General features: G+C 41.2%; 4 protein-coding genes across 7 annotated transcripts; 2 read left to right on the top strand and 2 right to left on the bottom strand.

Moving 5' to 3' along the window:
• The first annotated feature begins 352 nt into the window (after window positions 1-352).
• mapkap1 (MAPK associated protein 1) lies at window positions 353-21,026 on the top strand. The gene is made up of 12 exons (XM_010750470.3): window positions 353-523; window positions 1,874-2,364; window positions 4,673-4,762; window positions 5,160-5,308; window positions 7,287-7,459; window positions 7,536-7,712; window positions 8,500-8,609; window positions 13,214-13,321; window positions 13,943-14,083; window positions 15,803-15,940; window positions 18,167-18,264; window positions 19,887-21,026. Exons 2-12 carry the CDS (start codon window positions 2,082-2,084, stop codon window positions 20,007-20,009), a joined length of 1,590 nt encoding a protein of 529 aa, XP_010748772.1. The 5' UTR covers window positions 353-523; window positions 1,874-2,081; the 3' UTR covers window positions 20,010-21,026.
• A 9,748-nt stretch (window positions 21,027-30,774) lies between these two features.
• On the bottom strand, window positions 30,775-50,125 carry ajm1 (apical junction component 1 homolog). Of its 2 annotated transcripts, XM_027288646.1 has the most exons (3): window positions 49,837-50,125; window positions 47,502-47,607; window positions 30,775-34,619 (listed from the first exon to the last, which is right to left on the bottom strand). In XM_027288646.1, exon 3 carries the CDS (start codon window positions 34,563-34,565, stop codon window positions 31,287-31,289), a length of 3,279 nt encoding a protein of 1,092 aa, XP_027144447.1. In that variant the 5' UTR covers window positions 34,566-34,619; window positions 47,502-47,607; window positions 49,837-50,125; the 3' UTR covers window positions 30,775-31,286. The 2 variants fall into 2 exon arrangements, with proteins under 2 accessions (XP_027144447.1, XP_010748775.1); XM_010750473.3 differs by lacking the exon at window positions 47,502-47,607 and having other exon boundaries at window positions 49,837-50,124.
• A 1,601-nt stretch (window positions 50,126-51,726) lies between these two features.
• minar2 (membrane integral NOTCH2 associated receptor 2) lies at window positions 51,727-61,634 on the top strand. 2 transcript variants are annotated; one of them, XM_027285512.1, is made up of 6 exons: window positions 51,727-51,830; window positions 55,274-55,379; window positions 55,653-55,732; window positions 57,724-57,918; window positions 58,866-59,068; window positions 60,680-61,634. In XM_027285512.1, the coding sequence occupies exons 1-6, from the start codon at window positions 51,786-51,788 to the stop codon at window positions 60,753-60,755; spliced, it is 705 nt and encodes a 234-aa protein (XP_027141313.1). In that variant the 5' UTR covers window positions 51,727-51,785; the 3' UTR covers window positions 60,756-61,634. The 2 variants fall into 2 exon arrangements, with proteins under 2 accessions (XP_027141313.1, XP_027141319.1); XM_027285518.1 differs by lacking the exon at window positions 51,727-51,830 and adding an exon at window positions 54,231-54,471.
• Window positions 61,635-61,951: 317 nt separating this feature from the next.
• slc12a2 (solute carrier family 12 member 2) lies at window positions 61,952-110,169 on the bottom strand. Of its 2 annotated transcripts, XM_019272159.2 has the most exons (27): window positions 109,082-110,168; window positions 93,298-93,417; window positions 92,181-92,256; window positions 91,185-91,280; window positions 88,341-88,480; window positions 87,174-87,284; window positions 86,956-87,064; window positions 86,746-86,870; window positions 86,426-86,510; window positions 86,165-86,322; window positions 85,933-86,040; window positions 85,719-85,842; window positions 84,929-85,030; window positions 83,338-83,493; window positions 82,782-82,881; window positions 80,898-81,009; window positions 79,039-79,179; window positions 78,066-78,172; window positions 76,635-76,714; window positions 76,336-76,479; window positions 74,625-74,672; window positions 73,198-73,320; window positions 72,236-72,347; window positions 69,079-69,165; window positions 67,625-67,760; window positions 67,193-67,260; window positions 61,952-66,340 (listed from the first exon to the last, which is right to left on the bottom strand). In XM_019272159.2, exons 1-27 carry the CDS (start codon window positions 109,664-109,666, stop codon window positions 66,205-66,207), a joined length of 3,489 nt encoding a protein of 1,162 aa, XP_019127704.1. In that variant the 5' UTR covers window positions 109,667-110,168; the 3' UTR covers window positions 61,952-66,204. The 2 variants fall into 2 exon arrangements, with proteins under 2 accessions (XP_019127704.1, XP_019127706.1); XM_019272161.2 differs by lacking the exon at window positions 74,625-74,672 and having other exon boundaries at window positions 109,082-110,169.
• Between the last annotated feature and the right edge of the window lie 19,702 nt (window positions 110,170-129,871).

The following is a 129,871-nucleotide window of genomic DNA, read 5'->3' as shown; positions in this document are numbered from 1 at the left end:
AGATAGATAGATAGATAGATAGATAGATAGATAGATAGATAGATAGATAGATAGATAGATAGATAGATAGATAAGGAAAAATATACATATGGACTATGGCAATAACCCTTATTATGTCCATCAGCTCAACTGTTCCAGAATGAGTCTCCTCTCTCTGCACAGAGGGGAGTCACTGTACATAGTTATAGCAGTTGGAAGGAATGTAGTTGAATACCAGCATTCTTCTCTGTTTAATACAGATATATTTTAACTTGAACACTGATTACCCCGTTGCAAATAATCTCCATTCAGTCAGTAATTGACTAAAAAAACAAACAAAAAACAAAAACAAATCGCCTTTTATTCTGAAGAAGTGGAACCGGAAGTGAACGTGAGCCGCTGCCGCCGGGCTGAGCGCAGCAGAGTGTTGACCTGCAGCTGTGTTATGATTTTGCTGTAGTGCTTTATTATGAAAAGAGTTGCTGTCAGCGCCGGCAGTGTGGGTGGATGGAACATGGACAGTGTGGACATGTGACCTCTGAAGGTGAGACTCCGTCAACCAACTAGTCTGGGAGCCTATGCTAGCAGCTAAGTTAGCCACAGGCAGCTAACGTCTGTGTTAGCCTAAACATGCTAACGAGCTAAACAAGCAATGCTACTTGCACTCACATCCATACAGTCTGAACACAGAGTACATACATGTTGGTGTTGTTGAAATGAGGTGGAGTGAACACTGACGTAGCTCATGGTGGAGTTTAAAGCTAGCCACTTAGCTAGATTCATGATAGCTAGGAAGCACAGTAGCTATAGTAGCTTACGTCAAGCTCAGCAGCTAGCCGGGCTCTGGAGGTGTTTAAGAGCATCAGCAGCTAACAAGCAGCACGTCCTGCTCCCGATGAGCTCACAGTGACACTGTCCACATGTGTGTCAAACATGTCATGTTTGTTTATGTGACCAAGCTGACTTGATGTTCCACTGCAGCCTAGCATTAGCTGCAGCTAGCATCACTCGGAGAAGCTCTTTGCAGGATCTGAATATTAAAAATGAACCACACACACACACACACACAGAGGGAAAACTATTAGATATGACCGCAGCTAATTGTCTGCTGTGTGTTTGCACATGAAGCTGTCAGCGTCCTATTTTTAGCATGCTAACAGTGGTATCTGAGCTAGGCTAACTTAGCACGTTGGGGTGGATTGTTTTGCCCTCGCGCACAGTCTCTCGTGTCCGTGTTGAAATCAGCAACAGCTCTGTGTGCACAGTGTAAACACCCCGGACAGGACGGTGCTTTGTTTACTGCTCAACACACAGTCACATCATGATGGAGGGACTGCTGTTATTCCAGATAACCTGCCCTGGCCCTGACAGGTGACATTCTCCAATAAAACCAATAATAATGTCTAATAGATGATCTAAAATATGATGGAACACGGTGAATGGTAGATGGTTTCTAAAGTAAACTTACAGTACAGATTTCGTGCAGCCTCTAAGTCTAACTGTCTGTATTTCTGTTTTTTTTGTTTTGTTTTGTTTTTTGCAGCTCTTCGATAACAAAGGTGTTTAGCATGCTTTCGATTTTGGAATATGCTGTTCATTCCTTGGCTGAATATTTGCTTTTGAAGTAAATCCGTGATCTAGTAAACTTTGTACGAGGTTCCTACTGGAGGGCATTCATCGTGTTTTACTCCGTTGGTCACAAGTGACAGATACAAACATGTTTGGTGCATGAAAAGGTCCCCAACACATCAAACAGAGGTTTTGCCCTATCAGGAATGATTGATAGACTCATAAATGTTGATAAATGTATGTTTCAAACAGATTTGGTTTTAAGCTTAATTGACCCTCTTCACCCTGCACCGTAAAATAATTCATGTTCTCTCACTTCAAACAGGTGCTGTCACCTTTCCTCTGGGCAGAGAGAATAAGCAAGAGAAGGAGATGGAAAAGATGACTGCTCTCCACTTGTCATCAGCCACTTTTTTAACACTCTCAGAGAGAGACTGAAAGGAGGTGAACGGATCATCTGGTGTTCAGGCAATAGGGTGTCACAGAGAGGAGGCATCCAAAGCTAGAAGGCACACTTTCATAAAGCAGAGAAAATGGCTTTCTTGGACAATCCAGCCATTATTCTGGCCCACATCAGACAGTCTCATGTGACCAGTGATGATACAGGAATGTGTGAGATGGTACTAATAGACCAGGATGTGGATCTGGAGAAGTGCCAGCTGACTTTGGTGCCCGGCAGCAGCTGTGGGTCAACAGGGTCGGGCTCCCTGAGCGAGGGGGGCAGCAGTGTGACAGACAATCATGCCTGTGACCTCTCCCAGTCCATGGACATCACCTCCAGCTGGGACTTTGGCATCCGGCGGCGCTCCAACACAGGTAGGCTCATCTCAAGGCTGTGGCTGAAGGCGGGGCAGGCTTCCTGTCATTATGGTGGGGGCAGTCAGAAAGCCTGTTCTGCTGTTTGGAGCGGGTCTGTGTGTCTAATCTGGGCCAGTGGTTTAGTGAGACTAAAGTCAAATTGTGTGTTATTGTAGGCTAATGCTGTACAAGTGAAAAAGATGGGCTCACACTGAATTTTAACTTTGCAATGAGGGGGAGTAACACAGATCACATTAACAATGATTTCTACACCTTCTGTTTGTTATTGTACTTTGTAAATCAAGCAGTCAGAGTGTGATTGTTGTTTCAAATGATAAAAACAAGTAGACTAGTGATGCTTTGTAGAACTTAATATATCAACAGCTTTGGAGGAGCGGGACTCTTTCCTTTGGGCATTTATGACTTTATATGGAAATGATATGCAAAAAAATTCCTAACATGCACCTGAAACCAAAAGGCCAATGGGATGCTACAGTGCCCTTTCCTCTAAGACCCATAGCACCTACACTAACCTACACCATCCCTCCATGTTCACTGGCTTACAGACTACTGATGACTTATTATTATGAGCAGTTATGTCATAATTTATCAGTAGTGATAACATTGAACTCATCAAAGTAAACTGAAGTTTTTCTTTCTTTAGTCGGCTCGATCCAGTTTTTTTCAAACTGAAAGAAGGCTGCTCAGTGTTTCTTAGTCGTGGTCTCGCCTGAAATAAGAGAGGCTCCACCAGGAGATGATTTCCTTTTTATGAAACATAATATCCGTCGTATTAACTTTTAGAATAGACAAACACTGGCACTACATCTGAAGAAGCTAAAAGCAGCCACATGTTCATGAGAGCAGTGACTGTTTGTAACTATAAAGAAGGAGCGGGCTGATGCCGCTCAGCACGAGGTTGATCAGGTCATACGTTTGCTTCTCAGTGCTGCATGTCATGTCGGGGGAACAAAGAAAACCTCCTGTACTTTGACATGGTGGGACGCCTTTAGAATCACAAGCTGGATCATGTACATTTATTACAAGGGGCCTACCATAGCACTGCAACAAAAACACCTTTCCTTAGAGCACTATTAAAAACAGTGTTTTTATTTGGTCTGCCCTCGACTGTCCATTTTATCTGCTTCACCAAAGTGTCCGTTACATTTCTACTCCTGCTTCATTTGGGTTTGGCTCAGACACAATGTTTGGATGTCACTCCTTACATTTATTTTCAATTTTGCTGTATAATATGGCGATATATATCATGTGACGATAAACAATAGACGATCACAAGTCACCCTCCCCCACAAGTCATTTGGACGACACTTTGTGATGCACAGTGTGGATGCAGGGTGCAGGCAAGACAGGAGAAGACTCCACCAGTCATCACACAGCCAGTTCACCAGAGAGAAGAAGAGATGCAATAATTACACAGAATGTTTGACAACTGTGTGTCTGAGCACTGGAATAAGTCAATGAGTCGCTTTTCTCCAGTGCACAGATGTAACACGTATTACATGAATGACAGGAAATCCAGTTACTTTGCTTATGATTCTTGTTTACTGAGAAAAGATCCAGTGTACATTCCACTCCTCATGCTGAGCAACAACCTTTCTTTTTCAAGATTCAGAATTCAGCTAAATTCCTTGAATTCCCTTAAATCTCAAGGTTTGGTGGTCTAATCATCAAATTAAGAGTGCATTGTATTTGAGTTGGGATGTGGGTGTGTAATATGAGATAATATGAGAGTTAGAATCACATGAACAATGTGAGTCTATTCCAAGCTTCATCCAGAGGTTTTATTTTGGAAGGTAAATGTGGTTTTGGTGGTAGAGGGAGTCCAAAGGTAGACAGCATGTCTCCTTTTGGCTCCTTTTGACCTGACGTTTGGTGGAGTGCTGGTCCTGGTTTTGGGTTGTGGGTAGAAAGCTGCAATCCTCTGAGCCTTTCAGACTTGAGATTGAGTACTGACCTGTGGTGGCTGTCTCATCAGGACTCCAACAAGACAGCCGCGAGAAACCTGGGGCTGCTGGTAAGATAAGAGGGTCAAAGCACAAACATTTTAACAATGTTAGCACTTCTCTCTGTGTACTGTACATATTAAGTGTGTCACTGTCTTCATAGGGTGGGTCATGTCAGATAGTCAGTGTGTCTTCCTGAAAACAATCAGATTGCTCTCACAGGCCCAATGACAGATAGACCAAACGGTTAATGTACTCATACCTCCATGGTGTGGTTTGTGTAATGATGATGGATTTTTCTGTTTCAGCGACTTTGGCTTGTTTTTTGTTCTGAAATTTAAAAGTGGTTCTTTTTTTTTCAGCCCAAAGACTTGAAAGGTTAAGAAAAGAGCGGCAGAACCAAATCAAGTGTAAGAACATTCAGTGGAAAGAGAGGACATCCTCCCAGTCAGGTAGTGTTTGTAACCATATTTAAAGTACACATTCAACTCATAAAGACTTTTCCTGTTTTTCTCTGTTCCTGTTGTCTATGACTATGAAACCACAGTTAGACCACTGGGTCAGTTCTCAAGGCCAGTGGTTCCCAACCTGGGGTTAGGACCTCCTTAAGTGGCAAGTCCAAGAGTCCAAGGTGTTAGGAGATGATTCACAGGACTGTTACATACTTTCTAGCTACAGAAAATTGTTCTTCTATCCTTTAACAAAGTAAAACAATGAATAAGTAAAAGTTTCATGCTTTGCAAGATGATTTTCTGTCCACATATAAAATGCTTCCATTTATCCGGAAATCAAGAAAATAAGTGCTGTGTTCAAGTGCTGTGCTGCATGTTATGTCTGCTTCCTGTCCAGTGGAGGATCTCGGGTCCTTGTTTGAAAAACGGGACTTTAAAGACAGGCCACGGACGGCAGGAACCAAATCCACCCTTTCACTGCGGCTGGAGCAGTGTCCCCAGCAGCTCAACAACCCCTTCAATGAATACTCCAAATTTGATGGCAAGGTGAGTCATTCCACATTTAGCCCTTGTTCATTTCTATCTTCCAGTTTAAAAATGTCAATCATTTTGTACAGGATGAAAAATAGGAAGTGTTTATGTGGATGTTTTCTGCTTTCCTCTGTTTGTTTAAATTAAATACAGGAGACCATGAGTTTAGATTAAGAAATACAAAACCAAAAATTGTGATTGAAGGATTAGGACATTTCTATGGGCTGAAATATGTGCCACCAGAAACTGAATTTGAATCACATAATTTGAATTTGTATTGTTCAATTTGAATCATTGCATTGAAAAACTGAATCTGAATTGTAATTTCAAATTGAATTTATTAGTTTGGAACTGAACATTCAGTTCTCACAATTCAAATTCAGTTTTCTGTGACAAACATCTGGGTAATTGAGGCAGAGCAATCGAGCACAGATACACAGCAATCAGCACATGTGTGTGCGCGTGTGTGTGTGTGTGTGTGTGTGTGTGTGTGTGTGTGTGTGTGTGTGTGTGTGTGTGCATGCGTGTGTGTGTACCAGGGCAGGTGCCGGTGTTATGGGCATTTGTTTTTATTTTTTATTTTCTAAAACAGTCGTCACAGTTGTATTAGACTCGCTGGCAGTAGCATTTCCATCACATGATTTCTGCATTAATTTGCAATGTTTTCTTAATTAATCTCTCAACCGCTGCCACTGTGTGGCACAGCTGCCACTGTGTGGCACAGCTGCCACTGACATGCCATGGCAACTACTGCTGCTTTGATCAGCTGTTTTTATTTTTTATTTTATTTAATTGTGAGAACTGAATTTGAATTGTAAGACCTGAATGTTCAGTTCCAAACTAATAAATTCAATTTCAAATTACAATTCAGATTCATTTTTTTATGCAATGATTCAAATTGAACAATACAAATTCAAATTATGTGATTCAAATTCAGTTTCTGGTGGCACATATTTCAGCCCATACATTTCAATCAATCTTTATTTGTAATTATTACTCACTGTTAGGGTTGCAAAATTCTGGGAACTTTTCCATGGGATTATTGAAGTATTTCTGATTCTGATTCTGAATTAACAGAAATAAATGTTAGTAAACCATGAATTTATTAAATTGAAGGTTGGCCCTTGGACAGGGAACTTAAATATAGTTGGCGAAAATATTTTAGCATAATCTTTCATGCAGGTACACTTGAATATCTGCTATTCCTCAATCACATGCACATAGCAGGGCTATTGAGGCCACAGAGACTATTGAAGCCACACATTTGAGCTTGTGGACTACATAATATTGTTTAATCAAATAATTTGATAAAGTTCTACTTAGAAATAAATCTGTTGAAATGTTTTTAATTGTTTTCTTTTGCATGTCTGCTTATGACAAAACAAAATGTTTAGATTTATGTTAGGATATGATACACTTTGTTAAAAGTATCCCCAATTTACTGTTAATTCACATAAATTACCATAAATAATATTTCCAAAGTTCCTCAACATAACTTCCCATGGAAAGTTTCCAGAAATTTTCCAGAAACTTTCTACCCTTTTGCAACCCTACTCACTGTAACTGTCAAAGGGAGCTAGAAGGACGTACCAAAATCTAAAGCACTGTTCTTCAGGAGTGTAAATCTTACCCTGTCCCTGTTTATTTATATATTTGTGTCATTTCTTTATCCTTCTCATCCTTCACTATTATATCCCTTCTCCATATGAACCCAATTTTATTCTGCTGGCCTGGGTTGGGTTGTTTGGTGTCCTCCTGGTGGACTAATGGGGGGAGCTGGGATGTAAATGAATAATAACTGTAGTCCCCATGGTATTTGATGAATTAATAATTTATTAATAAATAAATAATGATTTTGACATCCACAATTAAAAAATAACAGTTGATTTCTCCTGTGAGGACGGTTCCTGTCAGAGTCAGTACTAAAGTTTTAGTTACCCTTTACTCTCTGTATAATCTGTGCATGACGTACTCACTGTCTCTTCACCTTTAGGGCCACATTGGCACAACAGCTACAAAAAAGATAGACGTCTACCTCTCGATGCAGATGGCTCAGGAGAAAGTACATCCAATGACAGTGGTGACCATTGCCAATGCCCGTGTCCATGACCTCATCGGGCTCATCTGTTGGCAGTACACTAGTGAGGGACGAGAACCCAAACTCAAGTGAGTGCAAACACAATTTCAGTAGCAGTTTCACTGAATGCCAGTTTCTGTGTTACAAGCTTACGTCTCTCCACAGTGAGAATGTGAACGCCTACTGCCTCCACATCGCTGAGGATGACGGTGAGGTAGACACTGACTTCCCTCCGTTAGACTCCAATGAGCCGATTCATAAGTTTGGTTTCAGCACTTTGGCCTTGGTGGAGAAATACTCATCACCTGGCCTCACTTCCAGACAGTCGCTATTCGTCAGAATGTAAGTCATTAATAGATGAGTAACATATTCATACTTCTGAGTGTAAAGATGTCCAGATATTAAAATAATACTTTACAGGCTCTGAATATTTCATGATGTTTTTTAAACAAATACTGAATAAAAGCCATGAGGAAGTGGAAATGAAATTGTGTACATGACATCAAGGCCTCATACTCTATTTTTAGATTTTTAGCTTTTGAAATTAATTTTATAATCTGACCAGACTTAATCTCTTTAATTGTTGTTTCACCCATTTTAGACTGGACTAGACTTGTTGTCGTGTTATTTAGAGAAGTTCTAAAAAGCATTTAACATATTTTGGCTCTGAAGTTTGCCCATTCTGTATTTTATGAATATGCACACAGTGTAAACACATCAGGCTAAAGATGTCAGACTTTTTGTGGAATCAGTGATGCGTGTGGTAATATTTGGATGGAGGTATTTGAAGATGGAACATAATCTAGCTGTTTAAAGCTCATAAAAGAGGTCAAGCTCCACATTAGAATGCCTTTATATAGTTTTTGTCATGGATGCAAAGATATGTATATACTGTCAGTCCAGAGGCTCTCAGAGTGAGGAGAGGGAACACTCATAACTCACACACAGAATCACGCTCCCAGCTTGGCTGTGTGTGACTCCATCACTGCTGGTGTAGTGCTGTGAAACTAGAGGCCCACTTGTTAAGATGTCTTCAGTTGTACTGTTCCAGGTTCTTTGTCTGTATGGATGATTGAGATAAATCTACTGAGGCATCTTTAACCTTTTCTGCTTTTTTTTCCTGTTTCAGAAATGCTGCTCATGGTTTCTCTCTAATCCCTGTGGACAGTCTGAAGGTAACCATGAAGGAAATTCTCCAGAAAGCACTCAAAAAGAGGAAAGGCTCACAGAAAGGTTCAGGTAAGGCCATGTTGAACCACCCTCTCCCTTTAATGTAAAGATACTGAACCCCAAATTGCTGTGCCGTTGGTGTGAATGGTTAGCTCCTAAAAACGATGAGCAGTTGGCATTTACTATAGACAGACAGGTGTGAAGTCTTCATGAATGAGTAAGTACATTTTGTCCTTACATGTCTCTGGTTAGTTTGACTCTCTCATCTCTCAACACATTGGTACTGTGCATTTATGCACACCTTCTATACTATGAACGACACGTTTAAAACTATTTATTTTACTTTGAATTGACACTTAAGTTTGTGAGACATAAAATTGAAGTTGCATTTGCCATCCAAATATGTCTCCACCTCTGTATATGACTGTCAGAAGGTGAGTCTAGCTGCTGTTTGTGATATGTCTACTGTTTGTTGAGGAGGAGCCATATATGAAAGATGCTGATGAGATTGTTGTCCACTGTCTGTGGCAAACTGCTCAGATGGTAACTTAATCCACCCAAACCTCCCATCCTCTACACACACACACACACACACACACACACGAACGTGTACATCGACACACAAACAGTCAGGAGAGGTCTCTTCTCTCGTTTACATTTAGATGAGTATTTATCATTTACTGTATTCACTCACGAGAGTCAGACTCTTCCTCTTCTAACTCACACGCTCACATTCTCATTGCCCAAGGACAGTCCAAGGTCCAATAGTGCTGAATTAACGATTTCTGTCTTCTCACTGGCGCAGTCATCATGTGATGAAAGTATAGAATGTGATCAGCAGCATGAACGCCACTCCAAATACATTGTTGTTGATTCGATACTTGTCATTTCACCCTGTACTCAGACAAAAAAAAAACAACAACTGATTACTGATTGGCCAGACAGTGGCACTATGACAGCACTAACACTAACCATGGAGCCCACATTCTGCCAAAGACCCAGTTTGTTGTAAGAAAATGTGTGGAAAGCAACGTCTGTCGTCAGTATGTCACCTTCTCTGAGAATCCAAAGCTCCCTGGTTTGAGTCCCAGCTCTGTCTTGCCACCATGTGACAATTCATACATGTGCTGAGTTTTCAAGTGTTTAGTGAGGTCATATAAAGTTGAAAATTGCCTAATGTGTTTGGACCTCAGGAATATTTCTTTTTCTTATTATTTTTCTTGGGTAAAAAGTGAAGAACTTGAAACATAAAAACTGGCAGGTGGCCTCCCACTGCTCATCACATGTAAAGACACAGTATGACACTGAAATATTCAAGTTTATGTTTTTGTAATTTTCTAAACAGGCTTGGCCCAGAGTCCAAATTCTAATTAATTTAATCGCTTCAGTCGATTTACTCATAATCTTAGTTTTGAACATCTCGTCAGAAACTGCTGGGCCAATCACACATCTACAAACTTCACTGATCTTAAGTTGTTAAGAAACATTGATACGTAAATCTGTTTCAATTATTCAAGCCAATCGATTTTTAATTTATTTATTCACATGAAGCACAGGTTCATTTTTGGTTTCAGAGAAGTTGTTATGCTAATTATACTATACTATATGTTGTTGGATGTGTGCTGGGTTGCTGTGTGCTGCACCTGATGGGAGTGGCAGTCAGCCAGTGTAAAGGTTAGACACAGAACATGTTTTATTTGATTGTTAATGTATCATTTTTATGTGAGACTAAAAACCTGGTGTTTTCAGGTTTAATGTGTGCTTGAACAGTTTCCTGATTTTAGATAGAATATTTTCTACAGGAAGACTGTCAGGGGCTCAGTAGAGTCCAGTACAGTCTGGTGTAGGAGAATATTGGTTACATACAATTACACACAAGTGATTGGAACAGACTCAAAAACATCTTCAGTGTTTACATTGAGTTTATAGTAACATCTTTCGACTTTAAGTGCCCTCCTCACAAGACCGTGGATTAAAAAAACATAACAAATTTAAAACATTTTTTTAAAATGCACAAAAATATCTGAGCATAATTTTAAATTCTGAAGCCAGCACTATGAAGACGTGGTGCTAATTTGGTGTCAGGCTCCGGCAGTAGCAGGGATGAAAGGAGTAGACACGGCTGACTGGAAGGGACGGTGAAATATGATGTGCTGGAAGGCTGCAGTGGAATATAAAACGATGTGGCCTGTGCCAGTAGATAAGAGAGTATTGAATAGTGCTTGTGCACTTTATCAGGCAAACTGTGGTGACATTTGGATAGGTGGCTGATGGCTGGGCCTCAGATGACTGGCTGTGTTTGAACTGCAAATGAGCTGCCAGAGCTCAGGGGAAGTGAGTGTGAATGCCTGATGTCTGTACAGTATACTGTGTTTAAACCTTTACTGAACCTCTGCTCCATACAATACCTGTAACCTGTTGACTTATTAAAGTATTTCTGATTCTGATTCTAAAGACATGTATATTTAAAAACAAGCCTCCATTTGTTCATTTCCATATAAAAATTAATTATATGAGATTAGTTTGAAAGTTGTTCAGTCGTTATAGTGAATATCAAGTCAGCACTCATTTTTGGGAATGGTAAATTTTTTGTGAGCTAAAGCAGTGCAGACATTTCTGCACAGATCACATCCCCACACATTCATGATAACGTAACACTGATAAAACTTAATAGAGACTTGATGTTGACTGTAATGTGTATTTGCACATGGAGACTGTTTATTGATTTTCATGCTGATATGAACGAACGGAAAAATCCATCCAAATGCTAAAATGCAAACAGTGTGCTTTGTTTCTTGGTTAGCTGTGATGCAAAGGAAATAGTTTGACATTTTCAAGTACAGTTCTTTATTTTCTTGCCAGGTGTTACATGAAAGGATGGATTTCACTCGTGTCTGTGTAGAGCCGATGGAACCAGCAGCATGTTTGCTTTGCTTAGCATAAAGAAACTAAATGAAATAGTTATTTTTGAAGTTTAGATGATTCTTTAAAATGTAAAGGTAAATAAATGTGACAGGATAAGAGCACAGTAAAGACCTGAACACAAACTATATTTTTTCCCTTAAATTATTCAGCTGTACTGTCAAACTCCAGCAGGGTTTTATAATAAGAGAATCTCTGTCAAACTGCAGGGCTGAAACCCGGTCGGATAAAGACAGAGTAATCCCTCTGTCAAACGAACCTCAGCAGATTATTTTTCTGTTGATTTCCTTTTAGATCATGTTCTCCTCAGAGACTGACATCAGATGACATTTTAGTAACCTGCAGTTTTTATTAAAGGGAAAATGTTATCTGAGGTTTTTGCCTAATTCAACCCGTCGTGTTCATTTCTTTGTCCTTGAAGGGACAAAGAAAGTCCAGCCTTCTTTGACCCTTGTACTTTCAATTCATTGAAGAGCAAATGTATGACTTCCATTTATTGTGTCAGTCTCAGACATATTTATTAAATCAGAAAAAGTTCCTTCAAGTTTCTCATGTATTCGTTCAGTGATTATCTTGCACGAGCTAATTCTACAACAATGCCCACAGCAGTCAACAAAAGTAAAATCATTTCTCTGATTAAAAAAGTCAAATGGTGGTTACTGCTTTGGCTGACTTCCGGGACAATCCATTTTCTATGTGTATTTTTTTTATTTTCATTTATGTTTGTCTTTCCTTATTGAGGACAGGTAATTACATCTAGCTGTATCTGACCTGAAGAGGTCAAAAAGAAGTGTGTCCACATTACAGGAAGTCAGAGAAGAGGAAGAGAGTGGAATCTAATAACAGACAGAGGGAGAGAGAAACACACTCAATACAAGCTTTTGTTGCTCTGCCAACTGAGGTAGAGTTGAGCTGCAGTGACCCAGGTGACATTGGTTCTTTGAGTGCAACAGCAGCCAGTGGGCAGTGGTAACCAAGGAGTCCAAACCTTTTCACTTTGCACTCATCTGATTAAAGTTTGTCAGACATGTTTGTAAGGTGTGCTGGAACAGTGATGGCAAAGTTACACACAAGACATAGTTGAGGGACTATAAAAACATTTCTGCCTACTGACATGCTTGGATGACACATTAATACAAATTAATGAATTTGAAACATTTGATGGGGGATAGACGGCGATAGTTTGACAGCAATGCAGAATTCTCCAGGACAGACTAGATCTGATAAAATTATGGTTTAAAATGAGGACTAAAACATTTTCTGACAGAGTAATTACTGATAGTTAAGTAGGAGTTTATTTATCTTACATGTGTGCTTGTAACACAGTGTTAGGGATACAATAGGAACACAACCATTATAGATTTTGGTGGTGCAATAGTGAGGAAACATCCTGGTTTCATGATTATATTGTATGTATTATCATATTTATTTAACAACACTGCAGGTGAATAAAATCACATGATCACTTTTTGTTTGTTTGTTTTGAGGCATTGGTAAAAGTGAACATCTCTTGTCTGGATTTCATGTTTAAGTGAGCTGATTGTAAGTGGCTAAAGACAGTCAGACTAAATCCTGAGTATTGTCATATCATTGCTGGTAGTACTAATGGTCTAAAGCTGAACTGAAAATATGTGGGGGGAAAAAAGAGAATCCCTTTTTAAGATGGAGCTCTGCAGCATCAACAAGAATGAGACTGGCCCCTGCACACACACCTCGAAAAACTTAAACCTGGCTCCATCATTGTCCAACAGGGCCCATGTATCGTCTGGAGAAGCAAACAGAGCCGAACGTTGCAGTAGACCTGGACTCGACACTGGAGAGCCAGAACACGCTGGAGTTTTGCCTGGTCAGAGAAAACAGTAAGTAATCCCACCACGACTGTCCTATCTTCAGTTATCTTCTCAGTATGACACTGTCACTCCAGCTTCATTTCACACCTTATCATTTGACACGAGTTGTAGATTAACTGTTACTGAGCTTGATTTTGATTTTCTCCACTCAAATGCAAGATCACCATGTTCTGCCATGAATCTGTTTTTTTTTTTCTTTTAGTTTTTTGCTTTTTTTAATGCAATCCATATTGTTCATATGACGCAGACATCCAAAGAAAGTCTGGAATCATTAGCTACTGATAAAAGACAAACTGCTTTTTATTCAAACAGCAGCTCCATAAAGGTTAAATTCAAGAATAATCATCCTTCAGTTATAGTCTGTCGTCCACTCCTTAGAACACTTTTGAACAGGGCTCCCCAAACTGCTGTGTCAAACACCTGCTCCACCCTGTGATCTTCTAAAATCCTCCTCCTCCTAAGTGTCATCATCGTCATGTTTGTATCGAGTTCCACACAGCAGACTGCACTATGTTTTAACAGTACCTGCACAGAGGTTTTGTCAGTGGGGGACATATTTTGTTGAACTTCATAGATGGCTGAATTGTTAAACTTTGTTTGTTTGGATCGGTTCTCTTCTTCTGTCTCCAGGCTCCAGAGGGGAGGAGAGCTCAGAGGAAGATCCTCCTATTGACATCACCACAGTCCAGGACATGTTGAGCAGTCACCACTATAAGTCCTTCAAGATCAGCATGATCCACAAGCTGCGCTTCACAACAGATGTCCAGCTAGGTACATAAGAGCTCTGACGTATTTCCGTTTTTCTCCGGGGGGGGGGGTGATGGGGTCGGCCTGCAATGCTGAGAGGTTTGCGGGCCAGGCGTGTGATGTAAATGTCCTGGAGGGAGGGAAGGGGGGCACCGATGATCTTCTCAGCTGCTCTCACTATGCTGTGCAGGTGCCGTACCACACAGTGATGCAGCTGGTCAGGATGCTCTCGGTGGTGCCAGTTCTTATGCTGTGCCCGCTGATGTTGGGATACTATTTGTAGTATCATTCTTAACCTCACAAAACAATGAAGTTAGCTAATGGCATGATCATTCTTGGCCAGAAAAGTCTTAGGTTACTGTTGTAGCATGCGTGCTTGTGTGCAGACAAATTTCCCACTTCCATGGGGCTGAAGAGCCCAGATTGACTCCCAGGAGGAAACTGATGATGATTTGCATGACTCCTGGGTTCATCTCCTTTCTTTCTTTGTATTTCTCACATTCAAAGATATGATTGGCAGCTGACAAACCTGACATTGTATACCAGAAGCTGTGTGTGTAGAGGAGAGTGTGTTTGGTTCTGTAGTCCATACCTCTGTTACTTTAGTAAAACTCATAAAAGTGTAGTCAACACAAACATGTAGCATATAACCAGAGGTGCAGCTGTCACCATGCTGGCTTTGATGGAGCTTGAGGTGGCCCCATTCTGTCGACTTCACCTTTTCCAGAGACCTTCACCAGCTGTTTATCACCATTTAAAACAACAAATCAGGAAATGTGCATGTCAGATCCACATGTAGCATCAGCAGGATTTATCTTTCACATAGTATAAAGTGTGAGACCACTAACAGGAGTCTTCAGCTATGCTGGCTCAATAACAACCTTTATTTATTTGAGCAACACATTCACACCTGGAAGCTGCTCAATACAACCACAGTCTGATCTGCTGCCTCTGAGCAGCTCCACTCAAGCACTCAGGGTTAAATGCCTTGCTCAAGGGCACCTCAGTAGTGACAATGAGGGAAGGGGCAAGCACTGTTTTTTTCACTTTTCCTCACCAAGATTTATTGTGCTGTCACAAGCTCACTTCTCTAATCTTTAGGCCACGACTTCCTCAGACAAATCTAAACAAACAGATGGCAACTCTGTCAAAGTCAGCAGTGTAAAGGGTGGATCAGTTCAACTTACAGGAGACTTGATCTAGAGTTGTGTTTTCTTTCATATCTGTATGTTTTTTTTTTAATGATAAAGCCTTCTGTTGTAGGTTGCTATGGCAACACACAAACATTGCCCATGGTGTAAAGGTAACAGAGGAACCTCACAGTGACAACCAGAACTGAAACGCTTCACCAAGTTCAACCCAATGTGAAACCAAATGAATGATTTGTTGTGGGTTAGTTTCAGGTTTATTAGTCAATGATCCGTCAACCTGTTGAACATGACATTTGCACTTCAACAGCTGTTCTGAGACATCTTAGTTATAGCTGATGACGGTGCTGAATGAAAAGTCATGGCTTCACCATGTTATTAAAATGTAACCTTTGTGAAACGTGTGTGCACCGATATTTGAGATATTTTACTGCAAACCAGTAGTGATGTTGGGCAGTGGACTGACTGCCTGATACTCTGAGATTTAAAACCGACTTTCCAGGTGCTCTCTTACTTGTAGTCAAACAATGAGTTGTTAGCACGTGTATGAACTGTTTCTATTTGTGAACTGATGTGCACATTTGTTTTTCATCAGGCATTTCAGGCGAGAAAGTGGAGATCGATCCTGTCACCAATCAAAAGGCCAGTACTAAGTTTTGGATTCGACAGAAACCCATCTCTATCGACTCAGACCACCTCTGTGCCTGTGACCTCGTAGAGGAGAGAAGCCCTAGTGAGTAGAATATTTCCACATGATTCACACATGATTCACAGGAGAAGCCACAGCATGGATGCAGACCTTTTTTTTTTTTTTTTTTTTTCACATCCACTCATATGTTCAGTATGATTTGCATGAACACATATCTATCTACCTACTGACCCACTCCCTTTTGTTTTTACTCATATATCATGATTTGAGGTAAAAGATCTGACGACTTCTCTCAAATGTTCTCACTAATTTATTAAAATCATGTCAGTGAGCCAAGATCTATCCACCTGACAGCTGTGACACATCAACATGCTGATTATGACACAGGTGTGACTTGGACTGGTCACAGTAACATCCCAATCTAAAATGTGCAGTTTTTATCACACAACCGATGTCACAAGTTTTGAGAGAACTGGCTGCTGACTGCACAAATGTTCACCAGAGCTGAGGCCCAAGTCACACCTGTGTCATAATTCTGTTGTTTAATCAGCACATTGATGTGCCACAGCTGTCAGGTGGGATGGATTATTTTAGCAAAGAAGTGCTCACTAACACACATTGAGAGGAACAAACCTTTTGTGTGCACAGAAGTTTTCGATCTTTTACTAACAAAAAGTTTGCTGAGGAAGGGCTCGGCCAAGAACGTCCCTGCACTGAATAATACTTCCTACATAAGTCACAATGTGCCGACTTGTTTTGGTTCTAACACTCAATCATGACATTCAGAGAGGAAGAAGGGAGCCCTATCTCTACTATAACGAGCTAGTAAAACATCTGGTGAAAAACTAGAAAAAAAAATAACGCCTCCCCTAGCTGATGTCACCGGTTGCCTGGCAACAGGTACGCGACCATCCTTTAAATGTGATGACAAAAACCAACATGGCGGCGTTTTCAAACCGGCACCGGAACGGGAGCACAGTTCAGTGCTTAGTCCGCACACTGCGGCAGAATATAACACCGAGGCAGCTTAGTCCCTCGTTTCTCTTCCACGATTGTCTTGTAGTGGATGAACCCTGAACTCGGACTTGCAGGATAAGGACACTTTGTTTTCCCCTGTCGGAGCAGGAAGAGTCCCAGTGTGCTGGCTAGTGATCTGAAACAAATATGGAATATTAAACTTATTGGTTTGGCCTTTGGAGGATTAAGTGTTTTTTTTAATTCGTGGAAATAAGGAAATCAAAATATTCTGCGCTGGGAATCAACTAAAAGAAAAACCCAGTAGTTTTTTGTTTGTACTGAAATGAACTGAACTGAAGAAGTGGAAATTGTTTGTTGTTTTTTTGTTGTGTAAAAATATTTCTGGGAACAAAAAGAAAAGAGGTGTTTTGGTTTGTTCACCTTTGTTTAAGGTTGTATGAATTTTGATTTGAATTTATGCACCCTTTGCCCCTTTGTGTTGGTAGGTAGCTATTTTTTAAGTTGTCAGGCTGAACCCTAAACCCCAAAACACCCCAAAACAAAAACTAAAAATTTTAATAAAATAGTTACCCCTACAAACCACCACACTACAATTCAACACTTTTTTCCTGAGTGTTAAAAGGATCAATGATCACTGATGAGTTCATTGTGATATGATCAAAGTCTCCACAACAGCTAGAAAATGGATTTTTGATACAGAGATCCACTTAGTTTCTCTAAGAAACAGAGGAGAGATCAAAGATTCATTAGTGTGTTTTACAATCCACCCTGTCAGAGACACTCACCAGTGCATCGAAATAATGTTTTATATTCAGCCTCTGTGATGCGCGGTGACATGCTGCCCTGTAGATGAGAGCAGGCTGAGGTTGAACACAGAGTGAAGGAAGGAGCAGCATCTCTTTTAGTTGATACTGATCCATTCAAATCTGAGTGGATCAGCCTCAGGATCAGCTCGTGCCATCTCTCGTCTTAAATATTTGCAGTGACATTTTGTGTCTCGTGTTTAACATGCTCAACAGGCTTGTCTCAGCTAATTGGATTACATTTGTTCACGTTGAAGCTGACAGTCATGAATACAGTCATATACTGTGAATATTGACTTTGCTTTTTTATGTCATCTCGAGGTATTTTCATGTTATCGGTATCATGCCAGTCTTTTTCTTATTATAGCACCTTCCTCTCTCATGATAATGATAATCTTATTAGCAAATGTGTGTTCCATGAAGAATCAGTTGGCTTTTTTCCTGCTCTCATTCTGCAGCCAATCATCTTCCTCAACTGGCTTATTGTCCATTTGCATCTCATTAAACATGCTTTTCCTCTGTCTTACAGGTCATGCAATATTTAAGGTCACTTACCTAAGCAACCATGACTACAAGCCTCTTTACTTTGAGTCTGATGCTGCTACTGTCAATGAAATTGTGCTAAAGGTGAGTTCTGACTGGATGTCTGTGCTGTGTGCCCCGTGTCTCTTTCTCTATGAGCTGTCCAAGGTGCCTTTGTCTCAATTTCTCCTTCAAATATCAAGTACTGGTATTAACCTAATAAGTTTTGTCTATAGTTTTAATGCACAGCATCACTGCAGTGCTCTTTGGTGCATTAAAAACCCAAATGTCTTCTCTGTGGAGTTTGCTGGTGTTCACAAGGCAGAAAGGAACTAATGAAAAGATTATATCATTTGCATAATGGGAAAGACTTATATTGGGTACTAAAAGTCAAGTCAATACCTCAGCCTCTGCTGCTGTAACTTAATGCCATTCACCATTACTGTTCATTTAACCACTGGTTTGTCAGTTGGACCTTGTGAGTTCCTAACAGTATGGAAGGGTGATCCTCCTTTAAGTAAACGTTTGAATGTAAAACTTTAAATCTATAAAGAAATGTTTTTATGGTTCTTCCTTAAAGCTGCAGTCCATCAACAGTAAGTCGACCAACAGAGGATACGGTCGAATAGTCAAAAAAAATGACCTCCTAAGTCCTTTCCTAACCACTTTTCCTTGACCTCAATGGAAAACGTCACAAGGTCAAGGAAAGACGTGAAAAATGTGACTTCATTATCAATGTCAGAATTCAAATAATAAATGATTGTCCACCTGTCACAGAAGTCAGATGAAGTGTTTGTTACACTGGTATGGTCGCTCACCCTCCTGTCCACTCATATAGAAACATATAGCAAGTTATGGCAAAGATATGATTAATCAGCAACAGTGACTTCATGATGATCTGCAGGACACTGGATGTCACAGTTCCAAACTGTTTTTAGTGTGTGTGTGAACGCAGCTCCACAGTCAACAACAGAAAACACTTAAAAGTTTTTACATTAACACATATGTTCAAATTCACACGCTCTCTGCTACAGGCTGCATCACACTGTTTAAATAAATGATGCCGATGTTTTATTTTTGATGTCTGATTGTGAATGACTGAACGGTCTGTCTATTTTCTTTTGGTCGCTGCAGCAAGGAATTGTGGGACGGCATTACCTCCTTTCCTTTCCTAAAGGATGGTTCGGTGTATCCTATGCTAAAGGAGATAATAAAGGAAGCATTGAAGATCCTTTCCTTAACAGTCAGAGAATTCGGTCAGGTTATGAGCAACTAAGTAATGTTACAGTTCTGCTGTTCCCACATGACCAAGAATCATATAATACTGCTTCATCTGATTCAGTTATTTACAAGCATCATAGGTTATGAAAATGTTGCTCTGTAATTTCAGTGATAACAGTAGTGATGTTTTATTTTGTGACAGTGCATCAGTAACAGTTTACTTCAACACCCATTTTACAGTCATCACTGTGAAGCGTCTGTACTTGGTGGCTGTTGAGTACTTAATAATCAACACAATTAAACCGTTGAAATCATGAAATATGGTGACACATGAACAATAACAATGTGTTTTTTTATTCTGCCTCCACTCGATGCAGAGTGAGGAAGCATTTAGAAATGCCTACATACTTTGTGTGATTTCATTTGTTCACAGGGCTTCATTGTATCCACACTGAAGGCCTGTGAATGTTTGAAATTAACATATTCTATTTTCTGTTTATCTTCAGGTGAACTACATCCTGGAGTCCCGGGCCAGCACCTCACGGGCTGATTACTTTGCCCAGAAGCAGAGGAAACTGAGTCGCCGGACCAGCTTCAGTTTCCAGAAGGAGAAGAAAACTGGCCAGTAGACAGACTGAAGCTGCTCAGCCACCTGTCTGCCTGCCTGTCTCTCTCTTTCTGTCTGTCTGTCGGTCTGTCTTTATCTGTACAGACAGATGTGTAAATGAGGCCTGGCAGTCTCACACAGACAGCATCATGCTAAACAGAAGTGGAGGCTGACTGGAAAGTCAAAGTCAGAGGAGGATGAGAGAAAGAGAGTGACGAGCAGAAAATGGACCTGAAATCTCTGCTGATGCAGAGATCTATGCAGTGATCTCTGCATCAGCCCATTGAGATGGACGCCTCTAAAAGTCCACGAACAAAGAGAGTCATCGACCAACCTGTTCTTTGTCTAAAAGAAGGAAAAGACTTGTGGGACAGAGTTTTGGCTGCCAAGTCGCTGTCAGTTTTTTGTTCATTCACTGCCTCTGAATTTATGCTCCATCCTTCAGGATGGAAATGTACAGCTTCAACAAGTTGGTTATGTAGAAGCCAACAAACAAATCAAAGCTACATGCTAAATCTTTGCTTCAGTCCTCCATCTTTAAGAGATTTAACACGACAACATGAAAGGAAAGCCTTCACATTTTTAATGTACTGTACATAAACATTTTACCTTCAGGAAATGAAATAATGATGATGAAATGGAAATAAACTAGCCCATTATGAATTTTTAAAAACAGATCATTGCCCCTCTGCCTTGAATCCAGATAGCAAATCCTAATCTGCACTCACATGCCAGTTTATGAGGTACACCTAGTTTAAACTACCTCACTCTAATACAAACTCTGCCTTCATGAAGGGAACGTCAACTATGAACTGTTTTAGACAGAGGTGTCCACTCAACTTTGTCAGATTGTATTAGCTTTAACTTTAACTGCTTTATTGATGGGGGCTAGACAAAATAATAGAAACGCCTCTGTGTAACACAATACAGCTAAAACAGCAGCAGAGGGAGGGAAGCGAGGATTGGGTGCAAAGGCTTTTCTAATAGACTGTGCTAGTTTGAGTGAGGTTTACCGAATAAACTGGCAACTTAACACTGTTGATTCAGGGTGTTTTTTTACTTTGTAATATGGCCCATGGGTGCCCATGGGCAGCCCATGGCTGCCGTGTGAATAAGGTGAATACTCCAACAAAAGGCACTTTGGAAAAAAAGGTTACTGTGAAATGTTTTTAACACCTTTGTTATGGTGCTTCCAGGTCTACCTACCTACCTACCTACATACATACATACATACATACATACATACATACATACATACAGTGGGTACGGAAAGTATTCAGACCCCTTTAAATTTTTCACTCTTTGTTTCATTGCAGCTATTTGCTAAAATCAAAAAAGTTCATTTTATTTCTCATTAATGTACACTCAGCACCCCATCTTGACAGAAAAAAAACAGAAATAATTTTTTGCAAATTTATTAAAAAAGAAAAACTGAAATATCACATGGTCATAAGTATTCAGACCCTTTGCTCAGTAATCAATCACTGCAGGCAGCGTGGCCTCATGTGGTACCTGTGTGATAACGTTAGCTGAGATCTAGCAGCTCTCTGTCTGTGGGTCAGTTTGGCTACATAACAGGCCACAACCACAGTCTACAGAGTTAGGAGATACTGGGTGGAGGAGTGTACAGACAGTCGGGTTGATTGGTGACGAGCTGCCAAACAATTGCAGTCTTCCAACATTTGATTCACAATCAATGACGCCTCGTCACATCTCCATTGTTTGAGTCTGTATGTAGTAACAGAGTATATACACAGGGGACCTTTTTTTTTCATTTTCCATTTTAACACAACACTCAGCCATGCCATGTATCTAAATCAATTCAAATCAAATCAATTTTATTTGTATAGCCCAAAGTCACAAAGTACATTTGCCTCAGAGGGCTTTACAATCTGTACAGGGAGTGACCCCCTCTGTCCTTAGACCCTCGGTTCGAGTGAGGAAAAACTTGCCCACAAAAACCCTTTTAACAGGGAAAAATGTGGAAGAAACCTCAGGAAGAGCCACAGAGGAGGAATCCCTCTCCCAGGACGGACAGACGTGCAATGGATGTCACGTGTACAGGACAAATCAACACAAACATAATGTACAATGACTGATAAAATGACAATGAATTATAATGAATGATAAAAATGATTACAGTAACAGATATGGTAGTAATAATGACAGTAATATATATGTAGTGGGCGTCATGCAGGATCACAGCAGCACCACGATCCACGGAACCTGCTGGCACGACATAGCACAGAAACTCCGGGGAAGTTGGTTAGTAACATGCATTAATGACACATGTCCAAGATGGAGAATTATGGAGAGATATGGAGAGATATAGAGATAATAGATATATATATAGAGAGGGTGAGATACAGAGAAAGATAGAGAGAGATAGATAGAGAGAGAGGATAGTATATATCTATATATCTAATTATACGAAAGAGCGAGAGAGAGGGAGAAAGATATAAGATCGAGACAGAGAGTGTTCGGTACGAGGACGCTTGTGGTCCAGCTTAACCAATACCGCGCTGGCAGGGCATAACGACGCGGTGGGGTCCCCGCAGGTAAGCCTCTGGCAGGCATAACTAAGGATGACCTGAGCCAGCCCTTAACGAGAGGCTTTATCAAGAAGGAAAGTCTTGTAAGTCTATTCTAAAGGTGTTTGACCGTGTCCCTGCGCTCCCTAACCCAGAAGGTAGTTTGTTCCACAACGAGAGCCTGATAGCTGAAGCCTTCTGGCCTCCCAATCTACTTTTGGACTATAGGAACACAGGAACCCAGCGTCCTGAGAGCGCAGGTTCGAGGTAATAAGGTAGTATGAGCTCTTGTAGATAAGATGGTGGCCTGACCATGGAAAGCTTGTGTAAGTAAGGGAAGAAGGTTAAATATCTATTCTAGATTTAAATAGGTTAGCCATGCAAGGAAGCCAAAATGGGAGAGATGTGATCGCTGATCTGGGTTCCCGGTCAGAACCGTGCACAGCAGTTCTGAATTAACTGCACGTTTCTAAGATACGTATTGGATCAGCCCTGATAACAAAGAGTTAAATGTCCAGCCTTGAAGTAACAAATGCGTGGACTAGTTTTTCTGCATCCACCTGAGAGACAATGCGTCGGTTTTAGCGATGTTACGTAAGTGGAAGAGAATGCAGTCCTCGAAATTTGTTTATGTGGACGTTAAAGGACAAATCCTGAACAAAAACAACTCCATATCTTTACAGGGAGCTGGAGGACCAGGTGATCCCATCTAAATTAACTAAGTCTGCTAGAAAAGAGAGTTTTTCTGAGGTGGTTTTGGGTCAAATTACAAGAACTTCAGTTTTGTCTGAATTTAAATAAAAATTTTAGGTCATCCCACTTTTTATATCCTTAGAGGCATGCTTGGAGTTTAGTTACCTGATTGGTGCATCAGGCTTGATCGATAAATATAGTTGGGTGTCGTCAGCATAACAATGAAAATTGATAGATGATTCCTAGATGATGTTCCCAAAGGAAGCATATATAACTGAATAGAAGTGTCCAGTACAGACCTTGTGGGACCATGCAACTTTGGTCTGCATGGAGGTTCATCAGATCGTATCTGTCATTCCTTCTGTCACAATGGTGGACAAAAATCCACGTCTTGTGAAGTGGTCTGTTAAAATGAAGCTACTAAGAGATTCATCTGAAATAAGGCCCGATATAACGATGGGAATTGGTTCTGTTGTATGGCAATACATGGGGGTCAGGTAGGTGGTGTGTATGGTTGGCTTTAACCAAATAAATCAGGTATCTTTCCTAGGCAGAGTTCGTTATGTTTTGTTAGGTAAAAACTAGTTTTTGGATTTGTTCTTTAGATGGTAAACAGTCCAACAAATCAATCATTTTTTCAGCCGGACTTTAAGCGCTAGAAAGTTAAAATCTCGGCCCCATTATTCACTATGTTTTTTACTTCCTGTAGCCATCAGTGAGGCAGAGGCAGCAGGTCAGGGGAAGTGGACTGGGGAGGAAGCTCTACACTGCAACACGGGTGTGTCCAGCTTTAGAGATGCATACTGAAGTTGAAATATTGCGATGGTGTGGAGAATAGATGGTTCTGTGTTATTGGTTGACGCAATGCAATGGATTGTTTGATCAGAAAAGGCACCAAACCAGAGGATCCGATGCATTCTCATTAATTGCTTAGCTGTTATTTTCTGAAATAAAGAAGGGCAACATAAATAATCCCACACCACTGAATTAAGGGGCAAACAGACAAAATCTAGTCGTAACAAAGACTATCATAAAGACTAAACTCTTAAGGAAAGGAGAATGATCATTTAATATTATTGATTTTGTGTGGAACAAAATCGGTTTGTAACTGCATCGAATACGCAACTCAATCACTGGCATAAGGAAAATGAGGATGAGGCCAAACCAGCTCCTTTGTTCCTCAGTCAAGGAAAAGGGGTCACACAGGTGCAGCAGGCTGACCAAAAAGGACTGAGGCTCCGCCCCACACCATTTGAGGTGAGGATTTTCACACTGAGTGAAATAAAAACTGTACTATAGTTACATTAAAAGTGTCTTTATTAACATCAAACTATCCAAAACTTTGTATTCAGATCTAAAGATACAATTTGATTTTGGCTATGAATTTGGTATGGTAAGCTAAGCAGTCTGCGTCTGAGCCTCAAAACCTGGAGGGGGACTCGGGTGGGTGGGGAGTCCCAGAAAAAGTCGACCAACCCGCACCCATCAGTTCTTTGAGTGTGGTGAGTGCGTACAGTACGCTGCAGATAGAAACGCCCGATGGTTGGCTATCAGGCCAGAATGATACCTTCTATCTCTAATAAAGAATGTGCCAACACATATCATAGCGTGAAAACATTTTAAATATGACACAGCAATGATGGCAAACCATTCAAAGACGTTCAAAAACACAAGTTATTTTTCTATTGATTACCATGATGACACATGCATATAAAAAGAGATATGTGCTTGTTTCCAAACCTAGTTCGTATGATGAAGAGCCGCCCCACACTGCTTATTCTTCATCAGTTACACGCCACGAGGGTCAATACCAATGAGGATGAAAAACATAACACATTCATGGCCACAAAGTTATCGTAGGAAGAGACTCTGCTGGCTGCAAAGCTCCTGGATCCCTGGTGCGCAAACTGATTCGCGCGAGCTAAAGCCAAAAATCACGTATTTAAAGCATTGAACATGAGTTTTTGTTTTGTAATTGTGCAATAAGGGCTACATAGTAAGACAAACGAAGAAACTACCAGAAACAAAGAGACTGGTGGATGTATGCGATGGTGGGGGCACGGCCTCAGGTTCGGACACCAGGAGAGAGCAGCCATGACCCGAAGTGTGGAGCGAATCAACCGCTGTGGAGCTATGTGGCTGCTGGACCAGACATTCGGGGGGTGGTACTGCTTGGAAAACGTTGAGTATTGATGGTAAATAAAATACTATACCTCCATGTCATTGACGGTACTGCTTGGAATCCTCATTAAGGGCACAGGGAGGCTGGAGCCTATCCAGTAACTGTCCCTAATTGCTGACTTCATTTATGCAACCGTGGTCCCCTTATATTTTCAATTCGAGGGTTAAAAACTCCTCTGTTTCAGCTCAGGGTTAGTGAGGTCTGCGGCACAATGGCTGCATGGAAGCAGGGGATATGCAGATGAAGGGGATTATAGGAGCCAGTGGTTTACAGTGACCACCAGTCTTTCTGGCCTGTTTGATTATTAGCTTATTAGCTTGAACTCCACTTTATCAAGACGATGTAGAACTTTGTACTGGACATCGCCATTTTAAAATGATACAGCCAAGACACTGTACAACTGATCCCTACTGTTGTCGGTTGGTTGCACACACGGTGGCAGCACAGGCTAATGTTAAGGGATATGTGAAAACAACAAATCTCTGGTGCTCGGGGACGGAAGAAAGAAAGAAGAGAAGGAAAAAACGAGACAAAGACAGAGGACAGTAAAGAGGAGTCATGTATTTATTTGTCTGTGCAGAATATTAGTAACTTTTAGCCTAACACAGTTTGATAATCAATAAATAGCGTTACCTTGTGTCAGTTTAAGGGATGGGTGGGGCCTAACAGCTGTATGAAATAAAATGTAGGTAACTCCTCCCACCTACTTTCTCAGGCTATTGGAAAGATTAGATCTGTTCAGCAGGAGTTTTACATCTGTCTACATTTTTATAACATGTGGTTAACGTTTTCTGCTGCTTGTAATTGTCAGTCAAGTGTTTCATTTTCCACACTTTAATATACAGAGCTGATAGGGCTGGTTGTTGTTTGGTTGTGTTACACTTCATCAATAGTGTCCGAAAAGTTGTTTATAATGTTAAACTTTCATCAGTGTTAAAGTGCACATCATTAATGTTAATACTTAGCATTCCCATATGTTTTACTACACTTAGTACTATTTTGCATTCTGCTAATCAGCAGTCACTAATAAGAAATAAGACCGAATGCTAATTGCATTTCAGAAATAATTGCATTGATATGATCACTGTAACAGAAGAGGGAATCAGACTCACTTAGGTTTTTCATTTTTAGTATCCGTTTTTAGTTTTTCTTGGTGTCCATTTTGTTATGAATTGACTGTAAACACCCAGTGGTTCACACCACTCCTCTCTCGCTCGCAATGTGCTGGCTGAGATATCTGAATCCCACCACTGCCAATCTTGACATCACCAGTTCATTAGATTTTGTACATGACCTATTTTTATTTTATTTTATTGTTGTATTTGTATTTTATGATTTTATTGACAAAGCTATTCAGTTTTCTTGTGCATTTGATGTAAATTGGCGTGCGCGATGCAAGGGTGGCAGCACTTAAATCTGGCCGAGGCCCAAATTAGTTCGGGCCGGGGACTGCCATGATGGGTGTCTTTGCAGCAAGGGCATTCAAAAGGGTGGATCATTATCTTCAATCATTGATGATTCCTCAAGATTTATTGAAAGTACAACATTCAGTGCAAAGCAGGAACAGTGTGTCCTTTATGCAGAAAGCTTTTGCAGGCCTGGCTGGTGGATAGGTGTGCAGCAGTCCCCCAGACGTGTCCTGTCACGACCCAGGAAAGCTTGAACAGCCACTGCACCGCACAGTACTGTTGCTGTAGAAACAAATCAGTGTGAAAACAAATAACATTGAATTATATTAATAGGTTATATCTAGTCATGTGTGGTGTCTAGGTTTGATAGGCCTTTGGTGATTATCTAAGCACCACAGATCAAACTGAGTGAAACTCACCCGAAATGGTCACTGCACAGGTCTCATTTCAACACCTATCGTGTCTCCACAGGGCAGGATCAGGGTTTGGCTCCCATGCCCTAGTTTGTCTTCCTCCCCGTCTGATCGTCCCTTTCTTTGATTTGATTTCATTTAAATAATTCCTCTTCATTTCTCTTTATTTCATCTCATTTTCTCATTTTCCACTCCATGAGACCAACCACGAAGACACTTCACCAGCAGTCCTCCTGGTGCAGAGCACCCGTTGACCTGTGCAGGCCGATAGAGCCAAGATTCCACAGGCAGCACGTTGTTCTGGCCGCTTGTGAATGTGAGCCATACTGTGTGAGCATGGGCTGTTTTCAAAAGAGACCGGTGTAATGGCGTCCATTGCCCCCAGACATTAGCTTCACTGAACCCTGATTAATATATAACAAAACTTTTAATATATATAAATACTGTCCTGAGCTGCCATCTGTGCAAACAATAACTCTATTTCTTGTTTTGTTTTTTATTTAAGTTCATGTTTAATTCAAAAACCTTCTTTATGCAGCTGTTAATATAACAATGACCAAAATGGCATGTTTTGATAACTACAAGATTAATGAAATAATATGTGAATAGGCTTATGAAGGAGATAATTAAATATAGAAAAGTAAAAAAGTGATATTTCTAGTTACTCTTTGCTTAGATGCTCTCACTCACATGACCTACATCGACCAGACATTCTCTGGTGGCTTTTAGAGCACTTGCAATTGACAACAGTTGAGCTGCTCTCTTCACATGAGCTACAGTGTACTAATTGGGGCACTTATCAGAGCCTGCACAATCTGTCAGACTGCCAGCAGTCACAAAAGATGCTGAGCCCAGTGGCTTCATGCCCACCAGAGGATGAGCCTGCGCGGTTTTCTTACTGCTTTACATCTTTCACTGTCATGGCCTACATCAGTGTGACACACACACCCACACTCACCGCACGCACGCCACGCAGCACGCACGCACCCACACACACACACACACACACAACACACACACACAACACACACAACAACAAACACCACACGCTGCACATACACAGAGCTGTAACAAGCCCAAGACTGAGGTAAGTGACTGATGGAGGTCACGCCTTAAACAGAGACTTAGAATTGAGGCTCCACAAGTCCCACTGAGTCCCCTAAGAGGAGACAGACAGACAACAGACAGACAAGAGAGAGATAGAAGAGAGAAGAAAAGAGAGAGACAGACAGACCAGAACAGACACACACAACACACAACACACACACACCACACACACACAGAAAGAGACAGCACACACACACACACACACACACAGAAAGAGACAGACAGACACAACACACACACACACACCAGAGAGAGAGAGAAAGGAGGAAGTCAGATAGAACAGAAAGCAGAGAAGACGGTGCTCTAGAGCCCAATGAATTCTTAAACCTTGAATCAAGCCACGCACAATGATCCATGTTATCAGCCTCTCTTGTGCATTGCTGGTCCTGAAATTAGACCTCCAAAAGAAACCACAAACAAAGAAAAAAAAAGCATGCAGAAGGTTCACTCAATAACTTCTTCCAGAGCTTTCGCCTGTATCCTACAGCCTTCTTCAGCAGATGTTTAATGGACTTGTATTTTTCCAGTCTACTGACCACTGAGAGCACTTACTTCACATGGAAGATGCCAACTGCTCAGAGTAAACTGAGCTGTGAAACAAAATATTTTTTAAATGACTTTAAATTGAAATGACTTAACTAATTTGTGCTGTTAACTATTTTGTTGTACGTTTCATGCCATCTTCCTGCAGCTTATATATACATGACATGTACAGTAGTTATTAATGTGATAATTACACCAACAATTCTCTATTTTTATCTCTAGTGTGTTTCTAATTTCTCATTGTAGAATAAACACACACAGACAGTAGATCTATACATCATCCTCTTTATAACCCTACTTCCTGTTCCCTTTACTCTGAAGAAATATAAAAAAGACTTGACGCCTGAATACTTGGACGTGGCACTTCAGGTTTGTTGCACTTCACTTAAGGAGCAGACAGCAGCACCCAGAGTTCCATTCCATTTATTAGATATGGTTTTATAAATAGAACACACTCAGACACATTTTTGAAAAGTATAAAAAATACAAGATTACTAGACATTTTAGTGAGGTCTCTTCTTCATTGCCTTTGACACGTTTATTTTAACTTGAATGACTGACAAAAAATGGAAAATTCATTTCTTTTTTCTTACACAGCAGTAAGTTTTCACTTTCCACAAATCCATTCATCAAGCAAGTTACTATCATCAATGTCATGTTAAATTGAGATCAGAGGATAAAAAAGAGTCACATGCAGCAACTTTCACTGAATCTGTACAGCACGTCCTTTCAGCCAACGAGTGTAACTCAGTGAAACAGGATTTTCAATATATGTGTGCTTCAAGTTTCACTGTACTTTGTCTTACAAACTCTAAGGAAAGCGTAAACCACAAGGGAAAAGTTGACAGGCAACAATGATTATAATGGGAGAAAACAGCTTATTCAACTTACTGAGGTCTGATTGACAAATGCTCATTCACATCTTCCAGATACATCACGAGTCAGTCATCAATGGGTCAGTCAGACCATTTACCTGCTGCACTAGTTTGGATATTAGCACGGTGTACAGTGTGTTTCCAGCTACGGTGTAGATTTTTTTCACTCAGTGGTAAGATTCAAATCCCATCACTGTGGTGGGAGAAAATTTGGGATTTAGTACACTACAAAAACAAAATGAAGAAATGTACTGTATCTGGGAAGATGAGGCAACATGTTGCTAAAATTTCAACCAATGAGCAATGCAATGGTTTCTGATTTGCAAACTGAAAAAAGGACAATATAAATCACACGTAATAAACTTAGTGCAGCACAAATACACAACTAATGTCTTCTTCAAGCATTTATGTTTCATATAGCACTGTGCCAAGTCTGGCTCACCTTGTTCTAAGGACAATAACTTCTGCTGCTAATTCATATATTTTTATTTGTTATATGTCTAAAAATACAACTCATCAACTTCACGCGTTATAGGAAATTGCATGATTTCTTGGTATTAAACCATTTTGCTTTTGTAGTAGATAACTCTCACTATTCACAGTGTTTAAAACTGAACAGTACAGGCCAACACCTACTGTGTGGCTGGTAACTGGCACAATTTCAATATTGTGGGGTTGCTTTCAAGTCTAGCGGCTCACCGTTAATTCTGCAGTGCAGAATTAAAAAAGTACTGAATTTAGCCTCTTCAAGTACAGCATTAGAGGAACATGTTAACTTTCAGTATAGTACTCCTATCTAAGCAACAATATATGTGTGCCTTTTTTTTATATAGACATTTTGAGTAGTACATCTCTTTTTTTATCTTTTCATTTTCTTATGATGAGGATTCACGTTGCACAAAAACTTTCAACATTTTATGTCAATTTCAACAAAAAGCCTCTTTACAATATATATAATATAATAATAAATATAAATATAATATATATAATGATAAGATAATAATAGAAACAACTCCTTCTACAGGAATGTGGTACTTAGCTCATGAAGCAACTTTGCATAGAAAGTGTTATGTGGCTAAGAAAATAATGTTTAACATTTTCTGCCTGATATACCAATAACATATGAATAGTCATGTTGTACTCACTTACAGAAACTGAGACTCCCGTTTAAAGAGGCCAAGTTTAGAAGAACATACAGCTCTTACTAACAATTTGAATAAATTAAAATACCAGAAAGTCAGTTCAGGTAATCCCTACCAAAGGGGATGTGTTGTAACAGTAAATGACCAGGATACAGATAAATGACTTGTGGTGGATAAAAAGTATGTACTTGTTAAAAAGAGTAAAATAAATAATGTACTGTACTCATTCTGCACCTGACAGGAAATATTCTGAAAAAGAATAATACTGACCAAGCAGACATGAATATATATAATTTTGATAACAAAATACTTATCTACAAATGTTTGTAATTGGATTGATATATAAATATGTGTAACAATATATATGTATTTCTATACATATATATTTACAACAAAGGGCACACTTAAATTATGTCATCAAGGAGATGCGGGGTGCCTACCCAGTCCAAAGTCCTGGGCTCTGAGGCAGCCATAATCATGCACATAAACTGTTTACCGGTCCTCTTATCAATAGGATAAATAGTTGTGGGTGTGAACCTTCTGTTACTTTCCACAAACTCACAGAGCTGCTGATATACCTGTGGGTATTCGTGGCGTAGGAAAACCCCTCGAATCCTTAACTCCCGTTGTATGTTGATGAAACAGATCTCCCTGGCCTTCCTGCCTTCCTCTCCCTCTTTGTCGATATCTGCTGTTCCTGGGGGTGGAGTGAGGATCAGTGTTTCCATGTCACTCTCTTTCTTGTGAACCTTTCTTTCAGGGCTGAATGAAGCCAGTGCTACCTTTGCATATTTTCTGACAGTTGGAGCTTGGTTCCTTGGTGATGGCCCCTCAGGCAATTGCTCACCGACAGCAATAGATACATTCAAGATGAAACATTCGTTAGGGTCATACTCTTTACCAGCTTCCTGCAACTCCTTACAGTACTCCCCTAGATTGTCCTTGAAGCTTTCAAGCTCTCGTAGGGACAGGTATGTAGGAGACATAAGTAGACTATCCAGACCATACTGCAGGAAGTTACTGGATGACAAAGGGTTTGGAAAACCAAGGAAGAGAACTCCTCTACCTCGAGAAAGGTAGCCAACTTTGGCAATGCGGGAGAAGGCTTTATGGACTTCAGCAGTCTCCCGGCAGTGTTTAATGATGTGACGGCATGTGCTGCCAATTCTTCCATAGAGACAGCTTTCTTTATGAATGTCCCAGTCCTCCCTGCGACAGTTACGAGAGCAGTAGTAAGTGTAGCAGCTGTGGCAGGATTTAAAATATAGGCAAGCGTTAAATAGAGTCTCTGTCCTCCGGCATTTATTGTTAGAGCACATCATGGTATCATCCTCATCTGGGCTCTGATCTGGGGAGCACTCATCGGCACTCTTCATTGCATCACTGGCCCCATCCATGTCTCTAAAAGCATCAGGATTCATTCTAAATGAGGTTGGCTGCTTGTCAAGAGGAGGTGGTTCCTCTGTACCTGCCTTTGAGCTCTTTCTGGACAGAGATACTGCTTCTTCCTCATCAATTAACTTCTTAAGTTGATCTAGAATATCCTCACTTGCTCTTCTACTGGGTGGTTTGTAATCAGTCACAAGATCTGCCAGAAGCTCATCCAGTTGTTCAAGGCTTTGCTGTAGTGAGGCATTGTCATGTGTCTTCTCTTTGGTTGAGCTTTGAAAGTCACGCTGAGTCAGTTCTGGACCCTCAGTGCTTCTGGAGTCAAGAATGTCCCAACTGGCAGACCGTCCTTCAGCCTTATTAAGTTTCCCTGGTCGAATGTCATTATCAGTGATTGTTATCTCAGGAGTCACAAACCAGAGTTTACCAGTAGTGCTCTTTGATGTCTCTGTTGGGCTTTTGTCAATTAGCGAATTATCAGACATTGATAAGGCTGCATAGCGTCTTGGTGAACTGGAGAGATTGACAACCACTGGTTGTGGTTTGTCACCTGTGGCTGTTGCAGGCTTTCTGGACTCAAGAAGATCATCATAGCTCTGACCCCGCTGAACAGGAAGAGGTTGTTCCCTCTCTACACGAGAGTTGAGAATATTGTCCCATGACCTTGAGTAAGATTTGGAATCTGTGCCAATTCTTTGAGGTTCTACACAGGGGTTGGCATACCATGGTGTTAATGCAGGGTCTTGACGGACTCTGGTTGGAGTGACTTGGGATACATATGAGGCAGGATTGGTGGAATAACCAGATGCATCTGAGCCATACCAGTCATCTGTCTGTGCCTGAATGACTCTAGCATGTCTTCTGCCCTCTGTATAATACGCCCTTGCTGGGATGTGATGCTCTGGTGGCATTGCATACATGTCGCTGGAATAATAAAACCTTGGCGGGGCTGTCTGGATTTGATAAGATCTTGGATCATCCCCATAAAATATTCTTGTTGGGGGTGTCTGTATAATGTATGGGCCTGGTTCATTTGCTGCATAGGGTTTGGGATACCCCGTCTGCACAGAGTATGGATAGGTCTCCACCTCAGGATAATAAGGTCTTGTAGCTACAGCATGCACCATTCGAGTCCTTGGATCTTGCACATATTGCACTTTTGGAGAATATGTTTGTCCTGGTGTGTAACGTTCATCATGAAAGTAAGGACTTGGCTGAGGAGGGGCAGTGGTAACGTATCTCCCTGGGTCATCTGCATAAAAGAACTTGGTTGGCACATTAGGACTGGAATGAGCTCTGCGTTCCCTACCATAGTAATCACCTGATGAAGGCATTCTTTGCAAAGGAATTTCCATGGGTTGTAAGTAACTATTTGGCATGCTGCGGGAATATTGATAAGCTTGCCTGCTCTCTGTACCTAATGAATCAGTTGGAGTTGGTGTTCTAGAGTAGGAGAAATGGCGTGGCACAGTCAGACTCCTACTCCCTGCACTGTGGTGCCTCTGCCAGGGTATGTCCATTTGAGGTGTAGCCTGTTTCCGTCCTGAATTATGTAATGCTGCGTCATCGGGTTTGATGTCCACCCTACACCTTACATGAGGACTCGTTGCTGGTTTATCTAGCCCTCCATCCTCAGAATGATCAGCACCATAGTGAGGTGAATATTTACCACTGTCACTCATTTGAGGCTGCAACTTAATGGGATGGACTTCATGCATATGAGCCCTAGTTGCTGCATAGGAGGACTCCCTACGTGGTGATACTTCTGGTCTCCAGCGAGAGTCTCTTGGAGCCCTTTGGGACTCTCTGCCCTTCCTTCCGGAAGATGAGGACCCTTCAAAAGACACAGGGGTGAGGCTGGTCTGGACCCGAGGGGCACTTTTTGACCTAGTCCTTCTTTTTTGTTCTGGGACAACTACCTCACTGGCCATATCTGCAGCCATTGGTTGAGGAGTTAACCTATGGCTGAAAATGTCCGGAGCAGAAAAGCGATATCTCTGCTGGCGTCCCAAGGCATTCCAGGCAATGTCTGGGTTAGCTGCATGCTTGTCAGCCTTCCTGTATGGGGACTCCATTGAGTATGTGTGTGATTTTGGGTACTCCAATGACCTATAGTCAAAGGTACGGCAGTGCCTCTTATTTACTTTGCTCTTACTGTCCTCCAGTTTGCTGTAATTTATAGAATCACATTGTTTGGAGGGTTGCAAGGACTTGTAGTGTGAAGAAATGGGGACCACTTTTATATCTTGATGCACAGTTGATACCAGTATGTCAGGCGGGTCTGTGCGTGTCATCTTAAAGGGACTCCTCTAGTTTTCTCCATCAAGTTGCGTTAATGTTGATGTTGCCTGGAAGTAAACAAAGAATATCAGTCAGTGACATTTATCCAGGTATTAAAAATTTGTTCCAGGAACTATGTAAGGAGAAGAATTAAAATTCATATGGGTTACTAAGTAGCAAATTAGTCCCTAAACTCAACTTCAGCAGAAGTATTAAACAAAACACAGAATATGTTTATGATTTGTGCAACATATTCAGCCTGGCAGATTTGTTTGTGAAAAAAAAAGAGCTGTGTTGCAAATTTAATCCAAGGGTTTTCTGCTTGCTGTGATCTTCCACATGAAAATGAATTGTGGTGTTGTAATTTAGGTGGTGGAGGGGTGGCAGAAGCCTTCTGGATTCTCTAGCTACAGCCAGATTAGACAAGGGCATGTGTGTGTCCTTAAATGAGTTTATGCAGTGAGTTTATGAATTTCCACATAATCATGTGACAAGATTATCAATTTTTTTTTTTTGGGAGACCGATGTGATTTGTTTTATGTGCAAAGACAACAGGCCCTCCCCCATATCTTACTTTGACTGGGCAACAGCTAGGTATTAGCAACATATAACCTAAATAAGTATGGCTAGTATAAATGGGAGATTAATGCTAATGTAATATGTTTTCCTTTCACAGCTTCTTTGCTTACAAAAACAGTGAACACTCCAGGGGTTACTAAAATGAATGAATAAAGATGAATGAAAGAATTAATAAACTATTCTGAACTATCCTTGTCATATTTTTATTGTCTTGTCTTTCTTCATAACATTCATTCTAAAATAAGTTTCTTTAATTAGTTTTGACTTCAAACTTACTTCTATGATGGCAACGTCAAAAGTATGGACACATTGTCAAGTAAATGGACTGTACTTGTATAGCACCTTTCTAGTCTTTTGACCACTCAAAGTGCTTTTACACTACATATCTCATTCACACACATTCATACAGATCAAATCAAATCAAATCAAATTTTATTTGTATAGCCCAAAGTCACAAAGTACATTTGCCTCAGAGGGCTTTACAGTCTGTACAGGGAGTGACACCCTCTGTCCTTAGACCCTCGGTTCGAGTGAGGAAAAACTTGCCCACAAAAAAACTTTAACAGGGAAAAAAGGTGGAAGAAACCTCAGGAAGAGCCACAGAGGAGGGATCCCTCTCCCAGGACGGACAGACGTGCAATGGATGTCACGTGTACAGAACAAATCAACAGAGACATATTGTAATATGATGGCATTAGCTGCCAACTGCTCATCAGATATATTATATTGTCAAGTTACCACACCTGCTACACATGTTAAATATCTGGGCATATACATTATACACATATCTGTTAGCAGGGCCATCAGCAACTTAGAGCTACCTACTTGTGATTGGAACACTGCATGATAATACCAAGTTAATACCAGGTGCAAATTGAGTCTGACTTAGATGATGTTCTATGTAACTGAGTAAAGATGACAGTATTTGTTTTCTTGAGAATATAAAGCAAGGCTACAGACAAGATTGAAATGACAGCATTCAAAAACATGTACCTATGTGTGTACATATACTCAGTCCCAGCCCTAACCAATTTGGCGCCCTCTGCATCGCAGCACTGCCAATTTACATACAAACGCACAAGAAACTGAATAGTTAGTTTTTATTTTTTTTATTTTTACAAAACAAGCTGCCCAATCAAAACAGTAAACACAAAGATCATAGAATACAAATACAAATAAATAAATAAAAATAGGTAATGTACAAAAATACTAATGAATATAACTGGTGATGGTCCAAGATTGGCAGTGGTGGGATTCAGATATCTCAGCAGCACATCTGAAGAGAGAAGAGGAGTGTGTGAAACCACTGGGTGTTACAGTCTGATCATAAACAAACATGACACCAAGAATAAAATAAAACGGAATACTAAAAATTAAAAACCTAAGTGAGGCATGATTTCCCCTATTCTGTACATGTATCATATCAATGCAATTATTTCTGAAATGCAAATTAGATTCAGTCTTATTATCATTACAGTGAACTGCTGATTAGCAGAATGCAAATAAGTACTAAATTACGGTGGCCGGAAAACCCTCAATGCTGCAAATAAAAGAAACGCTGCAAACAAAAAGAAACAGCGCTACAAATAAAAGAAACGCTGCAAATAAAAAGAAACAGCGCTGCAAATAAAAGAAACGCTGCAAACAAAAAGAAACAGCGCTGCAAATAAAAGAAACGCTGCAAACAAAAAGAAACAGCGCTGCAAATAAAAGAAAGAAACGCTGCTGCTGCAAATAAAAAAACAGTGCTGGCAAATAAAAGAAACTTCACAACGGAAGTGAATTACCAGGGACTATTTTTGCCGGTGCACCTGTAGTTTTTTATGTGAGCGAAGAAGAAGAAGTACAGAAGCGTATTGCATTCACTTGAAAAAAATAAAATAGACACCTGATCTCGTAATTACGAGATAAGGAAAGGTGCCTTATTGGCCACTGCACTTCGGTAAAGTTAGAAAGATATTGGCACTTCTGAGATCAATACTCTTATTGAAACGTTGTTAAAACACAAAACGCATATTTCAACCATAGTAAGACGACAACAAGCTACAACCTAATGTCTCACAACGAGCTACAACCTAATGTTCATCACAACAGAGCTACAACCTAATGTTCATCACAACGAGCTACAACCTATGTTCATCACAACAGCCCTACTCGGAGCCACACCACAACCATTAGTGTTTACTAAGACTTTTCATAATTTCTGGGAATTTTCTATTAGGAATTATCAATAACTTTAATAGATACAGTACTCGCGGTAACGCTATCTACACTTTAAAATCTAGTGCCCGACTACATCAGTTTGTATGGTAAAGCGTCTTCATGGTGCCTTCATGTACACCTCGGAAACTCAGAAATCAAATAATAATCCTTTTTCTAAGATACATATGCAGATTTAGAAAAGTCATTAAATAAAAAATCAAATTGTTTTCTGACAACTCCACCTGATTCTTGTTATACATTTTCCCAGCTACTTCTGGGGTGATTTTCAAGTCCTTTTTACGTACCGTACCCGGTTTGTACCGTACAAACTGATGTAGTCGGCACTAGATTTTAAAGTGTAGATAGCGTTACCGCAGTACGGTATCATATTAAAGTTATTGATTAATATTCCTAATAGAAAATTCCCAGAAGTTAGAAAAGTCTTAGTAAACACTAATGTTGTTGGTGTGGCTCAGAGGATGGCTTGTTGTGATGAACATTAGGTTGTAGCTCGTTGTGATGAACATTAGGTTGTAGCCGTTGTGATGAAATTAGGTTGTAGCTCGTTTCTGTCTACATGGTTGAAAATATGCGTTTTGGTGTTTAAACAACGTTTCAATTAAGAGTTATTGATCTAGAAGTGCAATATCTTTCTAATTTATCGAAGTGCAGTGGCCAATAAGGCGCCTTTCCATATCTCGTAATTACGAGATCAGGTGTCTAATTTATTTTTTTCAAGTGAATGCATAACGCTTCTGTACTTTTCTTCTTCGCTCACATAAAAAACTACAGGTGCACCGGCAAAAATAGTCCCCGGTAATTACTTCCGTTGTGAAGTTCTTATTTGCAGTGCTGTTTTCTTTTATTTGGCGTGGCGTTTCTTTCTTTCTTTTATTTGCAGCGCTGTTTCTTTTTGTTTGCAGCGTTTCTTTTATTTGCAGCGCTGTTTCTTTTTGTTTGCAGCGTTTCTTTTATTTGTAGCGCTGTTTCTTTTTGTTTGCAGCGTTTCTTTTTTTTTGCAGCATTGAGGGTTCCCGGCCACCGTACTAAAGTGTAGTATAACATATGGGAATGCTAAGTATTAACATTAATGATGTGCACTTTAACACTGATGTAAAGTTTAACACTATAAACACACTTTAGACAATATGAAGTGTAACACAACAAACAACCAGCCTTACAGCTCTGATATATTAAAGTGTGGAAAATGAAAAACATTTGACTGACAATTACAAGCAGAGAAAACGTTAGATAACCACATGTTAATGAAAATGTAGACAGATGTAAACTCCTGCTGAACAGATCTAATCTTTACCAATAAGCCTGAGAAATGTAAGGTGGGAGGAGTTACCTGCATTATTATTTTCATAACAGCTGTTAGGCCCACCCATCACATTAACTGACACAAGGTAACGCTATTTATTGATTATCAAACTGTGTTAGGCTGAAAGTTACTAATATTCTGCCACAGACAAATAAATACATGACATCATCTTTACTGTACCTCTGTCTTTGTCTCGTTTTTCCTCCTCTTCTTTTCTTTTCTTCCGTCCCCCGAGCACCAGAGAGATTTTGTTGTTTTCACATTATTATTGTCAGTAAGAGGTGACGTCAAAAAAACTGAGAGCAGGTAGAGTCTAATCAGTCAGAGGAGGGGGGGGGTAGGAAAGTATTATTGTTATTATTATTTAATAGGCTTTGCTATTCAGTTAAATTAACCTGAACTTATTTTTTCATATCAACAAATAATAGTACCAACGAGTTTTAGTGTAAGAAAAGTGAAAGTTACTCTTTTTTTTCTTCCCTCATTTGTGGCGTGCCCTGGATGGATGGCGCCCTTAGCATTTGCCTATACTGCGTATGCCACGGGCCGGCTCTGTATATACTTATACATATGTATTATATATAATAAACAAACAAATAATCATGCGTTTGGGTATGTCATTCTAAGCAAAAAGAGACTTTCTCTGCATCAAATCACGGCTAGACTCAATGTTTCTAAGACAGCAGTGCATGGAACTCTAAAACACTCTGTAACATCACAATAAGCTCTTTGGAACATTGTCAAATCTCATTGATCCTGCTCACGGATAACATGAGTCATCAGGTTTTACACAAACTCATGGGGTCCAGTGCATGCTGTCATAAAAGCTAAACATATATTCTGAAATTAATGTCCATTTTCAAACATTCAGTTGTTCATTTGTTAAGCTAATATTATCATTTGTAATGAAAAAACTAGTATTACATTCAAAACAAATGCAAAATATTAGTATCTTGACTCTTGGCCTCATCCCTTCACATATTGCATTCCCTAGGAAGTGACCCTTACCCTAAACCTGATCCTCACAAATAAAGTACAAACAAAGCCATTTTTAGGTTTAAGTTAAAGGAAAAATGCGTAGGATTTAGTGGCATCTAGTGTTGTAGTTGCAGATTGCAACCCCCTAATTTCATCCTACTGCAGATCTCCAACCACACAAAAAACACCTGAACAGGAAAATGACTGGCAGAAAACAACACTCTGCATCGCAGTCAACACTGGGTCAGTGGAAAACAGCCCGGTGGCTTCTTTGACATGACCTACACTGTGTTTTAATACAACTGGCTTTATGATTTCTGCTCCTGTTGTCAAGCAGTAAAAAAAGTACAAAATAGTTATTTGATTATTACCTGTTACTCGTTCAATCATTATTTTTTGTTTATGTCAGCCATTTGGCAATACAAAATACATTCAATTACAGGTTAAAGACAATGTCTCAGTTATATAATGAGATCACAGAGAGGGTTAGAGGAGACAGAATATTGTTTGTTTACTGCCAGGCTTGATCTTGTCAGTGTCAGTGATATTTATAAGCATAGATGTCTAAAGCTTTCTATACAATAAATAAGTTTATATTGACTTTGATTAAGTCAAGGATTAAACAGTAAAAAGCCTTTACTTTGGTGTCTGTGAGAAATCATGAATTCTGTCCTGTGGATGATAAATTATGTTTTTTGGTGCCTCTGATGATAGACTGCATTCAAAATCTGCATGAATTTAACATATGTCCAGATGCTGTGGATCAATAATTCAGTCAATCCTCTCTATATTTCTCTATATCTCACTCGCTCTCTATATATATATCTATATCTCTCCATATCTCTCCATATCTCTCCATCTGTGGACATGTCTCATTAATGCATGTTACTAACCAAACTTCCCCGGAGTTTCTGTTCTCTGTCGTCCAGCAGGTTCTCGTGGATCGTGGCTGCTGCTGTGATCCTGCATGACGCCCACTACATATATTATTACTGTCATTATTACTACCATATCTATTACTGTAATCATTTTTATCATTCATTATAATTCATTGTCATTTTATCAGTCATTGTACAATATGTTTGTGTTGATTTGTCCTGTACACGTGACATCCATTGCACGTCTGTCCGTCCTGGGAGAGGGATCCCTCCTCTGTGGCTCTTCCTGAGGTTTCTTCCACATTTTTTTCCCTGTTAAAAGGGTTTTTGTGGGCAAGTTTTTCCTCACTCGAACCGAGGGTCTAAGGACAGAGGGTGTCACTCCCTGTACAGATTGTAAATCCCTCTGAGGCAAATGTACTTTGTGACTTTGGGCTATACAAATAAAATTGATTTGATTTGAATCCTGACATTTAAATAACGGAGAAGTTACCACACCTGCTACACATATTAAATATCATAGCTTTTAGTACATACTATGATTTTTCCCCATCGTATTGTATATAAATGTGGTCACGGGCAGGTGTGACTTCACTTAAGCCTGTGTGCTCACTCTACAAGCAAATCCTAAAAGTACCAGATATATGAATACATGTAATGAAAAAAAAAATAGATTTACAAAGATGCAGGAATTAATAAAAATACTGCTGACAAATAGGCCTGCAGCTATCAAATATTTTATATTTGAGTATTCTTTCGAATATTCCATCGATTAATCAAGTAATCGGATAAAATTATTAGCGTAATTTTCTGACTATTGAGCACACCTGAATATAAGCCGCACCAGCTAAATTGAAAAGAAAATACATTTTGTACATATATAGGCTGCACTTGAATATAAGCCGCAGGCTTTTATGTTGTAACATGATATTTACATAGAAAGACGGTACACGGAAGATTTTCTTTAGTTTTAATTTAAGACATGCTTTTTTTCAAACTGTGCCTGAAAATCAGCAGTACGGCACCAACACGCCATCAACACAGCACCAACACGCCATCAACACGGCACCAACACACCATCAACACAGCACCAACACACCATCAACACGGCACCAACACGGGATGCCAAGATTACGTGCAGTAGCTCTATTTCCTTCTTTGACAACCAGATCGATTGGCTTTAACTGAAAAGCTGCATCATATGCATTTCTTTGTGTGTTTTCCATGATGAGGCTGTATGCATGATGCATAAAATGACAGTTCAAAATCAAAACTAGTGTCTTCTTCGGCACATAATCTTTCCCCACATCTGTCTCACTGTTGCATTTACTGCCAGAGAGTGCCCCCTCGTTGGCCAGCAAAAATCTAGAAATTAGCCGCACCATTGTATAGGCTGCAGGGTTCAAAGCGTGTGAAAAAAGTAGCGACTTCTACTCTGAAAATTATGGTATCCTTATTACTTCCGCTTCCGTTTGCTCATTTTCGCTGTTTTCTGTCCCGGCGTCTGCCGTTCTGAACATCAACACATCCATCCCTTCCGTCTACTTCCACTTTTCAGGGGACGCATAGCCTGTAACGTAAGCATGTTATGTCACACTAAAAAGAATCTGTGCGAAACATGAAGCTTTTAATTAATCGAGGCTTCGAGGCAGAGAAAATTCCTCGATCATTTTTTGTAATCCAGTTAATCGAGTTACTCGAGGAATCGTTGCAGCCCTACTGACAAATAAATAAAAAACAAAAAATACAAGCTGCTCCAACCTGTGTGACACCACCCCAGGAGAAGGAGCTGACCCAGATGGAGCAACTGGTCGAGCAGACGCTCAGACTATAGCAGATGGAGCATGATTACAGTGATGACACGGCTGATGTCTTCCTAAAATCCAGTGGCAACTGCAGCCAAGTGTATTTGTAAATGTCAACCGTCAGAGTGCAGTAACACCTCAGTGAAGGTCATGTTCAAATTTTATGACCACAAAAAACAACAAATCTTCAACCCCTAGTCAAACAGCCACATGTGTGGTTGACTGGAAATGGATCCTATTTAAAACCGGCTTTAAAAACCATCCACACTCATTATTGTCCTGAACGCTCAATCCAACCAAGAGATATCCTCTGTGGCTGTGAAATGAACCCAACACGCAAAAACTGCAGTTCCTCTATTGTCCATTTGAGGCTGGAAATAAACATGTTTACAGCCTGGTACAAAAAACTGTTTTGGTCTCTATAGTTAATTTCCCCGTTCATGACAACTGTACTGACGGGGCTTTGATTGACAGAAAGGTACCATCACAGATGACCATTTTTAAAATTAGTCGGGAAGTGGTGGAGGCAGGACTGCCAAGATGGAGATAACCAGGGCCACCACACTAAGCTCCATAGCAGCTCTCAGAAAACTGTGGGTGACATCACACATCAGAGTCCAACATGGTCATGCCTTGTGTTCTTTGCACACATTTATTTCCTACATTTATCAATTTTATAAATTGAGCAATTTTCAAAATAACAAGGTTATAATAAAAAAATATGAGTGATTTTGCTGTGTAAAAGGTCTGTGTAAAGGCAATTCAGAGATTTCTTTTAGAATACATTAGATACATATGTTGAAAAGTAGTTGCTGAAAATGTGAAAAGACTTATTATTAAAATGTGGAGAGGTTGTAGAGGTTCAAACTGTTTTTCACAGTTCGAGGGTGGCATGATAATGACACACTGAGGCCCCCCAGAGCATACCCCTGCACCCCTAGCAGAGAGATAAAGAATTCATCCCAGCTCAGAGTGTTTCAGAGTTAGTCATGTCATTTTCTGAACTCATCTGACACGTTTCAGTCGCTTCAAAATGGCTGCTTGACTGCTCCCACGAGTGGGTGTGGCTTCAGCATGTTCAGAGGACACGCCCCCATAGTCCTGGAGCTGAGAATTCATTTTTACCTGATTTTGACACTTAATTTCATAAACTTACTTATTCAGACTTAATTACTGGTAGTATAACACACATAATAATGTTGTGTATTGTAAAACAATGTTTAGTTGCCTCTATGATGGTACCATAGATATCTTAGAAAGAGCCATGACCTTTACTATCTTATTTTTGATGTCTTATTCTGATGACAATCACAGTGTCTTTTCAGGAGAGATTCTTGTAAATTTCTGTACACCAAGTCTTTCCTCTTCCTGGGTACCTCAATAGGAACTGAACATCAGCTCCCTCACCAAGCCCCTGTCCCTGGCAGACTATCCTCATCTCCTTGTACCAGATAATGATGGAGGGGGTAAGGATGGTCTGCCAGGGACAAGGGCAGACTGCAGCGTATCATTTGGCATAAGGTGATCAGCTACAATCTGCCATCCCTGCAGAATCTGCACCTTCATGTGAGCAGGTAAGATTGTGGCTGACACTCAAACCTTACTGCAGTCCATCTGGATCAAACTTCACGTCACAAGAACAGTTTTTTCACAACTGCAGCTAGCTAACAAAACCAGGGATCACCACCAACAATAGAACATAGATTGAAGTAAAAATAGTAAATTATAGTATATTATATATTTATTATTAGTATATTTAAGTGTGGGCACTAAAAGGTAGTGTAGCTAGTAGAGTGTAACCATTAAGTCATGGCATGATAAAAACCTGAGGCCTGATCTGCTAAAGCTTCAAACTTTGCACAAAACTGTATGAAGAATAAGAATGTAATGGTTGCAGTAAGGAGGTATCAACCTTCCCTTAAGTATCCTATCATTAAGTACACTGACAACCTCTGACTAAGTGACACATTTTTCCATATTATATCCAATGCATAACAATAACAGAACAGACCAACTGATAAACTGAACATTGAAACCAAACAGTAAATAAAAGAACTGCAGGACGTTTGTGTCAAACGATTTTTTAAAAATTTATTATGTCCTGTGTTTTATCAGGGATGAGTTTTCCTGATATTTTTAGTAACTTTTTACAGAATTCTCTGTCTGAATAATGTATTTTTTATTTTAACAATCATACTTACTTAATGTTCTTTATGATAGATTTTTCGGAAGACTAGAAAGGCGCTATATAAGTACAGTCTATTTACCATTTAAAATCAACCCCCTGGTGTGACCAGGACCCGCAGGTTAACTGAGCTCTCTGTCGGAGTTCTGGTTGAGCAGATGAGTGTGGATGGTGGATCATGGAAGGTGAGCACATCTTGGCCCTCTGTATTTCATTGTGACCAGGCTCCTGTCTGAATGATAATCATGGTAAGTCAACTTCAATCCTTCGGATTCCCACTGACAATGGAATTGAGATCTTTTTTCATTTGTACATAATGATAATGATAATGGATATATGCATACATTCATAATGAACAGTTGGATTCCAGCACTTTAGGTCTGTTAATTGATGAATGAGTGGACTATGCTGAATAAAATGTAACAGTGTTAACTTACTGACTTTTTAAATCAAATATTATGGTCTGGATTGGCACACAGTGAAGTCTATCTCAGCTGGATTAAAATGGAGGATCTGATCTTTATTTACCCGTTTCCATGGTGAATGGTGAATCAGAGCTCCAATGGTGATTGCTTTTTTTTCATTCCCCATGGGCTTCACTCAGTTTGAAGATAATTAGAGTTGATTGAAGTAACTCAGATGAGCAGAATACTCACTTCACTCACACACTGCTGTGACAGTAACAAAGCTCACTCAGGAATCTCTCTCTATTCAGCTGGGCATGGGCAGTTACTCTTAAAGTTAAACTAACCAGATTCTGCCACAATCTCATCAGCCAATCAAACTTTAAATCTGTCCTCCATCCTGCTGCTGCTGTCAGCGGTCATTACAGTGTCAAATCATTGCGACCCTCCACTAAAACATTAACCCCTAGTCAATCAGTAGCAGTACCCATGTGGAGCTCATCAGAAGTCCACTCTTCATCACATCCAGATCTTCAGTCATTCCCTTTATGACCTCACCACCACCACCATTGTCCAGGCTCCGTCAGGGGATTTATTTATTGTGCACATCAATAAATATATTTTATTTAAATGAAGTCTCTCCTGATTGAAATTGTATATTCAGCCACAAAACCACTTCTTAAAAAAAGAAAAACAATAGGAGTGACAACATCTGCATAGGCACCATGGTTCTTGGAACACTGACACTCGCTTCATTCATATCCAAATCTATAGCTCTACAGATTTATCTTGCAAATTAGACATGGCATAGAGAGGACATGTAAATAAAGCTTTATACATGCCTTCATACAGTGAGTGAGTTCTCCTGCAGGATATGATATCAATGACAGTAAGAATCCAAGTGATGATGCTAATATATTTTCATGTAACGTCATGTAATGTGGGTAATTCCTCTAATCAGAACACCTGGAATGGAAACACTAAGAGCTGGCTGACAATCTCGTCTGTGTTCAATGGATTATAATGTAACATTTAATGACACTTAACACAGAATGAGATGTACGAAGACGATGTAACACTAAGCATATCATAGCAATGTAACACTCATAGTACGGTGTACTAAGATAATGAAGACTGTGTATCAAATTGGATCACGATACTGCAACACGCAGTGAGGTGTCAGTGAGGTGTATTAAGATGATGTAACGCTCGTAGTAAGGTGTGTCAAGATTATGTAAAGCTTGCACAAAAGTGTATGTATGTACAGTACAATAAGAATGTAATGGTTGCAGTATGGAGGTATCAAGAAGATATAATGCTTAGATTAAGGTATACCAAGACCATGGGACACTTGCAGTAAGCGTATTAAGATGATGTATGCCATAGAACACTACACAGCGAGGTCAGAGAAAGGGGAAAGAAAGGCCATATCTTCCACTACGTGGCTCCTAACAGAAATTAGGTTATGTGTCATTCTTCCACTTTCCACTCATACAGCTGGGATTGTGAGTCAGCCAAGTAACTACACACACTGTGCACAAAAGAATGGCAGCAATACTTAATATTGGGTTGCAAGCTCAATTATAATTCAGTCAGTGAGCTATACTTTCTTAGTGTTCAGTGACCCATAGCACTGCAATTAAAGAAGCTGTCAGCCGAGGGTCAAATAATTAGGCCTTTGAATTCAGAGATGATATGAAGATGTTTTATTAAGCAGTCTTCAACAATGTTTCAGTAAAGTGTGAGTTCAATTTTTAGCCTTAAATCTCACCTATTCCTACCTAAAGTGCTATAAAATATCAGTATAATGCTGTTATTATTTTAACATCAACAGCCTGGGGGTCTGGGTTGAGCGGTTAGCAATCCAGAATTGCTTAATATCTGCCAAACTGACAAGATCAAGATGGTGAGACCAACTACAGACTGTAAGAAGTCCCCCCAGTAAACTAAAGGAGATGTTTGAGGGAATATCTCAGACAGCGTCGTGGTAATGTAGTCTTGTGCTCTTCATAGTGTTAAAGATTTACATTACAAACATCTCTTTCCAGAAACAGTGTACTTGTTTCACTGAACAATACACAGAACACACTGACATGAGTTCTTATTTAGGTTAGTTCTTTAGTGGAACATAGCTCCTCTATTGTCTCTGTGAGCATCACAAACTCTTCTCAATAAAGGAACACACACACACTACACAGGATGATATTTCTATGTGTACATCAGTGATACACAAAGGTTTGTGTGCTCTACATGTTTGTTACTAATTCCACTGGAGTAGCCTCTTACATCCCGTGCTGCAGTCTCTTGACTAAAGTCTGCCATTACATGTGAGCTGGCTAGCTGACTCTTCAGCTCTGTAAATGCTGTTTCCTGCTTCATTTTCCACATCCATTTGCAGCACTGCCTCATGATTTTCCTCAATCATTTTGATGTGGAGGCCACATTGGGGATAAATCTGTCAATGTCGTTTAGTAGCCCCAAGAGGCTTCAGCAACATTTCTAGGATGGCCTGTGTTTTCTACTACTATCTACATCATTCTCAAAGTTCCTAAACATAAGTTCACTATGAAAGAGAAATATATGTCCACTGCTCACCTAGAAGGTGGCACCTGTTCTGGTCCACAGTCATCTCACATCTAGACAACTGCATCGCACTCCTGTGCGCTTCACTGGGGTGGCCCATCCATGACTGCAGATATTCCTGTCCAAGATGGATAACCAGTGTAATATATTCTGGAGAACCCTGTTAACGGGATCCTGGTGAGCCCTTATCTTGGTTCTGAGAAACCTAAATACTGTATGTGTGCAAAACCTCAAATGATGATCGAAGGATCAAATGATGTAGTAACTAGTCAGAAAAACGAAATCTGACTAAAATACAAGAGAGAATACACTTCTTTCTCTAATTTTGCCATTACTGTTGATGAGACGAAGAAACCAAAGCCAGCAGGCAGGGTTTAAATGCAGGAGTGTCAAGACAACTCTAATCCTCAAAGCTGAAATGACTTCAGAAATAAATGACTAAGAGTGGGGGGTGGAAGAGTTAAAGACTCATCTGCACAGACAGCACACTGATCAGAGCGTTCTACACAGATATAAATATCAAAGTTACTCATCATGTCAAGGTTTATTTCTTTATTATTATTATCACACATCAGCTGTATTTTGTCTTTACTGCTAATTAGAACATTTTAGCATGCTACCATGATGGACTAAGATGATGAATATGGTAACAATAACTAACTACTAACTATACCTGATAAATATTAATGTTTAAACCAAAGGCTCTGACGTGAAGCCAACACAGTGCCAAAAACTGCAGTTCTTCAAAAGGCCACTTGAGGCTGGCTCCAGAAGTGAGTCCCAATGTTAAAATGTCCATCCATGCTCCACGTCTTCACCCATTTTTAGCGTAGCTGGGAGGCAGTACGGGCAGGACTGGCAAGAAGTCACTATACTGAGCTTCATAACAGCTCTCGCCTGTGGGCGGGGTCACAGAGACTACGTCCATGTTTTATTCAGTCTATGGACTTCATTGTGAGACTTGCATGCTAATTAGCATTTAGCTCATACTACACCTACAACACCTCACAAAGTTAATCAACCACTGCAAGTGATTGATGGCTGAAGTCAGATTAAACCATCACCAATCACTGAGCCTATCTCACGAAACTTTGAGGCGATTCACTTAGAGTTCAACAGAAAATAAACTGGGCTCAACCCCCTCAGTGGGTCTTAGTCTTAGTCTTAGTCTTTGTTAGTCTTGCTGAAAAATGAATATGAAGGTGCAGACAACAAACAGGAATAAAAGTGATGTACTAACTCACTAACTGTTGCTAGGTGTGTTGGTTGTGGCCTGTGCTGTAGTTTCCTCAGTCCATCACTATCTTTCTTCAGTCATACCCATATTTGGCCACCTGGGTACTGCAGACTGAAAGGCTCCTCTCTATTGGTCTCACTGTATTGAATGAGTAACATGGTGAATAAGACTTGGTAAATAAGTCACTGACCAAAAATTGATGACCAATCTTATAACTGGGACAAAAATACTAAGATAGATGTGCAGCTTCAGCTTCTTCATGAGAGTTTGCTGCTTTGTATATTGCTTTATATATATTATGAATGAATCTTTGGGCGGTTATGTGCTCATCATATGTCAGTGGTTTTTGACAATGCATGGCTTGATGATGAGTTCATGAATGGGATAAATCATTAATAATTCAAAATCAAATTTGAAGTGGAATTTATTAAGTTCTTAAATTGATCAAAACTTATCTATCTATCTATCTATCTATCTATCTATCTATCTATCTATATCTACACAGATATTGTGGCCTCTGTAAACTCTGCTCTGGGCTGTTCTGCCTCTCTACTCATGACAAAATCAGAACCATCCATGCAATCTGTGTAACACTGCATCAGTGCAGCGCTCAGGGCCTGCCTTGTCAGAAACCAAACGAACTTGGGTCGCAGAGAAATGCATCAAGTCCGAACAAACGTCGCATTGACGCGCTGAGCTAGCAAACACTGCGTACTCTCTCCTGACTGCTGCTGCTGCTGCTGCTGCCTCCAGCCTCAGTCCTGATGAGGATGATGTCAGCGTTCCAGGATGGGAACACATTAGTCCAACATCAGCCAGCAGGGAAATGACTGCACAGGCAGTAATGAGCAAATAACCCCGTGCACCCCATCTGTGCTCAGAACACGCACGCTTTGCAGCCTGATGAAGGTTCAAATGTAATTTAATGTGTGCACAGGAGGATGAGATACACGGCGTGAACACGCTCAATCTGTGTGACCGTCGCAGTGATGTCAAATCAAACAGAATGAAGAGTTCAAATGCAGAATGTGATCCGAGTCTTCCTGCAGCTACAGCCGTGCACAGAGCACGACGACACGTTTAGTGCAAATCAAAAGCTCCATGTCTTACCGCATCAGTCCGGATTCCCAGCCCGTGCTTATCCATTTTTGTCAGGGATGATCCGAGGCAGTGCGATGGTGGTTTCCCAATGACGACATCGGACATGTGCAAAGGTAAAGCTGCAATATCCGCCTTATTGGTCACACTCCCCGGATTTTTTTCTCTCCTCCTCCCAAACGTTACATCGTTGGTGGATTGCTGCGCTGCGCCACCCCGCTGCACCATCCACTACTGTATGTGGCCGCAACCACAACCGCTCTCCACACACACACACACACACACACACACACACACACACACACACACACGTTCTTCCTCCCACCCTCCCTCTCTCCCTCTCTCTCTCTCTCTCTGCCTCCATCATCGTGCCTGCAGCACTGACAGAAGCCTCCGTCCTCCATCTGTTTGTCTGTGACGACCATATTTTCATAAAGCAAATCTGCTGTGCACATTCATGCTGCCATCAGGGGGACTCTGTCAGCTGTGGTGACCCCCCCTTCCATGAGCATGTTGCAGAGCTGCACTCGTCAATGCGTCAATCAAGTAGAAAATTAATCAGCAATAGTTCTGATAACAAGAAAACAATCATTTTTATGCAACGCCAGCGTGAACATCTGCTCCGGGGTTCACCGTTTACAGACCAAACACTTAATTGATTAATTGATAAAATAATCATCAGCAAATGGAAACATTCTAATCTGAACACAGTTTTCAACACAGTGATCCAAAGTGCAGCTCAACACTCAACTGTGGCTTTATCACAGTGCTCGTGGACAGTTCAGAGGGGGACCATGCGTACAAGGCCAGGCCAGGCCATCTTCCTCTGTACTGAGGCAGACATGACATCATGCATCACACACACAGGCTGTAGCTCTTCTATAGATAGACAGTTCAGAGGTGGATCAAGTATTCAGGTCCTTCTCTTCATGAAAAATACCACATTGTGAAATACGATGCAAATCAAAGTTTGGTTTTAAGATAGGGAACACTTAAAGTGTATATGAAAACAGTGTATCTGTGTATTCAGTCGTGTTGTTGATTGTTATAAAAATTAGGATTATATTGTGCTGCAGATGTTTTAACTCATATAGATAGTGTGTGTGTCCTGTCTTTTGTATGTCTCGCATTCTTCCCTTAGGGGCCTCTGATTTACTGAGGCTGGCAGGGAGGGACAATTATAAATTAGTTGTACAAGGACAGGAGAGACAGGTTAGGGGAGTACCATGTGAACTAAAATATAGTGCTAGGTGTCAGAGACAGCCCATTTTTGAACACTGTATAAGAACCAACTGTTACAGCTCCTCAGGGAGCCTTTTCTCTGTGACCCCTTTGTGTGTTGCACTGTTAAACACTCCTTCTTATACAAGAATAATAAATTCAACTTAAAATTTAATACTTTGAATCCAGTCTTCCTTATTCAAGGGTTATTCTTTAAAAATTCTCATAACATTAATCAATTCAGGTCCAAATCTCGACAGTTTAGTTCAAAATATTTAAATCCCACATATTGTGTTAGACATATGCAGGAACCTGCCTCTGCTGGTTAAAACTTGGTTATTGCAATTGAATTTTGCTATTGGCTGATCTGGAGGCAGGTGACATTTATGTATTTTTATTGTCTTCACACATAAAGATTTTATACAAAATATAGGTATTGTAGCCTATTGGTATGAGCTTTTAAGTGGATCAGAAAGAAAATCGGTGTAATTACACATCACTAATATTTAAGTTGAACCCAGCTAGAGACTACTAAACCTATTAAGATTTTACAGTAAAAACCTAATTTCAAAAATGTATCCTTAAGATAAAGTTGAATCACAATGATGAAGGGCCTACATGACCCAGAATGCCGCACACACACACGTTCCTTATGTAGCAGCGTACACATGCGCACCAACGGCAGGTCTCAACCGTCATCAGTCACCAGTTGGCGCTCAAAGTCAAAGATAGAGCTCTCCATGGAGGAGGAGAGAGGACAGAGGAAGAGGCCCAAGGATTCAGAGGTAAGTTCATTTTATTATTTAACTGAGCTGGAAAGTTTATTTATTTATTTATTTTATTTCTGGTATTATATATTCTATGCAGCCTTTTTGTCAAACTGAATAAACCAAGTTACTAAATTGCATTAGCTAGTTATCTTGGTGTTATCTTGGGGTTTAAAGTCGATCCACCAGGATGAGTTGGGCAGAATGTGAGACCGACCCAGGCACTAAAGACGTACTTTGAGAGTGTCTTTAATTCTCCTTGGCCAAGCGTCAATAAATAATACAGCATAAGACATCAGAGGCTCCTGAACACTTTCTTTCCTCCTGACCTCACCATTGACCTTGACTTCAGCAAATTCTCCACAACAATGACCAAAGATATGCTTTTGAGACGAGCTCTTGTGCCTTGTAAAGTTACGTTTTATTGACAGGTTTTGTGTTGCTGGATGAAAATGATTTTGCTAATGTTAACTGTTAGGTAGCTAACGTTAGCTAAAAGTTGCTGACATCATTGCCTGGCTGGTTAACATAGACGCCTGAAGTTCCAAATGTGTACCTCTCTGTCTGAAAGGCCTTCTGACTGTCGGTTTTCTTAACGGTAAATGCTGGCTAACAGGAGTTGGTTTGAAAACCTCAAAATATTATTATCAATGATCCAGTGTCATCAATGCAGAGAAAACGCCTCTCTATATCATCATCTTTAAGATGCGCCTTTATTTTGAAACTCCTGCTGGTCTGTGTGGTCCTAGTGTCAGGCAGGTAATGACAAGGAGTCAAGAAGAAGACGATTAGGATATTTCGTTACTCCCCTGTCAGGAATAAATCAGCAGCATGGAAATATTTTGGATTTCTGAGAAAATACTGGTCAACAGACAGAGTACATGTCCTATGCAGGCTAAACAATGCTGTTAAGAGAGCAAATACCGCCATCTCATCGCCATCTACCTTGTTGCTCTTGCGACAGTAATACTAAAACGTTCATGCAGCCGCGAGTCAGAAAACTGAAATAACACATGTCGTCTGTTGCTGCTGTGAGGAGGAAAAGGCTCATTTATGCAATGAGCTGAAGCTAATGTTGACAAGCAAACAATAGTTGTTTTTTCACAGTCAGGCTAATTTTGAGCAAGGTGTGCATTTAAAGCAAACTGAACTGAATGGCATTTAACTGCTTACAATTATTTGAAATGATTCATGTGTTTTATTTTCTTATATGACCAATAGCTGAAAAGAAGGGGGTGGCACCTTCCCCTCTAACTTATTGTGTTGGGCATATGATATTGCAGACCTCAAATGAAATCCAATCAAATTGTGGCAGACTTTGAAATGTTGGTCAATATTATGGCTGCAACAATTAATCGATAAAATTCAATTATTATTACATAAAGAGTTGGCAATGAATTTCATTATCAATTTGTTGTTTCGCGCGACTATTACGCCACTCAATAAGTTGCGGAGATGTTTGAGTATTAAAAAAAAGTTGAGTTGAGCGCGGTGCGGAGCGGAGGTATTGGAAAGACCATAGGAGAGACCCGTAACGTTGTTTGAACAAAGGGAGAGAGAGAGAGCGCGTGTGTGTGTGTGTGTGTGTGTGTGTGTGTGTGTGTAGTGTAAAGAACAAGTTCGGTCGTTCAAACAAATACTGTTAAGATTTCTGATTTGTATTTGTCTTTATTTTTTATAAATGATTTATTGTTCTGCAGCTCAGGTCATTATAACTCTCTGAGGACGGATTGGGCGGATTTGGCCAAAAGTTTAACATATCTGTGGATGTATTATAATAGAAATATGTGGTTTGTTTCACCGTTTTCCTGAGATTCTGCTCAAGATGTGTGGTTTGTGTCTGTCCAACACCTCATGTTGTTCTTTGCCTATGTTCTATGTAAAAGACCAAACTGAAAAAATGTTCGTCAGACTGAAAGCACAGTCAACGAATGGACAAACGTTACTAGGAAGCCTACCTATGACGTATTCTAGCCATTCAAAGGACTCTGGGGGTCTTGTGGGGGAGGGACAACAGAGAAAGAGAGAGAGATGTGTCTGTAGAACAGAGTGAAGGGAGCACACAGAGCAGAGTGACAGAATAACTTCATAAATACTATTTCTATTGAATGACAGGTTCCCCTCAACTTTCCGGAGGGTCTTTGCTTTGCTAAGTGGCATGTCTGAGGAAAATGAGGCAAAAACTCATGGGACCTTTTTTATTGAAAGGGCATATTTTATTGTTCTTCACATACTTGGTTGAAAAACTGTTGAAAAAAAGTTCTAATAGAAGAAAAATGGCAAACAAAATCTATTTAAATTAAGACCTGAAAAATATAAAACCAGTTTAACCTTGGTTGTGACAACAATTTACTATAGAAAACAGCACAGTTGCTCTCTATATTCTGCATTAATTTGGACTGAGTTGAGTGTAGTTAATTGAAATGGCCAAGCGTCATCAGAAATTCATTTGTAGTATTTGTCAACAACAGGTTTCTTATGTTGACTTACAGGGTGGGGTTCATGGACATCTACTTCATTTCATTTGAAAGGACAATAAAATACTATTTTTGTTTGTTATCGTGCCTGCTGTAATTGGTAAGGATGCAACCTCTATTGAGAGAGTGAGACAGTTGAGAATGTACTGAGGAAATACCTTCTTCTGACTTACACTTCAGGCGTAAGTATACAAAACCATACCACTTGGAACATTTTAACTGTATTTCATAGAGTTACATTAGTTTTTATAATGTAACTCTATGAAATACAGTTAAAATGCTTTAGTTTTTAGTTTTTACTGGTTTTATTTTGTTTTGTGTCTACGAGTCATTTATTCTCTTAAACTAACTTTACTTTTTTACTAACTTTACTAAGCTCTACTAAGCTGACATTAACCTTTGTACCCTAATATGTATTTACTGACAAGTACCACATTGGACAAAAGTGTCCAACGTGTCTGATGCATAATTGAGAATTTATTTCCTTTTTTTTTATTGTTGCATCTTGATGCATCTTCTAATCCACTTCTCCTCTATTGATCCAAACCACTGTTTTAATTTCAGACTTTTAACTCCTTCAATGCCCCTGGTAAAAAAAAAAAAAAAAAAAAAGGTTAAAAAAAAGCATATGAAAAGGGGGTTATTTCTAATATACTGAATGCAAATTGGATTTGGTTTGTGGGGATTATAACAGTCTTGATTATGTCATTGATGAGTAGATTGATTTCCAGGGTTTTTAGTTTTTTTGTAGTGTCAGAGTAAAGAAATGGCTCCCATAGACTTCCAAAAAAAAATGAATTGAAGTCTATGAGGCATAAAATGCGCATATGACACAGACTAGTACACACACACACATACACACCTGTGCCTTTGAATTAAGACTTTGTTTACATATTGGTCCAGCAAATTAGCATGTTTAATAATACCTCAGGAACTAAATTCTGACAAATCGGAGGTGTGGGAACTCTTTCTTTGTTCATACAGGGGAAGAGGAGGAGGAGCAGGAGGAGGAAGATGAGCAGCAGCAGCCCGACCAAGCTCAATGGACAGGAAGAAATGGGACATAGTCGCGCTGAAGATATCCCGTCCGGTGAGTCCCACACCGACCGGGTCGACTTGTTGTGCGAGCGCAATACCCCGGCCAAAAGCAGCAGGCCGAGGTATGCTGGTATCTCTCAGAGTTGGAAGGTGTCATACAGGATTGGGTTTAGAATTCAAAAATATGTGAAAAATTATGAACCGTTACCAATTTTCAAGGCTCTTGCTAAAACCACTATGAAATAGTCACAAAATGAAAATCAGAATTGGACAAAAGTGTCCATGTCAGACACAAAAGTTAAAGACATTTCATTGTCTCTTACAGAGGTTGACTTTCGTGTGGTGCTAATCTTGCTGCCCCTCATCTTTAAAGGGAAAGTGGACCACTTCATTACAGTAGGACAGGTAATATAGCCCATTTTTAAAAAAGCAGGTTTACTGCTTTTCAAATTGCTACACTTTCATATTTTTTGGATAAATGATGGTGAAAGTTTAGAGCCTTGATAAAGAAGCTGAATCTGTTTAATTTATCTGTGTGGATCTGTGCCAAGGAACAGGAGTTAAAGAAGGGCTAATTCCAGTCTTCTGTGCCTACTTTGTTTTCAACCTGGCTTACCCACCCTACATGAAGAAGTCGCTGACCTTTCTCCAATGCACTATACTGAACATTACTGAGGTGGATGACAAGGCCCCTCCAGTCACTGTCACCCGAACAATCAATCTACTCTTCTAAATATGCCCCAACCATATAGATGTCCCAAGTGAACAAAAACCACCTTCACCTTAATGAAACTGATTCAACATGTTGGTCTTATCCATGCACACAAATCCAACTTTAATATCAGTTGTGGACTAAATGACTGTAAAACATCTTTTACATTGTAGGAGTCCTACAGGCGTCATGTGTACCGTAAGCACAGGGAACATGTGCTACCTGAGAGCAACAGCAATGATGCTGAAGTGATGGAGACAATGATTTGCAGCCTCAGGCAGATGTACCACATACTATGGATGCACTATTTAGAAACTTTAAAGAAACTGGAGTGGGGTGTAATCAAACCAGGACAAGAAATGGACTTTCAGTCCCTCAACTTGTATCATATTGAAGTTGTATGTCACCCTGAGAAATGTTTGAAGCTAGAGGGGTTTATAAATGTGATCTAATCTTTAAAAAAAGTTAAATGGATTGTTTTGGGTTGCAAATTGTTGCATTAACAAATGATAAATGTTATTGTTATATTGTTTTAAATGCAATAGAAATATGAAATTGTATGAAATTGTAGTGGTGTTTCTGTGTATTTGAACAATTGTAACGACATACTTTAATGAAATGTTAGATTTTTTTTAAAAAAAGTGTGATTATTTAATATGTTAAGACTTTTTTTTCAGATTAATAAACAGGATAAATTATTTTTGACCATTTTGTGTTGTTTTGAGTACAAATTTGCCATCAGGTGTACCTTTGAGGGTACTGCCCTAGTGACAAGCCGTTGGACTCTTAAAGGTACAAATTTAACACATTATTTCTGAGAGTGCATGGAAGTAGTTTTTAATGACACCCACAGTTTTCTGAAGATCTGTTGTGAAACTCACTGTGGTGGCTCTGGTCATCTCTATCTTGACTGTCATGTTCTCCAACGCCTCCAGTCTAATCTAAAAATGAGCAAAGAGGTGGATCCTGGGTGGAGCTGAGTCAGGCTGAATAAAGCCAGGTTGCTCAAACAAGCCACTCGTGATGGCACTCTCCTGTCAGTCAAAGCATCCACGCTCTTAATCCTGCATAACTTTAAGCCTTAATATAATGTGAACAGGTGAGTTGTATATAAATTCACCCTCAGTACAGTTGTCATGAACGAGGAAATTAGCTACAGAGACCAAAACTGTTTTTTGTACCAGGCTGTAAACATGTTTATTTCTGCTGTGAAGTTGGACATTTGAACATGGGGACTTATGGAGACTGACTCATGAAGTGACTCAAGTGGACATTTGGGGAACTGCGGTTTTTGGCATTTCTGTGTTGGCTTCACCTCACAGCCACAGAGATTGTTGCTTGGTCACACTATGTAGCCATGAGGCCAAAATGAGTCAGTGTGTTTAGTCACATTTCACCACTGTCAAGTTTTATGTAACACAATACCTAGACGACTTCAGTATGGGTGTAGCTTGTGTAAACAAAGCTACCCCCCACCCCCCCTCCCCACCTCTCTCTCTCTCCCTCTCTTTCTCTCTCTCTCCTGTCAATAATCCCACACTACGCTGTTACTCCTCAGCGTCAGGCTCTTAATGGTCAGGTTGGGTTACACACACCTGCAAGTGATACAGGCTCATAAATATCTTGCTCTTCATGAATTATTACAAAGCTTTGCAAGTTGTAGTGAGCATGTGCATCCATCCAGGCTGCCGGCGGGTGTAGCAGTCAGTGTGGATGGAGCAACAGAGCCAGGATGGACATCTCTGTTCTGCCCAACAACAACCACCCGGAGAAGTTCCTGCAGCTGGACGTTGGGATGCTGCCGGCCACACATGGCATGTTTCAGGTCGGGGCGGTTATGTCCAGTCAGAGACACTGGCAGAACAGGGTCTACTCCCAGGTATGGACTGTGTCACAGCCACTCTTCCTGTATGTTCATCTGTGTGTGCCTATCTCCCCTTTGACGTTGGTCACATTTGGTTCCTTAAATGTTATTCCACTTCACAGATGTGCCCAAATATATTATTCATGATGTGTATTTAGTCTGCATGAATGATCTTCTAGCAGAGATCATCATCACAATCTGCAGTTGTGTGAATATAGTGGCTTGAAACAGGAGAACAGGATGGTGCATTATGTGATTACCAGTGTCTGAAGCTGCTAGTTCTGGGTTTGTCAAAGAAGAAGAAGGTTTGCTTTCTTCATCTCTCAAGTTTTTCACATACAGGCCTGAAATTTACACATATACATGCACCAGTCCACCGTCCATACTGTGATCCATTCTGGATTGAACCGGACACCCTCCGGTTCCTCGTGTGTTCATGAAAAATTCTTCCTCGCAGCAACCTCATCAGAACCCTGAATGAATCCTTAATATGATGAGATCAAATGATGATACCTGCTGACAGCACCACTAGAGCAGAATAAGGAGCTTTAGAGAATAGAAATGATTTGTGGAGTAAGGTTAAGGCTACCAGAGTGAAATATCACATCTTTTTATTTTCAACAGAAGTGCTTTTTTTGTCTGATGGTGTCTATTATTAGTCACAATATTATACTAATATTAATGTGTGATACACTGAAATAGTTCAAAGTAATGTGAGAGGAGATGAGAGGAGAGGAGAGGAGAGGAGAGGAGAGGAGTATTTTGATCCAGTGTGCAAGATGTAAGGGGCTCTATTTACAGAATATGACAGAATCAGAATACAATCTTTGTAAATCTGTTTCGATGAGTGTGTATAATCACCAGAATGAGCCTTTGGCTGCCTTGCATCTGCAGCTCTTTGTGTTGGAGGCCTGGAGGTGGAAGGTGAGAATTCAAATCTCTGACCTGTTTTCTCTCCACAGAGGGAGGAAAGGGTCATCACTGAAAGCTGGTCTCCTCCATCCCCACAGCGCTCTCCTGTGGTGTTTGTGGACAGATACCTTGAGAAGCACATCACTCCAGTCACTCTCAAGTCTAACATTAAAAGGAACCCTCTGTACATGGCCATAAGATCAGTGGAAGCAGAGGACGACAAGAAGCCCAAGCCTTGCTGGACTGTCAGGGAGTACGACACACAAACAATCCATGGCAACCTGGAAGATTATTTAAAGGTCATTTATGGAGAGTGACACAGACTGTGGATGATTGACAGCATGACTGGTTGTTGCAAAAACAGAGGCAGACAGCTGGATAGATGAAGGGACACACTGTTCTGATTTCATAATGTTAGCAGTGCCAACAGATCCTTAAATCTGCAACCACTCACTATGTGACGAATATTTTAAAACTCTGAGATAAATAAATATAAAGCTGGAGGAGGAAAAAGAACAAAATCCTTGGCATTTTACTTCCATGTTACTGTTACTTCATCTACCATGCTGGAGGATCAGCAATGGCTGACGTCCAAAAAAAAAACGAAACAAAAGAGTGAGCACTGAGTCAAGGTTTAAGACTGATCTATCAGCTGACCCACAGTGGTTCATTGCATGTCACATAAACTGATGATTTGTAGATTTTTTCAAGGACATTAATTCATCTCTATCTCTCTGCTCAGGGTGGCCTCAATGTGTCATCGAGCCACCCTTTAAGGGCCACCCACAAAATCCTGAGACTGAAAACTGGTGAAAAACAGTTTGAACCTCTAACTCCACATTTCAGTGATGTGTCATATATATCAAGTCTTTTCACATGTTTTCAGCAACTATTTTGCAACACATTTCATGTATTTTGAAAGAAATCAGACTTTAATGACTTGTGCACAACACACACAGAAAACCAGGTAGTGTTCTAAGAGAAGAGTAGTTAGTTGGTGTCAGGTGACCTATAAAAGTATAATTCATTTGTCATGTGTGGTCAGTGACAGGTTTGTGGGTGGGGGTTCATCAGGGGCCCTCCAACAAGTTAATGCAGCCCTGTTTGCTGTGATTGTCTGAAACTCCCACACCAACTGATTCCACTCTGTACGACTTTACCAGCCAGGTCATCCTTCACCGAGAAAAGTTGTTTATTAACATTATTAAATGACTACACTATTCTACTATATTATCAGAGCTATTATTTACTATGAATAAATTAATAAATCAAAGCATTGCCCTTCTACAGAGCCCATGCAAATGTGACCTCATTGATCAGCTGATTCATTTTTTTTTTGATCAACTTAAAATGTTTTATTTATGTACTTGCACAATAAAGTATTACAATTATATATTTAAAAAAATATATAATATGATACATTATGACTCAACATAATATACATAGATATGTTTAGCTATATATACTGAGATATATATGAATTTAAACAAATTGCACATAAGTTAAATTCATGACAATAAAAAAAATCCAAACAAAATAAAGAAGAAGAAGAAAATGAATAAAATGTCATATAAATCCAATCCTTGATCTGCATACACACAAGCAACAAGGGAAACATGTGACACGTGGACTTCACTATATGGAAATTATTGGTGCTACAGCAAGTTTACTTATGGCCATATAACCTGATCAGACAGCTTTACCAAATATGACACACAGAAAGTCATTTTGCATCCTTCAACTGTGCTGTTCAAGAAATTCAGCAATTCAAGTGTAACAACAGCAGTGACCACAGAGCTTACTCATACATGATGATGATGATGATGATGATGATGATGATGATGTATTTTCATTTTCCTTGCAGGAGGAGGAGAAGTCTCCTAAAGAGCTGGACTTTTGGCTCGAGGATCTCTACACACCAGGATTCGACTCTTTACTGAAGAAGACAGAAGCTGAACTCAAAAGAAAAAGACTTTGTAAAATCCTTTCTTCAGTCCTTTTGTCTATTTGTGCCATTCTAATTGTTATCGTGGTACCTGTCATGGTTCTAAAGAAGAAGAACTGACTGATGAGGACTCTGCTATTGTACAGTAAAACCTTTAGGACCTCTTCTTAAGTAGTGGTCATATTTATAGTTCTGCTCTTATTTTTTTATTAGAATGAGAAGTAGAAAACTGTCTGGAGCCTGGAGCAGTCATGGTGGATGTGTTTTGGCTCCACAGCTGGAACACACTCTCCATGGACCATGAAATCCACAGCAAAGTTTATGGTAACCTACCAAGTAGTTGCTAAAATGTGTGGAAACACAGACAGATGATCAGCAGAGACAAAAGGTTGCAGTTGATCTTTTAGACCTTAAAAAGGACATCTTATGAAAAAATCACTTTTCCAGCTCTTCTACGCTAATATTTTTTTAATTTGGGGTGTGTTCAAGCCCCCCGAGTGTTAAAAACCACAAACACCTCCATTTTGCATGAGCTGCTGCACCACACTCTCTCGTGGCTTGTCTTTAAAACATGCTGTTCAGATTCAAAGCCCCTTGTGACATCACTAACAGGCTCATGAACATATTCCAGAACCAGAACCACGTTTCGCTCTGACGTCAAACATCATTGACACAATGACCATGCAAGGTGCAGCTCTCACACTGATTCTAAGCTCACCTACACACACACATCTACACACCAACGTCTGAGGTTCAGTACCTTGCTAAAGGACCATTTGACTGGACTGGGGCAGCCGGGAGTCCATCAGTAACCCTTCGATTACTAGATAACCCTGAGCCACAGCAGTGGTTTCAAACTTTTAACCAATGTGGACAGTTAAAGCCTGGAAAACAGATTTGATGTCCTGAGATGAGATTTTTAACATGTGACCTCAAACCTGATTTTCATCATTAGATCAATGATCTTTTAAAAAAAAAAAAAATCATTTTTAATGTTTGTACTTTCAATTCCAAAGTGAACAGATAAAGATTCAGCAGATGGTTTATTTAAATTATTTTAATTTTGATTGATTATTGATGTGCACATGAAATTAATAACTTGAAGCAATAAACCGCTTAAACATATCGTACCCCGCCTTAGTTTTCTCTTCCTGAATAACCCAGAGCATAAAAGCAGGCGTCAGATGTAAGTGATTTCATTTGATTTATTTATTGCAATAAAGATGTACAAAGTATTGGTAATCATAAATGTTAAAATGTTAGAAAAAGCATATCTGTGACTGTTAACAGTACAGTGTATCAAAACATTACTGCTTTAACCAGCTGGGTCGATTCCATCCACGTTTGTGTGAAAGCAGGAGAAAACAGGTTTGATCTGCTTCTGCTGTCATGTCTTTTCTTCAAAAGGCATCGAAAAGATTGAAATACACAGACTCAAGAAGAGAAACAAAAGACAGAATTTGCTAAAATCAAAAGGCAACAAAAGAGAAAAAAGAAATCAACGTGCAAATTAACTTACAACCAAAACCAGATATTAAAGACAAAAGAGGAGAAACTTCTACACTAAAATAAATATCTTTCTCCATGAAATTCGACATAATTATTCCTCTCCCTTAATTTATGTCATTAGACTAAGTTTATTTACAGGTTAGTTAATGTTTGCAGTGTGGACGAGGTCGGCCGCCAGGAGACAGAAAGACTAGTTTGATTTTGGTTCATGGTCATCCATCATCACGGCTCGACACACGGCGGATGGGGACTGGAGAGAAAGAGGGAGGCTTTGGCAAAAAAAGAAAAGAAAATAATAATACACACAATAATCAGGAGATGTCAGATGATGACATGGGTGACATTTGGTTTCTTCAGTAGAACACAGTAGTTTTGTCAGACAGTTTTTAAAATCTATCAGACATAAATGAAGAAAACAACACACAAACACTATTATTTGGTTGTAAAATGTTGACAGGAGGTCTTTGTTCCACTTCATGTGATGTATCAAAGACAAAGATCCCCCTGGACTGATACATTTATATATGTGTGTATATATAGGCATATATATATTCTTTATTATACAAATATAGAGTAACCCGTGTTCTTGTTTGTAATGTTGTTGCTCTGTGACACTAAAGGAGAGCGAGTGCTTCACAGCAGAACAATGAACAGAGGTTAAAGACAGTCCTTGATTGTGTTATAGTGCACAACAGCGCCCCCAAATGTCAGAATCTCTGTTGAGCTCACAGGCGGCATGTCTAAAATGCAGACTACAAACAAAAAGTGTGCTATATATGAATGGTTATATATTCTATTGGCAGTAACTTTAGGAGAAGTCAGTGTAGTTTTTATTCTTTGGAATGCCACTGGTGATTCAAGTGGCACTTTCATTCAGTCTGGTGACCAGATGTCGAGATCTCTTGGATTGTTAGTGATTAGTGCATCTACAGATCTACTTGATTACTCAAAACCAGGGTCAAAATTAAATTTGGTCTAACTGGACTGGTCTGGACTGGTCTGTTTGTTATCATCACAATGGTTTTGAGGGGACTGTCAGGAGTCTGTCTGGCTCCATGACATTCTGGATCGGGGCTCTTCTTTTGAAAAGTTGTGCCGTGGTTTTTGGGGGTGCTACTGTGTGCTATACCGTAACCAGGGAGAGTCTCTGACTGTGCCTTAAGAGTTTCAGGTTTACAGTTCCTCACCTAGAACATGCTTTTCACATACTTGGAAAGTACTCTGGGTATATTTAATACACTGTGACCATGAGAGTGTATATAGTTAAAGTGTATGCACTGAATGCGTATATACATTCATAAGAACAGCACTGAGTGATGAGTGGTGGGATACAGCTGTATGAACGCTAACAGCACTATGAAGCTGACACACAGTACACCGCACTGTGCTAACTGCAGTCTATGCAGGAAACTATTTATATGCATGAGAAGAGAAAACCAAAGCAGACTACATATGCTAACTCCTAGCGGTAGTGTTCATTATTATACAGTACATTCAACCTAACCTAAGGATGGTGTCACATTCCTCTTTTGAAATTGCATACAGTAAAGAACATGAAGGACATGATAGTCAAAATGCTCGACCTGCCTTTTTCTGGAGGAAACGCAGAAGAAGAATGAGAACATTACAAAGAAAGAGAACCCTGTTTTATTCCATTGGATTTGTGGCAGTTTTGAATAAGAACCAAGTTAATAGACTGTTCTTTTGGATTATGTTGCAGTTTAGGTCCAGGTTCATTTCCTGTGAACTGCTCGTGTTAGAAAACAGTGGAAGTTTTCAGTTTGAATAAACTGCACAGCGAGTGAAACATTAACATGACCTCTTCTGTGGTCAGTGTGATTACACTCAACATGTCTTATGTTATCCATGCAAATCTGACAGCTGAATTTTTGTTCAATAGGCCGTGTTTATTTGCTTTTAATGACTGTACACTGGCAGTACCTTCCAGCTCATTCATGTATTTTTTTTAGTAACAGTAAGTCAACACAGCACTGCCACAAATTCACTTTGCATTCAGACTGAACACAGCTTTAGAAGAAATGGAACCTAACACTCCAAACAGTAGCAGTTGTCGCTCAGTTACAGCAGAAACCAGTTTCAATTGAAGACATCAGAGCTCTGTGGTTATCTGAAAAGAATCAGGTCAAGTTGACATTCTTTGACCACTATAGAACAGAATACATCAGACCTGTTAGAAAGTGTGAACTGGTCTACACATGGTACCCTTAAAAAGACTACAAGCAAGTCTTTGTGTACGAAACAATCAGCGTAGAGAAAAGGAACATGCCTAAAGTGCTCCTGAAATGAACTGAGGCGAGGAGATCCTTTCACACGAAGGAGCCATGGACTTTTATTACAAGCACTTACGCAACACAAGCTCATATGCATAGAGGTATATCTTCACTCAGCCTTGACACATTCTAATGTCACACTCCTCCTGCCAGTCTTCACTCTCTCTCTGCCCTTTCTAGACTTAGTGGGAATGGGAGAGCGTCATACGCTGGACAAACGAGCAGGACTGTGGCGCTAACGCTGGCAAAGTGGAATATGTTCCGATCTGTTGATTGATCACTTCACCGGCAACACGTACGGGTCTACAGCGAGGAATGTGAGACTAAAGCAGGTGGACTATGGGAAGGAATTTTGAGATGCATATACAGTACAGAAAACCTTTGTGCTGAAACGCTTCTCTAACGTATTATTCACGTATTAGTGAACTAATGAATCGCTATCTACATTTACCCACAAACCGTCCAGCCAGTATGGCTTATAAGAGAAAAGGAACTCTTTGACAATCGTTAGTTCTAGCATTAAGGCAAGGTTTGAACTGATTTTCAGGGGAAGAACTGCACACGTGGACACAAACAGTTGTTGAAAGAAATACTTAATCTAGTGGATCAGCAGCTACATGGGAGAGATAGTCTTTCCATCTGAACAAGGCTATTGAAAAACTACGTTCACATCTTTTTCTGACATACAGCGAGATCTTAAATTTAAGACCCATATAAACATTTTTTAGGCAACGTGCCTAAAAGAGAAATTGTGTCTTGTGTTTAGTAGCTGAGGCCATCTTAAATATTCAACAGCTTTAAAAAGGAAGACTCAAAAGTGAATACAAAAGAAAAGAACCCAAAATAAAATACGTTGATTAGGGTAAAAGAGAGAAATGACAGAAAAGGCTTCATGCAATCAAGTGGAGACCCTTCATTAAATTCATGCAATCCACTCGCAGAAATGCAACGCTCCAACTAAGAAAGAATCACATTTAAAACTCAATAAAACTAACTATCATCCAATATAATAGGTAATATTGTCAATCTGGATAGAGATTATAATTATTTCATCTGATTCAGCTGGAAGGCACATCCATAAGGCTTTAGACGGTGTTGCAAAGCTTTCTGCATGGTTCTCTCCCAATATTAAAGGAAAAACAACAGGACAGGGTGATTATTGCTGCATCACAAACACGACAGCTGGTCCAATGAAACAAGTATGACATCAAGGTATTCCATATCATGAGAACAATGTGGACATTGTGCACAACTGCTTTGGAGCCTGAGAGAAATCAACTTTGACAAAAATGAAATTTTCAGGAGGAAATTTAAAGAAACTAGAGCTACAAGAGAAAAACCTCGTAAAACATTGTAGAATAAATAGAAAGAAGGAGCTGAGTGGGCAACCGTACAACACCCCCCCACCCTCCCACCCCACCCTGACTGTTTTTTACACGTCAACCATCATCACTTCCTTCATCTTTATTCATATTACCAGCATTGTTTCCATCAGTGGCTGTGTGTTTTCTACCGTCTCTGGAGTGTATGTGGTGCACCTTTAGGTTTGGACTGGATCTGGGATGTGTATGTGGTTCTGCTCCAGAAGCAGAAATGGATGTGAGGCTTTTAAAAAAACATGGATTTTCTTCTCTGTGTGCATGTTTAAGAGTAGAAGGTGAGGACACTCTGGTGGTTTCCGCGCACCAGGAGGATGGGCGGCAGGTCCTTAGACAACGCCTCCAGCCAGGCCATGTACAGAGCGCTGGACACAGTGCCCTTCCTGGCCAACGGCAGACTCCTGCACAGAAAAGGGAGCGAGAGAAAGAGAGGGCAGTCATTAACAGGGCTGCTTTTAAATACAGATAGACCTGTGAGCACATTTAGAAGCTCCCATGATGCCTAGGAGTAAAGGGGAGCACGGTCCAATTCAAAGGACAATCATGTGTCAACTAAACAAGTGAACCTGCTGGAGTCTGTGTTAACTCCTGCTCCAAATCACACATATCACCAAAGTGAAAGTGACTGAAGCTGAAGTCAGGACAGAGTTTATCAAATTACTGACATGTGACTCTCTTATCAAGTTTGCAGCCTTGCTAGATCCACATGTTTTATTATAGATGCTGCTGTGCCAAAGAGGGGGCTGCAGAGTTAATATCTGTCTGATTGCTGCCTTAAAGTTCACATGACAGGTTATCCCATAGGTGAAAAGGCTAAACTGTGGCCTGAGAAGTCTGATGAGTGTGGACGATGATCAGTCAGTGTCTCCTCAAACACTGCCTACTTCATGTTCATGTTCATTCTACTTTGGTTTGGGAAGTTAAAAAACAGCCGGACACAATCCCTCCATGTGACACCGGAAAGGTGTGAGGGCAGGAGACCGACAAACAACTTCTTTCAGAGCATTCAGGTGCCTATAGAACTACTTCTATTAGAGGAAGTTAGTCTGGACATTTGAAAAGACCAAAAAAACACACTGTGGATCAACACATTTAACTGAGTCTTTAAAAGGAACAGGAGAGTTGATACGGCCTCAGCTGCTGCATGCGAACACTCCCCATAAATACTCTCGCCTATCTCAGTGTCATCATATTGATGAACACATACAAACACACACACACACACACACACACACACACACACACACACTTACATGACGATGAGGTTGGCTGTGCTTGAGTGCTCCTTCAGCAGTTCGTTGAGTCTGATCTGACGATTACTCTGCAGACACAAACAAACAGCTTGAAACATTCAGGTATCAGCTTACCAGATAATTATCACAAGCTGCTGGAACACCAACTCTGAGCCAGTTACAGCCACAGTTAGCTTTAGAACAGTGAACAGTATTCACTCCACTGGACTTCTTTTCTTAGAAACATGGAACTCTGTTTAACATTCACTAAATGTTCCATACCACTTAAACATTACATTTAAGGACTTGTCCAGGACTTTCCAGCTAACAACAGACAATCTAAAACCCTACTACATGTCTATTTTCAAAGACTTTCAAGGCTATTATCCCCCCCTTAAATTCACAAATTTCCAAGGATTTCAAGGAGCTTAGGGAAGCATGTAGTGTGCTGACCTTGGCACGGTACAGTTCCAGCTCGTTGTCAGTGATCCTCCAGGGTTCTCTGTTCTTCAGACTCTCAGCTGCCTCTTGCTCCATGTCGTCCTCCTTCAGCCGATACGGCTCGATCATCTCCTCGAAGGCCGCCACGCTGCACGACAACAACAGCTTGGTGGTTAATCCCCTCATACGTGATGGGAACAGCATCACGCCAGCATCACTACACTGGTCTGATCGTCTTGTGTCTGACTGAGCTCTAGTGATGTGTTCTATCATGTGTCACATAATAACTCAGTTAGTGCAATTAGGTAGAACTCAAGCTGTAATTATCTGGAATGATAATTGAAGTTACAACCATTCACACTCACATTCACACCTACGGACAGTTACAGAGTCACCAATGAACCTGTTAAGAATGAACCTTTGGACTGTGGGAGGAAGCCCCACAGTCCAAAAACATGCACTTTAACAGAGAACCCATGCAGACTGATAGAAATATATATGTATCATATTCATCACACCTGTTGAAAGCAGAGTGAAATCCAAACTCATCGGTCTCAGTTTGATGTCTTTACACAAACAGACCACACGGGGGAGCCAATGACTCTCTCCTCACACACGCTCTGGACACACACTCATCCATCTATCATTATTTATTAATGCAGACTGATGACAGATGTGAAACACTGGACTTTAAATATTCATAGAGTGGAGATAAAAACCTATCCATTAAAAATGTGTTCATTTTATCTTTACACAGAAATATTCTACCAAACTTTAGGACACCAGAGCAGGGAATGATTCACACGTGGCTACACATGATGAGTGCATGTGCACAGGCCGACGACCAGGAAGGTCTAACATGTTATTTTAATGACAACTTCAGGGTTCGACTTTGTCCTAGCACAGTTAACGCAGACAGTCAGACAATAATGGATCATTTCTTCATGTTTCCACTTTTGAGGTAAGCGGTTAAATAACTGCTTTAAACTGGGATTTTTTTTTTTAACTCACCAGTAGAGAGAAGCTTTTGTTAGAGAGCCTGATCCCTGCTTTATGCAAACTCTCCCTCCATGCTCATTTTAGAATATTAATTTTCAGAGTCATGTCATACTCTCACAGAAATCCTGTTTTCATTCACTAAATATTTCCATGAATTAAAGTCTCACTGGCGTTTAGTTTCAAACAGGCTCAATCAGTGGATGTAATCCCTGCCTTTTCTCCGTCAATGTGAAACATCTGCAGGGAATGATCATTCCACACACAGTAGCTTAAGGCTGCAGTCACATTAGGGGATGCAGTGGAGTTCACCACAGATGAATTCCATGTGAGGAATTCACGTATGTGTGACGGCAGCAGTGAAAAAAGTATGTCAATATGACGCTGAACTAACAGTTTATTGAGTTTACGATCATCTGACCCCCTCACTGTTCTTTGACATGGCTCATCTTTAACAGAGAAAAACTTACTGCTCCTTCTTGGGCTTGGTGTTTATGTCTCCCAGCACGGTGATGTCAGAGAAGTCTATCCTGAACTTGCTCAGCAGAGTGGCCATCCTGCGCAGGAAAAAACAAATACAGAGCTTCAGGTGAAATACTGGAAACCAGCTGCAAGACATTTTCAAGTGAAGGAGCTGTGGACAGATAACAGCACTGAGTCATCATGGAGGCCAGGGAAAGCCGCTTTAAATAGTTCTGTTTGAACACGGACATTCTGGGAGGGTGGAGGCAGGTACGGCAGGCTTTACTAGGAGCGCTGTGGCATTCTGTGTATGAGAGTCATTTCCTGTAGCTTCAGGTTCAAAGAAGCCCAGAGCCTGAAATCACCATCTGTCACCAGTGGAGAGATTTTATTTTCATACAACCGTCACATTCCTGCTTTCAAATTAAATCTGCTGCCCACATCACTGTTTTAGATTAATAATCAGTCACGTCACCAGGTGTACTGTAAAGGTTTCTCAGCTCTATGAAGCCCTACAATGCACTGCAGCTCATTGTTCTGGTTTCACGGCATACAACTTTATAGTTCGGTTCAGTCTCAGCGCTCCCATCAGCTCACTGTACTCCACCTGCTCAGCCAGTTGGAGACCAAGCGTCAACCATCAAGGCTGTGAGGATGTGCCAAAAACTGCAGTTCCTCTAACGTCCACTTGAGGCTGGTTCCAGAAGTGAGTCAGTCTCCATAAGTCCCCATGTTCAAATGTCCAGCTTCACAGCAGAAATAAACATGTAACAAATAATGTTCACAGCCTGGTACAAAAACAGTTTTGGTCTCTATAGCTAATTTCCCCATTGATGACAACTGTACTGAGGGTGAATTTATATACAACTCACCTGTTCACATTATATTAAGGCTTGAAGTTATGCAGGATTAAGAGCGTGGATGCTGTGATTGACAGGTGGGTGCTTGTAGAGGGGGCTTGAGCACCCAGGCTTAAATCAGCCCAACTCAGGTCCACCCACAATATATTTTTAGCCAATGGCGGTAGGACGGCCAAGCCAGAGCCACGTCACAAATCTGTGAGTGATGTCACAGAGACTGCATCCATGTTTTTATACCATCTATGTGTGAGGTCTGATGCTTCTACAGTGAGGTTTGAGTGTTTCACTTGAATTCTAACAGGTTCACAGTGAACTCAGTTGTCTGACAGACACTGGTGTTACAGTTGACCCATGTCGCAGTGTTAATAGAAGATACATTATTTTTCTATCCCCATGATTCAGGTGTGCATAACCTCTTCCTTTGCCCATGCTACACCCTCTCCACCTAATAAACTGGATCAATTCAAGGTTGAACAGACATGCAGGCACCTGCAGGTCAGAAATACTGTTTGAACAAACACGCTGCAGTCTTCTTTCCTTGACAGGTTGGCAGAGATGCAGTGACGCGTCGTCTCTGATGAAATGTTCAGTTTGTGGTTCTGCAGTAAACAAACACAAAGAGGAGAGCTGTGTGCTCGCACACAGAGATATGAAAGGCTCGGCTGCTAGCAGCAAGCTAATTTTATCCAATGGGACAATGAGGGGACAATGAGAGACAGAGTGTGTGTGTGTGTGTGTGTGTGTGTGTGTGTGTGTGTGGTAGAGGGTGAGAGTTGCATTTATGCTGAAAACTTGAAAACAGAATCCGTCCTGCAGGTTCATGCAGAGAATAATGCAGCACAGAACTTCAGAGCTGTTGGTCGCTGTATTTGGACAGAACCAGGCTAGCGTCCAGTCTTTATGCTAAGCTAGGCTAACCATGTCGTGACTCTAGCTCTGTACTTAGAGAGAATGATTTCAATATTCTCATCTCATTCCAGGAAAGAAAAGTTCCTCCTCCGAATGTCTGAAAATGCAGACAGAGTTGAACTGTGGGTAAGAGTGAGTGAGTGAGTGAGTGAATGAGGCATGATGGGAAAAGCTTCTCCTCACAAAAACAAGGAAATGACCCGACGATAATGACTCTGGTGAAGACACAACAATCAGGGACCAGACAGGATGTTCCAGCATACACTCTGCAGTCTGTTTCTCCTCCTCCAAGGATCACACTGATGCTCCTTCTGTGTTTATACTCAGTAACAACAAAGTAGACTTCACATCAGTGATGACCAGACAGCAGCTAAGAGAAGCACAGTAGTGGTTCAGGCACTCAACTCTACAACACATGACAAGTTTGATACAAACATGGAATCATTCACTCAGGTGGATCAGCTGTCTGCAGCTGTGACCAGTCACTTCATGAAGTCAGTGAAGACTTCATATCTTCGTATCAGAGCTTTGTGCTCACTAAACGCTGAAATAACATAGAGCTGAAGTTTCACTATTTGTCATGCAGAGATAAATCATTTTATGCAGTGTTGCGTTTCAAAGTATGTGCCAAGGACAGCAACCAAACTCAGAACAGTCCAAACTTCACAAAAAAGTTTTTTTTTAGATGAATTTGAAATCAATTTGATGTCGTTCATGAATAAAAACTGGAGCGCTCTATGCGCCAGAAAAAATGTACACAACATAAAGTCAAGTGTTACTCTCTCATATTATTACATTAAGTTCTTCGGCTAACGTGAACAAACGCAGTGTGTGTCTGTGTGTGTGTGTGTGTGTGTGTCTCTGTGTGTGTGTGTGTGTGTGTGTGTGTGTGTGTGTGTGTGTCATGTTGTCAGCAGCAGCTGAGCACACGAGTGGTGCTGAAGGGAAAGCAGATGGCTGCACCGTGTTCCACCGCTCACAAGCTGCATCTCTGCTTTTATACTGTATGACAGGCTTTCTGAAGTCAGAGAGACGTGTGGATGCATCGTCACTCTGCATCAGTGCGGCACGCAGATGGAAATGGGAGTTTGCAGCCGGCACAAAATGACATCTGACTGTCCACACAAGTTGTAAAGTTACATGTTACCTTGCAACGTTACTCTACGAACATTAAGCTAACAGAGCATCTTTCTGGGTGAAAGTGAGATAACCTCTGAAAACGGAGGAGGCGCTTTCAACATTGCCTTCCAACTCAGAGAGGGTAGAGAATTATCTGAGTGTTTGAATTAAGTGATGAAGAAGCAGCCATGTGCAGCGACACAGAATCTCATCTCATCTCTTCTTGTTGACCTTCAAACGTGACACAGTGGATGGAGAGAACGCTACGAGTACTTACGCTCGGCGGTCGTGATCAATCCTGTTAATCTTGCCTCCGATGAAGACACGGATCTTGCAGTCCTTCCACCTCTTCTTGTTAGTCAGTAGGTAGGGGATCAGCAGGGTCAGACCTGGACAGGAGACATCAAACTGGTTTGTCATGGAAACATTATGCATGGACTGTGTGTCACTGGAGTTAAAGTGAAAACATCAGAGCTCCAGAATGTCTCCACGTTCTGCCTGTTACGCCTTCAAACATTCTTCAGAGGCCAGCTTGGAGAGGATTTTAGATTTCAGGAGCAGTCACTGCTTCAGCAGAAATATGATTGCTCCGAAATGATGTTGGTTGGTTCTGACTTTAGTCAGAGGACGTGTTCAAACTCAATGTAAACACATCTGTTTGCAGCAGTTTGAACACTGCACTTCCTCTGCTGTCAACGATGACGACGATGACGATGACGATGACGATGATGAGTGTTGAACATGAGTCATGCCTCTGGCCTGGTTCTCTTCTTTACAGCCTGCCGGGCTGACAAACACTCTTACTCATCAAAGATGGCTTCGTCAGCTCCAACTGATAAACTGATCAACGTCTTTCTGATGGCTCTGGATTGATTTGACTTGAGTCAGTCAGCAGGTGGCAGAAAAAAAACCTGCCATCTTTAGATTTCTCATGTTGTTCTGTGCATGTTTTTGTCCAGAACTTTGAATGTATTCATGTGAAAGAGAATATGTCATGTTTCACAGAGGTTCCTCTCAGTTCTAACAATAAGTTTGATGTTCTTTGAAGGGATGTGGATCAGAATTAGGATGTTAGTTCATAATTACTGTATGATGCGGAAGTCATGTCAGGAGCAGTTCACCAAATGAAAGAACGAGCAAAGAACTCATAGAATGTTGAAAGAAACGTTTCTAAAAACGTTCCGACGCAGTGCACTGACACTCACAAAAACCAGACGCCTTTGTTTCTCCCAGACTCACCTCCGTCATCAAACAGCCACCAGACGTCCACTGTGCCCTTCCCCTGTTTCTTCTGGAACTGCTGGCTGGCCTCCAGCAGCCTCTGGTCGGAGACATTCAGTGGTACAGTCGGGCTCTTCTTGTCTACACACACACACACACACACACACACACACACACACACACACACACACACACACACACCTTAGACGGCAGCAGAAGACATTTCAGTCATTTCTATCATTTGCTGGCCTGCTGAGAGTCCTGAGAGAGAGAACAGACCTGTGTGTTCTTCAGCTCTGCGGACTGTTAACTATCAGTGTGTGTGTGTGTGTGTGTGTGTAAGCATAATAGCAGAACTGCTGTGGTTTTGGAAAAAGGTGTGATGTGATGGGACGGTGAGCACGTCAGAACATATTATTCTTATAAACCATGAAGACAGTCAACTGTGATCAATGTTTCCTCTGGAAGTGTTGTTTGGAGCTGAATTGTAGTTTTTGGAGCCATTACTTCAAATGTCTGTGATATGAATTACTATTTAAGATTTCAGACTTTCTAAAATAATTCTGCCAAAAATGGATTTGGCTGTGGAATGTGGAAAGTTTGCTAACATTATCCATCATAAGGTAAGCTGCTGCTAATACCAGAGCAGGTGACATCAACAAGTGTACTGACTGTGCGAGGGGAGTTTACGGCTTTCATTGATGAGTCACACAGGAAGTGTTTTCATTATGCATAGTTTTTCTTTTTTGATTTGGGCTTTATGAACAGAGGAAACACCAATCAATATCAATACTACCAACAGCAAGCAAACAGAGTGAAGCTGTGAGAGGCTCGGGGGTTAGCTGAAACATGAAAACAGGAGAGCAGCTTTCATCTTACTACTACGAGATAGAGAGATAGAGAGAGATAGAGAGAGAGAGAGAGAGAGAGAGAGAGAGAGAGAGAGAGAGAGACAGAGACAGAGACAGAGAGAGAGACAGAGAGAGAGACAGAGAGAGAGACAGAGACAGAGAGAAGCAGCAGGCCCAAGACGCTTTGGAGGAAAGTGAAATGTTGGCACGCGCTCACAACATTTAATACTCAGACTTGGAGGAAGTTGAAGGCACTGTGACATACAGTATATATATGTGAGTGAGCTACAAGCTGGTAACAGGAGAGCAGGAGAAAGAGAGGAAAAGACAAAGTGTTAATTCCCAAAGCCAAGTAGCTAGCAGGCCTGAAACACGGGACACAAGACAGAGACAGCAGGGTGCAAGACGGTATGTTAAGACAAGAGGAATTCCAAATAAACTTTGAAGAACGAGGTGACAGAAGGAGAAAGACAGCAAGAGGACAGGAAATATGAAAGGAGCACACGAAAGATAACAAAGGGAGACAGGTCGATAGAAGAAGATCAAAACAAAGCAGAGGAAGGTTTAAGGCAACCCAAGTGAGTGATCTCCTGCCTTTTTTCAACAGGGGCTGAGTTGGAGCTTTGCCATCATCATCGTCATCTGGATAATGTGAGACAAAAGGAGAGAAAAAAAGTTGAAATGAAATGTTGATGTGACGTCACACACACACACTCATTTCTGGAAAGTTCTGATCCCGACCCGAGCAATAAAAGCAGCAGCTCAGAGCCAGGACTCTCCAGTTAACTTAATCTGGCTGCAACTGGACATTTGTTCAGAAACATTCGTGGACATGTGAGAGCATTAAATACGCATGAATCACTTCTGATTCTCAAAGCTCAACAACTCCACAGAGACGGTGCACAGATTAAAATGAGTTACAGCGTAGAGGTCTGAGCTCAGGGAGAAGCCTTGGCTGGGACTAAGAAGATTACTTCAATCAAGACATCTATCTTAACCAAAGCAACACGTTATCAACGTGAGCAGCATTTACAAATACAGACCTATTTCTATAATCTAATGCGGTAACTCATTAACAGACAGAAAGAGTACTGAGCTGCTCCCTGATGAAGGTCACATGGTGGACTCAGAGACACTGTTCATTCACTGATCTCTCCCTCTTTCTTCTATTTTAACTTTTCCACAGTACCTGTCAAGCTACTATCAACACTTCCAGTAGGTGTTTCAAGGTCAAAGTCTTTCAGGAAAGTGACATCAATTCTATTTCTAGAGCTCCAAGTCACAACATCAGTTATCTCATGACTCCTTCCATACTGAGCAGCTCTACACTGTACTCTATATAACATTATGTACAGAGATACAACAATGTCCACCATGAGCGAGGTGCCCTTTGAGTCAACAGAAGGTTTAATATCATAATATCATTCATAAAAATGAAGTAGAATGTAGAATCAAAAAGTGACTGTTGGATCTGATGTTGTGTTGCTGAGAAACTGATGTGTACATGTACGGAGACAACAGGACGACATGGAGGAGACGTTACAGAAAACAGAAAACAAGCATGATCTCGAGGTCAAGCAGAGGGACACAGCTTCCTTTGTTTTCATATTGTCGCTGCCCTTTGATACTAAATGAAATGATTATGTTTGGTCAATGTATCATCTTATATTAATATGACATATTATTTAATATTTATATTTAAGATAATATTTAAGATAATGTGCTAAACATTGTTGGTTTCATTCAGATGTAATCAAATAAATATGAACAGTGAACACTGGATCAGTCTCGTGGATCAGGACTGGACTTGGGAATGTTTATTACTACAGTTCCCAACACACACACATGCACGCACGCACACACACACGCACGCACGCACACACAATCTGTGGACTAACAAACTGGGCCCAGTGGGAAGACTGGGGTCACAGGTCACTGAGGAGACTTCCTGTCAGGGCTGTGTGTGTGTGTGTGTGTGTGTGTGTGTGGGCGTAATAAGGGAAGTATTGATGGATTAGGAGGGATCTCACAGCATGGCGTTAAACTGATTTCCTGCCTGAAAAGCCTTCCTCTGTCACAACTTCTGCTTGTGTTTGAGCAACAACACCACGTTAAGATTCTGTGAATAACAATATGGTTCTGCTAGAAAAGTACTTTAATGGGCTGAATATGAAAATAGATTGATAAATGATCACATCCCTCCTGCCACATCAACACTGTCTCCCCTAAAGTCTGCTCAGTAGATGAAGTAGGAATATAAAAAATCATTAAATGAATGAAGACACATGCAGAGTGGTGGGCTGACCTTTCTGTACAGCTGGGCTGTTCTGGAGGCTGGTGGCCTTTGAAGACGGCTTGGATGAATCAGCGTCAGAGTCTTTGCTGGTGTCTATGGACACAATCACATCTTTCATCCCTGAAGACTTCTCCTGGGAGGACAGCAAGTCATCTGGGAGGAAACGGAGTGAAAGGGCAGATGGAGGACAAGGTGCAGGAAGAAGAGAACAGAAGGCAATAAGAGGAGAGAAACATAGAGGGAAGTGTACGCCTATCTGCATTATTGTTTTATATGAGAAGACTGAAAGTCCATGGTGTGTGTGATACCTTGTCCTTGGATGTGGGACACATCCAGGCCCTCTTTCAGTCGCAGAATAACAGCACCAAACTGGAAGTCAAAGGAATCGCTGAGAGGAAAAAGAAATGAACAATTGTCATCAGCAGCAGACAAAATGAAGTGTGAGCTGTCGGACCAAACGGAGACTCAGAGTCACACACACATGGAACATTTTTAAAAAAAGGCGGACTGATCAGAGCTGCACCAAACAAACTCCAGGTTCAAACATCTCTCAGGCCTGCAGCTGGATGGAAAGGAAAGGGCACATTGCTGAGCGCATTAGCTGTGATTTTAATATTGGAGAGCTGAACCATCTCTGACCTTCAGCTTGTAATCCCCACACTTCACAATCAGGAACTCATTCAGCTTAAGTCCTTCACTTGGTCTCACATGACTGGTTTAGGGTTCAGCAGGCTCACAAACACTGTACTCATGTTAATAGTACACACAGAGTGAGTGTAGCAGCAGCTCTTACAGTAAACACGGCTCAGCGTTGAAGTTTGAAATATCTCGAGGGCTCGGACACTCAGAGGGCCGGCTGAAGGCTCCAATCTTTTTGTTATTTAGCAACATTCACATGGTGGGAAAAATTATTTGTCGATAACAGGAAATTGATATTATTATTCATTTTTCTCTATACATCACCACCACCACTAACACTCTTTAATTCTGAGCTATGTGTGTGTGTCACAGATATAGAATATAATATCACTGAGCCTGGCTTATGCTCAGGTGTGCATAAACTATTCATGCATAAAGGAAGCATATTATAAACAAAAATGAAAGAACTCTGCTAGGGGACACTTCACTGCTGCCTGTGAAGGGCAACAAAATCAGGTTTAGAAGAAGAGCTTTGACAACAGCCAATAAATGCACAGCTCCTCCCGTCTGTCTGGCTGAGTGAACTAACCTCCTGTATGCCCAGCCAGAAAAGAATGGAGAATGTAACACAAGCCGGACAAATCTGAGGGAGTATGGGGTAATCTGACTGAACATCTGATACAGCAGATATTGATGAATGAAGAGGGATACCAAAAAAAGACATGTTGCTGACACCAAAAATCTAATTACTATTATTTGGTGTTACCACAAACTAACTCTTCTATAAAGGTTCATCCATCATCTAACAGTGACATCATACGTGATCATGTGACTAGAGTGTCTGAAGACAAAGTTACACAAAATATGATGGTGGGCAGGAATATACATCAAACAGTGGATTAATGGATTAAGCATTATCTGCATGATTAGCATAGCCCTCCTGAAAACAGCCATGATGCATCATTCTTTTACTTTACAGAGTCTGAGTCTCTTCTACTAAAGGACACTTTCACATGTACAGCAAAAACAAACGGTCTATATGTAGCTCCCTCTGTGAGTGCTAGAACACAAACTATAACATGACTGCTGACTCAACTTACTGGATCATACTGATGTAAGTCTCCACATTCATCATGTCGCCGTCCCTCCAGTCGTTCTTGAAGCCCATGACGAGTGTGTTCGGCTTGAGGCGTCCCAGGCCGGCAGCCTTACGAGGGAGAAGAATTCAAATCACAATCAAAAGATATCAAACCTCTACCACGACAATCATCAAGGCTGGAGCAGCAAAGAAAATTTGGGGTGGACTGCTGAGCCCATCACTAGTGATCACCGAATGCTACCTCAGCTTCACAGGTGCCTGCAAGGTTCACCTTGGTTTTGTTTCCAATAATATTTCAAACTGCTGTCATTCGTCTCCATGGACATCACAGCAGCTTCTAAAACTAGTTTCACATCTTAAACAGCAGATTTAGGATCATGGATACCTCTGTGGATAGTCTGTAATATACAGTATCTTCCTCATGTCAATGAAAAAAGTAGTCCCTATGCTCTTTGAGTATCTTCTAGTAAAACACTCTGAATCCTAGTCTTCAGCAGGAAACAACAGGCTTAAAGCAACACTGGGTTGCGGCTATGCAGCAATGTATTGGGATGTGTGTGAAATAAGAAAAAGGTCAGGTGTATCTTTTAACAGAGGAAATCTCTCTCCTCAAGTTGAGACCTTGTATTCAGTTACTTTGATCTGACATGAACCGAGATGATTTGAGACAGTTTAAGGACAGAGTCTTCGTAAACTGTGCAGCCTCTCACACAGTGAAGAGAACTGTCTGTGAAATAATGAATAGTGTGCCATTAGAGAAGCATGCGCTCATCAACACCAGCAAATACAAACACACTGAGCCCACACTGCTGGCTGTTGGTACTTGTTGGCACTTGCTCTGCGAGGCTACTCGAGGCTTGAACACTTCGGTGCAGTTGTTGCCTGTTTACTTGGTGATATCATCCAGAGCAACAGAGGCTCAATCCTTTGGAGATCTTATTCCCCACACGTCTGCAGTGCAGCTGTTTTCCTACCTGGAGCAGGTACTGTGCCCCCTGACGCAGGTCCTCAGCAAACACCGGCGTGTAGAAGGCCTTGCTCTCATTCTTCAGCAGCCAGCGCTGATACCGGGCCTGGTCTGCAGCCAGCTCTTTGAAGTTTGGCCTTCTGTAGCCCTGTGGGAACACACACACACACACACACACACACACACACACACACACACACACACACACACACACACACACAGTGCTTTATGTAATCTGATTTTCCACTCAAGAATTCAACATATAAAGTAAGGTCCCGCTCTGAAAGTCTTCATCGGGGTCTTTGTTAATTTCTGCTCACAAAGATGCTCTTCAGACAGGAAACTGTAATGCAATTAGCTGGGAATGTTTACACCGTTTAACTGGTGCTCAGCCCTTTCAGCCCTCATGGAAGCAATAGGAGCAGGCAGGAGGGCGGATCAGAGACCGCTTGTGGAGGGTGGCGTGTTCCACAGAGCCAGAGAGCTGCCGGACTGCACAGAGCCTCATTCATCCAATCAAAATGGACTTTCCATTGTGAAGTGGTTATGCCTGGCAGGGGATTTGTAAAAGGTCTTTTACACTGTGTATACGAGAGAGGAACAGCCATGAGCTGTATCACCACAGAGGTTCACTAAGCTGACAGAGGTACATTGTGTCTGAGTAAACAGCAGTCAGAGATCACACCGCAGTGGGGGGGTTTAAAGGGGAGCAACACATTGATCAGGAGCCATTGTTTTAGCAGTTGTTCCAAAAATAAAAGCTGGTCTGGGGAGAGCATAAAAGACTGCGATAGACTCTATTGACTACTCTAGACTATTATTATTAAATACTATATGAGACACTTTAAAAAGTCAGATTATGTTTCATCTACACGTTCATACATCACAAATGCTTCAGCACACACGTTTCTCTCACAAAAGGCTGATGTCACTGACGAACAACTGAACTGGAAATATGCGTAAATCCATTATTTAGTGAGTCTCCACTAAGCTCTTCATAATGACTACAGTGTCAAAGCGCTGATTCAGTAAACACAGAGCTCCACCCAAACACAAGTACTGTCTCAGCTTGTAGACAGTGGTCATCTAAATTTGCGGTGCCTTCCAAATGTCACAAATCAAACGGCAACATTTTCATTTACAGGCAGGAAAATGACTGACACACACACCACTGACCACTGTTACCACCGACAAGAAGAGTCATGTCAGACTACAGAGAGTCAGTGAATGAGAGCCACAAAATACCTCTGAGTGAACAAACACAGACTCTCATGTTAATATTGGAGATTTTGTCTGTAATTGAAAAATTGCATCAGAGTTCTAAAAGGAGAAAAATAATCAGATTTGAGAAAGTACCATTTCTATGTTGAGTGTGTAATGATACACAGATACACATGGGGTCATTTCATATAAACTACTGACAGAAAATGTGCTCATATTGTGTATGCATCATTGTCTGGATATGACATTTTGGTCATATGGCACAGCCCCAATGGATCCTCTGCAGCATAACAAGCTGTTTGAACAGTTTGAAGGAGCCAAATGAAATCATGATATGAATATACGACCTGATGCATGCTTTATGATGTCCATGCACTTCAGAGTTAAAGTGAATATTGTTAAAGGTCCAGTGTGTAGAATTTAGTTGCATCTAGTGGTGTGATCGCTATTCCATGTCTGCCTTATTCAGAAAATAAAGTCCCCAGATCTTACACACTGCAGCTTTAGGAACATATTAGATAATGATGAACTGAAATTCATTGATATCTGTCTGAGTTGGCAGCTTCATTAAGTTTTTTTAGGATCATTTGCAGGTTTTTTAAAAACCACAAACAGGAAGAGAACAATAACAGAGTGTCTGCTCACCGTGCGAATATGTCCACAAATCATCAGGCCTACGTTCTTGGTGAAGGTGTGGACCAGGTCGAGGAGAGCCGGACGAGAGTTGGGGTAACCGGTCATCACCAAACACTGGGGTCTGCAGTCAAACATGTCCAGGAGAAAACAGCGTCAGTGGGAGTTTTTTTGTCTTCAGACTTTGCCCTGATATTTACAGCTTTTACATCTGCAGCCACTGTCACTGCTGACCTTCAAAGTGGCCTCTAGTCCTCTTAACACAAGGCAAAAAAAAAACAGGAGCAGAGTGGCGCACATCAAAGCAAATATGTTAAGCACCAAAGGATTTAACGTAGGCGGCGAGAGGAGACAAGAGGGAGGTCAGACGAAACACACGGGGCACTCTGAAGACACGTCTAATCTCCTGCTTGGTTCGCTGCCATGGGAACAGCCCGAAGACACATTATCACTGACACGTCCAGAGAACACACACATAACACATTATAATGCCTGCCTTCTGTTTTCAGTAAGAAATATGTTCTTCACATTAGACACAAACAGAGCTGGGTGAGTCAATATCATCATCTACAACCTGCAGGGAAATCACATTCTTATTCTATACATTTGTTTTATGAATTCAACGAATGATTAATGATCCCAAACTGACTCATGTTACACATCACATGGTCATAATGTAATGATTAACAGTTATTATTTCAGATAGCATACATCCATATTGGAGGATATGCTGTTAATAAGGATGTAAATTCTAGCGTGCAGCGTTAGCCACTAAGTGAGCTGAGAATTTGGCCTAACAGCACAGAAAACTGTTTTTATGCTGACTTACTTGCAGCAAACATTTGTGTGTCAAATTAAAACAATAACTACACTGAGTGAGTGTGCTGGTAGCAGTAAGAGTATTGACTGTCAAGTACAGGACGTTGCTCTCAGGCTTGTTTGCTTCTTTGAGCAGATAGTTCCTGTTAAAGATCAGGAAACTCCTCACTTCACATTACTTTATGTAACACCCTTAAAGGTTTAGAAATGTGCTGTGTCTCAGTTCACATACTTCCGTTCAGATGCTTGCTGGATAAGTGCTAAAGTCACTGTACTGTGAGGACCCAGATGGTGCATTCACAAACAAAAAAGTGGAATGTTGAACAATAGGCGCTTTTCACCCTCATTGGTGGCCATCTTGGCAGTCAAATGTTGGAGGTAAAGCTTGGCTCAGCTGCAATTCAGTGAAAAAAATAATAAGAAGAAATGGTAAAAGTTTGCAATCATCATTTCCAGTAAGATCACAACGGCCATACTCAAACACTACCCAGCACTAGACAAGGAAATACATGCATTCTTTCTTTCTTTTTTTTTTTAAAGATATTTATTTGACCTTTTAGACCTTTATTTTGACTGGGACAGCTGAAGAGTGACAGGAATGTGTGGAGAGAGAGATGGGGAGTGACATGCGGGAAAGAGCCACAGGTCAGATTCGAACCCTCAGCCGCTGCAGCAAGGACTGGGCGGATGATCTACCAACTGAGCTAAACAACCCCCCCATGTAGGAGTGTTCTAAAGAAAACATCAAACTTAAAAGACACAGCGATGGGGATGTTCCCTGAACTAAACAAACACATGTACACACAGAAAACACTGTGTACTAGTACACAGGTATAGATGTACATTTGTGAAGCTTATGAAGGTAGCTGTGACCTGTCACATCATTTCATATATGGTTAAGAAGGTTATTCTGTGTCAGATGACAGCTGCTGCTCCTGTTCACATGTCCTAACAGTCACTGGGTAATGTGTTAGCATGCTAACAAATCTATTGTTTCAACAGAACCTGAGCTGGGTTCTGCATTAATGATAGAAACCATGTTTTGTTAGTAAGTTTGTTCCGCTTTGTGTTTGGTACCTGAAGTTCTTGATGTGGTCCTCCACTCCGCTGAGATGCAGAGTGTGAGTCAGTGCCTGGTGGTAGGTCAAAGCCTGGGTCGACGAGCCCCAGTTCACATCTGGAGGGGAGGACGCATGCAGGCAGAGACACACAGTGCAGTTAGGAAGTGTGTTTACGGGCCGTCTTCGCTGGGCCAAAGGCCGTCTGACCCATGTGGTGTTACAGGCACTGAGAAGGCCACATATGTGTGTGTAGCTGCATGTCAAACTGAGTGTGCATGCAGGTGTGTGTGCAGAGCTGCGTTGTGTTTGAAGAGGTGCAGGGGAAGTGTGTTTGGGGGGTGGAATGACTTGACAGCTCAGTATCATGCAGACGTGATAAAATGAGCTGTGTGTTTTTCTTCCCGCTTCAGTCTTTAAACGTTTCAGTTCATTCAACAGTCTTGAAATGTGTGATGAGGTTACAGTACATGTCACTACACAGATCATGATTTAAAGCATTTTTATGGTGTACATGTCCATGATCAGGAATGTTGCCATGAGCTCAATGGCCAAATAAATATTTAGTAACTCACCTGGCTTCTTGTAACTGACGTAGATAAATAGACCGAGAACAATGACGTTGGTCAGCAGAGCAGCCCACCAGTTGATGACAAACATCACCACGCAGCACAGTATGGCTCCAGCCAGAGACACCCACATGTTGTAGTATTTGAAGCTGGGACGCCACCCTACAGCACCAATGAAAACAAGTCACAACACTGCAACTGTGTCAAAGGACACTTAAACAAGAGAGCGACTCATCTGTGTCATAATGTTTGAACATGAATTATGTTAAGCTGCGGGAAGGCACTCCATGTTAAAGTCAAATTTGTTTCCTGAACTAGGACCAAATAAAGCAAAACCTGCGATTTAAAAGAATACAAATCAGTAATCCATGAGAGGAAACATTTTCACCATCAACATGGTCATTAGATATTACATGTTTCTGTTACAGAGCGTGGATAAAGTTAAAGTTGGAACTGGATATGCGCTGGGGTTAAAGAATGGGAGTTAGCAGCCATTAGACTGGAGACCAGAACCACTATTAGGGACCAGATTTATTTACAGAGTATCACAGAAACTAGACTAGTGGGGTTTTAGTGATGGGATACAGTCAGACTGTGTGTGGTTACACAATGACAGAGTCTAAAACAAACAACAGGACATAAAGGGTACATTGATGGTGCTGCTCCTCTCAGTGCCATGCAGGGGTTTTATGTGGCCCCAGAGGCTGGAAAGAGATTGGCCCTGATGAGGCCACAACACCAAATGGGGTTTATAGTTTGTGGTCGCAGAGGCAGTAAAATTCATTAGTCAATGTCCGCATTACTGCTTGCCTCTAATTGTGTCATGTACCATTTAAGTCCATGTAATTATATGGCCTGCTTGGAAGAATTAGAAGCACATAGAGAATCTGTACCTGGAGTTCTGCTAGAGCTTTGGCATCGAGGGGGAAGAAAGCACAGAACTCAATATATAAAAAACAACTGCATGCATTTCATTCAGCTATTCACTGCAGTCTGAAGATCAGTTCACCCAAAGTACAAAAAACTAATACAACACAGTGATATCCATCCACACACACACAGCTTTGGTTTCATTTGTTTTGAGATGTGTGCGTTTGAGATTTCGGATTCCATCACAACAGAGGACAATGTTTCCATCACTTTTCATTAAGGTTCAAGCATTTTATTCTAGTACTGAACCTACTCTTTTCTAATCCTCCTGGATGTGGTGATTTCATTCACCTCTTTTCTAAGAATATTAAATTAGACGGAATAATAGTAATATTTATATATCTCTGTGGAAAACAGTGTAAAGTCATGTAAATGATCACCTGACTGCTGCACCTAGAAATACACATTTCATTTGACCCCAAACTATGTGTGAGCTGTTCCATAGATAGTGATAGTACTGACTCTGACTCTAAGCCCTTTGGGCACTCTGCAGGCTCAGGACATGTCTAAGTGCTTCAAGTAACTCTGTGATTTCCCCATCACAATCATTAAAAGACAACTTGTGACTGTGCTATCACAGCTGCTTGTTTTTACACTCAGACAGGGGATGTCTCTGTCTTAACTGCTTCATCTTTATCCGTCTTACTTGAATTTTTCTTGATCTTACCTGGTGAGTTAGCCAGTGATGCATGGAACACAGAAAAGTTGATCAAGGCATAGGACGCCAAAAAAAAGTTGGAGATGATGGGGGCGATTACGTTCAACTCAGCTGAAAGAAAGAAACATGAAACAGGTCAGCACTAGGCTGACTGCTGTTGGACTAGTCAGTAATATTAGCTGCTGCTGTGTCTGCTGCTGGTGACCTGGTTGATGTTTGGCTGTTAGGATCAGAAACTAGTGAGTCGTCAACGTTGCTAAATAATATAATCAGAACAAATACTCGAGTACAGCTGAACATATTTACCACAGTGGGATTACACTCTGAAACTATTTTTAAGTAACATTTTGGTATATTTTGAAATTTAGCACCTCCACTTTCAATCAACTGTCAATGCACCAATTGACTTTATAATGCAATCATACCAAATAACTTTCCAGGAAACCTCATTAAAATTATTCTGAAAATACAGAGTAAAGAAAAATAATTCATCATGCCAAAAATCATCCTTTTGATAGTTCAAATCAAAATCAAATCAATTTTATTTGTATAGCCAAAAGTCACAAAGTACATTTCCCATAGAGGGCTTTACAATCTGTACAGGGAGTGACACCCTCTGTCCTTAGACCCTCGGTTCGAGTGAGGAAAAACTTGCCCATAAAAAACCCTTTTAACAGGGAAAAAAAGTTCAGTCCAACATTTTCATACTGTAGAGTGAACACCCTCTAAGCTTTAAGGCTTTTGTTCATTGCCGTCTCGAACAGTAACAATGCCTAACTCTACAGGTGTGCAGTCGTACCGATGAGGATGAAGGCCAGAGCGATACCAAAGGTCAGGATGTAGCCTCGGAGGGGCTCATTGTTCTTGCCGTAACCTTTGGCGAACATGTCCAGGCCAGGGTAGATGTTGTCCTTACACAAAGCCTGCACAAACAAGACAGTTTGAGTTATTCATAATTCAAAACTGACCATAATCCAAACGTGTGCCATGATGCAGATTAGCTCAGGTCTTACCTGAAACACTTTTGGTGCGCTGACTAAAGAGGCCAGAGCTGAAGATAGAGTGGCAGAAAAGATTCCAGCAGTGATGATGGGCCCGAAACCAGAAACTAGACTCATCACCTGAACGGAAGATAAACACAAACTCAAAGGTTTGATTTTTGCACCCAACACTTTTTTCACCCCCCATCTCTGAATTGCTGCTCATATACTTCAAACCTCATCTTCTGATAGAGCTGCTTTATACCTGGAAGTCACGATGGAGTCCAAAGCGACAGTTGTTTTCACTCTTACAGGTGGAGAAGTCGTAGCCGAATTTGCATGCAGCATCAGTGCAGTTCGCCATGAACTGAGAACTGATTGTGTCATTCGGACTTCCACTGGCATCTCTCACGATGCAGGAGCCTGGGGTGGAAAAAAATACAATCAGGGTTCCCAGAACCTTTAATTTTTTCTTCAAGGTGAAGCATGTATTATGCTCATATTAAAACTGATCACATGACTGCACCTGTTGAAACAGCGACACCCAGGTAGACGATTCCTGTGATCAAAATGGCCAGGAGGGTTCCTCTGGGAATGGCCAGCTGTGGGTCCTGCAACAAACAATCACAGCATTCGAGGTTCCAGGTTACTGACTCCATCAATAACCTGGAACACTAATATTCACCTCGTAGTGGTTTGTCTTGGAGCATAGGTGTGTCAGAGTTGAGGTCTGACAAAGAATCTACCCACATGGCGAGTTTTCTTTGGGCACGTGTTACATCAGGAACTTGAGAACTATTTTTTCCTGAGCAGGTTTGTGTTATGTGATAGTTACGGGACACTTACAGCAAGGTCTCCTGAGATGTTGGCTCCAGCCAGAATACCAGTGGCTGCGGGGAAGAAGATGGCGAAGACGGAGAAAAATGTTTCTTTTCGGAAGTCCGGACCCATGTTTTCCCACATGATTGCACCTGACATGAAAACAGAGCTCTTAACACCAAAAAGGCCTCTCACAAGCTTTCAGTAACAGTGCTGAAGCTGGGTGTGTGGTCATACCGTCATAGCCAAAGTAGCCCATTGGTTCCTTTGACTTGAGAGGAATGAAGGTTCCAATGAAGTAGTTGATGATGGCCGTGACGAGGACAACGAGCAGGAAGATCTGAGCCTATAGAGAAGCACATTCACCAATCATTAGTCACCACTGATGTCTTAAACCAACGTGTGCATCAGTCGTACTGTGTGCGTCTTGTTGAGTGATTGGACCTTGATCATACCTTGGCCTCCCATTCCATTCCTGCCACAGAAATGCCCAGGAGCAGGATTACTGTGATGGTACCGATGATTCGGACATCGTTGATTTGGTCTGTCATGATGGCATCTACGCCCTGAGAGACGATACGAGGAGTTGTTAAATGGAATAACAATGAACAAACATTCAAGTTCATTGTGTATTTTTACTTGACATTGGACCTCCACAGAGCAATCACACATTACATTTGCCTTCAGAGAAACAGGAAGTATGTCAACATGAACATTTCAACTCACTCTACTTCTGCTTTGGTTCAGATAGTGAGTGGCTAATGTCACCACCTTCCACAACTCCCCAACAGCTATTGCTCTTGCATATGTGTGCGTCTATTTGCTGCGGTCAGGTTCACATTTTTTGCATCATCAGATGAAAACATTAACACTGAAGCTCCTGTGGAAGGACAGAAAAGTGCCAAAAAAGGACTGAAACTTTTAAAGTGACTCAGACTGCTACAGCTCGTGTCATCTTTAGATCAACTTACAGAACAAGGGCCGTAGATTTTGTAGTCTGTTAATACACCAGGCACATTAGAAAGGGATTTTTAAAGAGCCGGTACGATTACAAACAGAAAGGCCTGTTCACTGTTATGTGCCTGACTATGTCTGAAGACTGCGAAGCCCCTCCTTTAACTGACAATTTAACTTTTCAGCTCACTTTGCAGCTTTACGTGTCTCCATGGCAGCCACAAAAACTAAACGATCGAGCACCTAAGACATGTCTGAAGTGTCATTCATGGATTCACATTGCCTTCAAGGCGATTAGTCCAGAAGGGGCAGCTCAGTGGAGCAAGGGGTTAGGGTTAGGTTGGCCCTGGGTTAGAAGCTGCAGGCATGCTGTGTGCCTGTGCTCCAGGCACTCTGGTTTCCACCCACAGTCTAAGCCTCAGATTGCCTGTACTGTAGGTGTGAATGTGAACTGTTGTCTGTGTCTGCCCTGTGATTGACCGGCAACCTGTCTTCTCACCCACTATTAGCTGGGATTGGATAATAAGTATAGCTAATGGATGAATGCATGGAGGGACTATTCTGTCTCTTGGCCCAAGATGCCTGCAGGACTGAGGAAAGCTTGGTCGAAGTGGTGGAATTGCATCAACAGCAGGAGCCACTACATGTTTTGAAGCACAGAGACTTACGGCGAGAAGTTCCACCACGGTTTCAGCGAAGCCCACCACATACATGGCTACAGCCACTGCATTGGCGAAGGCAAAGATAAGACCGATGGAGCCTCCAAACTCTGGGCCCAGACTCCTCGAAATCAAGTAATACGCCCCACCTGGAGACAAAGGTAATGGACAAGATGTTAGTGCAGTGGAGTGAAAACATTCTCATTAAACTGATAGCATGGATTTACTATTCCTTTATTGACTTTGTTTATGCATAACATATAGTCTGAAGATGATATTACAATATTTACAATATCATCTGAAGTATTGCACCAGGCACGGGGGAACAACTGTCAGCAGCCTGTCCCCGGCCAAGAATAAATATGGTCCAAACTGTCAGTCCCCCCAGAGTTACAGCCTGATTCATCTACTTACAAACCTGCTCAGATCTGTGCGTTGTTTGGGCCAAAGAGGCTTCCATATGCACTGTGCTCTTAAGAGTGTGGAGAACATCAGCCGCACAAAACCAACAGTTGGGTTGTCAAAGAAGTCCAAGCTTCACATCAGTTATTTTAGAGTCACATATCACAATGCCAATCAGCTGTTTGAAGCAGCGTGTCTGCCTGGACGCGGTACTTCACGCAGCTAACAGCGCAACTTCCTACGAAGCTGAATCCTCCAGCTGGGCCTCTCTGTAACTCTAAGCTGCTTTACGCTGTGAATGGATAATGTCGTTTATTCCACTACAGGAGAAACTTCTGTGCTGTTCTGCAATTAGTTTAGTTAGTATATCGATATTGGAAAGCAGCCACTGGAGACTGAAAATGTCTGCATATCAGATATCGGCAAAAATCCAATATCGTGCATCCCCAGTTGTACAGTAAAAGCAGCACAGCAGCTGTAGTCGTCCATCACCCCATCCTCACAAACACCGGAGGTGTGTCAGGCTGCTATTCATTGAGAACAGAACCTCAAAATAACATCCAAGCACTGCCAACTCAAAAAAAGACATGCAGGACACCCAAGGTGATGTGAGAATGGAAAGCCAACAGCTATACGATGTAACAGAACTTAATATGAACTGCTTAGAGAGAGACAACCACTGTATGTGCAGGAGATTGATGTTAAATGCCATGCACAAGCTTTTGTTGCACCTTCACTTCAACAAATTTGATTTTTATTTTGCTGGGTCTTACTCTTTTACTGCAGACAGCAGCCACCACATCCAGGACAGCAGGTCCATCGCCCTTTGTGACGGGCTGTTAGTTTAGGAAGCTTTTGATTTGTTCTGCAGGGAAGTTTGTCGTAGTTTTTATGGTGGGAATCTAAAATCGTGATGATATATATTCAATTCATTGTGCCGCCCTATTGAGCAGCTCTTGAGCTACTGAAGACAAACTAACTTGATGGGTTTAGCAATAAAATATTGATTTACAATGATTAAAGAGCATTATTATTAATCATTCAAAAGGTCAATCTTATATTTGAACAAAGGTTCTGGCTGACTGTGTTAAAGTTAGTTCCAGGATGTGATTAAACCCATTCACACTGAGCTGGGCAGACTTCTTTCACCTCACTACCTAACTGGGCTTGTTGACAATAGAAATAAAAACACCAAGTTCAATTAAAATATTGAAACACAGGACTCTACTAAAAGCAGCTCCTGCTCTTTACAAATTTCTTGATAAAGAATCCAGCTCAGAGTAACTCTGCATTACCTACCCTCAATGACTCTGCTTTGACATTTCACTAAAGTCTTACATTTCATCTGTTACTCTGCAGACAGTGACAAACCTAACACTTAAAATTAGGCTAAGGTAAGCGTTAAGGTAATGACAGGAAGGAGATTTGAACACAGGCACTCTGAAGGCAGCAGCTAATGTGTGGTGGTTTAACACAGATAAGTGGCTGTGTGCGGACTGTGGCAATAAAACGCTGAAGCATTCCACTTATGCTGCAAATGAATGACTTTGTAAGGCTGGTGGGATTCTACTGTTTAGATCCGTCTTCGAGATGGAGGATAAAATGACAGATTGATGTTCTCAACAGTACCCGAGCACCCTGTGTACATGTTTGAGGGAGCAGGTGTTTGAATGTTTCCAGCGATGTTCTAACCTAAACCTCGATCAGAACATGACAAAATAATCCTAACTCGAGGTCTACGTGCGAGCTTTGGACCAACACATTATGTTACACAGATGAAATGTGCTGCAGTGGCTGCTCTCGTCTGTGATGAGGAACATGTGATGTGCTTCAAGGCCACAGATGACGCCAATAGGTGGACTTATTCCAGGATCAACCATCAGAACTTTAACACACAAAGTCAAGTCCTGGTATAAAGTACCTTATTAGCAGACTGACTGACTACAAGGAGGACGGACACACAATCAACAGACACTAAAGTTCTTTCTCCTCACTGAGTCTAAACACCCAACATAGTTTATGTTTGTCTCAAAGTAGACAAAGAATCAATTTTATTCTCTACTCCAATCTGATTTGATCTCAATATGAAATATTAAACTCATTCCGAGCCCATTTAGTCATGCAGTGAGTGAGGAATGTGTTCATATCCGTGTCGGACCACCCAACCAGAGCTACACAGTGTGCAATCTGAAAACTGATTGAATTTCTGCCCTCAAAGAGAGCAGAAGGGTTAAAGACACAGCCGAGTGTGTGTTTAACCCTTCTCCATCGCCCGACTCAAGGAGAGCTGCACACATGCCTGCTGACTGATAGGTGGTCATGCTGGTTGGAATCACACATGTGGATCACCTCTTTCATTCCAAACAGTGGGAAGAGGCCAAAAGTTACACGAGAACTCTTAATCGCTGTTTTGTGAGGCAGACTCTGGTTCTAGAAAACAAAGTGACATACCTCCTCGTACAAATCCGTTGGTGGCGATGGCAGAGGTGGAAAGGCCAGTGATGGTTGTCACTACGGTAGCCATGGCAACAATCAAACAGGAGAGAGCTGCAGAAGAAAAATGCATTTAGTTTTTATACACATGTCTGAAAGAAAAGAGCGTGCAGTGCTGTTAACAGTTTTCTATCAGGCGCTCAAATCACTCAGAGCTCTCTGTGAAAAGTAACAGCACGGAAGTCTGCCACATGTGGCACCGTGTGGAGATATTTCACAACAGAGTGGAGAATTATCAACACAGAGCGCTGAACACGGGCTCTGAGATGACCGCCCCCGTGAGCACCACCGTGTCAGTAAATACGGGCAGTGTGCCACGTGGCTCGCTGACTTATCTGGGCGGTGATGTTTGAGTCTGTCGGTTATGTGCAGTCTTTGTCACATCAAAGTCAGACACTGGCTGTGTATCAACGGGCTCCCAGCAGGCCAAGCAGCCTGGATTATCCAACATGAGGAGGGGAAAGGGGGCATTAAAATGTCAGTTGACCCAAATAACAAAAATCATCATCTTTCCTCCATGCATGGAGTGATGGGTTAGTGTTATGTGTTCAGGTTTGGAGGATGAATCTGTATTTGTCACTCTCTGATTTATGTTATTGGGGGTCCAGTGCAGGCTGCCTGCTGTGAAGTCTTTTATAACATGCTTTTTGACTGCTTTGCAGTACATGTGCATAATATTTGTAATAAGTGGTCTGAATTGTCTGCTTGTTGTTGTCCAGCTGTCACATTATGACTGTACAGGCAGCAGGACACTTCAGAGCACAGACTGTGACGGAGCATCACAACAGGAGAGCTCAAATAGACGTACAATACAGTGAGGCGCTGACTCACCTCATTTATGATCATTTGAATGTTTTAAACAAAATGTCAAACTGTGTGCTGTGTTTGTTCCTCAGCATTACCACACACACACAGACACACACACAACTGTAAATAAAAAAGATCTCTGCTTACCAATCCCAGCCTGACCCACGATCCACGACATGCGGATGAAGAGCATCACACCCCAGATGTTTAACATGCAACGGACCTGCAGACAGGAGGAGCTGTTACTGTGGCTGCACAGACTAGCAAACACAAACATGAACTCAGTTTAAAGACTTTATTTCCACTGTGCACCATAAAGAATCTATCGCACCCCTCCAGGGTACAGGTCTTCTGCTCACCCTGACCCTCTTCTCCCCCACAGGGATCATCTGAGCATCATCACACTTGAAGATGATCATATTAAGAAAACATCTCTCACCACTTGATAAAAGCTTTTAGAAACCAAGAAATATGAGAATTAGTGCACGGTTTATATTGGAGAGGAAGTAAGGACGCCTTGTGTCAAAATAAATGCAGGATGAGAACATCCAGACATGAAAGCTTCATCCTGCTTTCAAGAAAATTAAACAGCTGTGAGAGATTTCTTCCTCAGTGGTTTAACCAGCAACCAACCAGTCGGAGCCGACAGTCCTTCACACTCACTCTCCAAAATCCTTAACCGAGTGTCTTCTACTTCACATACAGTTCAGATGATAGAGCGGCACACTTCTCACCTGTGATCCACTTCACTGACTAACTGACCACTTGGACATATGACTGAGACCTGACTGAGACCTGACTGAGCTCACTAATACTGACTGAACAGGATGCACAGGAGTGAGCGTGTATGGTTCTTTTTTGTGATGTGACAAATGTTTAGAGAACATTACACTGTTGCTTAGTTCTTCATTCTGTTTGTACAGATATCACGAAATCATCCACACTGACTCATTAAACATGTTCTTTCTATGTTTTACTGACGTATTCTCAGATGTCCGTTAACCATGGCTCAGGTTCCGCTAAAGTGTCTGGTCTCACTCATTCTCAAAAAAGAGGCAAACACTAGCAGTATCACTAATTTTAGCACTATGAACTTTTATGAGATACGTGCACACATGCCTGAGCTCACATTGTGATTTTAATTGTGTTTATGGGTAACTTTAACTTGGAGAAGAGATGTCTTGAAAAACAAATAAAACTGTAGAAGTTTAAATGAGTACAACAGATGTATTTATTTATTTGTTTATTTTAAAAAGGGACTCACCAACACCCCTTTAATCCAGCCAAACTTGACCACTCCTTTGGACTCAGCTGCTTCTTTAGCAGCAGCCTCTTCAGCCGGTGTCAGCTCATCACCATTGGCAAAGCCATCCTCAAACGGCTCCTAGAAGGGACAAAATAAAATCAGATTTATATGGAGGAACATACAGTAGACTGAGAAACATGAAGGCTGCACAGGCATGCTGAATCCTGGACTGAGTGTGTCATGGTAACGTGGTGCAGAGGGAACGGGAAGAAAAGAAATAAACTGGAGAAAAACATGATCAGGGCTGCTTTGTGGATTGGTTGCTGAGGGAAATAAAATGTATTTTCAAGGATTTAAAGTGATTGTGGACAGAATTAAAGACAGCTCTCTGTAAAGCATGCAGACATCCAACATAATTTTGAGCTGTTCCGACTCCGATACCAGTAATGGAAATTGCTCCGAAAATGCTGGCATCGGTATCAGGTATCAACTGGAGTACAGGCACCGATCCGATACTATGCAATATATTAAATTAGTAATCTATTTACAGGTCAGCTCCGTTAAGCTCTGGCACAGTTCATCTTCACCACTGAACACCTGATTAAGTTGCTGTTGCACTGTTTTTATACTGTTCCATTTAGATGTCCTTTTTTATTTAAAAATACTGTGGCTGCACTTTAATTAATTTTTTAAAATAATTATTCCTAGATTTATTTATTTATTTTATACCGTCCTATTTAAAAATAAATGGCTTGAATTTGCTGTATTTATTCATGTTTTACAAAGGGTTTAACCTGAGCCAGGACTTACCACAATGATGATCATATCACAGTCATGCAGGTGTAGTATGATATATTTTTTTTTTATAACATACTGGTGTCGGATCCGTACTCGGTATCGGCCGATACCCACAGAACAAGTATCGGAATCGGTATCGGGAGGGAAAAAATGGTATTGGAACATCTCTAATGCCTAGATTTCCATGTGAGCAGCAGAATCTGCCTACATGAAATGACACTGAGAGGTACAATAAGCATGTAATGCCAAGGTGATAAAGCCTAAGGCTCTTTAAAACAGACGGCAGTTAAAAGACAGGAAGCCTCCCTCCTGTGCACACACAATGTTGTAACGTTGGTGGCTTCCCTGCGAGGATTCTTCGGGTATACAGCGTATTGTCTGTCCTACATTTATAGGCCATCTAACAACCTTGGGATGAATCCTGAATGTCTGCGTCTGTCCCAATCTTTTGTCTTATTCTGCGGGGTTTCCTGCCTCCACTGAACAGGAACATTGTAAATAAAAATAAGCTTCACAGCATGACCTAAGAACAGCTCTGACATTAGCTGAGGAAAAGGGAGTCATTACCATCATTTTCAGAGAATGTTATAAGGCAGTTAGTTGCCCGGGGGCTGCTGTGCTTATTACAAGTCACAGTAAAAGTTGAAGGTTGGAGTGAAAACATAATGAGAACCTCGCAGAGTTTTGGAGCCCTGCTGCTCAAAAAGCCCACTGCTCATGTAAAGATGTTTACATTGAGCGGTCAGGGTGGAACAAACGTGTTGACGGGTTTCCCACAGAATATCTTTGCATTCACATTTTAATCATTTACGTATTGTAAATCCACCAGCGTATCACTGTATGTTCACAAGCGTGTCTCATTCATGGTCATGTTGGTGCTTTGCAGAATATCCCTACATGTTTGCAGCACCTGTTGATCAGTGGAATGGTGTGACACACACTGTGCGTGTGTGCATGAGATTAACAGAACGACAACACAGCTGTTATACCGTCTACAAAGTTAGTCCCCTGGCCTATAACTGGTACTATAGGAATGATAACATGTTTTCCTACATTTAATAAAGTAAGTCAAAGTTGATACTTAATTAATACTAAGTATAAGTACTGTATACTAAGTATTACTTAGTTAATACTAAGATGAGCACTGTGTTTGACTTACTGCTCTCTGGATTATAGTTCAATACAGCCCTCAGGCAGCATGGCAGCCAGTACAGACTCTTCATCTTTATCTACATTACATCAGAAAGTTTCCCAAAACTCCGTCTACACAAGGGTCACATAAACACTGAGGAAAGGAGGCCTCTGGCCTGACCACTACCCATCACAAAATGCTGGATCAGAGTGAGAGGAAGCATGAACATGTTACCAGTGTTCAATACAATTCTACTGTGCACAGACACAAGTACACACAGAGTCTATACGAGCTGTATTTCTAGAATATGAAAGACTGGACGTATGTGCCACATTCTGCCAGGAGGTTTGGGAAAATTACTAACAATTTCATGTTTACATTCCTGCTTGAAAAGGACCTTGAGTTTATGGATCCTCTCCACTGTGTCAATTACAGCAGTGTAAAGGTGTGGTGATACAGCTCTGCCCTGTCCACGTCCCATGAGTGAAGAAAAAAAAACCACTGATAATTACTGATGGAGCACAATGTCCAGAAAGTGGAGCAAAATCTGTGGTTAGATAAAGACATGTAAGTGAACATCTCCCAGCAGAGGGGCTCTGTCACTCTCTGGTGGGCGTATAAATAGGTGTTATTAATTATCCGAGAGTAGCAGGCCTCTGGCATGACAGAGCTGAGCTGTGGGAGCGAGGGACAGAGCATCATTCAGCATCACCCGCTTCACCTGGGCCATCTGTCAATGTGAACATCCCGCCTGTGTCCCCTCAGTGACTCGGCGACACCACTGTGAGCCGGCTGTGACGGCGAGATGAGCTCCATGTCAGGCTAGCTTCTGTTCAACATGTATTTTTACAGTCACACAGAACACTTTTCCAGCCATCAACTTCCTCAAAAGCCAAAACATGATATAAGAGTAATCTGTGAGGGGCAGCAAACACACTACACAACATGTCAGCCAACACAAATCAGGTTCATCATGTTGCTGCAGAGCAGAGCAGAGCATCACTGTTTCAGAGCACTTCTTGGTAGAAAACTCACTGAATGTCTGAGGGGTCACATGTATCTTAGAGGTCATGTATCTTAGACATGTGCTATATGCATTTGTAACGTCTGTTTAATGGAAGACAATAGGAGGATGTCCACCATCGCCCACTCACTTCAGCCAATAAACTGTGCAAACGGACAGAGTGGACCCGTCAGATATCTAACAGAGATCAGTGGAGGTAAAAATACAGTTCTTGGCAGGAGCTGCATTGGGATCAGTCCAAAAGATAGTCAGTGTACACAGACACACAGCACAAAGCAGGAAATTAAAGGATGAACAGCCAATAAGCCATGACACACAGGGTGTGTTCTCACTGTAATCTGATGAGTCATGCTCCCATCCTTTAATTTTTTAGTATTTGCTGTCTGACCCATTGTTCTTTGTAAGAAACCCCACAGGAGTGCAGAGCCTGGAGGGCAGTGACCCTCTAACTTTGAAGTCATCATATCACCCAGCTCTGGGTGATGACGCACGGTCTACGTTCATCCTGAAAAAAATGTCATCTGATTGACACTACATTTAAGTTACCCATCATGCTATGGGCACTAACACAGCAGATGCTGGCTTCTGAACCTTGAGCTGGATAGTCCTTTTCCTGTATTAGCCCAGAGGACACGGTCACACAGCAGGTACTTTAACCAGCTTGACAAGCACAAAAGAAAATTGTCAAGATTGTGATTTTGTCAACTGAACAAAGAATGAGTAAATATGGCTGTAATGAAAGCCTTTGGTATCATTCTGGGTACTCAGTTAGTACCCAAAAAGTACTGAGCTTGGACACTGCGCTCTAAATGACAGCCAGGCTCGGTTCGATGTGGGAGATTTAATGAAATTCGTGGCTGCAGCTCTGAGCCTGAGGCCGGGCTCCAGCGTACCTTTATGAGGCATGAGGTGGGAGATAATTCTGCTTCTGGCACAAATGATTGAAACAGCTGGCCAATGGGACATACCACTCTTAGCCAGGTCAGGTCATGCTGCTGATGTCATTATGCAACACTGAAATGAAGGTCTGCTGCCCTTGTGTGGCATTAGGGACACTGTCAACCAGGGAGACTCTGTTTGCTTGATTGGTAAAAGCGGGTCAGACTGGATGTCAACTCCATCCAGATCCCTGCTGCCATCAGGAAAAAAACTTCTGATCTGGAAACCAGACCAGAGCCTCGCCAGCTTTGCCTGGCCTCAGTGACATGTTTGAGGTGGAAACAGTTCTGTCACTGATGTTGAAATTAGCACATAATGCAAAACATCTTATTTGAAGTAGATGGAGGAGACACTTTATTTGCTCTGTGAGGAAGAGGTTAAAGGGATCGCTGCAGCATTCTTCTTCAGTCACTTCTTGCACAACACCAGCATTGTATTCTACCAGGCAGACTCGAGTTGACATTCTAACCTAAACTCAAAAGTGGATGTGGCGTGGCTGAATGCACAGCGCAGAGAACAGTGGAGACGACACGTGATGAGTTGGTGAATATTATCTAAATGGCTGAAGCAACACAAAGGGTGGCTTTGCACCACAATGACAAAGCATCGAGAGCGCAGCACAGCAGTGCAAACTGTACCATGAGTCGTCACGAAGGGCATTGGTACATAAAAAAGAAATGCTAATGTTGCAATTAGATTTTAATTAATAGATTAGGAGTCAACCTTGGACAAAGACAGTCCAGTGAGTTTTTAAGAAGCCTTTCAAGGCCTACTACAAATCCTGTCCACAAAGATCGCCCTCAATGACAGCGCTTCGTTTCCAGGAAACACTGGCATGTTCTTCTGGCTACATATTCATGAATAATCCGTCCCCTGGTAATTATCAGGACTGACGTAACATGCCTAATCAAAAAACAAATAAGGCTCCTGTTTATGTCAGTGAGGCTGGAACTGCCAGTTTCCCCCTGAACTACACAGCACATACGGAAAAACAGACATCACTGCAGGCTCGTAGTTTCACTGAAGAGACGATTGTGTTGGGTTTGCGTAAGAGTAAAGCACTTACTGAAGGTAGGCATCATTTTAAGTGGAGGGCGGGGGGACTTATTATTCAGCTCTAATTTAATCTATGAATCTGTCATGCCAATACTCCTGAAAACATGTTGTCCAAGGTCTGATGATATGAAACTCAGCTGCTTTGAATAAGACCGGCTCTTCAGGGAGCATGTGTGATGATCACGAGTGTGAGAGAATCTAGTCCGCAGAAACACCACATGCAGTGTATGTACTGCTTAAAGGCTTTAAACTGACTCCGAAACTTAGTCAACAAGTTTAATTATTAAGTCATTTATTAGATTGGACCCCCCCCCCCCACTCTATCAGTGATTGGGAAGAACGATCAGATGTCCACCAGCTCAGACATCTCACCATTGTTTGGAAAAACCTCCCACAACTCGGCTCATTATTCTTTTACTGCACTGAAACTCTCCCAGAGTTGGATTCCCTGCTGCCCACTGAGGCCTGTTGATGGAAGCGAAAAGGCCCGGCCCTCACACTGCAGAGATTTTTGTTTTGGAATTGTGTCGAATTACTTTCGGACTCTGGCATGAGCGTGAAAGAGGTGACGAGTGAGGCACCTGCAAACAGTGAGGAGCTTTGTTGCCCTGCGAGGTAACAGCTTCTGTGAACGGACTGAACACAGATAGGTTTTAGTTCGACATGGCAGAGAGTTTGTGCCGGCTCTTCACCATTTATCTCCTGTATTCATCTTAAGCTGATGGACCTGAAGTGGAGACTGTGACAGAATCACATTTTCACACTATGAGTACTGTGGCCAAAAGTATGAAGGTACTATCAGAAAATGAGACGATGATGGAGACTACATCCATGTTTTACACAGTCTATGCTTTCACACTGTCACAGTGTTACATAGTTATAAAAATGACTATAGTCACAGATTGATAAATGAACATGTATTCTGGAACATTCCAGTGGTATTTTAGCTCTTCTCTCGCCCTGTTAACTTCTAACTCTCCGTCACACGTGCTTTGCATACGTGTTTATAAAAGCAGGCCACCAGGAACGACTTCATTCTGCAATTGAACACAAATTGAGCGAGCTGTGGGTACATCCTGCCATACAGCTTGCATGTGTGCACACAGGCAACACATGTGGCGGCTTGTAAACACGTATATAAAAGGATGTCTGCCAGTTTTCCATGATGCACAACCAGACCACAGGAAGTTGATCTTAGCTCCCTCCTCGTGAGAACAGGCGGCTTCGACGAGCAGGACGAGAGGCCATCACATCAAACTGACCCCAAACATCATCAGACAACAACATGCACATGTGACACACACACACACAGTCAAAGTGTCCTCAGTTCAAAGACAGGAATGACAGCAGTAAGAGACAGCAGTCATTTCCTGAGATGAGGTGACACGAATGTTTGACTTCTTCTTAATTACTGCCTCATTCGATTACAATACTTTTTCAATACCCAACTACAAGGACAAAACATATACAACTTTCTGATCGAACAAGGAGAGAAGAGAAGATTGCAAGTCTGAGTGAGACTTTGAGGCTTTCTAACACACCTGATTCATACAGAACGTGTCTCAGTCCTACCCATTCATCAAGCCACAGCGGGCTTGTTGTGCCGCATGTGGGGGTGGGAGGGGTCAGGGAGGTATCATGTGAGATAGTGATGTCAACATTCACCACTCATACTGTGACCGAGCCCCCCGGTGAAAATAGTGCGTGTGCTTTGTGATGTGCTGAGCTTAGCAGTGTTGGGTGGAGGATGGTCGATCTGTCGTGCAGCAAGAGCGAGGACTGTGGGCAACAGGAAATGTGATTATGAAGGTCATCGCTGGCTGAGAACGCAGAGGGGGGAATGCTGCGTGGGCTGCTAGAAAATATTATTCTAACCCACTTCCGCAGTTTGTAGAAATTCCTGAAAATGACACTGAAGGTGACTTTGATAGTGCGTGTCACCATTTTCTCATACGTTTCTTCAGGAACTCATACAGATGTGCATCACTGAGAAGGAATCCTGAAAGGCAACATGAAAAGCTGTGCTATAGCCCAGATGACTCATTACATGAATTTAATGTTGTTGTACTTCAAATCCAGAATACTGCCGGTCAGCGTCACACTTTCACTGACGGCTCTGTAGAGATGAATAGCTGAACTTTGGACGTATGCGTTCCCCAAAGGTCTCCAACACGGGGAGCTGGGTGTCAGGTGTCGGGGGTCTGCTCAGAAGTGACTAAACATAGAGGCTGAATGTGATCTTTGCATGGACGCCTTTAAGTTTTTATTCACTGCTCCAGTCAGCAATAAGCTCCAGTGTACACTGGCCTCAGGCCAGCAGGCGACCATTATTGTTAAACCCTAGCATGTGTGCTTCAGTCAATACAGCCAGTGTTTGCAAATTGGAGCCCATCTGACAGGAGCTAATCTGATCTCACTGTAGCTACTGCTACCATGTTCTCTAGTGATGTCATTCAAAACTGCATGTACAGATATGAACAGGAGAAACTCAAACAGATGATTGGTTTCCATCCAAACATAATCGCACACTGGAACTGAATATAAAAAAAAAAAACCTACCTAAGAAAATTTGAATGAACGCTTTGAGCCTTTTAGTTAACATAAGTAGTGTGTGACAGATTTTTCATCTCTTCAGTGGAGTTAATTTACAAAGAAGTAGCCAGCTGTGTGTATGAAACACAAACATATTACAAACTGAATGTTTTTCTTTGTCCCTTCAAACAACAACAACAACAACAACAACAACGTAAAGAAATGTTGAAACCGTGTGACCCAACATGTGAGCGAGCAGATTATTCTGAAGACACACACATTCATGTCTGAAGAAATCTGCTTGCTTGGATTCTGTGCGGCAGCTGCTGACACGGCACTTTATTTGAAGGTAAGGGGCAAAATAAGTGCACCCTCCCGTGTGCTCTCACTTTAATCACTGTACATGGAAGCTGGTACAAATGGTCTCGAGAGGCGGGGTGGGGTCGTCGTGCTATTTCTGACATCAGACTGTGTGACGCACTTGGATGAGAGAATAAGGAGGAAACCAGGTCCTGCAGACAAAAAGCACACACACACTCTCTCACACACACACACACACTCTCTCACACACACACACACACAGGTTTACGAGCTGTTGCCAAACAGCTTGTGTGTGTGTGTGTGTGTGTGTGTGTGTGTGTGTGTGTGTTACAACAGCTGTAAGGCCATCAGGGCCATGGCTGATGCTGAGACAAAAGGACTCCCTCTCCTGTCAAAGGCCACACCAGAAGCCCAGGGCGTCTTTCGCTTCCTGTTTCTGTGTACAATGTGAACGCAGAGGGGGGGGTCAAGACACAAGCTCTTTTTCAAGAACTTTAGAAATAAATAAATCTAAAAATGGCACAAATACTCTACTGCTGCAGAAATACTCAGTGCTGCAGACGCTATGTATTCAGGCCACAGCACCAAACTTTCATTTTGTCAGTTATTCAATAAGTGTAAAAAAAAAAACAACTTTCAGTGCTGTTAAATGTCTCAGTTAGTGTGAAACTATTCACCATCAAACATAAAGTTACAGAACAAACACACAGGGCATGTCATCTACAGTCCTGTGTTAGGATTACAAACACATCCCATCCAGCAGACCCCCCTGTGTGAACGAGGGCCACACTGACTGACCCACATGTAACGCACGGGAGGCCAACTGTAGGGACCGCTGAGGGGACACTGTACGACAATAATGCGGGTCAGTGCAGAGAGGCATGCGTTCATTTCAGCATCAAGTCCAGCTGTGGAATCTGAACGGATCCTGATGCTTTGCGTTAGTTACAGATGAGGTGGCAGACATTATTCACATTCATGCAGTGTGTGTGTGATATCTGACCAATCAGTGTGAGAACACTGCAGCAGGGATGGTAACAAAGGGAAGATGTCTGAGCTTGTATTTAGCTCACGCGAAGTCTACCAGCGAACGCAAGGAGCGTCCAGAAAAGAGCTTTCAGCTGCCACATGCAGACGCAGAATGTGCAGCGACGGGCACATTAATACAGCCAGGATACAAATATCTGCGTTTTCTACGTTGCAAATCACTCAGACTGTAACTGGAGATCAGTGAGATCAGATAATGCTGAAACTAAAATACAGAGGCATCAGTTACTGCAGAGCTCTGCACTGCAGCAACATTCTGCTCATCTGAGATGATCTCTGCACATACAGCCCACCTACAGCGATCCGAATCATGTCATGACAACACAACGTGTCCACATCACAGTCCAAAATCAAAGCACAGCTCTGTTCAACCCAATGGCTGCTTTAGATTGTTAGTGGCCCACTGCCAATGCTACCAATGTTAACCTGCAACAGCAGCATGTGAAACACAGAGCTGAGGACACAAAGACAAATGTGACATAAACAGCAATTTTAGGGTATTTGTTGAGTGATTTGCAGACCACTATCAGAACATCAACACTATGGATCAGATTCTCCTGCTAGATGTCATCTTGTACTGCTATATTGATATATATTGTGCTATTATATATGAGGGAAAATGGCCTGACAAATCAGGGGACTTCATATGATTGGTGCAAAACCATTGCAATAATACTCATGACAGAAAAATACATGTAGAGATATTAAAGGAGGAAAGAAGGCACGGTTCAAACAGGAGCTTGAAATTATTTCATAAAAAAAATGAGCAATTCATCAGTGAACGAGCAAACAGTGACATCACGGTCGGCTAACAAGCTCGGGTTCAAATTTCTCAATCACACTTTTTCTAAACGCGGCTGTGGTTCAAGTGAGCTGAATCAGTAAAATAATGATTGATTTGATTTGATTTTCCTGTCAAGCATAAATGCCAAACATTGTCTGGTTCCAGCTTTTCTCTATGTGGGCTCATTGTAAACTGAAAAGTTTGGGGTTATTAGATGGAAAGAAACAGCTCTTTAAAAGAAGCCGTGCCCTTGAGTCTGGGAGGTCGTACTCAGCATTTATCAAAATGCTGAGTGCTGCCATTTTATAGACCAAAACAATAAAAGCATTTCATGAAAAGCTAACATTAGTTGGCAGGGCCACCTTACATCACACTTCAGCTTTTACCACAGTCCAGTAACTGTCACTTTTGTCTCCTGGTCAGAGTGGTGCAACAAGTGGCACAAGCAGTGTTACTGTGAAGGTTTGAGGTATTCTATGACTTCACATGATGTTCCAGCATTTTCAGAAGCAGTGGAGCAACCATCAATATTTAAGCATGGCGCATTCATGCTTGGCCGCTTTGGACTGAATAAATCAGCCCTGTCACCCACAGCAAACTGCTGGTGTGGCTGCCGCCACCTGATCCAGTCCATGCTCCATCCTACCAAATACACCCAACTGTCCTGTTGTGGCACTCCCCATCATTGCCAGTATCAGGTTACATAAAGAACCTGAAGTGTTCAGCTGTAATGAGGGGAAACGCAGCAGCGCTCAGCCTCTTTAACTGCCTGACAGTACGCTGAATGACTCATTGATTGCTGAGAAAAAGTCCATGGGCAACAGTGAATTAGTACAGTGGAATTTCCATTCCACATTTCGATCTAGGCACGCGTCACCGATGGGTGGGGAGGTGGTTGTGGGGGGTTGAGACATGATACAAAGGAAGCACCACGGTCACCATGACCTTCAAACCACCGCAGACCTCCTGGATTTCAAAGTCCAAAAGCTCTTTCCCAGATATCGAGCCATGCGGCTGCCTCTGTGGATGTGAGCTAACCTCGGCAGCTAATTAAATTCTGTCATCAATCAGTTGATCGCATATATCTGCTCGCAGCACTAATTTTGTGGTGATGAAACAGGCTTGACTCCTTAATTCTGTGCTACATGCTTGCCAATAAGAGCCAATATATCAGGACTAAGGAACACAATAGGAACCCTCTTTCAGTTACACAACCTTGAGAAAATATGAGAGCAGCTTTTCATCACAAGCTACTTGACGGCTGGATATGAGAACAGCTCATCAGCTGTTTCAGAGATTACGGGAAGAGGATTGCTTTTCACCATTTTTTCATTTACTTTCATCTGACTGGAGGAAGTTATCTTGGACAAAGGTATCCTGCTTACGTTCAGGGACATACAAGACACTCTAGTAGACCTTGACATCTTAAGCTCTAACCTGTTCCAGGAAACAGGCTTATCGAGCTATCTGGAAAATTTCAGAGAGAAATCCAGGAAACATTCCCAACCCTTGATAGCTGAATCAAACTTACAACAGGCAAAGAGCAGGAGCAGCTTACACACCCCTGCTGATGATTTACTACTCCCAAAACAGCAGCAGCATGCAGATCAATTGTGTTGCATCACATCCTGTGTTTCGATGGCCCTAATAGTCATACAATTTCCAGTAGTAACCGTGTGGCTTAGGGCAGCAGATGTCTTTCTACATCTGTATGCAGCATGTATGCCACTAGGGTTGTCAAAAATATCGATACTCTGAAAAGTATCAATACTCAAACAGCGTATCTGATACAATACTAATTTGCCAATGTATCGATACTACAGTGTGCGCGCACTCGACAGGCAGCGTCCGGCAGCCAGAGACACATTTCTGCTGACAGTATGGCCAGTGGGGCTGCAGGAAGGCCAGAGCAGCCAGTCTTGGTGGAAAATGAAAAAGGCAAAAGCCTTGTTTGGAAATATTTTGAATACGAGGCAAACGAAGAAGAGAAACCGAAAGATCAGGCCAAGCCTGTGTGCAAACAGTGCTTTAACACGGTGGCAACGAAGTCGAGCTGCACAACTAACTTGGCCAAACATCTGGAGGAGCGACACCCAAGCCTTCATGATGAATTCTGACAGGTTAGTAAAGCTCCCATTCTTCATTTAACTGAATGTATTAAACTTATTACTGGCCCACATTAATGTTGATTGTTGGTCATTAGCTGTGGCTAGCATGCTACTGCTCAATTAATGTGTTTTTTTTATTTGACATTAGCCGCGGCTAGCAGCCTTTAGCTGGCTAACGTTACTCAAATGTTTTCTCTTACAGTTGCATAGTGAAGCAGAGAAATCTCGACCTACAACTAAACAGATTCATTTCATGTTAATAAAAAAATGTTTTATGCCTTTAAGTATTTGTCATTTTTTAGCCCTGCAGTATCGAAAATGGTTTCGAGTATTGAATATTTTCCTGGGTACTGATATCAAGTATGAAACGACAACCCTATATGCCACCTCTTAGACCAATTAGAGCCCAGCCAATACTGTTTTTGAGGCTGATAATCGCATAGATATTAAAGCATTATTACATTCATGTCTTTGGAATTATCCACTGAATTTGAGGCAGGATATTTGAGTCTTTTTACACCTACCCCTGTGGCTGATACATACAGTATACTGTGACGTTTGCCATGGAACATAATTGAAGTTGAAATGAGAGATGTGGTGTGCGTAGTGTGTGTGCTGCTGGCCATTTCTCCTCAGAGTCATATCTCACTGTGGAATGTTAGCATTCCACATGATGGCCTTCCCTTGAACAGGCTGATATTTCAGCTCACTAATTTGATAAACTGAAAAAAGGAGTTCAGCGAGATCATCACTACTCACATAAGGACGCACATATGATTTACTAACGATCAGTTCTCATGATGGCTCGGACCGTGAAAAGCAATGACTGGCCGGTCATAGCTTTTCAAAAAAAAAAAACAAACTCACCTCAACATCCAGACAATAAACGCTCACGGCTGGACAAAGCAGCGCTCTTGACACACGGCATTTCTTTGGTCTCCATACAGATTTATTGTGGGCAGACTAAACACTGTAAACTCTACACTGATAACATTGAAACAGCTTCATCAAGTCCAGCAACTTGTACAAAGACAGGTCAAATACCAGTCTGAGATGTTTATCACCTTTGGAAGAAGCATTCAGCTCCTCCAACTAATGGAGCTCCATTTTCAATTGATGACCACTTTGGTTTACATGTTGGACTCAAGATGGACACTGATACACGATGGTGTAACATCTGAGCTGACTCTAAGCTACAGAACAGCTTCTAAATGAACCCAGATCATTTTCTCATTGCATTGTTTGTTGCCAAATTGGATTCATTCAATTGGGAAGGAGAGAAGTGGTCCATGTGAAGCAGCCAGCACTCGTACTGATGACTGAAGTGTTTCCATTATTTGTATGTGGAGCGGCTGTATTGGTGCCACTGCAAAGCATGAAGCCAGTTTCTTTGTCTGATACTCCTCTGTCCATGACTGCTGCCGCCACTGGAATGTGAGCCATGTAGACTCTGCCGTCATGTGATCACCAGAGCAGTATATAGAGCTTTTCCATACACATGTGCTGGCTTGGCTTGATTCAGTTTGACTCAGCAGCTCGGCACAACTTGTTTAAATTGGTAATGGAATGCAAATCAAAGCGGTTTTACTCAGCGTAGCAAACAGGGTCGATGGGAAAGCCCTGCTAGTTATCTTGGACTGACCCAACTGGGCCTCTAACAAAGTACCATACACACCACACAACATAATCGCTCCTGCAGCACTTTCTAAACCAGATCATGGTGTTTCAGTTTGTTGATATGCAAAAAAAAAAAAAAAAAAAAAAAAAAAAAAAATCGGCCTGCAGAGACATGCACAGTGCCAATGTTGGGTAATCCATCACAGAACATTAAACCTGTTTGTTCTGTTCACCAGGACACATGCAGTGCAGACATTCAACAACATCAGGGATGTACACTGAACACACACCAACAGTCTAATTCCAATCGTGTAGCTGGTGAGGGCATGAAGATGTGGCAACAGGAAGTTACTTCCTGCCGGTGCGGCTTAGTTACTTCCTGTTGGTGTTACTTACCACTTACTTAACACTGGCACAGGGCGGTTGCAATAAACATGACTCTCCACCTGAACTACAGCAGGTGGTTACCAGAGCACGAGAATGTCTTGATGGAGGTTTGATAAGAAGGTCGATATCAGTTTCATCTCTGTACACTCAGTTCTACTCGCCGAGCATAAAAAGTAGACGTAAACATCTCGTTCAGTACGTTGAAGAACCTCATGGTTTGTCACCAGAGCGCAGAGAGACCTTTTTACCATGACAACAGGTGTTAAAACGCTGCAAAGTTCTAATGCTTAACTGATCAATGAGCCACTGTGCCTCATCGTCTACACAAAGGCCTGGGCAGGTTTTTACCTCTTATCAAAAACACCAGTGGGAATCTGATTCGTGGGTTTCATGGACTGGAGATACTTTATCTACAATACCAAGAGGCCAAAGTTCTGAATTATTAAATGTCACCTAAACACCAGCAGCTTTACGAGAACTTCACAAATAAATAAATTCTGTGATCAAAGTACACAAGATCTTCCACAGCAGCTGTCAGTGTATTATAGGGCTGGGTGATTGGACTAATGAAGCGATAGATCAGCGATTTGTGTTATGTCAATTAACTAATTCAATGATCTCTGCCACCTCTGAAGAACAAGTGACAGCTGCTGCTCAGAGACAGATACATTACACACATGGAAATAAATTACAATAAGCGTTATTATAATATGATAAAGATGGAATGTTTTTGAGTATGTGTGACCCTCTAACATCCGGTACAGACTCATTAAACTTGATCAATGTTCTTTTATAGCAGCTGACTCAGTAACTAGACATTTAACAGAACACAGTCTAGCAGCTACATAAACAGTGCTGCACTGAATCATGCTGTTATCCACATATGTTATCAGTCATGATAATCATCTGCATCAAAGGACTGGATTTCTAATTTGGGAAAATACATTTAGGGATATGCAGTTAAAAAAGGGGCAGCCACAGATTACGTACTCGCTGGATGAATGTCTTCTATTCATAGCTGAGATGTTTACAGTACCAGCTCTCTGTTCCAGAGTGAGTAACCAGCGCAAATTCATCAGGACTGTGATGCATTAGCCGGGCTACTGCTGCCAACAGTCACTCTGAAGTTTATCAAAATTTAACCTTGACAATTAAAAGGCTACTCGGGGTCAGACAAACACACGTCAGTTCGCCATGCTCCATCAAAAATCATCTCCAAGAGCCGTCATCAGTCACATGCAGCTGTGACCCGAGTGTCCTTCCAACCAAAACTCAGCAGCTGATTTCACTGAGGAGAACATGCAGAGGAGAGGCCAATCAGACCGGCCGGCTGCTGTTCAGCTCGCCTGTATGATGGCACATGATTGAAGCTCATCTATGCCAAACTGAGCTCAAGTCAGCAGACCAATCAGATCAGGAGGAGAAATCACTACACTGTAGGGACACACTTGTCCACATACTTTTGGCCATTTGTAAAACTGTTACTTCTCTTGGTAGAAGATGAGCTATAGGTAGCCCCTTATGGCCAAAAGTATGTGGACACCCAGGCCCACACACTCATAGACCGTAAACAGAGCATACCACCATCATCAGTGCCCTGCTGAAGGAGAGGAAAGCCCTAAAAACAGCACATGGTGTTGCATCAGCTGACACATATGGGGGCAATGTTTAAGCATCCACATTATTCTGTCTATATGGAATCATAAGGATCATTTCACTACACCCCTATAAAGCAACAAACGGGGCTTGGGGTCAGTGCAGGGATGAGCTGAGGCTGCGATGATGAATTCAGGGGCGACGCGAAGGCATCACCGACACCTGGAAGCAGCCTCCAGTCATTTTCATGAGAGCTTTGTCAGTGCTGAGAAAACACAAAGCAGCCTGAATGTTCACTGTGCAGCACATGTTGTTTTTGCTGCACATGTGCACACACAGCACATGACCCGGACTGATCCGCTCTGTGTTTGTGGATGGACGGGTCTCTGGAAACATTTTGACACGAATTCACCGATTCCTACTCTGGTGTCGTGCCGTTTCTGGCCATGTGTGGGGCTTACCTTGTCCAGCTCGTCGTGCAGCTCCGACAGGGTGGGTCTGATGAGCTTCTCGCCCAGCGGGGCTGCTGTCTGCCGGTAGAAATCGATGTTGGGCACGGCATCGATGGTGTTGTGGCCAAAAGTCCTCAGGTAATAGGTGTTGGTGTGGGTGTCATAGTGATAATGCTGCTGGCCCCCTGTGGACGAATGCAAGCTGGTCTCGCTCATCACCGTGTCACCGTTCTGTATCCCCTCGGTCGGCGGTGCCTCCGGAGAGGCCGCGCAGCCCGCTCCGCTCGGATCCGCGAAGTTCACCACCCGAAACCGGCCTTTGGCTTCCTCTCCGCCGACACCCGAATCAGTACCCGAACCCTCTGGAGGAGCGGTGGGAGTCGCCTTATCGCTGGATGGGACAGTGGTGGAGGCGTCGGAGCTCGGTGACTTATCTTCGGTGGCGCCCGCAGCCTCCGCCACCAGATCCACCTGGAATCGGCTCAGGCTGGGCGTCGGACCGGGCGGCCTCAGCCCCGAATCCATGGTTAAAAAATCGGTTTCCGTCGCGGTGCTGTCCGCCGGGCCGGAAGACGTGGAGGATGGCGCTGACATGGCACAAAAAACACAAACGAACGTGACACCGTGTGGGAAAAAGCCACGCTACGGCTCGTAAAAGTCACAGAGGGAAGTGCGAAAGTCCGGGAGGTGCCCCGTGACAGATGCACGACTCGCTTCCAATTCACAGGGACGAGCACAGCGCTCTGCCCGGACAGGAGAGGTGCGGGAGGGGGGCACACGGTAACGTTAGTAACGTTTGTGGTGAAGGATAGCTCGCTAGCTGCCTTGCAACATGAGGCTACAGGCTGGGAACTTTTAACCACTCTCCTCCTCTTCTTCTTTATCTTCTTCTTCCGACAGTAAATCCAAAAATCCTCCTCTGACTTTCGCTCGCTAGCCGCCGGACCTAATCCCGCCCGCCTCGCGTCTTTCTGTCGTTCAGAACAGGATGCTGTCGTCGACCTTGCCGCAGCTCCTCCTAGACTCCCGGAGCTCCCCTCGCTGTTATTATACACACTGCAGTCGGCATCACTGAAGGGTGGGCTCCCTACGAGTGAGACCTCGCGAGATGTCATCGATCTCGTCTGGTTTTATTTTGGAGGGGAGGCAAACGTCGCGAGAGAACATCACAATACCCAAACAGTAGGCGGGACGGTGACAGGCTCCTATGAGAGTGAGGGGGCGAAACTGCACCAACAGGCCAACCGAACAGTCTGTGTGTGTGTGTGTGTGTGTGTGTGTGTGTGTGTGTGTGTGTGTGTGTGCGCGCGCTGCTGTCTGTCAGTATGGAAGCTTTCTGTATTCACGAGAGGACAGGTGACAGGCTGTGACAGGCCGTGGGGGGTGTTTGTTGCCTGAATGTGGGGGTCCTTCAGTGTTTCTCCCTGTAGCCTGTTTAGGGCCCAAACCGCCCACACCTGTGCCCCCTGGGCCTCAGCACACACATGTTCAGTTCATCAGAGCACACTTGAACCTGTCTCACAGACTGTAGAGCGTACATGGTCACACAGCATTCCGAGCAACCTGTGAGAGCACAGTGCTGCTTCCTGTTTCACATTTACACTATTTGAAGCTAACTCGTGATATTCTAATGAGCTGACACATTTTTCAAATTTCATGAACTCACTTTTTTCTTTCTTAAACTCCTAATTGGTACATACGAGCTGATGTTTCATGGTTTGCGTTGTGTCATTCCATTACTGGAACAACTTCAGTTTTTGCACCTCATTTTTGTTGTCATTGAATCTAAATTTAGACTAAATAAATGAAAATATATTTTTTACAAAGACAACAGGGACACTTTGGATGTGAGCTGACCTGTTATGCTGACCTGGCTGCTGGTGAACAAAACCATGTGTTTGTAATTCAGCGAGTGTATTAGTCACACTCCATCACTGGTTAAGTATGAGGCATAGTGTAGTGAAAATTACACAACAAACTATAGCAATAAACTATAACCAATGTTAACACAAATAACATTGTGCCAATGACACCATGAAAACGACGTGGCCGTGTGAAAGGTGCTGCTTGTATGGCTGTCTGGCTACAACATGATTGTTGTAGTTCACTCTTAGGGCTTTGGCAGTTGTTATCAAACTCAGCAGTAAAAAGACACTGTGAACAGTGAAGCATTTAGCAGCTAAAGAGCCACATATTATCCCCAGGAGCTGCCCCCTCCACATGACGTCACAGCTGGAGCAAATAGTGTTATTTAGTGTGTAAATAATTCGTAACCAGGTTTGTTTGTATACTGACAAGCATCTTTTCTCTGGCTAAGTAGCAATTGTTTGCGTCAAAGGAAGGAGTGGGGGCCAGAGGTGCTGCCAGCCAATCAGAGTAGGAACTCATGAATAATGGTCTCATGACATTAACAGACAGCTGGGTGTGGTCATGTGGAGACAACTTTGGGAGAAACTGAATAACCTTTGAGTGTTTGAGTGAAAGTATCGCAAAAGTTTCTGAGACAAACGGAAGTCTGAGTCGTTTTCAGGAAGCATCATGAAAAATAATAATGTGTCAGTCTGTGATAAGTTGTGGAATGTTGGCACAAGATGAAAGCTCAGGGGCCGAGCACAAAACGAGGACGAGGACTCAAATACAACACGTGCTTAGAACATGAAGGTAACCATAAAAACACACACACAGGAAAGATGAAACTTTAGCTCTAATAATAATAATAATTGCCTCAGTAAGACTCACTGTAGACCAGGGGTGTCAAACATACAGCCTATGGGCCAAAACCGGCCCGCCAGTGGGTCCAATCCAGCCACTTTGCAAAGTGTAAAAATTACGTTAAAGAAAACATTAACTAGTGTACTACTATTTTCAGATAATCAATCGATAATGAAAATCTCCCAGTAGTTACAGACCAAAATATCCCCCCTGTGAAGAGAAATTTGAGCCATATCACACTGAACCAAACACGCAGTTGATTTAAAGCTCAGTCACGTGCAGTTGTATCTTTACTGTTCTGGTTCAACAGTTTTCTGGATAAGAAACAAGAGAAACAAGCATGATTTATTTATTTGTACATTTTGACTGGTCTGGCCCACTTGAGATCAAATTGAGCTGTATGTGGCCCCTGAACTAAAATGAATTTGACCCCCTGCTGTGGACTCACCTGTGATACTGACTGCCTTAACTAGTCATTTAGCATAGTACAATATGTTTCTGTTGATTTGTTCTGTACACGTGACATCTATTGCACGTCTGTCCGTCCTGGGAGAGGGATCCCAGATAGTGACAGAGGGTGTCACTCCCTGTACAGATTGTAAAGCCCTCTGAGGCAAATGTACTTTGTGGCTTTGGGCTATACAAATAAAATAAAATTGATTTGATTTTTGATTTGATATAGTTGCTTCAGTCTGAGCTCAGATATTCTTTAAACATTAAGATTTGGGTTCGGGAGGCAGACACGGTCAACACCTTTAAGAGTAGACTTAAGACTTTCCTTTTTGATAGAGCTTATAGTTAGGGCTGGCTCAGGTCATCCCTTAGTTATGCTGCCATAGGATTAGACTGCTCCCCCCCCCCTCCTTCCTCTCTCTCTCTCTCTCTCTCCTCTCTCTCTCTCTCTCTCTCTCTCTCTCTCTATAGTGTTATTGATGATTTGCTGCTGCTGTGCATCTGTGTCTCTCTTATCTCTATCACAGGTTCCACTGCTCTACTGTAATCATTTTATCATTCAATCTGTAATTCATTGTCATTTTATCATTCACTGTAATTCATTGTCATTTTATCATTCATTGTAATTCATTGTCATTTTATCATTCAGTGTAATTCATTGTCATTTTATCATTCAGTGTAATTGTACAATATGTTTGTGTTGATTTGTCCTGTACACGTGACATCCATTGCACGTCTGTCCGTCCTGGGAGAGGGATCCCTCCTCTGTGGCTCTTCCTGAGGTTTCTTCCACCTTTTTTCCCTGTTAAAGGTTTTTTGTGGGCAAGTTTTTCCTCACTCGAACTGAGGGTCTAAGGACAGAGGGTGTCACTCCCTGTACAGCTTGTAAAGCCCTCTGAGGCAAATGTGTTTTGTGAATTTGGGCTATACAAATAACATTGATTTGATTTGATTTGATTTAAGATCATCCTAATGATATACATATACATACACATATACATATACATATACATATACATATACATATACATATACACTGATTTATTACAACATAGTACAACCAAAAGCAAAACTACATGACTATGAAAGAGGGGTTGTATGTCTGTATGAAGGGAAAATCACATAAGTAAGACATAAGAACACAGAAATGGAGCTCATGCTGCTTCATGACATCCTCCGTCAGGTCTAAAGTTTCCCAGCCTGGTCTATCTGTCTGTCTGTAATGCAGCAGGGTGTCATGCTGATAATCACACTGTGACAGACTCTGCTATATCTTTTCACAGAGTGTGGAAGGTCAGACCCCCCAGGTAGCTTCCCCTGCTCATTAGTCAGAAGGACTGCTAATCCAGTTAATGCTGCTCTCTACAGCAGGAGATCATTACTGTGACACTCAGTCCTGTGCTACTCTCACAGCCTCCACACACCAACACACACAACAGTGCTTTTCTGCTTCAAATTATTACTTTGACCCTCCTCTTTTCTGACCAAATTCTTCATGAAAATATTTTAAATTTATTGTATTTGGATAGTCTGATGCATCCAGAATGTAGTATCACACACTCTGAATAAAAAATGTAAGTAAAAAAGTAAAGTGGTCTGATGAATATCATTATCAGCATTTTCTCACTGCTCACCAGATTTACTCATGTCCATCACCCTCAAACATGATGGACAGGTTCCAGTTAATGGTGGTCAGCACTTGAGTGCACTTACAAAGCAGAACAACCAACTCATATACAACTTAAGTAAGTTAAATTAAAGTATTTCTGACCAAGCAATCTAACTGTTCAGCTAGCCAATTAGAATGTGCTCAGTATGACAGCACACCTGACTCATCACTGAAAATATTACTCCCCCATCTCCACATTGTCACATCATAAAAATATATAACAGGTAAATAAATGTATGAATAACACTGGAGGTCAACCTTCATAAAATATAAACCACAATTTTTTTTTTTTTTTTCTGTATTTCATGTTGTCATTAGACCGCCCCATTAATGCATGTTCATACCTCCCTTACAAAGGAGATCAAACAGTTTAGTGACCATAGAGAAAATGTTGAATTTTGAGAATGAATACATCTTTCATTTTCAATACATTTTAACATTTGGAATCAGCAACACTTTGTATGTGAGAAATGTACATGAGCCAATGAGTAGCTTAAAAATACACGTGATGTGTGAAGTTCACAGACTTAGTAGATGAATCTGTCCATGGAGAAATTATTGTTTTCAGCAGATATCTTTTAGTGTCGTTTAGTTTAGTGTCCATATGTGTTGGATTTATTCAGTTTAGAGAAACTCTACGATCTTTAGAAAGTCCTGACCGCATCACTGTCATGCCAATAAAAACAGTAAAGCACACCCTCGGTGTGATGTAATATTGCTTTAATAGAGACTTATTCTTTTGTTGTCCTTGGGGTAACGTGTTTATGTTTCTTTATTTTGGCTGGGCCTAACACCCTTCAGGGTATGGAACTAGTACATATATACAGTACCAATCAGACACAACTCCTCATCCAGTGATTTTAATATGATTTTCTACATTGTAGAGTAACACTGATAACACCAGAACCATGACATAACACATATGGAATTATGTGGTAAACATAAAACATGTAAAGAAAGTCAAATCTGTTTTATATTTTAGATTTTTTTCTTTGATGACAGCTCTGCACTCTCTTCATTCTCAGTCAGCTTCATGAAGTCATCACCTGGAATGATTTCCAATTAATATTTTTGCCTCATCAAAAGTTAATTAGTGTAATTTCTTGTCTTCTTAATGTGTTTGAGACCATCACTTGTGTTGTTCAGAGGTAGTGCTGACATGCAGTAAATGCCTCTATTCAACTACTGTAGTAGACAGGAACCAAGATCAGAGATCACATCTCTCCCATTTTGGCTTCCTTGCATTGGCTACCTATTAAATCTAGAATAAAATTTAAAATTCTTCTCCTTACTTACAAAGCTCTTCATGGTCAGGCACCATCATATCTAAAAGAACTCATAATACCTTACTACCCCTCTAGAACACTGCGCTCTCAGGACACTGGGTTCCTTGTGGTTCCTATAGTTTCCAAAAGTAGATTGGGAGCCAGAGCTTTCAGCTATCAGGCTCCTCTTCTGTGGAACAAACTACCATTCTGGGTTCAGGAGGCAGACACGGTCAACACTTTTAAGAGTAGACTTAAGACTTTCCTTTTTGATAAAGCTTATAGTTAGGGCTGGCTCAGGTCATCCCTTAGTTATGCTGCCATAGGATTAGACTGCCGGGGGACTCCCCCTCCCTCCCCCAGGGTTGTTATGCCTAGCACGGCACGGTATTGGTTGAGATGCAGTCACATCTCCCTTACCAAAAAACCTCTCTTCACTTCCTTCTTTTTCTTCTTTTTTCTTTTTTTTTCTTTCTTTCTTTCTTCTTCTCCTCTCTCTCTCTCTCTCTCTCTCTCTCTCCATCTCTCCATCTGTGGACATGTCTCATTAATGCATGTTACTAACCAAACTTCCCCAGAGTTTCTGTGCTCTGTCGTCCAGCAGGTTCTCGTGGATTGTGGCTGCTGCTGTGATCCTGCATGACGTCCACTACACATATTATTACTACCATTATTGCTACCATATCTGCTACTGTGGTCATTTTATCAGTCATTGTAATTCATTGTCATTTTATCAGTCATTGTAATTGTACAATATGTTTGTGTTGATTTGTTCTGTACATGTGACATCTATTGCACGTCTGTCCATCCTGGGAGAGGGATCCCTCCTCTGTGGCTCTTCCTGAGGTTTCTTCCACCTTTTTTCCCTGTTAAAGGGTTTTTGTGGGCAAGTTTTTCCTCACTCGAACCGAGGGTCTAAGGACAGAGGGTGTCACTCCCTGTACAGATTGTAAAGCCCTCTGAGGCAAAAGTACTTTGTGACACCTGTTAGTTTGATTTCACCAGTCCAACACACGCTCACCAAACATAAAAACTTCACAGCAAGTTTGTTTTTCAGTGTGTGAACATCATTGTAGAAATGTGAACATGTGTAATGATCTAATGATGGGAGTGACTTTTCACACAGACACAGCTATTTAATTATTGTTATTATTATTACAGTTTTGGCAGGCTTCAGTGGAGCAGCAAGTTGAGTAAATGCTGACAGTTCCTTTGGGGCCCAGGTAAGTGGGAGCATTTATAAAGAGTTGCTACAGGGACATTCAAGTCACAGCATGTTTCCTGTTTTTCCTCATAATAACCATGTTTATTCTGGAGCCACACAAAATCAGCAAGATTATCAGTCTTGTGCTTGGACTGTATAAAGAGTAGCCACATTGACCAGAGCTTTCTAATATTCAACAGAAAGTTTTGGAACTCTTTTAAAGTATTAGGGTGATGATAGTCTTTATTTTTTTAATTCTCTAAAACAGCTGGACTCTGTAGTTTTTAATCAAACGTTACTCAAACAGGAAATACTGCATTAGTTGGGGACTATTTTTGGCTGTGGATTAATGCACAGTGGATGCTCTAGTGAGTATTTCAGGCAGCAGGGCAGTGTATGAAGGACTGAATCAAAATAAACTGCAGTGTGTGTTCATGGAACATATCAGCCATTCCAACAGAGTTGGCTCATCGATGTGTATTTAATGTGAACGTTTTTAGACAACAATGGAGCTCAGAGAAAGATACATAGTAACATATTAATGCCACACACACATTGAAACCATTAGAGATATTGGAAGTGTTTGCACAACATTTACAGTGAAGCAGTCACTGGCAATATAATTCTTAATTCCAGACATAAAGGTAAAATAACATCTGCATTAATCAAGTATTGCCACAGTGATGAACTTGAGAGCTCGAGAATTGTTGCAATTGGTAAGGACAGACTGAAGTGCAGTCTCAGACAACGGGGGGTTTAATGTAAAAGGTTTATTACAAGGTTCAGGGGGAAATGGTGATGGCAGATGGCTCAGTTGAGATGAAATAGAAATGATGTTTCTGAGGCTTTGGGAAGTTTGGGTAACGGCATGGAATGAACTGTTCTGTCAATGGTGAGAATAAGCTTGGGTCATTTAATTTCTAAATATGTAATTTTGCCTTTGCTGCTAGACCTTTAGCACTCTATTACTAATGTTCCCACATATTTCAGCAAATAAAGTGGGAGTACAATTGTATCATAACTGATAGAAATGCTGATCAAAAAAAGACAAAGATAAGGGCAGAATGTTAAAAATGTTCTTTTGGGATCATTCACGGTTTTACTGTAAGATTTGAAGTGTGGGCTAAAATATCTGCCCTGCTTTTGAAATGAAATAAAGACATTTTGTCAGCAACTTTTATCAGCAAGCTTTCATGTCTCTAGTCAGATAATGAATTAATCCTCCTCATCCTGCTCTTTCACTGCTCCATCCTCTCTTAGTTCACTGTAAGATGAGAAGTGTGCCACAGGTTTGACCTTCTGGGTTATTTCTGTTGTGACCATGTCTAAATCAACAGGTCTACAGATGGACCCCTGCAGTGTAATCCATACCAATCAGAAGGTACTGGTGCTCAGTGTTGTGACCCTCAGTATCAGTCTGCAGAGACTTGTTAAATTACCACATACCCTGGGAATGTCTGCAGTATGTTTCAAGCAAAGTTTAAGCAAACAGAGTTTACAGCCACTGGTTATTTCGTCAGTGTGTTATTTCTGAAATGCACTGTAGAATTGAATTGTGAGGAGAAAACATGGATGTTACTTAGTGTGCAGTGATATTCCTCATAATGAAGATGCCTTTCAAAGAAGTCATTTTGCATCTATTGGTGGGTGTTTTCTGTCTGTTTGTAGTTGTTTTGTGTGTCTTTGTGGTCATTCTGCATGCATTTGTGCTCATTGTGTGTGTCATATTAGTCATTTTGGGTCTTTGTCGATGTTTTTTGTTCAATGATCTACCTCTAATAGTCTCACAGCCAGGTGTTTTAAAGAATAAGTGTCTGTTTTAAGGGTGCAGGTGTCTGTGAAGATAAATGAAACTTTGGGTAAGACTTTTCCTCCCACAAAAACAGATATAGTATATTTTGAGATCAAAGTATTCATTGCACCTCTGCAGTTGGATGAATGACAAATGTTATTATAACTTCCCAGCAGAGCACAACATTGCATGGTGGTGTGGTGGAGTTTATGTATCATCAGTGTTTCGTTTGTTTTGACCATACCTGTGGCCTTTCACTTAACAGGGTGCTGTGACTTTTACTGAGTGCGACTCAGCTACCAACATCTGAACACAGCTCATTCTCTCCAAGGTGACTGTGGTGAGACAGATGAGTGTCCAAACTGTGACGCAGATATAGACTGATTTCACATATGGAAAGAAATATGTCCCAAAATTATAGATAGGATTCAATTTCCAATTCAGCTGAATTTCATTTATATAGTGCCAAATCACAACAGAAGTGATCTCATGATGCTTTAAATACAGAGCAGTTCTTGACTTTATAATAATATTTACAGAGAGCCAAGACTTACTTGATGACAGTGGCAAGAAAAACCTCTGAAATAAAGAAATGCATGTTGTGTATTGGTGCAGGTGGAAAACTGGGATGTCTCACACTCAAATCCACACGTGTCAGGTGATCTGTGGACTCAAACACAACAATTTGTAAATCAGAATCAAATGTTATGTGTCATAAAAATTAGGGTTACACAGTTAGTTAGATGTTTTAACTTATACAATGTTTGTTCCTATTTGTTATTTGTCCTTAGGGCACTTCCCTTTATTGCTGTTTTCCTGAGACTGGCAGGGTAAGGTAAAGTTCAGGTTAATGTATAAATAGAGGGATTTGAGAACAGAATGAGTCAGGGACAGGTCAGAGAGATGACATCAAGATTGGGGACATACTGGCTACACATTAGGGGATATGTAGAAGAAAGCTGTTTAAAGGCATTATATGCAAATTGACTTTTAACAATTTACAGGGGTTGAGACAGCCCATCTTCAGGAAAATGTATAAGAACCAACTGTTAACGCTCCTCAGGGAGCCTTTTTCTCTGTAACCCCTTTAGTGTGTTGCACTGTGAAACGCTCCTCTTGTACAAGAACAATAAATTCAACTTAAACTTTGATGCTTTGAATCCGATCCTCCTTATTTAAGGGTTTTTCTTTAAAATTCCCGTAACATTATGTACGTGTATATTAATTAGTGCTTTAGGTTCGGATGTGTCCATTTGTAAAATTGTTTGACATTTATTAAGTCAGATGCTATTTGCTTGTGGATAGGAAGATGCATCACCCTCTTTCTTTCTTTTTTTGTCATATGCTTGTAAATCTTGTTTGTCATGTCCACCGTGTCAGGAAAATCACAACTGTGTTTCTGCAACAGGTGATTAATGCAGCGAGTGTTACCTCTCCCCATGTGCACATACACTGCCAAACACAAAACAAGTGGGTTACCATCACAAACAGTATGCTGGTGAAAATATTGTTGTTCACACTCAGAGGTTCTGAGCAGATGCAAAACGCAGTATACATGTGATAAGATGTCTAATGACATAAATAAAATGTACAGGTAAAACCAGGTGAAACTGGAGCATGAATTCATGCTCTGATGATGTCTCATATTGAATAAATACTGCATATGTGTTAGACATTTCACACGTTTTAAACAGTATGGAAGACCAAAATGTGTATTCAAATATATATATATATACACACACACAATATATTGTATATTATATAGTGTCAGAATGCTTTTCTGTTTCTGGCGGGAGGAGAAGGAGAGAAGCCTCAAATGTCACTACGACCTCTCAGAACAGTGTAAGGCCATTAGCACATAGTTGATTCAGGGAGCTCATATTCCCAGAAACCAGTGCTACAACCACACTCAGGTCTTTGAGGTGTGGATTTCAAAAAAGAACTGATACAGTTCAAAGAGGGATGAAGAAAGCAGGACAAAAGTGATACATTCACTCGTACATTTTAAGTTGTTTTGATCAAGCTGTGGATGATTTAAGAACAGCAAAATGGCCCACAGTACCATGTGTTCTGTAAGTTTTCTGCCTATGTAATCTAAAAAAGGTCTCTCACCAAAATAAAATGAGCCTGATTGCAGGAGAGTTTAATGTTCTTTTCTTAAACCTCTCTGACATCTTCCTGTCAGCCTTGGTGTTCCAAGGCAGATTCACTAAATTCTCTCAACTGCAGGAACTTGTTCAAATCTCAGCCAGATGAATGTCACAGGCTCATAAAGAGCTGCATGCCATTTAATCATTATTGACATGCCTAAATAACCATATAAAGCAGCATGTTCTGCTCTATGTGGAATTATTTTCTTTGTGATTAGTTATGACAAGACTAATTTCACACAATAGAGCTTTAAGTCCTGCTGACAGGATTTGTTGACTCAAGTCACTGAAGTCCACTTTTTTGCTTTGACTCTGTGACGTTGATGTAAAGTGTCAAGTTGATTGTATACATGTATGGGTGTGTGTGTGTATGTGTGTGTGTGTGGGTGTGTGTTTGTTGACTCAAGTAATTTGTGTGCCAAGTAATTTTGAATAGAAACGATTCATTAAAACAACAACAACAAATATATCTCTGGTGTAAACAGCAATACACATAAAATATAAAATATATACAAGTTAAGTAAAGATATCTAAGAAAAATACTCAAATCTGATATTCACAGTGTACATCTAGCAGTATAAACAGTATGAACAGTATAAACAGTGTGAAGTATCAAAAATAAAAGATGTGTACAGTGTAAACAGTATGTAAACAGTTTTGAATGGCATACAGCATAGTGCAATTTGGTATTAGCAACTTTGTAAAGTTTGCAAAGTGGCTGGTGCCATTGGTTTGTGCATGGGGGGTGGGGGTGGGGAAGGTGGTGTCAATGTCCAGAGTTTGTGGGAGCAGAGCACATGAAGGAAAGGGGTGGGGTGGCTGGGAGGGAGTTCAGTATACTGACAGCCTGGTGGATAAAACTGTCTCTCAGTCTGCTGGTTCCGACCCGGAGGCTCCTCATTCTCCTCCCGGAGGGCAGCAGGCTGAAGAATCAGTGGTTGGGATGGGTGGAATCACCTGCAATGCTGAGTGCTTTGTGGGCCAGGTGTGAATTGTAGATGTCCTTAGGGAGGTAAGGGGGACAGAGATGATCTTCTCAGCTGCTCTCACTATGCGCTGCAGGGTCTTAAAAAATACACATTACTGTCTCATAGATGCATTTCCTCAAGAGAAAAATAGATCAGTCAGAACAGGACAGTAAACAGGTGTGACCTACAGAAAGGCAATGAGGCCCACCTTTCTTTTCTTCTTAACTACATACTGCATAGTTGTTCCACAACATAACACACACTTTGGTTTCTCACAGACACATTTACTTAAAATAGAACAATACAGATCAGTCAGCACATGAAAACATCTAAATAAAGTGGTGTGACATACAGAAGGGCTGTCAGTCTTACATTTCTTTTCCTTAACTTCCTTTGGGTCAAATGCAGAGACATCCTCTGAGGCCATGCCTCTAACTGAGAAAAGTGTTCATCACGGAGTCCAACAAATTTCCCATGAACAGGTACTGAATCAAAGGTGTACTTGAAGTCTTTTGGATGTACACCATGTATAGCAGTCCCATCAGGTTCACAGAAATGTTTTGTACATCGTTCAGGTGACGTCCAACAGTCTTTGTGGTTCCTTAACATCCTCAGTAACTAAAAGGATTTTAATAACCGTTGTCTCGATGGTGTCCTTTTTCCAATCTGTTGGCTTCATGCAAAATAGTAACAAAGGTGCCTGTGATTTAGAGATACTAGGCCAGTGGCTACACACAAGGATGCATTAAATAACAAGTGAAAACCTGTTTACTAGGGTTCACACCCAAAAGAGGTTACACTGTGCTGGTTTATTATTATTTATTGTCTGCTACAGTTCAAATTACCACAAGCAGGACTGAGCTGGAAACATGAAACTTGACCCAATAACTGGAAATGTGAAATGCTTCTCAAGAAACATGAGCCCAATTGGCCAGGTGGTGGTTCTGTAATCAAGGCCAAAAATCAAATTCTAAATGGAAAGGCCACACCCCTCATACCTTAAGTCTGACTGCCTCAAAATTTGACACACAAGTCCAGCTCAATGACTATAGGGACTCCACCATTATGGATTTTGCTAATTTACACAACGTGAAAAAGAGTAATATAAATAAACTTATTTAGTTTTAAACAGTGTCACCACCAAAACTGGTGTACAGCCTTGTTGACACATTTCTATTATATTAAAAATGGACAAGATCTGTCAAAAAACTTAATAGCAAATTGGTCGTAATTCATAAAAAAATGTCTAAACATCATAAATCTTGGCACATAACTTTTGGGAAAAGGTAAACTGAAGCATTTTGAGCCTGACCTAACGTCTCCCATGTGAGAAATGCTACAGGGTTTGTGGTGTCGCGGCAGATGTCCGTCTACCACGAGCTTCTGCTTGAGGTTCTCTTTGACTCTTAAAGGAAGTTTTTCTTGGCCACTGTTGCCAAGTGCTTGCCCATGGTGGGAATTGTTCTCTCTGTAAATAATATTCTATAGTGTACAGTCTAGACCTAATTTATTTTGAGTGTCATGAGATAACTTATGTTATGATTTGGTGCCATAAAAAAAATAAAATTTTTTTTTAAATGATTTCATTAAATTGATTCTTATTGAGTCTCACTCCTTTTCTAAACAGAATTACACTGGCTGAGGTGTAGGGTCCTGATCTGCACTTGTCTTCCCATTTTCCCATTTATTTCCCATTTGGAGCCACAATTGCAGTGTGTCATATTACCTCTGCTTACTATCTTGCCCTCACTATGTGCATAAAACTAGCAGTTTCAATTTGTTTTAAATATTTAAAATAACTCTAGAAATATTTATAATATCTCTGCAGTATGTGATCTAAAAAAGACAAATAAAACCAAAACTGAATGTGCATGTAGATGACAAACATCTGGAGGAAATATGCTTTTATTGTGATCTGGCTTGCTACCGTCCAGCTGATAAAAGCTTCAGTAGCCTCAGTTTGAATGACAGAATGAGAAAAAAACAACTTTTCAGCACACAGCGTTTAAACTGTCCTGCAGTAAACGCTCTCCAGCTGGGTTTGCATGTCATTAACAAACAGAACATTTATTGACCAATAAGTCAGCACACACAGAGTCACTCCCACTGTCAAGGCAGAGTGGAAAGTTTCCCTGGATACCCTGCTTGTTGTCAGCTTACACACACTGTCGCACAACCTGCATTTATCCTTACAGCTGGAGCATGCAGTGTTGATCAGTGGCTGAACTTTGAATTACAGAAAACATTATGGATATCAATATTGATGGTGCTCCATAGATGTTCAAATGTCAAGAAAATCCCCTGAAGGTATATTTCATTCAGAGTGAGGAGGAGGAGCTGCATCTTACCACTGCTCTGTACACACTGATCTCAGACTAGTCTAAGACCAGACTGACAAAAATACAGACGGACACATTTTAAACTTGTCAAGTTAATGACCCTGTCCCCAGGCTATCTGTGAACTAAGAGCTAGAAACTGTTTCAGTAATTAACATCACCCTGTGACCTGTTTCTAAAATGAGTAAACGACAATTGCAGTGTTTTTTAACATTTTCATAATTTTATGAAAACAGTCCTGCAAACCATAAACTGAATGCATTCTCTAAATAAAAGGAGGAAAATGTTTTACAACTAAACTAAATTGAGAGATTCATTTTGTCATTGTTTAGTCCTGATCCATGGTGGATATTTCAGTCACAGATAATAAAATGTGTCCACAGAGAACGTTGTAATTGCAGGTTGCAGAGTGAGTGAAGAAGCAGTCCTGCATCATTTTTGATCTGACATACTTTGTATCAACTTTAGAAGAGGAAGAGACTGTTCTTAACTGGAATCATTCTTTCCAGTCACTTCACAGCCGGCTCGTCATTTTATCTCTAAGAAGATTTCTTAACAACTTTTTTATGACCAGATCTGTGCCTGGAACAAATACGTTCTAACAGAGACTCGAGATAAGACATGGCTCTGCATCAGGACGATAGTCGGCTCAGTGGCTCCAGATGTCACTGCCCAGCAAGAAGGTTCTAGGTTTGATTGGGGGCTGGTTGGGGGTCAGAACCTTTCTGTGTAGAGTTTGCATGTGCTCCCTGCCTTTGCAGAGATATAATATTTTGGTACATATACTGTATACAGGAACTATAACTGTTCACAATTTTAAATATTCATCCATAGCACTTGTGCAGTTTACTTTTTACCAGTTGCTTCCTTTGTTTTACAACCATTTGACATACTTCATACCATACTTACCAGTTCTTAAGTGACCCTGAGTCATCTCCACCCTGCAATCTAGCAACCCCAGTGCCTGGAGAAGCGACTTTAAGAGTGGCAGAGGAGAAAGAGATGGAGACCACGAAGACTACACAGAAAACAGTAATCATGGCAAGAGCAAGTTGCTCTTGACAAATCGTCAGCCACAATATTTACTGAGTCTTTAATGTGGCGCCGTGTTGTTGTATATCCAAACAGTATGATTGCTAACACAAAAACCATCTCATAAATCTGTGGTACCCAAGGAATGAAGCAAAGTTATTGGATTATGGTTTGTCCAGACCACCAGAGGAACACTAGAGTCAACATAAACTTTGAAATGTTACAACACCCACATAAGTGACTGTCAGGTCTCATGGGTCAAACATTAAACAACTCCCTGATGTATGGACATCATCGTTTAAGTATCGCTGTAGATCACCATGTCATAAAGGTGACAGCACAATCTTAAAGCAACCTCTTGTCCAACACTGCAACAAAATAGGGGGGAAATATGACCTGGTGACTAACTGTCATTTGTTTTTACAAAGATGCAAGTCAACCAAGTTTACCTAAGTTTATAGCATCTTCCACAGAGAGAGGTCACAAAGTGCTTTACAAGAAGAGAACGATAAAAAGGCCAGTGTGAATAAATTGACTAGGCCATTGACATTCCACAATGTCTGAGCCACCACTTCAAAGACACCATCACCTTTTGTTTTTAGTCATACCTGAGGAACATCTGGTGATATAACCCTGGTGTTATAAGGATGGAACAGATCAGGGATGGATGCTGGTCCCTGAGCCTGCTGGGCTCTGTATGTGAAAACAAGAACTTTAAAGCAAATCCAGACCTTGATGGAAAGTCATAGTAAAGCAGATAAGATGGGTGTGATGTGAGATCTTCTTTTGGACCTGATCAACAGGGATTGATTGTGAATGATCATTTGTAGTTCAGGTTGTAAAACAACAGCTCAGAGTTTGGTGATGTTTCTTTAATGGATGAAACATGAATGTACTGATCAGATATAACCACGATTCAGTCAGTATAACATGACCCCAGAGTGGATGACACTGCAGAATGAGGGAGGGATTTACAGAGCACAGCACACCCGGCCCAGATGCAGCACATGATGCTTCAGGTGGACGGGGTCATCACATAACAGCTGGAGTGGGTGCATTCCATTTAGATGAACCAGTTTCGGAGACACTTAATATGAAGCCATTGTTAGTGGGATTCATTTCACCTGAGCATTTCCTGCTTTTCAAGTCAAAATGGCCGCCGTGCAAAAGGTCTGTAGAGTACATGTGTGCTTTGTCATGCAAGTACACATGGAAAATGCAGTTTTTAGTTCAATGTGACTTAAAGATCAAAATAATAAATACAAATACAGATCAGAAGTAACAGCATAATTGATAGACTTTCAATTATTATCCACATCCACCAGCTGTAAAAATGTAAATGTATGCAGGAATAATGAGTCAACAACACACCTTGATGATTTCACTGACAGCTTTAGTGGATGTGTCACAGCTCAGCATCATTACACCTTGAACTCTGATCGTCTTCTCTGTCTGCTGTACAGTCACATTTAGAAGAACTTCACTTGGATATTTCCACTTTACTTTATGCTTCTACTCTACTACATTCATCTGACAACTAGTCAGTACATTTATGACATCAAAAAGCAAGCATAATACAACATACTGGATAGATTAAACCTTTGTGTTTTCAACTTTTACAAAAGTTAGGGGTAAAGTTGAGGTTCCAAAGAGACATTTCACATTTTATTATTATTATGATTATTATTATTATTACTACTACATTCATCTGACAACTAGTCAGTACATTTATGACATCAAAAAGCAAGCATAATACAACATACTGGATAGATTAAACCTTTGTGTTTTCAACTTTTACAAAAGTTAGGGGTAAAGTTGAGGTTCCAAAGAGACATTTCACATTTTATTATTATTATGATTATGATTATTATTATTATTATTATTATTATTATTATTATCATTATTATTATTTTACATTGCAAGCAAGTATGATTTTGAATGAAAGACTTTCACTTGTAACTGTGTATTTTTACATTGTGGCGATACTTTTACTAACTCACCGGTAACTATTCAAAACATTTTGGTGCCCCCTGCTGTTAAAATGCTTCGTTACAACTGGAATCAGGCTAGTTGACACATAACTGGACACATAATATAGATACAATTCCCCTCAATAATTCTCACATGGTTTCATTTCATAACACATTCAAATCATCCAAGATGTCACAGAAGAAAAAAAAATCAAAGATTAAAAATTCTTGAGATTAAAAGTTCGAAAAATGAAAACATGGAGGCATAAGAGTCAGTCAAATCCTGTAAAGAGGCTTTGAGGCCAGCTGGATTTACAGTGACAGCCAGGTTCAGTCAGGCTCCATCTGCTGATGTTTCATCTGAAAATGAGTTCGACTTCTTCTCCCACAGTTTAATTTTGTTCTTTGACCAGGAAACAAACAGTGAGACACAAAAGAACAGGATCTCACATCGCTTCTGAGGTTAGAATATTTCTTATTGGTTATGAATTGATGACATATGTCATTCTGCTCACTTGGAGGCGCTGCTACACCAAGAAACTTTCTGATTGAGTCACAGCTCATATGCTATCACAACTGTTGCATAGCAACAGACCTGTCTGCCTGAACTTTTACCGGAGGCTCCTGCAGGACAGGAGTATCTGGATATATAGATACAGCTCCAGGGACTTTGAGCATCTCTGTGTCAGGCTGAGAGGATCTTCTCTGTGGACTTTTCACTCTGTGTTCAATAGAACAATGTCTTTGAATAAAATACATGTATGTAGGATATAGATATAAATCATGTAGAAAAACACAGTGTAATATGTTCACTATTACATACACACAATGAATGGTTGAGAAACAGTTACATAACGCGTTTGCATGTATTCTCTCTCAGGTAACCTTCTGTTCAGCAGCTCCTGCATCACCTCCTTCTCTCCTCCCTGATGTCCTTTGGCTTGTGTTACACAGGATGTTTAATGTGACCTTCCCTTTGTTGTTTCATTCCCACAACCCCTGCAGTTCCCAGGAACAGGGCCTCCGTCCTGCATAAGGCCTCAGTAAGTGGTGTTTGACCTGTCCATGGTATATTCGTCAGTTTCATGTGAACAACAAAACCAAGTTATTGTTGATAATGCAGCAATCACTACTACAAATGCAACAACTACATTTTCACTGTCTTAACAGCCAGATAGACGTTTGCTAAAGATGTAGTTCACTGAAGAGTGAATTAAACCTTACACTTTCTCTTTTTTGACTCAGACATGTTGCTTGTTAGTATGAGTCACTATTATTTTGTTCCTCCTCACATTTGCTGAATTTATTAATATTCTGTGTGCCAGATGGGAAGCTCTGGCGGGCTGGATGTGGCCAGTTAAGAATCACTGGATAGCATTTCAAAGCCCCGCCTCCAGCAGACCAGCATCCACCTGCAGGCTCATAGTCTACTCCCTCCGGCACGCAGAAGTTATTAAGGTCACTCCCTGCAGTGCTGAGCTCAGTGTTTCCTTGTGGGGAGTGATGAGGTCACACTGTACATATTCTACATTCACACACTAATCTATTCCATGTGCAGGTTCTGTACACTGTGATTTACTACAGACAGTTCTGGTGATAATGTCACATTTGTGCAAGCTGTTGGTGTGTTTCCAACTTCTGTCCTTTTTTTACTTGTCAGACATCTAGTAAAGTGAATTCTGGGTAAGTGAGTTGAGGTTTGTGGAACTAAAACTACAAAATAAGACCAACAAACAAACCACAATCATCCTTTAACTTGTGTCCAATACTTTTTATAGACATCTTCATATCCTGATCACAAATACAGGTGAGATGAACCTTCTGAAAATTATTATTGAATATTTATAACATGAAAAAAACAACAGTAAACGGTATATGATGCTCACATGGCTCAGAACTCTGGATAACGATAGCTGTGTAGATATGAAAGTAGATTAGTGCCATATATCTGAAGAAGAGCAGACTATGATTTGCACTTGTAAAACCCGTAATTCGCAACTTGTGAATGCGCATCTCGCAACTTGTGAACGCGCATCTCAGAGTTTGTAAGTGTAACTTCAGATCCACACATCTGCAAAAAGCAAACTGCAAGCATATTTCACAACTTGTGAAAGCGCATCTTCGAATTTGCACTTGTAACTTCAGATCTGCAAAGCTGCACAACATGATTTGCATGCGCAGGTTCCTATTTGCTCGCTCAGTTGCGTCATCCTTCTCACGTGATTTTTGGCACTAATCTACTTTCATATGTACATCTCAGTCACTTTGAAATGTATTAATTTTTTAAATGATTATAAATGGTTGTTCTCATCTCATTTATAGTCATCTAGTCACAACTGTGTTAATATCAGAAATATGCTGATAGCTCGAATAAATTGTGTAAATACATAAACAGAACATTGCAGCCAAAGAGCAAGCTTATTGTGGTAGATGCTTCAAATCCCAGCCCTGATTCTACATCTACAGTGAAGTTAAGACCTTTCATGTTAACTGACTTACCCAACAGTAATCACACTTATTTGCTCGATAGAAAAGTTCCCAAGTATGAATGTCTGTAAAAATACTGAGCAGTACACATTCACTTCTTGGGTGAAGAAAAAAAGAGCAAAATTAAATCAGTGAATCAGAACTTTCACAGCATTGACAAGACAAGTATATGGTTGGATCATCTATGGTCAGTGGTAGTAATGTGAATTCCTGGATATTAAAACATCACCTTCATTTTTCTGTAGTGCTCACACACAATATTTGGATATCACATGATACCACACATTTCCCATGTTTAAACTATATTTCAGTCAAAAAATGTCAATAGATCACAGCAGATGTCTGTCCATCATGAGCTGGTTTCTGCCTCTTAAAAGAAGTTCTTCCTTGCCAATGTTACTCATAGTGGGTCTCTGTAAATAATATTATGAAGAGTATGATCTAGACCTGCTCTGTATGGAAGAAGTCATGAGATAACTTCTGTCCTACAATGTTTGATTTGAAAGAGAACATATTCTAATTTGAACTATTTATTTATATTTTATACGCTTTCATTGTTCAGTCAGACTGATTGTTGTTTGGTTATCAGGTGTTGTATTGTCTCAGTGCTATCTCTGCACATACAATGTATTGAGGTATGGATAGGTTATTGCTGGGTGTGTAAGTTGGTGTGTTTGTGCTTGTGGGTATAAAAGCCTATAAGAAGTAGAATGTTAGTTACATAATGTAACTGCAACCCTGTACTAACATAACCCTCAGA

This window comes from Larimichthys crocea, chromosome I (genome assembly GCF_000972845.2).
Source record: "Larimichthys crocea isolate SSNF chromosome I, L_crocea_2.0, whole genome shotgun sequence".
Classification (NCBI taxonomy): Eukaryota; Metazoa; Chordata; class Actinopteri; family Sciaenidae; genus Larimichthys; species Larimichthys crocea.
Note: the sequence above shows the minus strand (reverse complement) of the source record. Positions and strands in the feature narration are given on the sequence as shown.

What these genes read in the sequence shown, in the direction of transcription:
- mapkap1 (XM_010750470.3), top strand. Translation starts at nt 2,082, where the DNA reads ATGGCTTTCTTGGACAATCCAGCCATTATTCTGGCCCACATCAGACAG. An exon ending in CCGGCGGCGCTCCAACACAG is followed by an intron (nt 2,365 to 4,672) that starts GTAGGCTCATCT and finishes TTTTTTTTTCAG; the next exon opens with CCCAAAGACTTGAAAGGTTA. An exon ending in CAGTCGCTATTCGTCAGAAT is followed by an intron (nt 7,713 to 8,499) that starts GTAAGTCATTAA and finishes TTCCTGTTTCAG; the next exon opens with AAATGCTGCTCATGGTTTCT.
- ajm1 (XM_027288646.1), bottom strand. Translation starts at nt 34,565, where the DNA reads ATGACACGCACAGACCCGCCTGACATACTGGTATCAACTGTGCATCAA.
- minar2 (XM_027285512.1), top strand. Translation starts at nt 51,786, where the DNA reads ATGGAGGAGGAGAGAGGACAGAGGAAGAGGCCCAAGGATTCAGAG. An exon ending in ACTTCATTACAGTAGGACAG is followed by an intron (nt 55,733 to 57,723) that starts GTAATATAGCCC and finishes GCATCCATCCAG; the next exon opens with GCTGCCGGCGGGTGTAGCAG. An exon ending in CCTTGCTGGACTGTCAGGGA is followed by an intron (nt 59,069 to 60,679) that starts GTACGACACACA and finishes TTTTCCTTGCAG; the next exon opens with GAGGAGGAGAAGTCTCCTAA.
- slc12a2 (XM_019272159.2), bottom strand. Translation starts at nt 109,666, where the DNA reads ATGTCAGCGCCATCCTCCACGTCTTCCGGCCCGGCGGACAGCACCGCG. An exon ending in CCGTGGTGGAACTTCTCGCC is followed by an intron (nt 87,285 to 88,340) that starts GTAAGTCTCTGT and finishes ATCGTCTCTCAG; the next exon opens with GGCGTAGATGCCATCATGAC. An exon ending in GGGCTACTTTGGCTATGACG is followed by an intron (nt 86,871 to 86,955) that starts GTATGACCACAC and finishes TTTTCATGTCAG; the next exon opens with GTGCAATCATGTGGGAAAAC.